This window comes from Corylus avellana, chromosome ca10 (assembly GCF_901000735.1).
Source record: "Corylus avellana chromosome ca10, CavTom2PMs-1.0".
Classification (NCBI taxonomy): Eukaryota; Viridiplantae; Streptophyta; class Magnoliopsida; order Fagales; family Betulaceae; genus Corylus; species Corylus avellana.
Window position 1 is genome coordinate 3,651,088 of NC_081550.1, and position 115,400 is coordinate 3,766,487.

General features: G+C 35.0%; 11 protein-coding genes across 14 annotated transcripts; 4 read left to right on the forward strand and 7 right to left on the reverse strand.

Annotated features, from left to right (window-relative positions):
* Positions 1-2,668: 2,668 nt before the first annotated feature.
* On the forward strand, positions 2,669-7,085 carry LOC132163605 (F-box protein At2g32560-like). Its single transcript, XM_059573953.1, has 5 exons — positions 2,669-4,398; positions 4,512-4,591; positions 4,751-4,929; positions 5,364-5,438; positions 6,509-7,085. Exons 1-5 carry the CDS (start codon positions 3,733-3,735, stop codon positions 6,694-6,696), a joined length of 1,188 nt encoding a protein of 395 aa, XP_059429936.1. The 5' UTR covers positions 2,669-3,732; the 3' UTR covers positions 6,697-7,085.
* A 5,488-nt stretch (positions 7,086-12,573) lies between these two features.
* Positions 12,574-13,665, reverse strand: LOC132163877 (uncharacterized). Its single transcript, XM_059574256.1, has one exon. The coding sequence runs from the start codon at positions 13,663-13,665 to the stop codon at positions 12,574-12,576; it is 1,092 nt and encodes a 363-aa protein (XP_059430239.1).
* A 2,179-nt stretch (positions 13,666-15,844) lies between these two features.
* On the forward strand, positions 15,845-22,213 carry LOC132163353 (Holliday junction resolvase MOC1, chloroplastic-like). 2 transcript variants are annotated; one of them, XM_059573611.1, is made up of 8 exons: positions 15,845-16,298; positions 17,427-17,532; positions 18,294-18,346; positions 19,423-19,554; positions 19,843-19,915; positions 20,718-20,961; positions 21,314-21,426; positions 21,704-22,213. In XM_059573611.1, the coding sequence occupies exons 1-6, from the start codon at positions 15,891-15,893 to the stop codon at positions 20,804-20,806; spliced, it is 861 nt and encodes a 286-aa protein (XP_059429594.1). In that variant the 5' UTR covers positions 15,845-15,890; the 3' UTR covers positions 20,807-20,961; positions 21,314-21,426; positions 21,704-22,213. The 2 variants fall into 2 exon arrangements, with proteins under 2 accessions (XP_059429594.1, XP_059429593.1); XM_059573610.1 differs by having other exon boundaries at positions 20,718-21,426.
* Positions 22,214-22,383: 170 nt separating this feature from the next.
* Positions 22,384-26,739, reverse strand: LOC132163354 (uncharacterized). Its single transcript, XM_059573613.1, has 8 exons — positions 26,601-26,739; positions 26,459-26,526; positions 25,345-25,464; positions 24,496-24,569; positions 24,357-24,414; positions 24,174-24,275; positions 23,308-23,419; positions 22,384-22,746 (listed from the first exon to the last, which is right to left on the reverse strand). The coding sequence occupies exons 1-8, from the start codon at positions 26,666-26,668 to the stop codon at positions 22,626-22,628; spliced, it is 723 nt and encodes a 240-aa protein (XP_059429596.1). The 5' UTR covers positions 26,669-26,739; the 3' UTR covers positions 22,384-22,625.
* A 6,094-nt stretch (positions 26,740-32,833) lies between these two features.
* On the forward strand, positions 32,834-42,165 carry LOC132164351 (hydroxymethylglutaryl-CoA lyase, mitochondrial). Its single transcript, XM_059574850.1, has 9 exons — positions 32,834-33,224; positions 34,047-34,239; positions 35,252-35,459; positions 35,741-35,920; positions 37,293-37,373; positions 37,463-37,626; positions 38,343-38,479; positions 41,250-41,365; positions 41,666-42,165. Exons 2-9 carry the CDS (start codon positions 34,073-34,075, stop codon positions 41,912-41,914), a joined length of 1,302 nt encoding a protein of 433 aa, XP_059430833.1. The 5' UTR covers positions 32,834-33,224; positions 34,047-34,072; the 3' UTR covers positions 41,915-42,165.
* A 5,668-nt stretch (positions 42,166-47,833) lies between these two features.
* LOC132164581 (CLAVATA3/ESR (CLE)-related protein 22) lies at positions 47,834-48,864 on the forward strand. Its single transcript, XM_059575113.1, has 2 exons — positions 47,834-48,093; positions 48,272-48,864. Exons 1-2 carry the CDS (start codon positions 48,035-48,037, stop codon positions 48,624-48,626), a joined length of 414 nt encoding a protein of 137 aa, XP_059431096.1. The 5' UTR covers positions 47,834-48,034; the 3' UTR covers positions 48,627-48,864.
* A 6,575-nt stretch (positions 48,865-55,439) lies between these two features.
* LOC132163985 (uncharacterized) lies at positions 55,440-57,727 on the reverse strand. 2 transcript variants are annotated; one of them, XM_059574379.1, is made up of 2 exons: positions 57,640-57,727; positions 55,440-57,488 (listed from the first exon to the last, which is right to left on the reverse strand). In XM_059574379.1, exon 2 carries the CDS (start codon positions 57,452-57,454, stop codon positions 55,838-55,840), a length of 1,617 nt encoding a protein of 538 aa, XP_059430362.1. In that variant the 5' UTR covers positions 57,455-57,488; positions 57,640-57,727; the 3' UTR covers positions 55,440-55,837. The 2 variants fall into 2 exon arrangements, with proteins under 2 accessions (XP_059430362.1, XP_059430361.1); XM_059574378.1 differs by having other exon boundaries at positions 55,440-57,545.
* A 7,500-nt stretch (positions 57,728-65,227) lies between these two features.
* Positions 65,228-69,433, reverse strand: LOC132164097 (uncharacterized). The gene is made up of 3 exons (XM_059574517.1): positions 69,295-69,433; positions 69,097-69,156; positions 65,228-67,038 (listed from the first exon to the last, which is right to left on the reverse strand). The coding sequence occupies exon 3, from the start codon at positions 66,948-66,950 to the stop codon at positions 65,310-65,312; it is 1,641 nt and encodes a 546-aa protein (XP_059430500.1). The 5' UTR covers positions 66,951-67,038; positions 69,097-69,156; positions 69,295-69,433; the 3' UTR covers positions 65,228-65,309.
* Positions 69,434-73,476: 4,043 nt separating this feature from the next.
* Positions 73,477-75,450, reverse strand: LOC132164307 (protein VACUOLELESS GAMETOPHYTES-like). 2 transcript variants are annotated; one of them, XM_059574795.1, is made up of 2 exons: positions 74,746-75,450; positions 73,477-74,537 (listed from the first exon to the last, which is right to left on the reverse strand). In XM_059574795.1, exon 2 carries the CDS (start codon positions 74,506-74,508, stop codon positions 73,570-73,572), a length of 939 nt encoding a protein of 312 aa, XP_059430778.1. In that variant the 5' UTR covers positions 74,509-74,537; positions 74,746-75,450; the 3' UTR covers positions 73,477-73,569. The 2 variants fall into 2 exon arrangements, with proteins under 2 accessions (XP_059430778.1, XP_059430779.1); XM_059574796.1 differs by having other exon boundaries at positions 73,480-74,537; positions 74,746-75,448.
* Positions 75,451-84,326: 8,876 nt separating this feature from the next.
* On the reverse strand, positions 84,327-86,372 carry LOC132164468 (uncharacterized). Its single transcript, XM_059574985.1, has 2 exons — positions 86,275-86,372; positions 84,327-86,199 (listed from the first exon to the last, which is right to left on the reverse strand). Exon 2 carries the CDS (start codon positions 86,099-86,101, stop codon positions 84,413-84,415), a length of 1,689 nt encoding a protein of 562 aa, XP_059430968.1. The 5' UTR covers positions 86,102-86,199; positions 86,275-86,372; the 3' UTR covers positions 84,327-84,412.
* Positions 86,373-89,677: 3,305 nt separating this feature from the next.
* Positions 89,678-97,348, reverse strand: LOC132163881 (serine carboxypeptidase-like 17). The gene is made up of 14 exons (XM_059574258.1): positions 97,218-97,348; positions 96,941-97,086; positions 93,593-93,666; positions 93,315-93,437; positions 92,849-92,951; positions 92,694-92,731; positions 92,446-92,547; positions 91,154-91,240; positions 90,892-91,047; positions 90,608-90,679; positions 90,387-90,505; positions 90,054-90,167; positions 89,882-89,936; positions 89,678-89,761 (listed from the first exon to the last, which is right to left on the reverse strand). Exons 1-14 carry the CDS (start codon positions 97,346-97,348, stop codon positions 89,678-89,680), a joined length of 1,404 nt encoding a protein of 467 aa, XP_059430241.1.
* Between the last annotated feature and the right edge of the window lie 18,052 nt (positions 97,349-115,400).

Below are 115,400 nucleotides of genomic sequence, written 5' to 3' on the forward strand. Positions count from 1 at the left end.
TTTTGGGGGCATTTTTTAAATTGATTTTTTTTTTTTCCAAAATGGCATTTTAAGTAATTTAACCTTGTCAAAACAACGTCGTATTGAATTTTACATCCTATTTGACGGTGATAACTAACATAGTAGTCAAATTACAACTGGTCGGTAGTTTAGGGGTTACTTTATTATTTTTTAAACATTTTGAGGCTAAATTGCAAATGACTGTAGTTTAGAAGGTTAAATTATATTTTTTCTTAAATTTAAATATATATTTTATAAGTTTTAAATTTTAAAATAAAAAATAAAAATAATATAACATTGCATCAATCATTCATGATGTTGCAACAAAAGCCTATAGAAAAGGCTAGTCTAGGTATGAGTGCCTTGGAAGTTGGAATCAGATATTGAAAAGAAGTAAATGAATAAAAAGCAACATGCACGTGCAAATCACGCGTGTGCAATCGCATAAAAGGCTCGCCCTGATTGGTGGATCACCACTCTACTGTTTGACACCGTCCAACGCAAACCCACTAACTTTTCAGGTCGTCCTTGTGTCTCCTCTACGAGCATTGACGCTGGCGTAACCACCACGCTCCTCACTTGTGAGTTGTGGCTGGGCAGTGTTTTCCACGCGATATCTAGTTGCGTCTTTGGCCGGAATCCGGCTGTGTCCGAGGAAGTTTCGCTTCTGTGTAGTCGGCTGGATTGCAGTCACTGCAACTGTTTTGGATGCTCTCCCTTGATTTGATTGATCTTGGGTTTCTACTTTGTACACAAATGGTAATTCATAATAATTCATATAGGGTAATTTTTTTTTATCTTATCTTAAATGGTAATTCATAATAATTCATATAGGGTAATTTTTTTTTATCTTATCTTAATGGTAATTCATAATAATTCATAAATTTTAAATTTGAGCAATTAATCAATAAAATCACACGGTTAGATTCAACCGTCTTCCACAATGAAAATCGGACAAAAATTTCTTCAACCTAGTCTAATAAGTGCAAAATGTAGTGTTTTATGAACAGAGTTTTCCTTCAAACTAAGTTGGAGGAACTTCTTTCAACTCAGTCTATAAAAATGATACATGTCATTTGAACATATGATATGCACGTGTTTTTTTTTATAATAGTAAGAAAAAAGTTGAAATAAATAATATTAAAAACTCATATGCATCTCACATGTTATTAAAAACTCTGTCCGTGTTTTATTTAATATTTTAATAGTCATTTATTGTTATTCCACTAGTCTAAAAATTTAAACATTAAATTTTTTAGAAACTCAAAAATATTGATTGACACTTGTCACTATCAACGTAGGTTGAATAAAATTTCTTCCAAATTAATTTGGAGGAAATTTGTGTCCATTAAAATTTTCTCATTTCTCATTTTTCTTTTCTTTTTTTTTTTTTTTATCATAATTGATCTTTAATTATTCCATGCTTATCACACAATCAAGTGATAAGAGCATTGCAATTAATGTCATGATTTTATATTGAATTTTAACCTAATATTCGTTTCTAGGTCTTCTATGAAAGTGACAACATAAAATCATTAATGATAGTTTTTGTAGACGTGTAAGAACTCCGCCCTTGAATTTAACACTAACAATATGTATTCACGTGTTTGCGGTTTGGTTTGAAATGTGTTGAGATATGTGCATAAGGAGTGATATTATAAGTCTTTTTAGATTTTTTTTATAGTCATCTCAAATATATTGTGGTTTTTAAAATTACTAATAGATCAAACATTAATATATCACATCTTAAATTTAACAGTAATTTTAAAAGTCACATCACATTTGGAATGACTCTGAAAAAATTATAGGAATACTTATAGCATTACTCATGTATAAGACTAGACAATTAAACTCTAATCTAACTTATTTAATTAAATGACCCATTAATTCTAACTCGTTAATTTCGTATTAGGTTCGTGGGTAGTGTCAAAATTGTCAGTCCTAAATGTCACCTGTCTTATTCGAATCATGTTGAATAATCATAACTTGATCTCATTTAACTCAAACATCGGGTGTACACGTGGTATGTAAGTGAACAACTTAATAAGTGATATAATGCTATATTGAAAGAAAAAAAAAAAAATCTAATTCAAATAGAGCAAAGCTAATAATATTCATGTATTTTTTATTTTTCCTATAAAGTTTGCATACATCCAAATTAAAAAAAAAAAGAAAAAAAGAAAAAAAGAAAAGAAAAGAAGCATATTTTTAAGAAGTCACGTCTCTAATAATTTAGAATCATATCAATATATCATTCTAAATTATTAGAAACGTGACTTCTTAAAAATATGCTTTTTTTTTTTTTTTTTTTTCTTGGAGTAACGTGTTGGGTTTAGCTTTTATTAAAAAAATAAAAAAAGAAGGGAAAGAAAGTGACAGAGATTTTAGAGATAGGTCATAGGGATTGGTAGAGAAGACGCCACGTGGTGTTATTTGGGTGGTGACAACGTTGGATTGAAAGTAGTTGACGACACACCAGAATATATCTCTAAGCTATTATCCACCATTGATATCTTCGCGATTCCTTTTGCCGTACGTTGTTTAGTATGGATTTTCTTAGTGAGTTTGAAAAACGGGTATTGTTTTTTTTCTTCTTTATGACCACACAATTATACCCTCCAAAAAGATGTTTAACTATTACCGCCCAATCAGTGACATAAATGTTAGTTTCTTTTTCCCCACTCTCACAATCTCGTTTGTGCACCACCTATTTGGTATTCGGCCTAAGAGAGAGAGAGAGAGAGAGGGGGAGAGGGAAACAGGGAAAGAGAGATTGAAAGGTCTGTGGGTGGAGGAGGATTTGGTGACCGTGGTGAAGAATCTGTTGGACTGAGGTGGGAGGGACCCAACACCTCACGTCCATCATCATCCTCTTTATCAATCTCTTTATCTTCTCTTCCTCCTCACCTCCATCACCACCCCTCCACAAGGTGCTTTTGTCTTGGACTTCTGGAGTCTTTTCCATTAGTTTATAGAGATATTGAGGGGTTGGGTGCACCTAATTGTGCTTCAACCCCAACAACCTAGATCTGTTCTCTACCTTATTATTTGCAAAAAGATTTGTTTGTTCAGCAGGAATTCAAAGATTTTGGAGATATGGGTCTTTGTATCTAGACTTATCTTGATCATTTTCTTGGGATTCGAAGTTTTCCAGTTGTCAGAAAAAAGCCATATCGGATCTGAGTGCCCCACCTTCATTGGCTTCCTGGGTTCATCCAATACAACCCCCCTCTTTTTCTTGTTAAGCATCTGGTACAAACCCATTTACTCTTCTCCCTCTCTTTGTATGACAGCTGTTGAGCTTGTCTGTACGGTTGGGTTCCTTTTTTTGGGGGGCCATTTTTTTTTAAGAAAAAAGAAGAGGGAGAAGAAGCTCTTCGCTTCCTTTGCTTTCTAGATTGGATTGGCTGAGGTGACTTCCCACCAAAGTTCGTTCCTTTGAGGTGTCTATAGTTGCTCTCCTCCTTTAGTCCGATTAAACTTTGATGAGGAGGCCCACCGTTGGGGTTTGGTGGGCTTTCGTCGAGCCAATAAGAACCCATATTTGAAAGTTGTTTGAAGATCCTCTTTGCTTGTTTATTTTTAGGTGGTTGAGAAGGAAGTGAAACGAAATTCTGTTTCCTCTTTATTTTGCCATTTGCTTGTTACATAATTGGTTCCTCCATTGACATCGCCATATTCACACTGATGAGCGAGCCTCTTTTGACCCGTAAATAGTAGTCCCTTTTTGTAATGCTACTTTACTTCTTGATCACTTGCTTCTCCTTCATCCTCTTTATAACGCCTCTCAAACCGCTCCCACCATGGGCTAATGAGGTGAGATTGTTGTCCCTCTGGTTTTGGAAAGACTTATCATTCTTTTCCATACCCGAGTTGATAAAGAATTCCCTCTTAAGTAGCCGTCTTTCTCTAATTCCGTACAAAATGTCTTTGATAAAGAAGAGTCTGAGTCCCAAAGTAGACAACTTTGAGGAGACCGGACAGATGTCGGTGTTGGACTTGCCTGAGTTGGCCTTGGAATGCATTCTTGAGAGGCTGCCTCCGGCTGCACTTTGTAGCACGGCTGGTGTTTGCAGCTCTTTGAGGGAGAGATGCAAGAGCGACCACCTTTGGGAGAAGCACATGAAACAGAAATGGGACACAATAATCGGCCCTGCTGCTTACAGAGAGTGGCAATGGTATCTTGCTTCGAAAACAGATTCTAACTATGTAAAGCAAGGCAAGCAGAAGGGGCTGATGAGGCTTCTAGCTCTCAGTTGGCCTTTTTCATTGTTTAAGTCCAAGGTTGATGATACCAGCAGGCGGAGAAATTCTTTACCTGTCGATTCCATCATGGCTTGGTATCTTGCTCTTGAGACTGGCAAATTCTGGTTCCCTGCTCAGGTCTATAACCGCGAGGTATTGATTGTTGTTATATGTATCGGCTATGATAAAGCTTCTTTCAGCTTCAAGTTCATATTTTGGTCACCAGTTTTTTTAACCAATTTCGGTTTTTTTTTTTTTTTTTGTAGAATGGCCATGTTGGGTTTATGTTGTCATGCTATGATGCTGAAGTTAGCTATGATTCGCGCACTGACACCTTCCAAGCCAGGTAATTGGACAAATAGCCTTCTTCGGACTTGATTTTGGGTAATTCTATTGTTTTTTCAATATGTATAACTCTGGGATAGTTTGATTAGGAGATGATAATATGTGGTTTTTTCTCATCTGGGTGGTTTGTTTTAACTTCAAAAGAGTTTGTCTATTGCAGGTATCCACCTCATGGAAGGAGACCAGTTGCTATTGAGAATGGTGTGCCGTGGGAAAGGCTAAGAGCACCACCTGTTGATACTCCTCCACACGATCTTCACATCTCCGACTGTTTGAGTGAGTTACGCCCTGGCGATCACATTGAGATTCAGTGGAGAAGAAACAAAGAGTTCCCTTATGGTTTGTTCCTCACACAAATCTCCTTGCAGTGAACATTTATATGCTTACTTTTTCTGTCAATTTTATCTAGCTCAATATTGGGTGGCTACTTGTTTTGATTTTCTAGATTCTTTTTCTTTGTTTTATTATTTCTCTTGTTATATAATCTGGGTTGGTGGGAGATGGATAGAAGCAAAGAAGTCCTTGTAAGAAACTTCAAGGAAGATTGAATATAGTTTGGGGAAATACCAATTGACATGTCATGCTACTAGAAAGTAGTTAAACCTAATTCCTATAAAAAATACTTTTTCAAGCTTAATCCCGTTATTTTTCCAGAGGCTGGCGCCACGCCTGATGATCATACAAAATAAATAATGAATATTATATTTTAAAATTATTCTTCCATCATTTATAAAATATATTCACTGCTTGATAAGAGGTTCCATATGTTGCAGGTTGGTGGTATGGTATCGTAGGTCACTTGGAATTGTGTGATGGAAATGAAAATTACTGCCGTTGTCATCATAGCGGTGAGTTGATCTCATCTTTCTTTTTTACTTGCATCTGTATTTCCCTTCTATTTATGAGTCTTTAGAGGAAAAAGGTGGAAGAGAGAGAGAAAGATGGGTAGGAGGGGGTAAAAATGTGTAAGATTTTGTTATTAGTCTTGCAAGAAGCCAATGACATCTCTAAAATGTGGATGGCATGAATGTGAAGTATACTTTCACAGACCACACCAGTTTAGGCAAGGTCCCTTTCTTGAATTCAATTTTTCAATATTTGGACCGCCATTTATGCTATTTGGTTGGTCCCCAAAACATATATCCCTGTCAGCATGTCATGGTTTCCACCAACACTATGATAACTTCTGTCTCAGTGGAATATTTGTGGCCAACCACACTGCAAGAATTCAAGGTTTCCTCTGTCTTTTGCCCTGTTAGAAATCTTTTCCTTGCTATGTGGGCTATATAATGTCATTGTTAGCCGCCTTTTTTTTCATTTATGTTAATTGGCTACCAATAGGTGCTCTCTAATCAAGTTGCACCTCAAAAGTAACTTCCATCTACCACTCATTTCACAAGAAATTTCTGTGTTTTTTTCCATGACCGCAACAAATCATCAGCAAGGAAATAATGATCAATAAAATATAAAATAGTAGCAAAATTGTTTCTGCTTGCAACTTGCCACTTGACAAAGTGGTATAGCTTTTTGTGTTAAAGCAAATCAGTCTACTTCAAGCAGGTGAAACCTCTTTTAGGGTTTACATACACTGTTTTTTTTTTTAAAAAAAAAAAAAAAAAAACCTTAAAAACATCTGCTCAAGGATGGTTTGGTTTACTGTTTTTTTAACGATTTGCTTATTTTGATTTACTGGGTATAAATTAGAATTTAACAGGGTCTAAGCTTTCCTTACAGCCAAGGGCATTTCAGCTTGGTGCTTCATGAATATCCATTACAAGAATATTTTATTGTAATAGTAAATTTAGAATAAATAGTGTATGGAAGGGAAGAAAAAAGCAAAAGAAACAATATCAGCAGTAAATGCCTTGCTGTTTACTGGATGCTAATTTAAGTTGTAACCTTCAATTTGTGCCAACAGACAATGTGGTGCTGGAGTTCAATCAGTACACCCCTGGTTCACAGTGGAGGCGTGCGACTGTCGACCGGAAAGACCACAGGGAAGAGGGAAATGAGGCAGATGGGTTTTATGGAGGAATCAGAAAGCTTAAGAATGAAGTTGAGATTTCCACATGGAAGCGGCTTTGGCCGGCAGAAGTCTTGGAATAGTACACCCTTTGTATTGAAAGGGTTATTACTGCATCCCCACGCATTGAACATAGAGGCCCATTCTTCTGTATCAAATGAATTAACTGAATTTTCACTTCGCAAAAGTGGATTTCAGAAATTGAAAACCAGCTTCTTATTCAGTTGCATGGATGTGGAGGCCATGCTCCCTTTGTTTTCCTTTTTAAGGTTTACATTTTTCTTCTGGGAGATTTCAGGGTGTTTCATGAAATGCCAATCCATGAAAATTGCCTCCTGTTTACGCCAAATTGATGTACAATATTTACCCCCATGATATATATTGTATTTTAATAGATAGTCCCTTCCTTTTTGGTTGGGATAACAACATAAGAATGATAGCTTTGAAATCTTATAGCATCAATTTCTCTCTCTCTCTCTCTCTCTCTCTCTCAAATATAAATCACCCAGAAATTAAGAAGCTTTTTATGCCTGGATTGCTGCAAAACCTCCTCAACCTGGAGTCAATTTTTTTGTTACAAGTTGTAAACAGATGAAGTAGCTAATAGAGTACGATGAAGATGAAAGAATACATGCTGAATGGTATTGAAAACGCCACCATTATGGCTTATTGGCTTCCCCTATTGATGTCTTCGGATTTGTATACTCACTTGAAGGACTGACGAGGACCCCATTTTCTCAATGTGTCTAGAGCAGCTGCTTTCTCTCGAATCCCAACTTTTTGCCCTTATTTTTTTAGAGAAAAAGATCAGCCCCAACTTTCTGAGAATCACAAAATCAAAACCCCCAACTGTACATTGTTTGTGTCATCATTAATGTTTCTCCTCTTGCTATGATCTACTCCCTAAGCAATCAATAGGATTTTTTTGGTAGGCCAATCCCAAAAGGACAAATTTCCAATAGATTGGGTTGTAATAATTATTTCAACTAAGTTTTTGAAAGTATCATGTGTTCCTTGAGAATTTGAGAAGCATTTTTTTTTTAATCCTATTAAAAAAGCATGTGAGAAATACGTAGTATTAAAAAAAAAACATGTTTTTTACATATTAAGGAACACATGACACTTTTAAAGGCTGAGTTAGTAAAATTTTCCAACAACCTAATTTGCGAAAAACAACAAGAAAACCATGAGAATATACCGTTGATCTGTTCTTCGTTTGTGCGCACCCGTTTTGAAGCTTCAAAATCAGAGATACATACCTTACAGACAAAGTTTCTACATAGATGAGTTTATCAGGTACCCACTTCTACATGACAAACTGACAAGAACATGTCAAAATAACCGAAACAGTTGAATGGAACTTGAACACTAGTAATATCCAAGTGTCCGTAGACAGGTAGTGAGCCTGTCGGTAAAGATAAGTTAATTCCAAACTCTGTATTTTTTTTGGATGAATCAGTATCAATTTTTATAACATCAACTATACCTCTGTACAATTTTGCAATAAACCAGCAGAAACCAAGATTTTGAAACAGATTTCAAAATCTCAAAACAGACAACAACAAAGTAGGGCTGAGCGTCGGTCGGTAATGTCGGTTTCGGTAGAAAATTTTTATTTTCGCCTTTTGAACCGACAATGTCGGTAAAATCGGTTATTTCACCGACTTATTCCGTCAAATTTTAATTTATTTCGCATTTCGAACCAAATGCGGTCGGTAAAGTCGGTGTTGGTCGGAAGTCGGTAAAGTCGGTGTCGGTTAAGTCGGTATGTGGAAAAGTGGCAAATTTGTCGGTAAAGTCGGTCGAAAGTCGGTCGGTAAAGTCGGTTCGGTTAAAAAACCTCTTCCGCCTACCGAACCGAAAAATTCGGAATAAAAAAAATCATGCCGCCTATTGTCCGCCATTTAGTCGGTAACGGTCGGTGTCGGTCGAAAGTCGGTTAATCGGTAATTTGCTCAGCCCTACAACAAAGTACACCAAAACAAAGGACAAACTCATACTTCCAGCATAATGATGAAATATCATAAAAAGAGAATAGTAAAGCCCCTTCAATTTTCATGGTCTCTAGTCAGTGATTGCATATCAGACTTTTTCCTTTTGCAATGCTGAAAATAGCATGATCATAAGCAATACCTGATCATGCTTAGTTTGCAAAATAAGTTAAAGCAGAGTCGCCTAAGTTAACAGAGGAGCCTCAGATTTTTTCAGATGCCAAGAATTTTTGTTCATAAGAAAAACGTATTCTTAAAATCTGATGGAACCATTCATGTACATTGATTCATTGGCTAGAGCATCAAACTACTTGTGCTACTATCAATGTAGAGACACAAACCTACAACCATGTGCCAGCAAACTATTTGTGCTGCTATCAATGTATAGACACAAACAAACAACCATGAAAATGCATCACAAATAGGGCGGGCTAACCTGTAAATCTAACACGAAATTAGCGAGTTAGGGTTAAAAGGTCTGACCCGTTTAATTAAATGGGTTAGACTAAAGTTGATTTAAATAATCTTATATCCACGCTTCGATATTACTTGAACCCGAAACTCGATATTTAGGATGGGCAATTTTTAACACAACCTATAAATCCGACATAAATCCAACACAAAATTAACTTATGAGGGTTGAGGAGCCTTACTTGTTTAATTAAATAAACTTGGTTATAGTTAATCTATATAGTCTTATATCTATACTTTAACGAGACTTAATCCAACACGCGAGTACGAATTATCACCTCCTAATCATGAACAAGCTAAACATGGCATGTAGGCTCTTTGCTAAATACCAAAAAAAAAAACATATATAACTTGTTAGGAGTGCCAATAAGATTACATATATATTTGCGTTTCCCAGCAAAACCATTCAAAATCTACCACTGGCATATTGTAAAACACTCTATGGACAATATGCCCACTAATTAATTCCTACTGCAAACGCAACATACCATGAATTAGCTAGTAATTTACCCAACCTACAACCTGACTACTTATTTTTAGTAACTCATAAAGAACCCTACTTGCATACCTTCCATGCCAGTCCATTGCTCAATTATGTGCTGTCGTCCTTCTCCTCTTGATGGGCTCAAACACCGGCAATCTTCTGGAAGAGATGACGAAGCAAAGGTTGCCGGTGACATTATGGCGGAACATCCAGATAGTTACAAAATCTTCATGCCTGCTCAGATGATGTTCGTGGGAAAACCTTTTCCACCCTCCAGTGAGAATGTAAATCTTGGACGCCCACTGCTTGAACACCATTGGGTATGCCTTGCCTTCCAAGTCATACGTGGTGACAGGAATTCCCAGATTAATATTTTCATCCCCACCCAACAATGGCAGGAGAAAGTTTTCGACGTCCTGTTTGTTCATGGACAACCTGCTTTGATCATCCCTGATATCACTATCTGTCAGCTGCTTCTCGAAAGGCTTTGAGCATGCTCCAATGAGGCTAATAAGGCTCTGTACCGGTGGGATTTCTGGAGGGTTATAGGGTTCAATGGGAAGGCTAGATTCTCGTGGCTTTGTTGCTGCCTTATGCTTTCTTTTCAGTGCCTCCAAAGTTGTAGCAGTTTGCTTGTCCAATATCATGTGCCTTATGGAATTGCAAAGCAATGCCGCTCTCCCTACCTCTCTCAGTTCTTCAGGGTAGTTTTTGTCAATGAAATCATCGAACTTGCTTGCCTCTGAGCCTTTCCCCATCCTTTTTTTTTTTTCCTTGCAAAGAGAGAAAAACCTGGAATTTGGAATGATGTGAAGTTCTCTCCTAGGGTTTCTAAAAGGGAAGTTCCTTGTGGAACAAGAAATCACTCTGATGTTTGAGACGGCCGACATTAGAAAACATATGGCAGTAAGGCTGTCACCCTTAACAGAGTCCTGTATGGAATGACCGTTGACCCGCCACCTGTGCTCTTCTTTTTTAATATATATATATTTTCCTCCATTGTTTCTTTGTTATGACATGTATCCTACTTAATAAAAATATATATTAAAAAAAAAATTATAAGGGTGGTCCGACCGCCTTAGGTTCAACCAACCCTTTTGGCCAATTTGGTGGTGGCCTAATAAATTTTTATTTTTTATTTATATTTTATTTTAAACGAGATAGATGTCATTTATTGATTAGAAATGACGTGATAACACTGTTAAAAATTTAATGAAAGGTGGATCATATATGAAATGATATATTTGATAACAATTTTAACTTTGAGGAGTAAATTAATAACTTTTCAACCTCTGAAAACGATTTCATTAAATTCAATACCTCACTAACCATTAGAACATTTTTCCATTTTTTTAATTGAATAGGGAAATAAGGGTTACAATTGATGATATTTTCCATTCCCGATTCAGATGGAAGAGAGAATGAGGGATTCTTTGAGAATATTTTCGAAATCGAGATGGAAACCGGCCCACTTAGTAATAACATGTGCACGGAAATTTGCACTATGAGACTTTTAAAGGAGGACAAGCCTAATCTAATACTATACTATTTGGCTAAAAAGGAAGCAAAAAAATTATGATGCTAAATATCTGGATGATCAAAGTATCCATTTGGTTTAGTAGCCTGAAAAAATAGTGATTTCAAAACATAGTTTATAAGTATATTTTTTAAAGATACAATTAAAAGTTTAGTAAATTTGTGGTTTACCTTTTAAAATTATGGTTAATAACTTTTTTGGTACTTGGGTTTTAATGTTTTTATTTTCTCCATTAGGTTTTAAAACATGACAAATCTAGTACCTCGGATTTTGGAAAATGCCGAATCACTACCTCCGTTAATTTTTTGTCCATCCCAATTAACTGCAGTCCACATCATCTGCTCTTATATTGCGACATGTGTTCTAAAAATAATAATAATATAAAATAATAAACCTAAAAAAAAAAAAAAAAATTGAAAATTCTATGGGGATGGCCGAACCACCCCCAAAAGGGGTGGTTTGGCCACCCCCATAGATTTTTTTTTTTTTAAGGTTTATTATTTTATATTTTTATTATTTAATATTATTTTTAGGACACGTGTCGCGATATAAGAGCAGATGACGTGGACTACCGTTAATTGGGATGGACAAAAATTAACGGAGGTGGTGATTCGGTCTTTTTCAAAATCTGATATATTAGATTTGTCATGTTTTAAAACTTATGAGTGAAAAAATAAAAACATTAAAACCCAAGTACCAAAAAAGTTATTAACCCTTAAAATTATGCATTTTTTTTTTATTAAATACAGCCCTTGCCCATTGTGCGAAAATGTGAATTTTAGCCTAAATTTTAAGGAGTTGGGTAAAGTTGCGAAGGATCTTATGCTCAAGTCTTACCAAATAAAAAGAAATTTATGAATATAATTCCAATCTCTAAGTTCATATGCTCGACAAATCAAATACAAAGAAATTATTGAGTTCTGAGGTCGCATGCATGTGCTAATTAATATGCTGGATATATGATCTCCTTAATCATAATATCCCACAAGGTAGTTGAAAATACTTCCATAATTAAGCCCCCTTGAGGTTCCCTTTTAGCATTGTAATCTCCTCTAATTTCAAGACAAGTTTTCAAAGAATTCCTTAATCAAATTCAAAACAATCCCTTTTAGCTTTGTATTGTGAATTAAATTAACTGAATTACCAATTAATAGGCAGTGAGAATAGGGCAAAAAAAAAAAAAAAAAAAGCATTGTAATTTCCCATAAAAAGCCCACTTAATTGATACAAGTGCTACCATAAGAATAATAGGAAAAGCACAACATAAAATTTGTCCCATACAAATATTCAGACACTAATATTTTGAAAGGACAAAATTTTCCTCCGATCTAAATCAATTTGGTCTGTTAATCTGACAAGTATCTTTTGAGCATATGATAATCACATGTTTTAAATACACCTATCATTATTAGGTTGAAAGAATTTTCTTCAACCTAATTTGAAAGAAATGAAACTCCTCGGCCCAATTGTGGCCTATTCAATTCACATACCTTGCCCCAAAACCCATGCACATAAGAAGCTTTGGTCTGTATTGAATCAAAGTCATCTTGGTCACTTTAGCCACCCTCATATCCCCATTGAATTGGGCTGACCCTGCAGGCTTGAAGCTAAATCTCCTCAGAAATCTTGCCTTCCAAGATGCTGTATTTTGATCCCTTACTTTGTTTTTATCAGTTAACTCCCTCATTGATGCACTCTTGAAGAGAAATTTCCTTATTTTCTGTCTCTTGCTCTTGCTCTTACTTATACAATGCTCTGCACTTTCTCTAGCATTCTCTCCTGCTTCCAAACTGGGCTTGGTGGGCATTTCATGGTCTATTTTCACAAGCCTCAATTGTCTTGCAAATGACAACCCCTTGGGCTCCTCCAACTTCTTTGGGCTTTGACCTACTTGAGCCAAGCTATTGGGCTCCCTTAGCTTAGGTGAGCTTGAGCCCACCGAGTCGTCGGACTGCTGTGGTCTGGTGGCCCGAAATGGTGAAAGCGACCGAGCCTGTCTACGATTGTCGCCTCGTGTTTTCCCTCTCTTTTCCTCCCTAACATTCTCCAAAGCCGCCATGAATGGATCGAAATCATCATTCCACAAGCTCCGGCGAGAAAACGAGAGCTTATTAATAACCGAACTCGGAGACCGAGGGGAAGACGCCGCCGAGCTTTGGTTGCTGCTCTTGTTGTTGACATTCCGAAGACGCGGTGGTAGTTTGAGAGGAGGTGCGAGTGGGAGGACTTTGCCATCACAAAAGAGCTCATCAGCAAATGCCATAGCAGTAGGAAGGGAATTCCCACGCTGCACTTGTTGCTGCTGATGATCAAATGGGTTCTCAAAATTCTGGCCTGATTCAACACTGAAACGGCGACTAGTTTCAAATTCAAAATCATCACCAAAAGAGGAAGTGGCATCTTCATATGTTCTTGGTGATGGAGGCTCAGTTTCAAACCCAAATGAAGCACTTACCCCTCTGCAGGTAGGACTAGTTGGCACACTGTAGAAGTACATCTTGCTCTCTAGGCTGCATCTACTTGGGCTGGTGGGTTCACTCGCATAGGAAAAATCATTGGGGCTCTCCATTGATATACAAGAAAATGGCAAAAAAAAAAAATGTTTATAATGGGTACCTTGGAAAAGGGTGTGAGTGCAGAGGTTTTTGCTCCTGAAGTAAAGGAAACCTTGTCATATATATCAACAGCTGGTCTCCATCATCCAAGTTAATCTTCAAAACTCAAGCAGATTATAACACCCAAAAGAATAATCTTTGAAGATTTTTTTCTTTTTTTTATGTAACTTTAGGAGTTTATAAAATTATCCCTAATCTTAGTGCTTTTGCCATTCATCCAGGACCAAAAATATGTCCTTTTGTGTTCAAGTATTCATAGTTTATACCCCTCACTGTTCATTGTGCTTATCCTTGTAATCTTCTCAATCGATTATTCTATTTGTTTTGCCTTTTCAATAATATATAGGGTGCAAAACAACAAAGGGAATCAAACATCCAAGCCTTGATTTGTCCAAGATTTTCAGGTGAAATGATTGAGTCACGGGAGGTGGGATTGTGGTTGAACCATGAAATATTCAACAAATCCTGTAGAACAACCAGTCTGCAGCCTAAATATTGGCTCCTAGATTCCCTCACAGCAAGAGTAAAGAAAAATAAGAGGCAGAAAATCGAAATTGCTCCTTAAGTGTCTTACAATGTCAATGAATTTCAATGATAAATTATTTATCTCTACCAGAAATGGTATGCAAATGGATACAATGGAACCCAGAAAACTTTTGTAATTTAGTTGCGTTTTGCAGGCTACAATAACGTGTAGTTTTAAACTACAACACATATGCAGTTAACAATTCAAGGGTCAGATTTAACCAAACTCAAACCGCGTTTTTATTTTTATTTTTTGTAACTATTTGGTTCCCTAACCAAAAACAAGGACAACACCTAAAAATTTTCTCCACCCATTCTCGACCAACAACAAAGGACCAACCATCGAAAATCATAAGTAAACCCACAACAATTTGAACCCAAAATCGACAGCTTCAAATCCTATTCCAATACCCATTTTTAGCCAAACATAGCATCAACAACAGAAAATCACAAGAACAAACCCACAAAAATAATCAAATATCACCGATTACCTTTCTCATCAATAGGTTAACTTTCTGATTATTTTTTAAATTTCAATATTTATTTCCTTAATTAAGTGATATATTAGTATTCAAATTGTTATCATCGAGGGACGGTGGACAAGATCTATTTTATAATGGTTTTAACCTTTGAGAGTAAATTAATAACTTTTGATTAGAAAAAAAAAAAAAAAAAAAATTTAATAACTTTTGAATCTTATGGAGCAATTTGATAAAAATCCATTCTTATGACCATCAGACCATTTTTTTTTTTAAATACTATATATATATATATATATTTCAATTGAGACAGTGTTCTACTAAACTACAAAAAAAAAAAAAAAAAAAAAAAAAAAAAAATTCAATGTCCTTTCTAATGAAATAATTAAAAAAAAAAAAAAAAACTGAAAAAAATTGGGGTGTGCAATTTTATTTTATTTTCTTTAAAATCTTAAAGAAAAAAAATTATTGTTTTTATTTTATTTTATTTTCTGAATTTATTGGAGTATTTTTGTTTTTTTTTCCTGTCCTTAGGGATGGTGTCAATTTTTTTTTAGTAATTTGGGGAGATATTATCCCAATTGAAAGTTTGAGAAAAATATTGTCAATTTGATAGTAGTTTAAAAGGAGTATGTGAATTTTTCTTTAAAAAATCATATTTAGAGAGAAAAAAAAACATATATTTTTCCCCCGAATGATTTCAAATAAGATTTAGAAATTTTATTCATTTATTTACATATTCATTCATGTAATTTGGAAAGGACAGAAATTTCCTTTAAATCAATCTGCAAGAAATATTTTCAAACCCATTTAAAATAGTGTCAAGCATGTGTAAACATTTAAAATACACCTTAAAGTTTTAAAGTCATTAATAGCAGTTTACTAATTTAGACTAACGTTTTAAATGTTTATAGACAGTTGACACTATTTTAAATGGATTGAAAGATATTTTCTCCCGAGTGGATTGAAAGAAAATTCTGTCATTGGAAAAAAGAAATACTATTTAACATATTTTATATTTATATTTCTTAGGCTTTTACAAGAGCAAGTTTTGAATAAAATAAATAAATTTCAAAATATTACATGTTAACATATTATAACATCCTCACTCAAACTGACAACTCTGTTATGAACTCTCTCACTCTGTCTCTCTGAGTTTTTGGGTTTTTGATGGAATGGAAGCCCTTCAAATCCGAGCACACCAGCAACCAACGCCAGCCTATTTCATGAACCCTTTCTCCTCCAAACTCAAACCAACCTTCTCCTCCTCCTCCAAACTCAAAGCCTTCTTTTGTACCTCTTCTCTAACTCCGCTCAGTTCAGAGCAACCTCCAATTCTCTTACCAAGAAAAGCAAAAACCGCTCTTTCACGCAACGGTGTTAGGGACAGGGTTGTTAAGAAAACCGCTGCCCAGCTCAAGGAGAACTGGTTGGAATCCCTCACCTGCCCTTTTCCCCATGAGTCCGACCCTTTAAATGGCAATGGGACCAATGCGGCTTCGGATTGGGTTCTGGGCATAGACCCAGATCTTAATGGGGCATTGGCGCTCTTGAAAAGCGTCGAGTCCGGTTTTTCTGCTCAGGTAACTAAATGGGTTTCCTTAAATTTTCAATTTTTTCTTAAAGAATGTTTTTCTTCGAAAAAATTAAGAAATATATTGTTTTGTATTTCTGGATGGGTATATATATTGAGCCAAGTGTTTGATATGGGAAGTTAGTGTAGAATAGGTTTGGTTCTTATTGACAATGCATACTTGCGTTCTAAAAGAGCAACCATAGAAGTAGAAATTAAAAACAGACACACATTTTAAAATTGAAAGGAATATTGTGTAATTAAGACAGGCTTTTTTTTTTTTTTTTTTTTTTTTATGTCAGAATTATAAATCTGTATTTCTGAGCATCACTTCTGAGAAAAAACCTGTATGTGGAGAGTGTTTATTATTACCTTTTAAATTAAAGGCATGGTTTTTCTTTCTAGTTCATTTCATTAGATTATACGGTCATAAGGGCTCTATGGTCACTAGCATTATCCCCAATTGGGGAATACTGGGAAATGCTCACAACAATTATAGAGATGTTTGTAACTTGAAAGGGAGGTTGGTGGCAACAGTTGCTACACGATTTGGTGTAAAATACTACCTTGCATCAAGTGACCTTCGTTTCAAGAGCGCAATAATCAAACTTTCAATGGTGTTGAGCTTAATCAGAATGTGTTTAACTCTTCATTTCTAAAATCATTATATGATTGGATGAGTGCCTTTGGAAGCATCTCTTATAATTCTTTTTTGAAACTTCTTCCATATTTACTGTGTTACTCCAGTGTACCTGGCTTATATCTCTTTTTCTTCAGTAAAATTTTGATTACTTGCAGAAAATGAAAAGAACATCTAATAAGATCTGGGTGAATGACCTCTCAAATTGTTTTAAATGATAAAAAAAGAAAAAAGAAAATCCCATTTTATTAAATTTTCATGCCCTTTATGACTATAATTTTCTTGTTTCTAGTGGCATGTGTTCTGCACTTATCAGTTGTGTTATTTCATGAGAAGAAATTCAACCTATCATGTTTAGGTGTTTTATCTGCTTTTGGTTTTATTACTTGTTACTTTGTCTGGTGCAATAACACTGCTTACGGGCCCAGTGGACCAGAAGTTTCTCAAGCAATATATACTTCTCTGATTATAATTATTATTATTGGTCTAATGCTACAGGTATTTGACTCTCCACACTTGCAAGTACCGGTTGGGAAAAGAGTTCGACGACGTTTAGATGCCAAGTCTATTGTGCAGTTGCTTCGCAGTCTCGATGCTCCCATCGGTATCAGTTTTTTTTTTTTTTTCCTTCCCTTTTCTATAGTTTCCTCTTTATGTTTGTCTGTCTGTCTGTTTCTGTAAGCATTTTTTGAAATACTTGATTTGAGTGCCGAGGTTCAGCTGAATGCTTTAGCTTCTTTTCATGATTTCATGGTGGATTAAAGATTGGAATATCTGATTGTTCTCTATTCCAGAAATATAGTACTAAATGCAGACTAGTATTAATATGTCAATAATTTATATTGCTTTTCTATCCTTCCTTCTTTTGGTTTTCTGGGTTAACTTACTCTTAGCCAGCTGGCTTATCCAAGAGGAGAGGCATATATTCTCCCTCACTTGCTGTGGGAAACATTAATTCTTAATTGAGGTGAATGAATCTCACAGTACTTGTTTTGGAAAAATGTACTTTGTGAGACTTGGATAAGATTTCATGTATGGACGAGGGATAAAGTGTGCTTTTTTTGTACCCCAATTTGGTGGTCTATCTGCTACTCAATACTTCTTCATTCTGAAGGGCTTTACTAGAGCCTCATTTTTGTTATATCTTCAAAATTCATACAGATTAGTATCCATGATAACGATGACAATGCCTTAGGATCTTCCTGTGATGTGGAATACACAGTTGGCAAGATATCTTGTTTTCATTGGTTAGTTATTGGAGCAATCTTCTTAAAATCATGCTTATATGGGTGCTTTATTGCTATAAAAGCTTGAGTGATATTTTTCTAATGAACCAGCCTTTTTTATATTTTTTTTATTTTCCAGGAACTACCGCATATATAGAACAATCAATCCCTTATCCACAAGATGGCAAACAGGTTTCTTTTGTTCTTGAAAGTCTATTAATTTCATGTGTGTCGTTACCTTACTATTCTGTCAAATAATAGTGCTAGGGAACCTTGCTAATCTACTCCTTTGACCAAGAAAAACAAGTTAATTCCATCATGCTCGCAGGGAGAGGGGGAAGACAGGACTCATTTGGCAACACTTTTTAGGGTAGCTTTTTTGTTTTTAGCGAAAAGACATTAACAAATAACTTAAAACTATCTTCAGCTTTATGTCACATTACAACCAAAACGCAAAAAGTAACTTTAAAAAGTTTTGTCAAACGAACCAGAGTTTCTCATTTGATATAATGCACTATTGTACTAGTGCAATTTAATTTAAAGATGTTAGCTCCACACTTATCATTCTCTCTTGATACTGTTTACTTTTCCACTCAAGAAAGTGTTTTATAGACATTGTTATTCAAAATGCCTCGTTTTCCAGTTACAACCATTTAAGGTTATTTTTTTCTAGTCACTATCTCTTCCACCTACTGTTCCTTAGGTGATTGGGCTTCTTTCTACATTCCTAAACTGCCTTAAGCATAATGTTCCTGACTATATTCCATTATTGCTCTTATACTAACATCTCACTTTTGAAAATGGCAATACTGCTAGACATTTAGTGAGTTTTTCTCATTAAATGTGAGTGTTGCTACTCAATGGATGTGAAGACTAGAAAGTTTGAGATTATTACAAAATTTCAAAAGTAGTTATTACAAATACTTCAAAAACAATCGAGCTGGAGAAATCCAATTTCATATTTGTCTTATTATATTTTATCAAAGTAAATTTAAATGTGCAGTCTCTTTCCTTTAAGTAGCTTAATTTATTAGAAATGGCCAAGTGAGGCCCTCATACCAAGGACCTATGCTAGTCAAAGGTGGATAATCTCTCAGTTTTCCATTTCAGAATCAAACTTTTCGAAAAATTTGCATCCAATTGATGGCATCTCGTTTTTTGGATAGATTTTTTACGTCATGCCTTTGGTTCTGCTAGCATTTAATTTTAGCAAGTAATACTAAATTTTCATACTTAATGCTTACAATATTTTCCTTTTCTGAGTGAAGGGGTGGTGGAGTGGAGGATTTGGGTACGGACTATGGATTGGGGTCTTAGTTGCATCGGGATTTTCTGTTGTTCCGGTGCCATCTCTGTTATGGAAAAACAAATTTGAGCTCTCTGGAAGGAGCTCTACAAAGGTTGGTTTGATCCTAGCCTCACGCACTAGCATGGGCTTTTCTCATTGTTATCTAATGCAGTTACATTTATCCTGAAAATGAAGTTGGCTCATTTATTGTTGTGTTAATACAGACCTCTTGAATCTTCAATTTAACTATTTTTTTATTTGCTTTCAATATTACTTTCAATCACTTTATGCTGGCTTTGTCTTCTGTTTTAAACTGTTCGGTGATATTTATTTTCACATCAAACGCAACATTATCAGCTTTCTTTTACTCAAATATAGATGCTGCATTTTGACTCAACAGGACGAAAGCCGGAGAGTTGCATCCACATTATTTCCAACGTTGAGTCCACTGCTGAAAAGAAAAAAGGATCACGGTAGTCTAACTGTCTCATTTATTTGAATGGAAATTTATTTTCTGTATGTTATGACTGAGCGAATGGAACTTAGGCCAAACCCTTGGATCATGTGTTGCTTCAGAGTTTAGTATTATTGTGCTTTTTGGAAAGCCTGATATTCATTCACCTGCACAAGGTGCCTAAATGTTTCTGAGCAGTACCAAAAAGAGAAGATAACACACACTCACTAATTTGAGCTAGTGCTATAAACTCATTGTGGAAAAACAATTTCTGATACCGACAGTTCCACCTGACATGAATGCATATATATTACTGTCAAAAACCCTTTTCTTGAATTTCATAAAAGGTGTCTCCTTCAGCTTAAAAATGTTCTTGTTCCTCCACACATTTTGCAGAACTATCAAGAACAGTTTGTAAAGATAAGTATGTTTTTTTGCGTCCTTGGAGATCAAAACCAAAAACTCTGAAGAAGTGACTCCCTTAATGCATTTAGCATAGCCGAAAGTAACCATTTTGTCTATGATGGCAAGGGGGATCACTTGCAACTCCTCAGTGACAGCATGTTTAAGAACATAATAAACTCATTCTGCACTTTCATGCATGTCAACATGGTTAGGGTATTAACCTACACTTAGTTCACAGAATAAATGTTGCCTTATATGGGACTGGAGAACCAAGTGAGTGCACTGTTCTGGAAAGACCAAGTGTTAGAAACTTATTTTCTATTGGTACCTCTTCAAAATACTGAGTGAAAAGTGTGTTTTGCTTACTGATCATAGATTGTTTTCCCATATACTTCTGTATTTCCTGAAATTTGCAGGAAGGGCTGAGGCTTTACTCATTGCTGCCTTTGGCAAGGGACTGAAGAAGTTAGATTCATCATGCGTATCAGAGGAGTTGGTGCCTTAATATTCGCAAACTGGCCAGGCATTTGCGAGGTCTCAATTCTCTTAAAGCATTCGGTGGAATTAGTTATTGAATGAGAAGTGGACTGACTAACATAGCAGCTTGAAAGATTCAATTTTTTTAGAGCTTTGGTGTTTCTCTCAGATTCATGAGACCTGGTAAAAGACTGGTATAACCATTTTTTATCAATCATATACTGATTTTGTGGGATTGGAATCCCACCATGTACATCCCATTGTAATTCTGCATATCTGAATCATTAAAGGAATATTAGATATTCCAATGACAAAGTCTTTCCTTTTGGAAGTAAGGGCTAGTCATTCTCTCTATTTAATTGCTCTCTCAATGTCTTTTAAGTACACTAGATTATGATTTTCAGTTTAGATAGACATCTAAAACAAAATAATCACAAAGGACATGAGTTTATCCATTCTAATCTCCAAAATGAGATGAGATTGAATGTGAAAATCTGTTTCAACTACTTGAATTGACAAACAATTCTTTGATGAGGTGAATGAGATTGCAGTCAAAAACACAAGAAGCCAAATAGAATTGCACTGTAGCGGGTTGCAAGAGGCGAGTTTCCTTTGGGACATGATAGTGAGGGCGGTGTGCCGATCAATGTAAGCTCAAATATTTTTCTTTTTGCTCTTTCTCTATGATGGTGTTTGAGATCTTATTTTTTTCTTTGGACTGCTGCAATTTTTCTTTGACCTCTCCTTTTTCAACCCAAAACTCTGAATTTGCTGTTTTATCTTGATTTTTTTATTTGTTTCCCTAAAGTATGCTTGGGTTTTCTGCTTTCTGTCCTCCTGTCTTTCTTTCCTCTTGCTCCTGACATGTTTTTTTTTTTGTTCTTTCATTTTTTCATCTCTATTCTCTGAATTAAATTTGTTACAGGAGGAGAAATTGCTTTTGTGCATGGTAAGGAAAAAGGAAAAGGGGCTTGAATTTGATGATTTCTTCACTTCTGCTGAGTTTTCATTGAACTATTGAGGATATGGAGATGACGAACTTGTTATATAGTTGTTAAATAGTGAGAACGATGAAGTTAATTGAAGGGATAGGGAACGTGGAGGCACTGCGAGGTTGATCTGAACATGGTGGACTGAGTGGGAGACTATCATTGGATCTGATCAAGGTGTTGCTGCTGTTAAACTTTTCTGGCTAATCTGGGAAGAGAGATAAAACCTGCAACCATCTAGGGTTAATAATTTCCAAAGCAGTAGTTAAAAAGAAATGATATAGGATTGGAATGCATGTCTTCCTTGGAAGAGAACTAGAAGGGAGACCTCAATTTCTGAAATAAGTTGGACAAGAAGTAGGGAAAATCAATTTATGGAACACTCAAAATCTGTGATCTGTTTATTGGTCTATTTATTCTAAATTTAGCAATTATCATTTGTTTTCTTCACCTTTTACTTTCTTTTTCTGGGATGGATGTTTACTACGCATCTGTTCTCATCCCATAAATAAAATGTGATTGCATAATACTCCTCTTCCCCCCCGGAAGGCCCTTTTAAATATGATTCAAATTGTATAAGAAAGGAATAGTACAACAAAGGAAACAATGTACCGTGTTGAGATGTGAACTAACTAGCTGCTGATTTCATAATTAGCAAGTAAACAGCACACCAAGCTCAAATGGGCCATTTAAAGCCAAATTTCATTAAAAATATGAATCCTCTGCTTTTGCCTAGGGTTTATTAATGGCTCATCCAGAATTCCTCTGCACTCAAAAGCAAGGGTTTCTGTCATTTGCTCTATCTTCTCATGGCCACATTGCCTGTGAAAATTGTGGGCCAGAATGTTTCCCATCCTCCTATTGAAGGGTGACCTCAAAGATGACTCCATCAAGATTTCCAACAACACATCGAGTCCCAGCTACTTCAGTTATTTGCATCCCATGCCGAGTAGCTTCACTAATAACCAATGAATCCATGCTGCAGAGAGAAAAACGAACGTGTAAGAATAGAAGGAATTTTGAGAAAAGCTTTAAATCTGCAGCAGTTATCTCTTAAGAACAATGAACAGCATGGAAGGGCATTTACAATAAGGGGATGATTAATCAAAGAAAGCAGGTGAGAGGAGTTCATGTAAATCCTTCTAAATAAAAAGGATACCTAATAGGTCAGATCTTCCACATTTCTCCATATCTTTCATAATAAAGGTTGACCAAATTTTAGGAAAGCAGCCTACTAATTTTCATTGGGAGTTTTTCTCAAATTAATCTAGGACCTGCATCAGACCAAAATATGCCTTAGGCTTGAACTATACAAGTTCGGTAAACACATTCCTAGAAGTTTTCAACAATAACTTATGTCAATATCATTAGGTGAGTACATAAACAATGGAATCCGCATGGTGCATAAGGGTTTATAACAAAATAGTCAGTGACATTGAAGTAAATATTAGCTGCCTTCTACAAAATTCGCTAGATGAAGCATATCCACAAACATTGGATGGACATTGTAAAGAAAATCACAACATGATGTGTTACTTACATCTTAGCTCGGGATACGTAGGCAAGTATGAATTTGCACTGTCCTTTCCCTCTTATTTGAAGAATCTGTTTCACAGTGTCAAAAAGCAAAGGAATGCTGGATTGTTGAAAGCGTAAATATTGTCAAGGATTCACTTTTGTTTTTTCGTTCTCCCTAGATTTTTCTTCTCCTACTATTGTCAAAACGGAAATGCAACTGTTTGATTTCCAAATCAAGTAACAACACTTAAAGAAGCCTATTGATGAGTGAGACCCAAACCCAGAACTACAATTGTATTTTTAAAGATAACCATCTAAGTACACTTAAGGTGAAAAAGTGAGCTAGGATCCTTACACAATAATAAAGTCATCCGACTTTGATATCCATTATATGGGCAAGTTATGAAGTTTGGAAAAATTCAAATCATAGTCCTGCTTAAGAAAGATACATAAGTTATGATTGCATGAGATAGGTAAAGAGATGTTTTACAAGCCAAATCTTATGATAGTTGGTCAGATAAATATTTTGGATACCAAAGGTGCTAAACAGAAGCAACAACAAAAGTGACAAGTCTACTAGGAGAAAAAAGAAAAGGACAAATGCAATGAAAGATACAATATTGTTAAGAAGAAAAAGACAGCCTCATAGAATTGCTATGACTAACATAATAGATTAAATTTTACATCCTCTGAGAAGGATATGGATTGCCTTTTGTGGTGTTCCAACCAACCAAGCTCACAGATTTACTTCCATTTTATGTGAACTGCACGCCCGACCAATCCCTGGCTTTTGTGAACACATTTTTACTATCAGTAGTTGCATATAACTATGTTTCTATATATTTTTTTTGAAAATAAATAGAGGAAGAATGAAACATTTAAGGATATATATGTCAGCTCCCAGAACTAAATCAAACCCTCCTGAATACTTATGTAGAATTTCGTTTATCTGATCAGAATTTCCCCATTCTAGCTTCTCAGCTACTAATCCTGCATACAAGGAAGTAAAAACAAAAAAAGATATCAGGTAATCCGATCATATATCTTCCATTTTGAGTTTATTTCCCTCACCAGTACAATAATTTGGATTTTCAGGAGATGCATGCAGGTCTATATTTTTCTTCAGTATCTGAGACAGGAGTACAAATAGTCAAGACTAGAAATAACCTACCAAAAGTGAAAACATTGAAACTTAACTCCATGATCTTGCCTTTAGCACTTCATCATTATGGTCTGTTAACACAAAATCACGGCAAAATCTGCTGCAAAGTATCCCTGTAATTCCTGTAATTCAATAGCAGAAACCGTGTTATGCACCAAGGTCTGATACTGAACCATAATAAAGCTAATTAAAATACCTTACAAGATGTATGGGTAAAGGAATAAATATTGTGTAGACCGTAATCCAGAAGACACAAGAAAAGAAAGAAAATAAGCCATGTGATCCTATGATATACATGTGCTGCATACAAACTTTGTGGAGTAATTTTGAATCATAGTGCCTTAAGAAAGAATGCCACCCTCGATGTTTTTATGAGAAGAAGGATGGAAGCATTTCCACTTTTAACAAAATCAAGTATTATAGAGATCACCTATTTGTTTGAGGATGGGAAATTTTGAAAAGTAAAAGTAATGAAAATTACCCATGCTCAAACAAATATGGGTAGTAGATACTCTTGATATTTGCATAATGTATGTTATCAAATTTAACTTGCGATTATATATTCTGCTGAAGTTAAGTAGTGAAATTGAAGTCTTCTCCACTAACAGCTATCTCATGAAAGAAAATATTTTTCATTTAAAATAAATAAAAATCAAAGTATGATAGAGCCAACTAAAATGAAAAACCTAAAACGCATTCCATGAACCAACCCTCCCGAACACCCCAAAGCAGCAGGTCCTTATTGCCTCTCTCATCATCTAACTTTGGTGAATATCATCTAATTAGCTTCTTTTATTATTATTTCAGAATGCTACATCCCTGATCATAAGATGCATTTCTAATGAAGTATGTGTCTTATTAAGAACGGACTTGAGATTCTCTTAAATAACTACTTACCAACACCAGAGCCTAATTCTATAACAGAACATCCTTGTAGCATCTTGGCATTCTTTGAAAGGTAGTCATTCAAAAGCATGGCGCCAGGCCAAACCAATTGTCCGGTCAGATCAAAATCGGCTGTCTCAAGAATAGTTAGTACCATGATCAAGATTAAATAAATAAAGAAAAGAACAATACCTAGTTATACAATTCACAATACAATATGATTTTAAAATAAGATAATGTTTCAGAATTTTTATTTAAAAAAAACTCCGTAAGATAAACCAGAAGAACCTTAAATCATCAGAGAGGAAGTAAGAAAATTTGACTTCAACTCTAGGAGAGCTTGTATGTACAAACGCTATGCTGACAATATAAAAGCTTGGAATACTGTCTATTCTAAGCTCTCCACAAGATCAAAGATTACTCAAACTTCCACAAATGGAGCCAAAAAAAAAGGTGGGGAACATAACATAAACATGCAAGTGAAATGATTACTCCTTTGGAAGGATCAGTCACCTCATCTTATAATTGTAACAGTAATACAATGTGGCAACTCCGGTCAACATTGGTAACATGACAGTTCACAGTAAATTAATCATAAAAAATATCATTATCCATCTGTAATCACAATATATCTTTCTCCATTTGTTATGGAGTATAAATTATTTTATGCACCTAAATCTTTGTCCTATTTGGGAGCTTGAAGTTGAGGATTATAACCACTTGTTAATGGAGATCCCTTCTTCTTTCTCAGTCAGTATGCAAAGGGTGATAGATAAACACAACCATTTGATAGTACCTATAGTTTGAATGTGGCCTATCCACTTACCGTAATGTATAAAAGAAAGATAGAATGGGAACAATTAATACCCTTTGGATAGATGTTAGAAAACACAACATCCCATTCAACAAAATCTCCTCCTATATTGCCCAAAAGATGTATCTTGATTAAGACAACCACGCCACTTACCATGTAACTTGTTCACTTTACCTAAAGCTCAGTTCATTCATTCTTCACTCAAAAAAAAATCAAAACTTCTAATCAAATTAGATAAAAAAAAAAATTGACATGGGTTTAACTCAAATACAATTACTTTATGGAATTAAAATACTACAAGAAGAAACTCACTGGAAGCAGAATGGAGACAAAAGAGCTGAATAACTTGAGACCCAAATGTAAAAGTGGTTAGCTGGTAACTGCACATTTGATCACCATATCTAATAAGTATTCTATATTAAACGACAGGAAGGAGCAAGATAGATTGACTTACTCGTCGTTGATGAAGAAAGATTCATCTAAGCAAACTATCTCTTCTTCGTCTTCTTCTTTTCTTTCCATGTTCTGCTACTCCTGTTCTTGTTTCTGCTCTGGTGCTCTCCCTGTGTTGAACAAAGGGTTCGCTTGTGTTCTTTCGATTTGCGTGTTGAACCAAGGCTTAGGCTTGGGCTTGGGCTTGGGGCAAGTTTTCTGTGGGTTCATGTTGGGACCTAGGAAGCCTTATAAAATGTGATGTTTTCTTTTTTATCACCATCAGTCATTATTGGATTTAAAAACTTTTTTCTGTTTTTAGATTTTTTTTTTTTCCAAAATGTCTCGGATTTTAAGGATAATTATTGTAATTTTCCTTGAGCATTCACATCCGACTCACTAAAATTTTAGCTAAATTTAGTCAAAAAAAAAAAAAATTAATTATTTTTTATTTTAGCTATCTACTTTTTTAAAGTACTTACATTCAACATTTTAATTATCAACTTTTAGTATTTTACTTAAAATTTATTATATTTTTATTCTTTATGTAGATCTACGAGGAAGGAGAAAGAAGTTTAAATAATTTTTAATTAGAGGAGAGAGGATGAAATGATTTTTTTATTAATAAAATTATAGATTGTTGAGCAAATTCTTGACTAGTTTGTTAAGCCGGATGGAGAGTGATTTTAACATTATAACTCAACAAAATAGCCAAAAAAAAAAAAAAAAAACTATTTTATTGAGCCAGATGTGAATGCTCTAACCTATTCACATGTATCGAAAATTTGATTAAATGATGAAAGGTAAAGTCCTTAATGGATAACGTAATCAGCTACGGACTACATCTTATGAAACAGAGGTCAATAGTTCGAATCCCTTTAAGAAAGTTGACATAAAAAAAAAAAAAAAAAAAAATGATGAAATGTAAAAAATTACCCATAAAAAAAAATAATAATAATAATGAGCAACTGCCACCATTGACCATCAAATTAATGGTGCAATTACATTGTTGACCCTAAAACTCATCGTTGAAATCGAAAGTCTAAAAAGATCTTTCTCAAAAGTCAAACCATTGACCGAAGACATCTTCAAAATTGACGAAGAACAACTGTCAGATACTGCGAGTTCAATCGTAGTGTTGTCTTTCGTCCCCTTACGTTAATTGGATTCTCTGTGTTGGGTTTTTAACGTCAAAAGATTTCAACCTTGACCGGAAACATTCAAATGCTTAAGTTAACACTCTTATTTAAAACGAAAGAATATAACAATGAGTTAGAGTTTTTTGAGATGGATCGACCCCTTTTACCTGAAACGTTCCATTCCTTCGATAAGGTTTTAGGTAACCATTTTCATATAGTTGTTCCATATTCATATGATGGTTGAAAAATAGTGGAAGGTGGTTGAGAGATAATGGTTGACACACTTATATAGTGTTTGAAAGATAATCTCCTTGGAAGTAGCTGACTAATTTATGTGATCGTAATTTATTTGAATGAGACTGTTTGAGTGTGACTCATAATTAATTTTATTCAACTTCCCTTTTAAAAATTAATTGTTGAAATTAGAGATTTTAAAATTTCTGAATAGTACTCTCATTAGTTTCATGATGATGCTTTTTTAATTAGTCTCTCTTGCATATTCTTTTACATTATTTTAGTCATTTGTGCACGAGTTGTCTTACATCTATTATTAAATTTCTGATGATGAATTCAAACTTATATCTCTTTTTAAATTATTGAATAATTTTATTCATCACCATTCATCTTTTAAATGTGACTTGGTTTCTTTAATTAAAAAGTTTTAGCATTTTGTTTTTCTTCAAGTTTTTATATATTGGAATGGTCATGATCTGTTTAAAGAGATCCAACGACCACAATGATGTCACGTGTCCCACTAAATAAAAAATAATAAAATATTATTTAACATTTTTTTTTAAATAAAAAAATATAATTGTTTTGTTTTGTTTGTTTTTTTTCATTTGGCCTTTTGGGGTGACCGAATCACCCCAAAGACAACCGTTTGGCCGAAACCACCCCCATGACCCTTGGGGGTGGCCGGGTCATGGGGGTGGTTCGGCCACCCCTAAAAGCTAAATAAAAAAAAATAAAAAAATGATTTGGCCATTAGGGGTGGCCGAACCACCTCCGAGGACAACCGTTTGGCCGAAGCCACCCCATCACCCTTGGGGGTGGTTTGGCCACCCCTAAAGGCTAAATAATTTTTTTTTTTTTTTATAAAAAAAAATGATTTGGCCCTTGGGGGTGACTTTGGCCTGTGGCCACCCCCAAGGGCCAAATTATTATTATTATTTTTTTTTTGGAGCGGGAGTAGCGGTTTGAGGTGGCCAAAGCCACCCTCAGGCCAAACGATGGCCCTTAAGGAGTGGCTTGGCCACCCCAAAGGGTCAGATAAAAAAAAAAGAAATTATATTTTATTATTTTTTATTTAGTGAAATACATGGTGTCGTGGTCATTGGAGAGATTCTGATCATGAACCGAATTCTCTCTTATTCATTTTAGACTGTAGACAATCCGATTCCTTATATATTGTTTTTAGTTTTCTCCGTTCGAGGGACGTGTGGCAGCTCACCTACCCCTTAAATAACGCCTAACGCAAGTGGCCGCTGGAAACACGCGTGTTCAACAACAGCGGCCGCCGACAAAACACGATCCTATCTGGAGCGGGTCGCTACATTCTTGGAATCTCCTCCGGTAGATCTACATGGGACCATGTCCCAAGCAAACAATTTTGATTTGGACACGTGTACTCACTCACTCCTCAACCAATAATATTTCAGACAACCCGTTAAAGTAAAGCCAGATAGAGAATGAGTAAAGACAAAGGTTTGGAAACGAATTTTTAATAGTAATTCAAATAATAAATATAAGATAAGTGAGCAAATTATTTAAGACATGCTTGGATGAGTGTTACAAAAGTTCTCTCATATTTATTATATAAATTATTAATATACCATATTTTTTGAAACCAACCCCTGTATTTATCATTTTGTTTTTGTTTTTGTTTTTGTTTTTGTTTTTATATGTATTATGCTTATTTTCTTATGGACATTGCCAATTTGCCAGTATTTGCCACCAATTTAAATATTTAACTACCAACAACAAAAAAAAAAAAAAAAAGGAAAAAAAAGGGGGAAAAAACTCTCTTCTTATTTAAGTCTTTCTTATCCAGTTTTCCAAAATGTAGCTCAATGGACTGAGACCGTGCCTAATGAAGTGGGGGTCACTGACTCGAATTCTTCTTACCCCTCTTATACAGACATGTCAAAAGAAAAGTCTTTCTTATCAAGTTGTTATTAAATGTCTTTTATCCTTGATATTTTTCTTTTTTCTTTTTTATTTTTATTTATATTTTTTCCCCTCTTGGTATTTTAGTCTTGAAATGTTGCATCATTTAATGTGCTTGATATCTTCCTCCTTTTTTTTTTTTTTTTTATTTTATTTATAACGTTCAAAACCTTTGATATACATGGTACCATAGGCCGGCCTATCAACATCCATTTACAATGACTAGATTTAGACCTTAACTTCCTACTTAAGTTGCTTGAATGCCATCTACATCCGACTGCACACTGGACTTTGACTCCTACAACAACATCATCATCAAGAGCAAACGATGCCATGCTTTTGCTGCCCCCAAAGTTGCCAGTTGGAATGCATCCCGAGAGAAAAAATGGTCCCTAGCATTATTTCATCGTGAAATGGACGACTACTTCCACATATAATGAGATCTTTATATATATTCCTCCAACAACTTCATCATAAAGAGTGAGCAATTCGATGCTTCTACCACCCCAAAGTTGCCCCTCGAGATGCATCCAAAAAGAAAAAATGGTCCCTAAACATTACTTCACCGCAGAATGGAGGACTACTTCCACATATAATGAGATCTTTATTTATATTCGTATGGACACTTGGCATTATCTCAATGATGCCTTGAGATTTTTGTCTTCAATTCATTCTGGCTTTGAAGAGGTTTAGAGGTGGAAAGTCATGGTCCATGCCTCCCCGTGGACCATATGCAGAATTGATGGGGCACCTTCTTGAAACCACGAGTGAAAAGCTCATAAAACAACAAACTTTGATGCACTAATTCTACCCTAAAATATTAATTTAAATAATTAAATTTTTTAGTTTAATTTTTTAGCAGAATTATGATTTTATATGATATCAAAGTAGTCAAAAAAGTGTTGAACGGTGTAATTTAACAAAGATCGTCCGTGCCCACTCACCTATCTAGACTCCTATTGTTGTGTTTTATCCTAGCATTAGGCATCATTTGGCAATGGATAATTGGGTTTGTGATGTTTGGTTTCAAAGTTGTTGATGTGATATAAAGTAAATAGAAATTAGAATTTTTTATACAAAAATGTGCAAATGTTTTGTTTTGTAATTAATTTTTTATTTGAATAGTAATAAAAAATTACTAGTGTGATATTAAAAGTAAGAATGTTGAGAAGTTGGAAAAAATTTGGACTTTGGCCTCTCCATTGCCAAACGGAGCTAGTGTTATAGATGACAATGGATTTAGATCCCTTATTGCATGAGGTGCAATACATTTGTCATGGGTCGGCTGTGCATGTTAAATGAAAAGCGAAGATCGTGCCATAAATGCAAAAACGAATTAAAAGGGGAAAAAAAAAAAAAAACTAATTTTGAGTGTTTTTTTGGTGAGTATGGGTGGTTTGGCCGCCTCAAATCAACTACATAGAAGTGGCTGAACCACGCTTTTAGGGGTCCACCCCACTAGAAACAACCATTGCATTATTGGTTCAATTTGGACTGTCTAAAACAAAAATATTGCATGAGATCTAAATCTGTGGTAATAACTAGTAGAAAATGTTAACCTTTGATCATCCCTTTCAACCCTTTTGTTAGAACAAAAAGGTGTGATGTTGCTTTTAAATGGCTATAGCCTAAGCGAAAAAGTGTGGCTAATATTACTTCCTATTAGTGGCTAAGGCAAAGCCCATCATAGCATAGTAGTAGACCTGATTATGAAACGAGGTTGGGGCATTTTCAATGATTTCATTCATGACTTTAATGGTCTAGATGAAGACTTTGTGCATTTCTTTATTTCGTAACATCAATCAATGTGTCAAATTTCTTATGGGTGTCTATCAAGATCAGTAGAATGTGAAAAAAAAAACTATATGGTACCACACAATGCCAATGGCCATACCAATAGGCCACAAAAGAGTAAATACATGCAAGCATGAATGGGTAGGTAAGTATTTAGAGTAGTACAATTTTTACTATAATTTTGTTATCACGTGGTGGTACATATTTTATGAGCCGAATAATGCTACTCTTGTAAAAAGGAGCGCTAGGCATATTGCCACATAAAATTTTAGTGTTTGACATTGTAAGTATTACGTATACTGCATGTGAATTTATAAGATATTTGTAATAAAAATTAGGGAAAACATTACAAAACTCATTTGAACTTCCACTCGTTTTGAAAGTATATTTCAAAGTTAAAAAACTCTTAATTAAGAATATCGAACGTTTAATTTCTTTTAATTAATCCATTTCGTTATAATTTTATGTTAAATCTTGTCAAAATTTCAAAATACCCTTGCTTTTTTATTAAAAAAAAAAAAAATTTAAAGATTAATGTTTTTTTTCTTATATATATATATATATATATATAAACATTTTTTCAATATTTTTGCAACATCTTTAATTTATTTATTTTTAATAAAAAAGGGGTATTTGAGAGTTTTGTACAGATTAAATCTAATGGAAAATCCTAACAGAAGAGGGTATTTGGAAGAAATTAAAAGTTTGATACCCCATAATTGAGAGTTTTTACACTTTGAAGGGTACTGTCCAAATGAGTGAAAGTTCGAAAAAGTTTTTTAAAGTTTCTCCTAAATAGATATAAAGAGTGGCGCTCATATTAGCTATATTTAGCTAATATTATGAGTTTTCGCTCTCCAGAATATTAGCTACACACTAGGTATACTGTGTTTGTTTTTTTCTTTGATTAAGTGTTGGCAAAAATATAATAAAAAGATAATATTTAAAAGTAAGTATTGAATAAAACAAAAAATCTATTGAAGTGTATAATAAAAAAACAGTAATTAAAATAAAAAATTATATTTTTTTATTAATTAAAATAACTACTATCGCCGGAGATGCTCAACGTTTATACAATTTCACCTGTATAAATGGAAACGTACCTAACCTAAACCAAGCATTAAAAAAAAAATAATAGCACAGGACAATGACCAACTTCCAACTGAAAACTACCTACCACCCCCTTTCCCCCCATATCCAATGCCCATTAATGGTGGCGATGATATTCATGCCAAGAAAATTTGAATCACACACAAAAACACCATAAATAACCCAAAACAGAAACGCAAAAATTAAAATACAGACAAAACACACAATTTTAACTTTCACATCTTCCACCAACCAAACACGGCTTGGGCTTTGGTTTCAAACAACGTCACGTTCCCTTTACCTTCTCTTCAACCCCACCTAAACCAAGTTCTTTAATTTTTAGAATATACAAAAAAAAAAAGAGAAAAGAATCTCCTAAACTACAAAACCCCCAATTTTAATTTCAAAAATCCTAATTTCTAGGGTTTCTATTCCGCAGCCTTCCCTTGATTTTTCAGGTCCGTTTATCTGTTCTCTATCTGGGTTTTCTCTGATTCTTGATATGCTCTGTTTGGTTGCCCAGAAAGTGGAGAAAATTATAGGAAAGGAGGAATCTTGGTTGAGTTGAGGATTCATTTTTCTGTGAAAATTGGGAGTTTGGGGGTTCTTTTATGTTACTCTGTTTTATTGGCAAGCAAACAGAGGGGTTTTACATGGTCTTGTTTGAATTTTAATTTAACAGTTTGAATCCCATTGTTTTGGAGCTGAGTTGATGTTTTCCTTTTTGTTGTTGTTGAGCCCTTGATTGGGTTTTCTTCAATATCATGATTTCAAAGGGAAAGAATTTGGTTTCCCCATTATTTTTTGTTTTCTAATTTTGTAAGTGACGAAATTATATTTACAGTTTCTGGTTTATAACATTTCCCATAATTGACTTAAATCAACATCATATATTTTCAGCCTGTGGCTTCTGCTTACACATTAATTATAGCCTGTGTTACTGAATTTCTTTATCTAGAAATTCTGCTAATGCATTTTCCATAATCAGTAGTTTCGACGCTAGGCGACTCGATTTTAAAATGTTTTTCAATGCTTTAGCTGGTTTGATAGTTGTCTACTTGTACTTCTTTCTGCTAAGACATGAGAGTATTGCTTATATTTTGTTTTCACTTTATTTGGTAGGAGGTCTGAATGTTGAATCCTTTTACTTGTGGTAGATGAATCTAAATTGAAATGAATAAATATGTGTATTCTTGATAATGTGCTGGAGTTTTCTTAAAGAGGTAGACATGCATTTGTGATCGAGTTCAAGACTTACTTGTGTCATGCATTCATTCCAGTTTTGCTGTTTACTTCTACTTCAATCATGTCGAGTTTGGAGGAACCACTTGGTTTAGACAAGCTGCCAAGCATGAGTACTATTGATAGCATTCAGAGGTTCTCATCTGGTGCTTGCCGGCCAAGAGTAGATGATATGGGAATGGGGAACTGCTGGATTGAAGGAAGGACTTGCAGCTCATCCAACAGTTGCAAGTGAGTGAGATTTCATATATTTTCACTATTTTGTCCTTCCAATGCTTAAACCATCTTTGTTGTACAATGTGCGTCATACAATGCCCTTTTCTTAGTCATTTATTTTTTCTTTTTGTTTACAATTTTGTATGTTTCTCCTATTCATAGTTGCACACGTGTTTGGTGGTATATGCCTTTTTCTAAATAATTTTGTTAGTAAAGCGTACCTAGATCGATAAATTGTGTTCATCCTCATGGAATAAGTTTCAATTTTGTTGGTTTATATTCGATAATATCTTTTCTTTTAGTGTTTTTTTTTTTTGAATTCTTTATCAATGAAAAGACGCAGTTGCTGCCTATACAGTGAAGTTATGAGAGACTCTGCCACATGAGCTCTAGCTCAAATGCCATCTCCTCCTTTTGTAAGAATGTGTGGAGGGTGAATTCTCATCCTCCAGACTCACTGGATGCAACTTACAAATAAAAAATGTCTCTCTTTCTCTCTCTTTTTTTTTTTCTTCCCTATTTTATTCTCTCTTTGCAAGTCCTAGTGTTAAACAGACATTTTGTTGCGATGAAGACGCTATATTTCTAATAAAATAATTGTAAAGTGAGCCATTTTCTCTATCATCTACCTTCTAGCTTAAAATAAGAGTCTTTTATGTAGTTCATTTTCTTCTATTATACACTTGCATATCTAAATGGAAAAGAAAAAGCGCCTGCACAGGCTTTTTTTCTTTTAGTTTCTCTTTGGCTGACAAGTGAAATGCGCCTTCTAAACATTTATGAAGGCAAAAAGGACAAGATTGTAGAACTTCCATTTCTAGATGTGGATCAAAACAATATTTTCGTGCAATAATCTCTAGGGAAATGGTTTACTACTAATTGTTTCTTGCCTTTGTTGTACCTCCATTATGAAGTCTAATTGTCAGATTCATCAGCTGGCTATATTATTAATTTAAAAAATTACTTTAGTTTAAATTGCCAATTTCAATCTATTAATTTCATACCCTCAATCTCTATCCATTTGCAGTGAAGATTATGAAGAGTATTCAAGGGAGGCATTCCCATGGAGAAGACACACAAGAGACATGTGCCAAGGTGATTCCCTCAAGAGAAGGTCTTTGAGCTTAGGCCGAAGTACCCTGGTCTTTGGAAATGGTTGTGATTCACGGTACATTCCAGACCATCAGTACAACTCTAAGTGCAATGAACAAGACATAAGGGAGGTGACAAATAAGGTGATTTGATTTGCGAAATAGAACTTTTTGTGTCTGTAATCTGCCTTCATATGATTGCTCTAATAATCTTTTGTTGGATATGTAGAATTCTCTTTCTTGAGATGAAAAATTTGTTCTTTTCTCATGGTGGTATTTATCCCACGGCTCCATAACTAAGGGTGTTTTTGTTATTTTTTCCTTTTGTATTTGTTTTAGCACACAAAAATCCATTTCACAATTTGTTGGCTTGTCACTAACTTATTTGTACTGTTCTCTCCCTGATCTTTAATTGGTTAATGCAGTTTTTGAGAGGTATACCGAAGTTTGTAAAGATAGTGGAAGTTGGTCCAAGAGATGGGTTACAGAATGAGAAGAATATTGTACCTACTGCTGTAAAGATTGAATTGATTCATAGATTAGTATCTTCTGGATTGTCAGTTGTTGAGGCTACAAGTTTTGTATCTCCTAAATGGGTTCCTCAGGTAACATTGCTTACTATTTCAAGTTGACACTGTAACTTTAATTATCTTTTACTGTACTAAAGCTTTATAAGTTTGATTTTTGTCAGAATACTAATTGCCACCAATTTCCATAAAATACCTAATCAATATATCATCACTAGGGATTCTTATAATGATTTTGTTCCCCAAAATATGATTTATGTAAAGGCATCAGGATTGGACATTGTTTTGATGGCCAACCAATGAACACTGATAATGTTTCTCTTCTAGAATTCATGGATTGATCTATAGTTGCATATTCTATGTGCGTTGTTTCACAATTTAACATCTTGCTTTGCTGTTGAGAGTGAAGAATAAATTGAACAACTGAACTTGTAACTTCATGTTACAGGGATATAATGACAATATATTGTAATGATTTTTTTCAAGAGTTCAAACCGATATCATACTGTAGCATGAAGAGACACCCTTACTGACAAACCTGAGACTCTCTTTTAGTGGAGTATATGAAGACTCTTTTACTTTTGAGTTGACACCTTATTATAGGGAAAAAAGAAAAAAAGAAAAAAGAATTAGCTGCAGAAAATGAAAAGGAAAAGCCAACTGGAAACATCAAGATAAACAAAAGAACAATAATGGATAATTCAGGAGAATCCTCATAAACTAATCATGCCAAAACATATCGCGAGAGCCATCCCCTACCATGTACTTGATGAAGTCTGAAAATAGATCCCATCCACTTCAAATTCCTTTCCACAAGCTCGATCAATGCGAGCCTCTCTCTAATTTTGTCTTCGAGATTAGCATTTCTTGTCTGTGCTCAAGAAGCCATCTTCTCATGGAAATTTTTCCTATTTCTTTCCCGTTGGAGAATAAGGATGTACAATGAAAGATTATTGTAAATCCTTTCTAACCAGCTGTATTTTCAAGAAGGCCCTGTATTATTTAATTTCAATTGTATGTCCTGCACTGGATGTTTCTGAAAAACTTTTGGACACACTCAGTGTTACAAAATGATCAAGATATCCATCTGCTTGGGGCTGGATATATGATATCTTGATGTATTTGTTTAGATTATATTTCTTGCATCTCAGATTTTTAGTTTGACACAACGGTTGATACTTATGGTTTGTGGACTGTTTCTTGTTCTTTTAAGGAATGTTTCTACATGTTCAATGTTTAATTTTTTTTGTCAAGCATCTTTCATTTGTAATGAATTTATGACTCTTAGTTACTATTGTTTCTTAAACGTAGACTATCAGTAGCAAACAGATCTGCTCTCTCTCTCTCTGATTATGTTGATGGCATAATTGTTTTATTATTGAATATAAGAGACTTACTCCGGTTGTAAATGAAGGTATCCTATTTTAATATTATTCCATTACTTTTTCAGCTGGCAGATGCAAAGGACGTAATGGAAGCAGTTTGTAATTTGGAGGGTGCTAGATTGCCTGTTCTGACACCTAATTTAAAAGTGGGTAATCTAGACAAACCACAGGAGTTCCAGTAATGGTATCATATTTTGATGGGGATCCTCTGAACTGCTTCATTTGCTTCTTCCAGGGCTTTGAAGCAGCTGTTGCAGCTGGTACTAAGGAAGTTGCAGTCTTTGCATCAGCTTCTGAGTCATTTTCAAAGTCAAACATCAATTGTAGCATTGAAGATAGTCTTGCTCGTTACCGTGCTGTTACTCATGCTGCTAAAAAGCTCTCAATTCCTGTGCGAGGGTATGTCTTATTTTTCTGTTTCCGTTTATCTTTGTGTGTGTATATGCGCACTTGTGTAATATTCTTCGCTTGTTGCCTCCTAATCTTTCCATTTGTAAGCTACAGCTAGCAAGAGTTAGTTATTTATGTTAGAATATAAATTAAATAATAAAATCCGTCTCTTACTATTAGCTTACGTTTTTGGGATAAGTGGTGATTTAACATAGTAACAAAGCAAAGGCCCTGAGTTTGAACCCTATCTCCGTTATTTACCTCTCATTTCAATTAAATATTTCACGTGTTACGCCTTATCTATTAAGAAAGAGTTTGAGCCCACATGAGAGGCCAAGTGTTAAAGTATAAAATAAATGATCAAATTCATCTATTTTTATCAGCTTAAGCTTTTAGGATAAGTGGTGATTTAACATGTTGCTCCATTTATGGTTTTATATTCCCTTTGCATGGATCTTTTTATGTGATGGATACCCAGTATAACATATATGCCTCGTTTTGCCTAAGGTAGGGTATGGAAAAGTATTGGCTTCAGGAGTTCTCTATTGGTTTAGTGAATAAAAGGAGACACTACATGTAGATTTCAAAATATGGATTCTATAGCTATTACATGTTGGCATCGTTATTCTTTTAGTTGGACTTCATGTGTGAATGCTTCTATTGAAATAAACAGTTATAACTTGAAGTGGCTCTGAGATGAATGAGTTGGAATTGAACTTTGATAGGTATGTGTCGTGCGTAGTTGGCTGTCCGGTGGAAGGAGCCATTCCTCCTTCAAGAGTTGCATATGTGGCAAAGGAACTGTATGACATGGGTTGCTTTGAAATTTCCCTTGGTGACACAGTCGGAGTTGCTACTCCAGGTAAATGTCTTGATGGACTTCTCTCCTAAATTAAAAATGTTTCTACTGAGGTGGTTTATTCCTGCAACTTCCTTGCATTGGACAAACCTTTTTCATGTCCAGATGTATCAACAATCACTTATTTGATTATAAGAATTTGATAATTTTATTCCCTTGTCAAAATCTTATTTATGCCATATTTTGGGCTTCTTTAACGTGTCAAATTTTGTTGCCTATATTTTAGTTTGAGAAAAGATGGGTTTTTGTCATATCTTGCCCTTTTTCTTAGGTTGAGTGCCTTTCATTCTACGGTGCTATGAAGATTTTCAGTTACTTTTAGGCTAATGTTTGGCATGAAATTTGCCCTATCAGGTTGTTCTTGGTTGATGATACCTGAGATTGTGATGGCGAAATTACTCAAAAAATTAATGGCTTTTATCGGCTTCCACATTATGGGTCTGTGTGGCCATATGCCAAAAGACCATGATAGTTTAATGCTTTTTATCCCTTCTAAACATTGAAAACCTGTTTTAATGTTCGTTTGACTTGATAATTCTTTTACCGAGACTTTTGAAACTTTTACAAAAAAGGATTTGCTCTCTACAGCTAGTGAGTTTCAGTGTTCAACATATCTTTTCTAAATTCTGCCTATATTTAGGAAGACAGTTTGTATGTTTACAGTTATTTGCATTCTTGCATGATTGTCTACTTTCTGCGGACAATTTAGTTCAATGTAGATTAAACAAATTTGGAAGGTCCAACACAAAATCCTGCTTCACGCTTTCACACATAGAGAGATGGAAAGCCTGTTACAGCATTAGACTCTTCTAATTCGGGGCCTTTTCTGGTTACATAGTTGTTCCTCTTGTCAATCTTGCATTTTGGCATTTCCTATGCTAAACATAAGTATTTGTGATGTTCTCTCTCGCCATCCCGTTTATACTAAACATAACTATTTGTGATGTTCTCTCTAGCCATCCCATTGATGATCTGTCATTTACTCCTCATTTCTTGCCTGTGTCCTCATTGACAACTTATATAAAAATAAAAATAAAAGTTAAAAGAGGGAAATTCAATTTAATAGACCTACATTGGTCATAACAGAGTAGAAGTATCCCCTCACTTCATCAATCCTGTCCAGTTTTGTATCGAGCAATTCCCTTGTCAATCTCTCTCCAGAAACACTGAATTGAGATGGTCTATTGGTTCCCATGGTACCTTCTAAACATTTTTCTTTCCTGGTCTCTCATTTATACTCCAAGTCTTCTTAGGCAAAAGCTCTTATTTTTGTATTTTTTATTTTCCTTAAATCTGGCAGCTTTCACTCTATCTATTTATCTTATTTACAAGCTTTCACTCTATCTGCAGCATTACTACCACTAGGTCTTAAGTTCTATCTTGTTATATTCTTCTAGTTCTAGCGCTTCTTAACTTCAAATTGAATCAATTCCTTAAGATTTATCTTATATGTCAGCAGAATCATCGAGTCATACATTTTGAAGTCTATCATGTGGATATTGTTGAGTAATTTGTATACACTTTTTAGATTTATCTTTGTTGCTCACTTTTGATGCTCTAGAATATGGTTCAAGTCATGGATCCCATTGAATGTTGAGGTTGGGTGGCCTTCACACTATAGGCTCAGCTAGTGCTGGGTTCCATTAGGTAGGGGGTCCCACCTGCCATCTAACCTCTTTTTCCTTGCAACCAGAAAATGCCTCCCCGCTGGGTGAGAGGACAATCTAAGCTTTGACTTCTATTCAAATTAGCAACTTTGCTCTGTTACTTTGATCATTCTCTCCACATGATTTGATATTCTCATTCATGCCTTAGATTTAGCTTCCCATGTTGTTTTTCATTGTTTCCCATGACTCAATACAAGTACTAATATTACTATTGGACTTTGAGCTTATTCACACAATGATTTTCAATGCTTTAGATGTCTGCTAATTATGGGTATTAGTGCATTATATAAATGGTTTACAAAGAATTTAGAAATAAGGTTGTTGAATTCAAAATTTAATCCTAGGTGTTTGTGCAATTTCAATTTACTCCACAAGTTTCTAAAACCGACAATTCACTCATTTTGTAAAAATCTGTGTTTGTGGTATTAACGGAATAAATGCCACACAATCAGTTTGCCATGTTATAAGGCCATGTAAGTATCACGTGTTAAAATAATAATAATAATAATAATAATAATAAAGAACAACTAAGAGGGTGAGGGTGGAGGTGGTGGCTAGACCACCCCTAGGTGAGGGGATGGTTGAGCTACCTCAAAAAGCCTCCTTGGGGTGTCTCGGACCCCAATCCCTCCCCCTCCCATTGCCCCACCACTTGGGGGGTGGGCTGATCACCCTCTAGGTGGATATTTGGAGTGACTGGCCATCCCTCACCTAGGAAAGTGGTAAGGCCACCAGCCCCACCCTCACCCCTCTTAGTGTTTTTTTTCCTTGAATACATTAAAAATTTTATTTTTTTAACATGTGATGCTTACATGGCCTTGTGAAGTGACAAATTGATTATGTGGCGTTAACCTGGTTAATACAATATAATCAGTTTTCAATAGGAGTGACTTGAAAAACAGAAAAAACCTAAGCAGTGAATTGTCGGTTTCAAAAATTCAGAGGGTAAATTTAAATCTCACGAAAATCCGGGGAGTTCAACCAAAATTTCTTTATTTTATTATTTTATTTTTATTTTTTTATTGTGGGATATGTATATGTTCCTAAATTTTGGTTTTGTGGTTATCTGTTGTTAATTTCCTCGTTTTCTGTTTTCTTTGGTATAGGGACTGTTGTTCCAATGCTGGAAGCTGTAATGGCTGTTGTTCCTGTTGAAAGGCTTGCTGTTCACTTCCATGACACTTACGGACAATCTCTTCCAAACATTCTCGTTTCCCTCCAAGTAAGCCATTAAAACAAGCAGAACCTAATCATGCTTGATGCATATCTGACAGCGAACACCTATTGACAATAACTTGTTCATTGATCTTGCATGAGGTTTTGATCTGAAGAAATGAAAACCTTTGATCACTTCTTCTGGACAGATTGCTATATGTATCCTTTGAGACCAGCTGATGTCAGGGAAACAATTGTCTAATTGATAAATAAAAATGAACCTTTTTATGCTCAAAGCCAGGGCAATTTTCTTACTGTTTCAAATCTGATAATTTATTCAATGAAGTTATGATTTGTTTCTCAACAGATGGGGATTAGCACAGTGGATTCATCCATTGCTGGTTTAGGCGGGTGTCCATATGCTAAGGGAGCTTCAGGGAACGTTGCCACAGAGGATGTTGTGTACATGCTTCATGGTCTTGGTGTAAAAACAAATGTGGATCTGGGGAAGCTCATGTTGGCTGGGGACTTCATCAGCAAGCACCTGGGTCGCCCGTCTGGTTCAAAGACCGCCGTTGCATTGGGCCGAGTGACAGCTGATGCCTCTAAGATATAAGAAATTGCTGGTAGATAAATTTAGATTAATATATTTCAAGCAAGGCAAAAAAGAGATCTCTGTCTTTCATGCCATGATAACTATATGTATACTGTCCCATATTAGGAATAAACGAAACCCAAATCCATGGATACAGTAATTATTATTTTGGGAACAAAGAATCTTTATTTTCCATTATCTGCCAATTTCAAGCAGAAATTGCAAATTGCAGTGAATAGAAAGTTTACCATCTTCAGCTTCTAAGTTTTGAAGTCACATTCGGAAAAGGAAATTATATAATACTTATATACTCTTTTCCCCTCCCTTTCCTTTTGCCACTTAAACAGAAACTATACTACCATATTAGGTATTCATATCAGCTTGAGTTATGGTTTGTGTTTGAGCATGAGTGTATCAGCATTTGAACCCCGAGCATTGGGAAAGCGGATTTATTGAGTAATGATATTTAGTATATTGTTATACGACTGCTATGCAACTTAAATATCTGACTGTGAAATTCAGCTGTTGGATCAACATTTTTTTTTTTTAAAAAAAATCATTGGCTGATTTTCATTGTCGTGTCATAGAATGAAATCCTTGAACAAATTGGTGAAACTGGACAAAGAAGATTAGAAACAAAGCCTGAGCCCTGCCTCCTTATGCTTTTATCCTGCCTTCATAAACTATATGCTTTTTAGTTATCAGGGGTGAGAGAGGGAGGAAGCAAATAACTGAGATTAGGGTTGCAGCAGATTCACTAGTCCCTTTATGTCAGTGGCCATAACTGGGATTAAGGTTTTCATTTTACCAACCTTTTCAATGTTTCATCTGAATCTAACCTTTTGTTTCATGTAATCGAGGATGTGACCTAGCTAGAAACCAAATAATTGAAAAAGCCTAAGAAGGCAAATACGGGTAATGCTATTTAGTATACTATTATACGATTAATATGACCTGGTAATGAAATTTAGCCATTGGATCAACAAGGGTTTGTAAAAAGAAAAATTACGGGCTAATTCTTACCATCACGTCATTCCAGTCGTATAACAGTTTACTAAATAGTATTGCTAAGCAAATATATATGCATTTTGGAGTATATACTTATATCAATTAGACAAAAATCATGAAGAAGACATTGCAGATTACAGTAAGATCTTATTCCTAATAATCTATCAAATCAATCCTTGATATCCATTTTCAAACAATTTGAACTCTGCTCAAGTGGTTTTTGAAAACAAAGCACTACAAGTTGAATCGGATTCAACAATCTCTATTATTACATGGGACCAATATGAATGAAGGTCTTTTAAACATGTCTCTAATAATTTCTAAAACTTACCTAAAAGTTGAAATTAACTTGGTCTTCATGAGTAGGGTAAAAATCTCTCTCAATGGTGTCACAGTTCATTGAAGTAGTTGAGATCCCAATGATGGTAGAGCACCATGACTTTGACTGGAGAAAAAAGGAAAACAAAAAAGCAAAACTAAAAGAGAGAGAGAGACTAAAAATTGCTTTCTTTTTTTGCTTGCCCACCAATTTATACATATTCTTTGCTTCAATAATAGCCTTTGTGTACTCATAACGACCTTGTCTGCAACCTTTCTTTGCTCGTTTTCAGTCAAAGCTATGCAGCACTTGAAGACATTTTTGCAGAGGTCCATCCTCAAAACTTTGAGAGAGGAGTGGTGGGTGCTACACACATCATGAAAAAGCCGGCTATGCCTTTCATTATGTTATGTAATTGGGTGGCCTTCTTTCTCCCACACCCAAAACATCTCTATATGCATACGTGCCAAGCAACATGTTCTGCAGGCAGAGAACAGGATTACAACTCACAAGCTTATGAGTGTATGCTCATGCTTTTTCTTGGGTAAGATTGCGTTTGGGTGTGTGATTTCGTCGGTAAAAAGTACGATTTTAAACTAAGTTGCAGAAAACGTATCGTTTGGGAGTGCATTTTTTAAAAATTGTGGTTCAAAAGCGTAGAAAAAACTGCATTTTCGAATCGCAAGTAAAGGGATTAGTGTGGCGCTATTTTAAAAGTCAAACTGTGATTTTACTAAATATTTAACTACGTTTTAAAATGACTATTTTTTAGTTACATTTTTTGAAACTGCAAACTCAAACGGACCCTAAGTATGTATGCAGGGAAGAGACTGTAGGACCATGCTAAGCAACATATTTATGGCCCTTGAGTAGTCATTATGTAGGTAAAGGAAAGTGATCTTGTACTAACTTCAAAAACACATGCTCTTCCCTGGGCACCAAATGCATCATTAAAGATTTGTGTGGATATTAGGAGGACTACTACTACAGATTAATCTTAAGCGACAAATACCAACAAACAGATAAGATAAAAACGAAAACAAATAATTTTAGAATTGTGATTCTATATTGTCTTTGATTTTTGATTTGAGGCTAAACGACCTCCGATATAGGAGACCTGCAAAAAAGACCAAGCATAAGTTAGGGGGTGACAGATACTTCCAATGCTTAAGTTAGTAAAAGTGAATTGGATTAGGTGTATGAACAAAATGAGAGTAAGAAATGTGAAAGAGCTTGTGTACTTGTGAGGTGGATTACTTCACATTTTATAGAATTTTTCCGTGTTTAGTTAGTAAATCGGCTTAATTAGGCAAGTATCAAAGGTCAAGGGGGCCCATATGGAATGTGGGACATCCATGCGATTTCTTGTCCTTTTGGATGCCAATTCCAATGACTCTTCTCCCTTACAGAGTAGGTTCGAAATGCAAGGCATTTAAGGCTCGTAACTTGTTTTCCTTCTAGAGGGTATCACCAAAAACTCATTTTCTTATCATGCAAGTCTTAGATCTAAGCAAGTCAATAAATAAGTAGATATTATTCCTTACAAAATTTGTTATTGTTTGAGGCGTATGCAAGACGAATAATTCTAATAATATGTATCGTGTGCGTATGACGTATGTAGCTCGGTGAGCCCAGGCCTTAAGCCTAGATCAAGACTACCTTTGAGCCGACGGACCCTCGGCTAGGCCCTATGGCTTTCCACATTTAGGCACTCCAACCATGCATAATTCCTCTTAGAAAATAACATATTGATAGGTCTTGATTACTATCTACAAGATATACTAGTTATAACTGCACCGACCTACATTTTTTTTTTATTGTGTGTGTACACCTCCCTCTATAGTCAGTAGGAACATTTGAACACCTACTCCATTTCACTTGCCCGACCAAGAGAAGTGACCATTAATTTTGTATTTTGCATATATTTTCTACCTCCAAGCCAAGGCTATACATTTTGTTGAATTACTTATTTAGTCACCCAAATTATTATAATAATAAATATAAAATTTATTAATTTTTTTTTTTTTTTGTTTTTTTTGTTTTAAGTATACCAACAATAAATAAGTAAACAAATGAACACAAGCTTACTATATTAATTATATGTCTTGCTTGCTTCCATGTTTTCATGGGCATGTCGAGAAAATGCTTCTTTGACTTTCTTCCACACTTGATGTGGGCTTTGTGATGGGGCTTCCTTTGTCGTTTCTTAATTTCTTTCTTCTTTATTATTATTATTATTTTATGGATCTGTTAGGAGAGGGATATAGAAATTATGTGTAGTCAGTAGCTTAGCTAAAATATGACAAACAATTTAATAATATTCCCCTCTTGCCAGGATTTTTGCCTTGCTTCCAAACGGAAATCAAGAAATAATTGTTGAACAAATGACAAAGAATATGCCCCATTTTATTTTTATTCATAAAAAAGCAAAAAATATAATTTAGCCCCTCAAACTACTAGCTATTTTTATTTTAGTACCCTAATGTTCAAAAAGTGATAAAGTGAGCCACCCTCAGATCATGGGGGTGGCTGGGTGGCCACCCCCAGGGGTGGGGTGGCTGGGCCGCCACCCCCATGGCCTATGGGGTGGCCGGGCTGGCCCTAAACTACTTTTTTTTTTTTTTTTTTTTTTTTCTTTTTTCTTTTTTAAAACGACGTTGTTTCGGGGACATTTTTTAAATTGATTTTTTTTTCAAAAGGGTATTTTAGTAACTTAATCTTATCAAAATGACGTAGTATTGAATTTTCTATCCTATTTGAAGGTAATGACTAATGGAGTAGTCAAATTGCAACTGGTTGATAGTTTGGAGAGCTATTTTATCACTTTTTGAACATTATAAGACTAAAATAAAAATAGTTGGTAGTTTAAAGAGCTAAATTATATTTTTCCCAAAAAAAAAAAAAACAAAATATTCCCTCTGCCAGGATTTTTGCCTTGCTTCCAAATGGAAATTAAGAAATAATTGTTGAGAAATGACAAAGACTACCCCATCACGAAAGTTATCCTAGTGTGGAAGCAAGTCAATAAAGCATTTTCTTGACAAGAACCCAGAAAACAAGGGAGCAGCCAACACACATTTAATAGTAAATTTTAGCCATTTTATGGTTCAATTAAATTTTATAGTACGTGACAATGTATGCCGCAATATTTTCGTCATTAAACCATGTGAGATTTAATCTAAATCATAAAATAATTAATTTAAATCAAAATTTTTCGTGGGAATGAGAGAGAAAGTAATCGTCAAAAAAATTATAAAAATCTCTTGTAATTTTTTTTTTTTTTTTACGGTACCTAAGTCAAATCAAAATCGGATTTCTTATTAGCTTCTCTAGTTGGATTCATATTCATAATTAGAAGCTAAGAGTTGTTAGCTTTACAACTGGCAAAAGCAATCCTCTCTCCATTGATTGTTTTGAGATGTCCATGGCTTTCAAGTTTTGTAAAAACCATGGGGGTGGGTGATATTTCAAAGGAATACAATATATAATAATTATAATAATTATTATTATACCAAGTATTTTGAGGTTGGAGGTGCTAAAACCGCAATCATCCATGACTCTCATGTAAATGGGCCTTTTCCTTGTCATTATAGAAAAGTGAATAAAGACAACATCATTTCCCCCAAGAAAATACATGTCACTCTCCACCTTTCCATGCCCCACCTCTCTCATCAACTGCAACTTCTTTGACCCATTTCACCTTATTTGCTCTTCATTAACAAGGAGCTCAATCCATGTCCAAATCTTGGAACCCTCCTCTTTTTTTTTTTTTTTTTTTTTTTTCTAATTTTTATTTTTAATTTGAGTTTTTAACGGTTTAGATTTAATTTTAATTTTTTCATAAATCTATGCCATTAAAAAAAAAAAAAACTACAAAAAAGATGTGCTGTAATTTTTTTTTTTTTTTTTAAAGCTTCTAAATCAATCTGTTGCAAAGAGAGAAAAAAAAAAGAAATCAAAATATTTTAGAGCTGGATCAATCATGGCTGTTTTTAGTCGTTCCAGTCTGTGAATTCCATGACTCCCATGGCTTGATGAGGAAGCTCTCTAGCGCGTGACAAACCTTTTTGATTTTACAAAAGAACAAAATCATGCAATATAATTAATTTCTTTTTAAAAAGTTCTTGGGAAATGCCACTTTTACATGCACAATATTTGGTAAATCATTCTGCAAACTTATATGAGATTTGTCATTTTTTACCTCATCTTTGCATGCAGTGTCATTGTGTACCAACATAATTATTTTTTAAGAATGTTATTTAGTAAATTGCTATACAATTGTCATTCGACTGAGATGACGCGAAATAAGAATAAAAATTAGTAATTATTTTTTTACATGTTTTGATTAAAGATTAATTTTTACTGTCACATCAGTTTACTAAATAGGTTCTTAAGTAGTAATTTAGTCGTCTAAGGGCTACGCTTCATGAAACAGAAGTTACTAGTTCGAATTTTTCGTCTATTTTCTTGTGCAGAAATATGTCAAAAACAGTTTACTAAATAACATTACTGCGCCATAAAACAATACTGCTGAAGGAAGGAAAAATCCATAAATGATTTATTATATCACACCACCTAAGATTGATATCAGACAGAGATCTCAAACTTTCTCTCTCTTGATGTAGTAGATAAATGCAACAACTCAAACAAGCATCATTCTAAACCCCCAGTAGAAACAACAGCTCTGTCTCTGTCTCTGGCTCTGGTCCTTTAGAGGTTTTCCCAGGTATTAAAATGGGCTGCGAAAATCAGCATCCAAAGTTGCAAACACCCTCTTCTGCACAAAATTTATTTTCCATCAGGCACCAAAACCTATGCCTTTTGACTCTCACCCGTCATTGACTATCCTCATTTTCAGAACTCACACTCCAAGGTTTCTCTCTCTCTCTCTCTCTCACACACACACCCATCGGTAAAGTCCAAACACAAAAGAAAAAAATAATATAAAAAAGATAGAGAAAAAAAAAAAGAAAAGAAAAGCATTCTCTAGATATCCCTCTTTTTCTTTCCTCAGAGTTTCTCTTTCTTTTATAGTGACCCTTTTCATTTAGATTCAGGTGGGTTGGGGGTGGGGAAAGTTATCAGTTTCCTTTACTTCCTAGGGTTTTGAGCTGGAAGCTTCCATGCATGATCTGGGTCTTGTGCGTGAAGCAGATGGGTCGTCTGAGAAAAGAGTTTGCTTGCTTCTCAATCCTTCTCCTGCTTCTTCTTCTTCTTCTGCTACAAACGTCGTCATCTGCTGATGGGTCTGCTAGATATGGAGCCATCAAAACTGGGTCTGTTAAATCCAACGGTAGCTTTGGAGGAGGGGATCATAAAGATGAAGATGGTCATCATGATCAAGCTGTTTTTGGCGATGACAAGAGGAAAGTCTATACTGGCCCAAATCCTTTACATAATAGATAAGTAGATTATTATTATTTTTTTCCTTTTTTTTTTTTTGTTTCAAAATTTTTGATTATTTTGATTTGAGAATATTTTGTGGTTGACGTTTCTCCTTTATTGTTCATAGGAATGTAAGCAATGTCATAATTGCGGATACAAGTTTTGATTTTAGAGTTCTGCAGTATAAATCTGGTTTATGTGAAAGCTAGATAGACAAAAAACAAAAAAAAAAACAAAAAACAACAATATGTGAAAAAGTATTATGATATTGATGCCATTAATGGAGTTGTTGGTGCAAATTCAATGACTATTGGGCATTGTTTGTTGTGGTTGTTGGTAAGTTTTTGACATTTTTGTGGCTCTAAATTAATATCATTTTCTTATAACGTTGACATTTTCTTTTATATGATCATTGAGGTGTCCAAAGTAGTTTAAATGCTTGATGATCTCTGCCAAATACATTACATTAGCCCATAATTAATCGATTAAAAATCTCTTTGGATGGTCCCAAAAAAGTTTAATATATATCCCCAATGTAAATATATGGAAAAATTGAAAGGTGTAGAGAGGTGCAAGGGTGAGTTGTCCACTGTCAATTGCTGCTGAGAGCTTGACACATGCATATGATTGTTTGAGGTTACAAGTTCATGTTCAGGTGAATCCTAAGAAAAGTGTGTTTGGTTTCTACTGCTAATTGGCTGCAAAAATTGATGATCCTCTTAAAAAAAAAAGAAAAGAACATGCACTGGTTTTACACTATTCTTTTTTTTTTTATGCCAATCACACATTATTCTTTAGGCTTTAACAATTTTTTACACGGTTTTTAAATCCAACATGAATATAATACAAAGTTAACTCGTTTATTAAATAGGTCTCAACATGATCCAAACCCGACACAATTTGCTGCCCACTACAATCCCATACATGGAAGAAATTGACCAGCTCATTCATGCATTACCGAACAATTAAAAATCAAGTGTACAATTTTTTTTTTAGTATTCCATCTCCATGCTTGACATGCATGATAGTCCCAATAAACCTTTTAGATTTTTTATTTTATTTTATTTTATTATTATTTTTAACAAGGACTGATCCAAAAGTTGAATAAGATTGTTACATTAATATTATAGGATAAAAATGTAATTATTTTTAATAGCTTAACTTTTGCAGATAAGTTGTAATTTAAGAGGCTTTTCATAGTATTGGTTTCATGCAAATTTGCTTATAGTTAACATCTAAAAAAGTTTAAGGTCATATATATAACCAAATGATTTATCCTATGTTGGCTCCATCATCCTACTCAGTGAATCCTTAGGATTCATTTTGATCAAGGCCGTGTGTGTTTTAGCGTAAAATATTTTATGCGAAGTAAAATATTGGTCAACTTGAAAAATGTTTCCAGTCGACTAAGGAAAATAACTTTCACGAGACGTAAAATGGTTTACATTTCTCATTTGTGTAAGCCATTTTCTGACGCTCTTCCACATTCCGCAACAGGCAATTGTGAGAGGGCCTTTTTGAGGCTTACTTGCCTAAGCAAGTCTTGGATTGCCAAAACACTTGTCCGAGCAAGTGAGCCACACGAGGACATCTCACAACTACCTGCCCAAAGTACAAGCAATATGATCCCATTTCCAAAGACCTTATATTTTCACACTCTTTTTATGTAGCTCTTCTTCATCGTCTCACTCTCTTCCTCGCAACTTCTTAAATTATATGAAAATATAAGAAATATTTAGCAATTTTTCATTCGAGCCAAATACCAAGAATAGCCACTTTGTTTCGGTTAAAAATATTTTCTAATGTAACAAATAATGAAAAGAACACGGGGCAAGGGGGTTGATAAAAGGAATTGCCCCATTTCTCGGTGCATATATTAATTGGGCCCAGCCCATACCCTTAGTATTTACTTTATATTCCTTTATATAGGCCTTCAAAGTTTCAAATTCAAAGCAGGCCCAACGAAGCCCATCTTTATTTGGTGATATTATGGGATAGCCAATATTTTAATACAATCACAATGCAAAAAATTAATAAAGACAACCATGCTAAGCAAAAGAAAATCTTACATGCATCAATGCCATACCAGTTTTCCATATAAATAAACTCATTATACTTCCTCATTTTTCATCAATATCCTCTTGATTGTCTGATTTTGCCCAAGTATTCAAAGCTTTCGTCAATATGAATCAGGATTTGGCTTAGGTGTTAAAAAAAAAACTACAGTACTTATGTTATAGTTTTTTAAACGTTCAAATTTAATTTCAAGTATTCCATGAGAAAGAGAAAGAAAGTGACATAAGACTTGAAATTAAATCTTAATAATGACAGTCTATGGTTTTACTCCTCTACTAATAAACCAAACTTAAAATATATAACAATTTTTCTTTTTTCCTTTTATAAAAAGAGTGCTAGTACACCTAAGTACAAAATGATATTTTCTAATCAGTGCTAAGAAGTTATTTTATTCTCAATTTGTCCGTACATTTAGTCTACAGATGGACGATGGATTTGCATTGTGTACAGTTTATAACCACATTTTCATCAAAATTTTCACTGCATGAAGCACATGGACGAGAGTCCTTAGTTCTTCGAACAAAATTGAGGGTGTGTTAATGATATTTCCAAGTAAAATTTCTTTTATACTCAATGTAGGGATGCCTCCCAACCACGCATTGTGGATGAGGAGCAAAGTTGCATTCTACACAGCAATAGAACCAATAGTTTGAATTTCTTTTTTCTTCGCAAATTAAACAATAATATTCTTCATAATCGTTTTGTGCAGCGCAAGTGAGTGAGAGGAGAAGTGGGTCATATTCATACTTAGCTTTGAGCGGGAGTGTTGCACATTCATAACCCAATGCAAAATTGCATTTTGTGCGTACAAATACACCACTATAATTCTCGGCTGACGTATCACAAGCATTGCACTTTTCAACGGAACTTACAGTCCGGAAGAGAGAGTGTTGGTGACCTTCATGTCTAAAGGTTTTCGGAATCATAGAACATCAGATGTCAATGCTGTAGGGACATTCGTGACACTTATAAGCGAAGCCATGGCTTAGACGATCACAAGCATAGCAAATTATGAGGCAGTCAACGTGGCTTCCCCTTGCAGAGAGGGTAAGCAGATGTAGGTGTTTTGGATGTTGCTTTCTTAAGGGTAGTCGAGCATATCTGCTCTAATTCTTGACAAATACGATTTGCCAAGTGTGCTACTATTGAGATCATATTAGACCTCATCCAACCTTGTTGACAATGCTGCGATATTTTGAAGGAGTAGTACTTTTTTTTTTTTTTTTTTTTTTTTTTAATTTCTTGGCTAAGATTGGTTCAGCTTGGTTAATTACAACTTAATTTCTTCATATTTTCTTTTTAATCTTAAATCACATTGACAATATTGTGAGAAAAGAATAATTTGGATAAACATATACTAAATGCAATATAAATTTGAAATGAAATCTGTAGGAATGAATTAAAAATCTATATGAGCTTTAAATCCAAAGCTCAAGTTTGATGTCACCTATCCATTTTGGATTTTAGTTAATTAGCTTATAAACCATCCGGAGCTAGCATCCACAATATCTCCTTTAAGCTACCACTTAATTGGCAATGTATTTTCTAAACTTTCAATTTTGATAATATACCCCTTAAACTATCACTCAATTGACAAACAATGTGCCTCCCAATAACAAAAATGCCCTTACCAAAAATCCCACCCTTCTTTAAAAAAAAAAAAGAAAGAAGGAAAAACCTAGAATTCCAGGGGTGGCCGGCCACCCCCTAGCAGGACCTTGACCCCCAAGGTGCTCCGGGGGTGGTCGCACCACCCCCGGTGAATTTGGGAGTGGCCTGGCCACTGCCAATGGTGATGGGGGAGGCTGCGGTGATAAGCGCCGAATGTTGCACATTTAAGCCCCTTAACTTGCATATGTTAATTTCTTAGCATTGTTATTTGTTTGATTTTATTTTGTTTTAGTGTTTCAGGGTCTTATATGACAAATACAAGAAAAACCATTGATTTGGGCTTAAAATGCAATTTACTGTAGCAGGGTACTGTCGCAAATCACTGTAGCAGGTTATTGCGCATGCGCTCGATCCTAGCTACAGTGCGTTCGAGCGCACATGCGCTCGATCACAACTACAGTGTGCTCGAGCGCACTTGGGTGTCCAGAATCCGGAAACACTCCTAATCGACTTTGGAAAGGCTTTTTAGTCTCCTAATCCAACTAGGAGACTGTCTACGATTTTTATAAGAATTCCTAGGGCTCCTAGGGCTACTCTACTCCTATAAATAAGCCTCTAAACATTGTAAATAGACACACTACTCCTAGAGCTAGAAATTAGAAATTTGTCTTTAGAGCTTAGAAGATAATGAGTGGCTAAACCCCTTCGTGGGGTGTTGATGTAACCCTATCCAAGCACAATGGTTTGATTGTATTTAATTTCTAGATTTTCAATTTATGCATGTTGATTGTATAACTATGAAAATTGCTACCTTTTGATTCCGTTCTTAATTATTAAATGCAATTGTTCTTAAATTACAAAATCAATATTTGTAAAATTCTTCTCTTGTCTTAGAAAGTATTTTACTTTTTGTGGATCTCAAATCATTCTTGTTTTCTGTGATTATGAAAATGATGGTTATACAATGAATTTAATGGACATATGATCAATAGGATTTGATAGGCCATGCTTAGGAAAGACAGATTGTATTACACCCTAGTTTCGTGTAGTTTAGGTAGAGAGTCCGTGCCAACCGAAGATGGGTTACACTTATTCATTGATTGTATATATCCTGTTAAAGAATTTGATAATTTATACCTAGGAAAGACGGGTTGTACCTCATCTTAGTGGTTAGGTGGACGATCCGTGCCAACCGAAGATAGATTATGCTTATTCTTTAATAATGTAGTTTCTTGTTTATTTATAACATGCATAGAATGAATTTCTGGGATTAAATATGATTAGTTATTGTTGTGTGAATAGAGGTGAAGTCAATACCCTACACTCTCTCTCATCATTTAATTATATTATATTTTCATGCACTTTAGTTTTAAAGAAAATCAAATCAAATCTCTTTTTAATTAAGTTAATTTTACTCTTTCGAATTTTGATAACAAAACCCCTACAGTCCTTGTGGTTTGACATCTTCAATATAGCTATATCCTACGGAATTCGTCCTATTGCAAGTGATAATTTTTATAATTAATATTTTTTGTCACAAAAATACCACATAATGCGGCCACCCACGTACTAAACGTCGTGGATTATCTTTCAAGGAATTGCATGATATACATAATATTAGAATTCAGCAACCATATCATTTTGCAATCAGATATATTGATCAATATTGGTAATACCTTTATCTATTTTCTTCAATTAAATGATTAGAGCAGCCCCAATGCTCAATCACAACAAAAGTCAACAACCCCCATTTTGTCCGTACATTTAATCAACAAATGGATAATGAATTTGCATTGTATACAGTTTAAAGCCACATTTCCATCAAAATTTTCACGGCATGAATCACATTGACTAGAGTCCTTAATTCTTTGAATAAAAGTGAGAAGGTGTCGGTGATATTTTCAAGTAAAATCTATTCCATACTTAATGTAGGGATGCCTCCCAACTACGCATGGAGGATGAACAACAAAATCAGATTTTTTATAGTAATAAAACTAAGGGTTTAGATTTCTTTATTTTTTGCAAATTAGACAATAATATTCTCTATAATCATCTTTGTCGGTATAAGTGAGTGGGATGAGATGTGCATGGATGATATTCATATTTAACTTTGAGTGGGAGCGTTGCACATTCAAAACTTAGGGCAAAATTGCATTCCTAAGAAAAGTGTCTGCTTTCTACTACTAGTTGGCTGCAAAAATTGATAATCCTAAAAAAAAAAAAAAAAAAAAGCCATTCCCAGGTTTTACACTTCTCTTTTTTGAAAATAATAGTATAACTTGGTATATCAATCACACAATATTCTTTAGGTTCGGCAATTTTTGACGCAGATTCGCAAGTCTAACATGAATCTAATACGAAGTTAACAAATTAGAGTTGAGGGATCTAATCTATTTATTAAATAAGTTTTAACACGATCCAAACCGGACACGCGAACACAATTTACAGCCACTACAATCCTATACATCGAAGAAATTGACTAGCTCATTCATGCATTACGAACAAATAAAAATCATGTATAGATTTTTTTTTTAGTATTCCATCTCCAACAATATAACAAATAACTGGTTATTTTTTAGGGTGCAACTTTTGACCTTTCTATTAGAAAATTGAATAAAATGAATATATATATATATATATAGTCTGTAAAGGAGTAGTTGGCTGTAAAGTCTCACAAGTATTTCAAATCCTATTCCGACAGCCGTGCCCATCTTGTTCCATCTATAATACTATTTTTAAATTTCTGATTAACAAGGCTAAATACTCCATTTTATATTGCATCTATCTTATAATATTGATGTACGTAGTAGTCTTAACGAATTTTTAATTTTTTTGCTATCAAGATTGATTTAAAATTGATTGGAATTATCTTATCAGCATTGTAAAATAAAAATGTAATTTCTAACCTTATTTTTATTTATTTATTTTATGGTTTGGCTGTCAAAATGATGGATTAAACCTCTTTATATATGTTAAAGTAATGATTAAGTAATTAAATTTACTTCTTCTTATCAGTTTAAGCTTGTAGAACAAGTGATAATTTAACATGGTATCAAAGCCAAATGTCATAAGATCGAACCTTGACTTCGTCAAATCACTTCCCATTTAAATTAAATATTACACGTGTTGAACTTCACCTATTAAAAAAGAGTCAATTTGCAAAGACAGAAATACATTGTAGGGCCACATCGTCAAAGTAATAATTTTCTAATACTAATAACAAGGAGGCATATGAAAATTTTACCACAGAAATCACATGGAGAAGAGTCGTGAGTTCTCTCAATGAAGGCTAGACCGCGTTGGTGGCGTTCATATGTAAAATTTCTTCCATACTAAATATATAATTAATGATAGTCATCAATATTACTCGTCCACTTATCACCAAACTTGTAACATATATCAAAAAATAAAACAAAAATTCAATCAAAGTATATGATGAAATAAATTATACAATTATTAGGAACTCTCTCTAGCATGGAAACAAATGTGCTGGCTAGTACAACCAACTACAAAAAGATATTTTTCTAATCAGTGCTAAGAAGTTATCATATACCCATCTTGCCCATACAGGTCCACCACGGATGGATGATGAATTTGCATTGTCTACAGTTTAAAGCCAAATCATCATCAAAAATTTTATCGCATGCATCACATGGGCGAGAGTCCTTACTTCTTCGGACAAAATTAAGAGGGTGTTGGTGATTTTCCCATGTAAAATCTCTTTCATACCTAATGTAGGGATACCTCCCAACTACGCATCGAGGATGAGCAGTAAAGTCGCATTTTTTACAGTAATAGAACCAATAGTTTGAATTTCTTTCTTCTTCACAAATTAGGCAATAATATTCTTCATAATCGTTTTTGGCAGTATAAGTGAGTGAGAGGAGATGTGAGTCATGTTCATACTTAACTTTGAGTGGGAGTGTTGCGCATTCAAAACCCAAGACAAAATCGCCTTCCTTGCATACAAATACACGACTGGGGCCCTTGGGCCCCTCACAAGAATTGCACTTTTGATCTGAACTTGGAGCAAGGAAGAGGGAGTGCTGGTGACCCTCATGCTTCAAGGGTATTGGAATCAAACAACATCGGATATCAAGACTGCATTCACCTTCGGAACATATATAAAAGAAGCCATTGCTACGACGATGACAAGTGAAACAATGTGCTGTCTTACCAATGTCAGATCCGCATGGGTAGAGGGTAAACAGATGTGGGTGATTTGGGAGTCGCTTCTTTAAGGGCAGTCGAGCACATGCGCTATGGAGAAAGTAATTGCATTGCTCACAGCTATAAAATGGGGCAGAAATTAGTTGCATACAACCTTCACAGAGCTTATTATGATGAACATCGACTTGGTTGCGGCTGAGGATTAAGTTATGTTCATCATGATCAAAATGTTTGAGCTCCTCACTTTCTTCACCCTCTTCAAAGTCGATACCCTCCTCCTCTATGCTTGAGTCTATGGTGGTATCACTACTTGCTCCAATCCAATTTCTGTGTGCGCAATGCAAGTGGGCTACGAAATCACATTTTTGACAATAATAACCCGCACAACTGAGATTGATCTTTTTAATGCAGAGGTTACAGAATGCACGAGCATCGTGCTTCTTCATCACTTGTCCAAGTGAATAGATGAGAGTGAGTGAATGACGATCTGCCATAATTTTTATGCTAGGTGGATTTAGAGTACATTTAGAGTGAGCCAAGAGTCGACAAATGCGACATACCTGGGCAAAGCTGTTGCGATACTCACCACAGATTTCACAGGTAAAGTGGATCTGTTGAATGATGGGAACGAATTTGTGTTGGTGACCGTCGTCAGTATTTGTTCCCCAAATGGAAGCACATTCGATGTCAAGGTCGAAATCGCAACTATTGCAGTGGTAGAAGAAGCATCTTTCGCAATTCTTACGGCAGACATCACAAATTTTAGACTTTGATGGTTTTTGAAGAACAAGGATGTGGTTTGGATGCGCACGGTGTTGTATTTCTGTGGATAACTCGGCGCAGGACTTGTGAAGGAAGAAGTTGCAGTGAAAGCATTTGTAGGCAGGAGCGCATACTGATTTATTGCAACCTGAGCAAACACCTTCATCTTCAAACTCTTCCACAAACATCAAGGGATGCTCCTCGTGGCTAAAATGCTGGATCACCTCCATCTCTCTCTCTCTCTCTTACACACTCCGCCACACGCTGCAAGCACAGATCAAAGCTTTAGTCGTATAGATCTGCGTTGACTTCTTTATCGCTCTACATCTCCAAAAAGCTAAACCCATGAGCTTTGAACTAAACACTCCGAAAGAAAAAGATAAATGAAGGACGGAATATTGTTCAGGAGGCTTACCTGAGACTGAACGTAATCGATATCAGTTGATCGAGCAGACCCAATCGAAGCCCTAAAGACAGAATTGAGAGCAGATTATGCGTCTGTGTGTGATTCCTTCCAACCATAAAAAATAATGATAATAATAATAATAATGGTGTGGATGATAAAAGAGTTGCTGGTGTGGACGCCGACAAAAACCAATCACCGCATTAATTTTCTTGCCAGCTGGTTGGTCTTCACATCAACTGACTCACTCAGATTAATTATACATAATTAACTACTTCATCAAACATAATTAGCTGCATGCCTTGCAATCTTTCATCCCTTTATTTACCAAACGTATCCTATTCTTAATTTTTAATTTCTTATTAATTGCCAAGGCTTGGTGCGCATTAATTGAGAGTGGTTTCCTAATAATATCATGAAGCCTTGTCATTTTAATTTAACTCTTCGAAAGGACTTGTCATCATGTCATGGGATTTTTTTTTTTATTTTTAAGTATTAAATATAATTTTGGTACATGTAGATAGATCCAAAATCAAACAAATCTCACCGTTTTGTAAGGTTAAAGCTATCAATTTTAACATAATTTGTGTGAACTTGATACGAAATTAACAGATTTTAAGTTTAATTTAAACGAGTTTGAGTCATAATTAGATCACCCATTTATAACCTAATTAGTTTTCATGTATGACGTGTTAAGTGGGTAACCTGTCACACCCGTTTAAAATAGAAAAAATAAATAAATAACCCTAAACTTAGAGGAGGAGACACATCTCTTATCTGCAACCCATCTTCTCCACCTTTAATGTACATTTATTAGTTTAGTACATGCTTCTAGATGCATGACTTCATAGATGACGTCAAGCTCGTAATATACTTGGGAGTTATTTCATTTTTCTTGGTGAGAGATATTTATCATGATCTTTACGGTCCACAAAAACTGTCGGGTGAAGCAATTGATCTTTATCATAGTGGGATTGTAAATTTTGTTAAACGAATAAATTAATATATAAAAAAAAATTAAATATATTTATTGAGGCTATTTTGAGAAATTAAAAACTATCATTATTGTTGAGGCACAGTTTTCTGAGGAGGAACGTGGCACACTCTCTAGGTGATGTCGTGGTGTTTGAGGATGCGTCGGGCCTTCAGACAAAAATAAACAATAGAATTAGAGTCCCTGGTAGTACTCCGACGGGCATACTCCGATGCCTAAATCAATGATCTGAGTGAGAAAAGATACAAACAATAAGAAAGTTAAAAAGTAAAGGTTGCAATTACCTTATCATTGAGAGGTGACTTGCATTTTATAGGCATGAAATGGAGTTTGATTTCCGACACGTCTCGGATCCCTTATCCCTCAATATCTACTGTGCAGTTATTTGAGAAGGATAGGGTTTGTTAGTCACTCCATGATCTTAGTAGTCTAAGATCGTGGGATAAGTGATATGGCTTCCGTTTGACGTTAGATGAGGATGTCCGAGTAGTCCTCGGTTAGACGTGTACAGCTTAGGTGCTGACAGCTATCGTGCATCTTGATCAATGTAGATAATCTTTTGAATTTGAATGATGGCCTATTCTGTTTGTATAGGGGTAGTTGATATATTGATGGTGGGTCTATATTTTAGATGATCTTATCAAATGTGGAATAAGATCACCTGATTTAATAAAATATAGATATATCCTTATTGTAGAATGACCGACTTGCCCCTTGGTTATTGACTATTTCAGCTCATGAGTTGAGTCTCGGACTAGGCGTCCAAGACCTCATCGGGCTAAGGCTTTCAAGGCCTTGTTGGATCTGTAGACTTGCAGAAACCGGGTTCGGGATCCATTAGACCTTATGAAGCTGATCTATGACCCAACAATTATGTTGACTACAAATTTTTTTTTCTTCTGTACCCATGAGATCGATTGATCCCGCCAAGCCACCTTCTTATACTTCCAACAAACCATGAACTTTGATCATAATTTGCCTCCATATGTTCAGAAGAAATGATCATAGCTTTCATCAACATTGGGTAGAGACCTTAAATCTTGAGTGACCTTAAGAGAGGATAATTTTAAGAGTATTGCTATAAATTGAACTTTTATCTCATTACTCACTGCTCACATGGAGTAATTCCATACTCCAATGTTTTAATTGTCTCCCTTTTATCCTCCAAATGTTTATAGGGTGTGTGATCTCCTACAATATTTGGTGTATAAAAATAAATGTACGACAAGAATAGACTGGTAAGTTAACATGAAATGGACAAATACAATAATAATAAAAAAAAACAAAGACAAAAAAAAATCAACAATGGAACTGATCAATTAATATGAGTCAAACAAATACCTGTATAAAAAGATATGTATGATAGGATAATAAATCAACAATAGACTCATCAGTTAATAGGAGACAAACATAAAGCTGTATAGGAAGATATTTGTGATACGATAATAATTCAACAATTGACTCATCAGTTAATAGGAGACAAACAGATAATTGTATAGAAAGATATGTGTGATACGATAATAAATCAACAATTAACTCATCAGTTAATATGAGATACACAATTATCTATATAGAAAGATATGTATGATAGGATAATCAATTAACAATAGACTCATCAGTTAATATGAGAAACAAATACTTGTATATATAGAACGATATATGTATTAGGGGTGAAAAGACATGTCGTTATTGACCGCCCGTTAACTGCACTATAACCGCTAACCATTTATGTATATTATATAATATATATTATATTTATATAAATACATATAAATATATAAAATTACATGAAATGATGTCATTTTGTGTTTAAAATTTAAAATATGTATAAAAATTTAAAAACAATCTTGTCTGTAGTATGTAGTATAATAATACCGAGATGTCTTTCATCTTCCTATAACGTAAGGAAATGAAACAGCTCTTCACGTTGCAGTTGGCGCAAAACACGCCGCTTTTGTAAAAGAACCGGTCACATGGATGACTTCTAATGACATAGCGGGGGTGTTTGTTAAACCCCCTCACATTCCCCCACATCCACCACGCTATTCACTTCATTTTTTTTCTCAAAAAAATATTCTTACTTTTATATCAAATCACTCACTTTTTATATCATATAATTTCCTTTTTATTACTATTCAAATAAAAAAATCACTACAAAACAAAATTTTTTACTTCCCAATACCAATTTTTCATTTTTCCATACCAATTATTATTATTATTATTATTATTATTATTATATATATATTTTTTTTATCCATGAACAGTGCTAGGGTCCATAAACAGTACGGTGTGGTGGGGTGTTGTTTAACAAACACCCCCGCATTACCAAATATAAATGGAAACACAGCCCTTTGCTTTGCTGCTGGATCACAGATCGTGTTAATTGCTAAGGTGATGGTGGAAATGGGAAACTGTTGTTAATCCATGGTAGCGAGAGAAAAACGCCACTTTACTATTACGTGAATACGTAATGGAGATAGAATTTAGGTTATGAGGGACCCTAGACTTTTTAAATTTTGATTTTTAATTTTTAATTTTAATTTTTTTTAAAAAAATTTTCTCATGTAATTTTCCAAGTCGCCGCTAATGATATTTTTAATTTTTTTTTAAATTTTCTCATATCATTAGTGGTGACACCTAAGTCGCTACTAATGAAGGGTCAAAAGCGGCGACATTCACAAGTCACCGTTGATGATAGCTTACTAGCGGCAACCTCCATGTTGCTGCTAATGATCTTTTTATTTTTTTATTTTTTAAATTTTCTCATATCATTAGCGGTGCTAATGAGAGGTCAATAGCGACGACATTCAGATGTCGCCGCTATTGAGGAGCATTAGCGGCAATAATCACAAGTCACCGCTGATGATAGCTCAATAGCGGTGACTTTCATGTCGCTGTTAATGATCTTTTTAATTTTTTTGTTTTTTAAAATGTTAGTCATATCATTAGCGGCAACTTGGAAATGAGGGGTCAATAGCGGCGACATCTGAATGTCGCCACTATTGAGGAGCATTAACGGCGACCTCCAAGGAGTTGCCGCTAATGTTCTTTTTAATTTTTTTTTTAAAAAATTTCTCATATCATTAGCGGCGACTAGGAAATGAGGGGTCAATAGCAGCGACATTCAGATTTCGCCACTATTGAGGAGCATTAGCGACGACATTCACAAGTCGCCTCTAATGATAGCTCATTAGCGGCGACATGTGGTCACCGTTGATATTCCTTCCTTTGCGGCGACAAAAAATCAACATTAGCGGTGACTTTAGGTCACCTTTGATGTCATCACCACTAAATATTAACTCTTTTTGGCATTTGTGTCCACTATTAGCGGCGACCTACCAGCAAATAACACAAATCCTTTGAGACTTTTTAGAAGCAAAAACACCAAACCACCGTCATTGGGCGAGCGCTCGCCCAGGGGACCACATGAGTGCTCGCATGAACAGTGAAATACCCCTTGTGCAATACCCAATCATACATCTGAGCGTTTTTTACCAATTGTGAACAGTACACGAGCACTCGTTGCTACAGTATGCGAGCACTCATTGACCAGTTTTAAGACTCTTGGACAATACCAAAATCACACGTTGAAAACATTTTTTAACTTGTTGTGAATAGTACACAAGCGCTCGACACTATAGGATACGAGCACTCGTATCTTTTCAGAATTTGCCCTGCAGCACCCTTAGCTTTTTCCCCTATATAAACTCACCCCCCATACGACCCTCAACCCTCATTTCAGCCCCTGTTGCCCTAGGGAAACCCTGCTTAGTTGATTTTTGAGAGTTCTTAAGGTTTGTGAGTGTTATTGGAGAAGGAGGCCTCCTAGGAGGTTTGGAACTCTTGCTATCTTCTAAGGTGACTTCTTAATCATTCTTGCATGCTTTTCTAATTATTGTTACTACTCTCTTAATGTTACAAGCTTTAAAGATGACATAACAAGTTCTTGTACCATTTTCTTGTAAAACTTAGAATGATTTCGAAATGTTTTCAACCCATCCTTATTCTCTTTAAAAGTTGCATGATAATATGTTTTGCACTTGAATGTGCCTAGATATTTCTTAACAAAACCAAAGAATGCTTTCAAAAGGATTTTAAACACCTCTTTGATTCTTTGTGTTGTGTTTTCTAGTAGCATATGTGTTTATTTTTAATCTAGGAAAGAAAATACAAACCCACAGCCTTAAATAAAAGCCTAGATGCATTTTGGGGGATTTCTAGCCAAATCTTAGCCCCTGGCCGAATGCTCGCACTAGGGAGCGAGCGCTAGCCAGAGAGCGGGTTACACCCCCCTTAGCCCCATAAATGTGTACAAAGGTTTTAGTAGCTCCTTTCCATTAGATGGAACTTCATAGAGTTCTCTAGTATTGCTTATAACGATGAGTTGTGTTTCGTTATAGTAAGGATTTTTGATGTCGGATGATTCAAGCGAGCGAACGAGGTAAGTAAATATTTAGAAACACTTTTCTTAAAAACGTGGGATATATCAGCTGACTGACCGAGTGTATGATATGAGCATGTCTACTTTTTATAATAACTTGATAACTACTTTAATAACTAGTTGATAAAATTGAAATTTTTTTTTTTAAAAAAAATTTAAAAATTATAATTAAGGCAATAAATAAATAATTTAGCAAACTTTAATTATTGTTTAAAACATATAAATATAACTTCCAATTTATTTTGTCAAATCTTGCGTTAATTTCTTCAGATTGCTGCATGATTTCTTCTGAAATACTGCTTGATTTCTAGTGTCTAGTATGTAGATATAACAATATAAACAATACAAACATACTTCTATGGAGCATGGCTCATAAAGTGGAGGTCACTAGTTCGAATCTCCCCCACTCCTTCCCTTGTGTGGACATGTCAAAAAAAAAAAAAAAAAAAAACCCCAATATAAGCAATGCATAACATATTTGAACTATGTTGGATCAAAATGATGTAAGCTTTTTTCAAATTGTGTTTGTGAAAAATCATGTCAACTGGTTGACAAAGTCATTTTTGTAAATATGCTCTTCGAGTTTCTCTATCACTATGATGTTAATCATAATTTGTTTTCTTAAGCAAGGATATATTAGCAGATCTGCTAAATTTACCTCAACACAAACTCATTTTGAATTTGATTGGAACTCAATAGAATCATTATTGTTTTCCATAATCTTAATAGCTACAATTCTATATTTCATACAATGAAAATATGTAACAACATGCAATTTATATTCATAAATAATTAATTTATAAAAATAATGTAAATATAAATTTAAATTAGTATGAAGTTTGATTACATATCTGTTAGGCTAAAAAAATAGTTAAGCAATTGAATTTAATTGTTGAAGGCTTAGAATAGGAAGAATAAATATTATATGTAAAAGGGTTAACAACGTTTTTAGTACTTGGGTTTGCAATTTTTTATTTTTTCTCACCTAAGGTTTCAAAATAGTCACAAATGGTACTTGACCTATGGAAAAAGACACACTTGATACCTCCGTTAGTTTCTGTTACACTCCGTAACACGTGTCATCATATAACAATGCCGCGTGTCCTAAAAAAAAAAAAAAAAAAAAACTAAACCTTTAAAAGAAAAAAAATTGAAAATTTCATGGGGTGACCGACCACCCCCATTTTGGTCATTGGGGGTGGCTCAGCAACCCCCCAAGGCTGGTCTGGGGGTGGCCGAACCACTCCCAAGGGCCCTTCGGGATGGTTCCGCCACCCCCAATAACCAAACACGGAGCCACCCCCAATGACCAAAATGGGGGTGGCTGTGAAATTTTCAAAATTTGATTTTATTTTACATTTAGTTTGTTTTATTATTATTTTATTATTTTTAATTTTTAGGACACGTGGCATTGTTATATGGTAACACATGTGACGGAAACTAACAGAGGTATTAAGTTGGTCTTTTCCTACAGGTCAGGTACCATTTGTAATTGTGTTGGAACCCTTAGAAAAATAAAAAATAAAAAACTGCAAACCCAGATACTACAAAAGTTATTAACACAAAATAAAATTTGCAAATTGTTAAATTGTTAAACGACTTTAAAGAATGACAATGAACAATCGCAAAATAGCAAATGCAAATCATTAAGCTGTTTTGCAAATTTGCAATCTCAATATTCAAATCTGATTTAAAATCTTAAATACATATTTTGAAGAAAAAAAAAAGTGTTTTAAATTCTAAAAATATACCATTTTTTTTTTTTAATACTGGATCCAAAATATCTAATTATCTATACCTAGATCACTATTTGACGTTGGCGCTTCCTTAAAAAAAAAAAAAAAAAAAAAAACCTTTGGTCCGATAGCCTTGAGTTGGTTTGAATCTCGGTCCTCATAGAAAAATATTTGCCCCCTAATAAGTGTTTGAGGGTGGGCAACAAGGATATTAAAAAAAAAAAAATTCAGAGTAAAGAAAATTTTTGGGAGGTGAGGGGGGCATTTGCCCCTCAACCCACTCCGCCACTGTATATCTGTAAAAGTTCTTCTATACTCGATATATAATGACATTATGACAGTCATCAATATTACTTGTCCACTTATCACCAAACTTGTAACATATATCAAAAGGTGAAACAAAAAGTTTAATCCAATCAAAGTATATGATTAAATAAATTATACAATTACGAGAAACTCTCTCTAGCACAACCAACTACAAAAAGATATTTTTCTAATCAGTGCTAAGAAGTTATTTTATAAGCAATTTGTCCGTACATTTAGCCCATGGATGGATGATGAATTTGCATTGTGTACAGTTTAAAGCCAAATCATCATCAAAAATTTCACCACATAAATCACATGGATGAGAGCTCTTTGTTCTTCGGACAAACTTGAGAGGGTGTTGGTGATTTTCCCAAGTAAAATCTCTTCCATACTTAATGTATGGATACCTTCCAACTACGCATCGAGGATGAGCAGTAAAGTTGCATTTTATACAATAATAGAACCAATGGTTTGGATTTCTTTTTTCTTCGCAAATTAGACAATAATATTCTCCATAATCGTCTTCGGCGGTGTAAGAGAGTGAGAGGGGATGTGGGTCATGTTCATAGTCCACTTTTAGTGGGAGTGTCGCACATTGAAAACCCAAGGCAAAATCACCTTCCTTGCAAACAAATACACCATTGGCGTTCCAACGCTCCTCACAAGAATTGCACTCTTGAACTGAAGTTGGAGCAAGGAAGAGGGGGTGCTGGTGACCCTCATGCTCGATGATTTTTGGAATTGAACAACATCGGACATCAAGATTGTATTGACAGTCGGAACATGCATAAGCGAAGCCATGGCTACGACGATGACAAGCAAAACAATGTGCAGTGTTACCAATTTGAGATCCGTATTGGTAGAGGGTAAGCAGACATGGATGAGTTGGGAGCTGCTTCTTTAAGGGCAGTCTAGCACATGTGCTATGGAGAAAGTAATTGCATTGCTCACAACTATAAAATGTAGTGGAAATTATAAGTTGTATACAACCTTCACAGAACTTATTATGATGAACCCCAACTTCTTTGCGGCTGAGGATCAGGTTATGCTCATGATCCCAATGTTTGAGCTCCTCACTTTCTTCACTCTCTTTAAAGAGGATACCCTCCCCCTCTATGCTTGAGTCTATGATATCATTTGCTTCAATCCGATTTTTGCGTGCGCAATTCAAGTGGGCTACGAAACCACATTGTTGACAATAATAACCCGCATACTTAAGGTTTAGCTTTTTATAGCAGAGATTACAGAATACACGATCGTCGTGCTCCTTGATGACTTGACCAAGTAAATAGATGAGAGTGAGGAAGTGACGATCTGCCATAATTTTGATTCTACGTGGCATCCAAGCACAATAAGCGTGAACCAAGAATTGACAAATGCGACATACCTGGGCAACGCTGTTGCCATCCACACCACAAAGTTCACAAGTGAAGTGGATCAGTTGAAAGATGGGAACGAATTCGTGTTGGTGATCGTTGTCTGTATTAGTTCGCCAACTGGAAGCATATTCAATGGAAGCACATTCGATGTCAATTTCGAAATCGCAACTATTGCAATGGTAGAAGAAGCATCTTTCGCAACTCTTAAAGCAGGCATCACAAATGTACTTCCCTGATGGTGTTTGGAGAACAAGGGTGTGGTTTAGATGCAAAGGGTATTGTATCTCATGGGGTAACTCCGCACATGACTTGTGAAGAAAGAAGTTGCAGTGAGAACATTGGTAGGCAGGACCGCATACCGATTTATTGCACCCAAAGCAAACAATTTCATTCTCGCCATCATTTTGAAAGTCTTCCACAAAGATCAAGGGATGCTCCTCGTGGCTAAAATGTTGGATCTCCTCCATCTCTTTCAAGATTTCTCCCTATTCTCTGCCTCTCTCTCTTACACACTCCGGCACACAAGGGAAAGCTGATTAACAAAAAAAAGTAACGCTGCAAGCACAGAACAAGCTTTAATTAAAAAAAAAAATCATGAGAAGTCTCACCTGAAACTGAACCTAACTGAGATCGGCAGATTGAGTGGACTCCCAAAGTAAACCCAATAAGTTATCAGAGTAAGCAGAAAGGGTTTTTTTTTTTTTTTTTTTTTTCTTTGAAAGGTGGAGATGAGTGAGGGGGCGCGAGGGGCAGCTGTGTGTGATTCCTTTTACAACGATGATTTACTGATTTAGATTGGTGGGATCATTGGGAAAGAAAGAAAAGGGAAAAATGTAAAATTAGTCCTTGTGGGTTACATGATTTACAATTTACTTCCTGTGGTATCAAAACGAACTCAGAAGTCCATGTGATATGCAAAAAAAAAAAACAATTTAGTTTCTACAGTTAAATTTCATCCATTGAATTAACGGATTCTGTTAGTGTGCCATATCACATCTAATAAAATTATGACACATGTCATGTTTTATTTATGACTTTTAAAAAACACACTTGGATTTTCCAAGTCATATTATTATGCCAACTAATTAATACTCCCACCTTAGCTTTTTTCCACGTTAAACATGCACATCGGATAAAATATTTTTTAAAAACCTAATTCTACCAAATTATTGATTTGAGCACCATCATCTTCTTTTTCTTCTTCACGAACGTCGTGCTTCTTCAGCTTCTTCACCCAAGTTCGTGCCTCCTCTAGCAGGCGTGGAAGGCAAATCGTGACACCGCCCCGTACTGCGTGTTTGTAAAAACAAAATCTTGTGTCCAAATACTCAATTCTAATGTAGCATCTTATTGGTAGCCAAATACCATGGGAAAAGAAGAAAATGGAAGACTCTTGAAACTGGATTTCCAAACTAAAAAGCCCACCGTTTTCGCAGCAACCGAACAAAGTCAGAATGCTTACTCTCATATAGTAAACCCAAAAAGAAAGATGGAAATTTTGGAATAGAAAAAACTGAGTATTGCAACCTCAAAAAAACGATTCTCAGTTCCAAAGTTTCCCCATGTTTTCCCAGAAACGAAGAAAATTGGAACTAAGATATATTTCTTTTTTTTGTGTGTAAAAAAATTGGAACTAAGATATTTACTCTTCCAATATATACTCTAACTGGTCGCCGGAAAAGTTGTGGGAGAACGAAGAAGATTAAGAATCATGAAACTGGGTTTCTACCCTCAACACGAACACGAACTGGGAGAACTAAGTGACTTAAAGTGGCGGTGCTCTGAACACAAACATGAAGTACGGGGCGGTGTCACGATTTGCCTTCCACACCTGCTAGTGGAGGCACGAACTTGGGTGAAGAAGTTGAAGAAGCATGACGTCCGTGAAGAAGAAAAAGAAGATGACGGTGCTCAAATCAATAATTTGGTAGAATTAGGTTTTTTAAAAATATTTTACCTGATGTGTTTAAGTGGAAAAAAGCTGAGGTGGAAGTATTAGTTGGCATAATAATATGAAGTAAAAAATTCAAGTGTGCTTTTTAAAAGTCATAAATAAAACATGACATGTGTCTTAATTTTATTTAGTGGCGGAGCCGGCCAATTTATGTTGCAGGTGCCGTTGAATAGACTAATTTTTAATTTTTTAATTAGAGATTCAAAATGATATTCTTCATCTTCAACCCTTAGAGATTTAAGATGGCGTTCATTAGAATTTGAAGTTTCGGGATTAAAATCCAACGGTGTATTTCTTTCCAAAATGTCGGCTTCTTTCACTTTGAAGAATGAATCAATAGTTTTAAACTTTGACATGATGGATGAACCTAAAATTTTTAAGTTAAATCAAAACCTTGTGAGAGACATCAAAGTTACAGAACAATTTTAACTATTTATAATGGGTGCCACTAACATGTATTATTCTCTTAATTTGATCAAAGCCTAAAGAGGCTAAACAATATCATAACACAACAACAACAATATAACACTTCAAGAATAAAAATAGTAAGCAAATTCTTACACTCTAAAACACACCATACTTCGCAGTTCATGACCACCCATGAAATTGAAAAAAAAAAAATATACCAATAAAGAAGGGGACTAGAAATATTGGGATACCTCAGTGTCGTCGGTAAAAATCCAGGCCCCCAATCAGTTCCTGACCACCTATTTTCTGCCCTGAAAAGACATGACACACATTCAAATTATAAACAATTTTTGGGTGCTCTTATTTCATCAAGGGAAAAAAAAAATCAGGTTAAATGCATAAAATTAATCCTAAATCAATTTTAAGGGAACAAAGGATGCAAAACTCACCTGATATCAGATCTCCAGACCTTGGCTTGGAGTTGAAGTTGCCGAGTTGGAGCGTCTGAGAGAGAGAGAGAGAGAGAGCGTTTGAGAGGGACTGAGGGAGAGAGAGGGAGAAGAGAAAGGGTGAGAAAAGCGTGAGGTAGGCAGGAGAAAATAAACAATTTTTTTTTAATAGCTTGGAGGGGCATGCTGCAAATGGACAAATGGGAGAAAGAGTAAAAAACAAAAGAAATTAGAAAAAAAAAAAGAAAAAAAGAAAATGGGGAACAAGAACGTGGAAGAAAGACTAAAAAACAAAAGGTTGAGGGTGTATGTCACAGATTTAGTAATAAATTTGATTTTAATTATGGGTTAACGGATTGATCTTGAATTTTATACTAAATCTAGTAATTTTGTAACTTTATACTATGATTGTTTCAGACATTTGTTCTGTGATGTAAGAGCGTTATGTTCGTAGTATTATTGAATGAAATGATATGCTTTTCTTAAAAAAAAAAAAAAATTAAAAAACAAAAGGAAATGAAAGAAAAACTGACTGAGCGTCAGAACTGAGATAGAAATAAAGAAAGAGAGAGAAAGAGAGAGAGACTTTAGGCCTGGTGTGTCTTGGATAAGTAGAAAGAATTTATTATTATTTTTTTTTATTGTGAGGGTGCCGTGGCCTGTGGGTTACCTTGGGTAGAAAAAAAAAAACAAAATTTTGTTTTTTTAAAACCCGCTACGTGGTTTGACTATTGATTTTATTAAATGTGATATAGTACATTAACGAAATTTGTTAAATTAATGAATAAAATTTAATTATAAGAATTAAATTATTTTTTTTACATACCAATTTTTGAATTCGTTTTAATATCATATAGAGTAAATTATAAATAAGATAAAATACAAGAATTAATTTTACATTTTTTTTAAAAAATAAATAATAAAAAAACGCCAAACCTTTTTGAAAAAGAAGAGCTGTCTTGCCGGCTCTCATTGGTTTTCACGTCAACTGACTCACTCAGATTAATTAGAGGGATTTAGTGCATTCTCACCATCTACCGACGATCTCTGTCATGAGTATCTTGATTTTTTCAAAAAACAAAAAATCATTTATTAATTAGTACCGTTGGGCCTGGGGTAGATGGTTGGGAGAATGTACTACTGCCTGTCTTATAATTAGCCGCATGCCTTTATTATTTACCAAACGTATGCTGTACGTGTTCTTAATTTTTAATTTCCTATTAATTGCGATGACTGGATCAGGATCTATCCAGCCTATGGCTATGATTTTTTTAATGAAATTTTATTGCTATAAATATGTTAGGTGTCGTTCTAATAAAAAATAATAAAATATTATTTAATATTTAATAAATCAATAAAAACTAAAATAATAATAAGAAAAGAATGAGGTAGCTGGTCACCTCCTATGTGGTGGCCGGCCACCACCGTTGGGTCGGAGGGTCCGACCACTTCTTAGGACCAAATGAAGAAAACAATTTATCTAAGGGTTGTCCGTGATGCAGCGTGATTTAGTGGGCTGTAGCGAATAACAACAGTAATAAACGAATAGGTATTTCTAGATCTTAATTCTTCAATGAATCGAAGAAATCTTTTCTAAAAGTTAAATACTCTCTAGGTTTTCAAGGAAAATCATAAGAAACTCAACTCTGAGTAATTGTATTCATAAAAACACATATATAAATAACAAAGGCGTTTTTGGAGGCTATAAGCATGTATTTATAGCCCCAAGACTCTTAAACCTAATAAAAATACGTATTAAAGTCGGCTTTAAGAACTCTACGATGGCCGTCCAGATGGGATATACCTCTATTCAAACAGGCACCAAAGAAATAAAGAAACATAAGCTAAAACATAGATGTGTCCGGACATGCATGAGGGCTTTTCTTTTAATAGTGTTGATTATCTATAACGCTCAAGTGAAATTAATTAATTAACTAGTAATTGACTCAAGCCAGCCTTATTTCTTAGGGAAAACTTTACTATAGATTCTTGAACTACCGTACTTTTTGAAAAGATCCCTGTAAATTGCAAAAACTTTCAATTTAATCTTCTAAACTTTCAATTTGAATCAATTGACCCACAGTAGTGTTCAAGATGACCCTACCGTGAGCCACCTTGTGACGCGTGGGCCAGGCCAGACCCATGTTGAGTCTTTGGCTGAGACCCGCTTGGTTTTTTTTATTTTTTATTATTTTTTTATTTTTTATATATAAATTTATTTATTTTTATTTTTTTATTGGAAATTATGTGTAAATTTGGAATTTTCAAAAAAGGTTGGGTTAAACTCCATTGTATCACTTTTAAAGTAAAATCTGATAGAGGGGGTTTAATTGAATTGAATTAAAAGTTCATAGAGTTAAATTGATGGTTTTTTAAATTCAGAAAGTCTTTGTAAAATTCATGATAGTTCATGGGTCTAAGGTAAAGTTTTTCCTGTTTCTTACTTTCCTTTAACATTTTTTTTTTTACACTCTATGCTCACTCTTTCAGACTTTCTTTACGTACGAGGTGAAATTTTTGTGTGAAAATCTTACTGCTAAAAAAAAAAAAAACAAAAAAAATCATACCGTTGTAGTCCATCTATTTATAGGCACCATTATTGGGACACAAATCGGTATAAGTTATAAAGAATAAACTGTAAAATAATATTTAAAAAAATATTGTTGCTACAATAGTACTGGGCGTGTGATCATGGCTCTAGAGGGGAAACTTCACTCACCTTCTAATTAAATTTGCGCACCTTTTGTAAACACCCCCAATATTTAAAGTCTCTCACTTTAATGTATCAAATTTTAATTTTGTTTCACTTATTCCCTTCCGTTAGGATTTTCTGTGAAATCCAAACAGATAGAGCTCCTCTCACATGCCACGCATGTGATTCATTTTTGCTGAAACACCCGTTATACCCTTGCACATTCAGACAGAATATATGTATTTCTTCTTTGCGATTAAATTCGATTAAAACTTCTTCTAGCTTCACTATTTCATCCTTCTTCTTATCCCGCATAGAAGAAGAAGGGAGAAATGACGAAGCTAGAAGAGGTTTTAATCGAATTTAATCTCAAAGAAGAAAGGCATAGTTCTATTTGAATGGGCAGGGGTATAACGGGTGTATCAACAAACAATAAATCACATGGGGGAGTGTTAAAGTAATGGTTAAGTGATTAAATTTAACTCTTTCTATCAGTTTAAGCTTCTGGGATAACTGGTAATTTGACATTATTATGTGGATGTAAGTTATAAAGTGAACTACGTAAAACGTATTGTGACTATTTTATTATTTCTGCACATAATTTTTATAGTTTTATTATTTTCTTCAGCTTGCAATTACCAACATCCTTTTAAAGATGGGAAGTTACAGACCCAGAAGAATTGATAGAGAGATGTGGTTCTTTGAAAATTCCTACAAATAGACAAAAAAAAAGAAGATCGAATTTAAAACTTTTTCTGTTCTTGTAATTCCAATAGCTAGCTTGTTTTAAATATGAGATCATTGTACTCAGTTTAATCGATCAATATACAGAGAATCAAGATAAATAGAATATTCCCTAAATCCAAAAAATACGTTGCAACAATTGTGATGTATAATGAAAACTTATGTGTGGCTTGAAATAAGATCATATTATAGGTTGGCACGTAATTAGGAAGCTAGCAACAAGATGAATATTAATTGCCTACCACCACACATTTCTTCTTCAATTCTCAAGTGTGTTGCTAATTCCAAGCTAGAAAATTGCATCGACTGAGAATAGTAATTGCAAACCACACAATAAGTTGTTTAGGGTTGACAAATAAAGGCATCTATATATCTTCTCTTCAATTCTCAAACCTTCATTCATTTTACAAATGATGATTTTATGCAACGAGGAAATGTGTGGTTTAATTACCTCCATCCCCAAGATATGTCAATGAGAACGAGAGTTGTAAAATGAAGCTTGAGAATTGAAGATGACTTTATTTGCCAACCCTAAACTACTTGCTGTGGCAGAAATATATACGTTGGAGACATGCAAAGTAATAATTATTGTAAACCAAAAAAAAGACGGCGTTGGTGGTGTTCATATGTAAAAGTTCTTCCATAGTCAATGTATAATGACAGTCATCAATATCATTACTCGTCTACTTATCACCAAACTTGTAACATATATCAAAATGTGAAACAAAAAGTTTAATCCAATCAAAGTATATGATTAAATAAATAATACAATTACAAGAAACTCTCTCCAGTACAATCAACTACAAAAAGATATTTTTCTAATCAGTGCTAAGAAGTTATTATGTACTCATCTTGCCCATACAGGTATACCACGGATGGATGATGAATTTGCATTGTCTACAGTTTAAAGCCAAATCATCATCAAAAAATTTTCCGCATTCATCACATGGGCGAGAGTCCTTAGTTCTTCGGACAAAATTGAGAGGGTGTTGGTGATTTTTCCAAGTAAAATCTATTCCATACTTAATGTAAGGATACCTCCCAACTACGCATCGAAGATGAGCAGTAAAATTGCATTTTACACAACAATAAACCCAATGGTTTGGATTTCTTTCTTCTTCGCAAATCAAACAATAATATTCTTCAGAATCGTTTTCAATAATGTAAGTGAGTGAGAGAGGATGTGGATGATATTCATACTCAACTTTGAGTGGGAGTGTCGCACATTCAAAACCCAAGCCAAAATTGCATTTCGTGCATACAAATACACCATTGGCACTCCTCTGCCCCTCACAAGAATTGCACTTTTGAACTGAACTTGGAGCAAGAAAAAGGGGGTGCTGGTGACCTTCATGCTTAAAGGTTTTTGGAATCGAACAACATCGGATATCAATACTATATTCACAATCGGAACATTTATAAGTGAAGCCATGGCTACGGCGTTGACAAGCGAAACAATGTTCAGTGTTACCAATTTGAGATCCGCATGGGTAGAGGGTAAGCACATGTGGGTGAGTTGGGAGTCGCTTCTTTAATGGTAGTCTAGCACATGCGCTATGGAGAAAATAATTACATTGCTCACAACTATAAAATGGGGCAAAAATTAGTTGCATACAACCTTCACAAAGCTTATTATGATGAACCTCGACTTGGTTGCGGCTAAGGATTAAGTTATGTTCATGACCCAAATGTTTGAGCTCCTCCCGTTCTTCACCCTCTTCAAAGTCGATACCCTCCTCCTCTATGCTTGAGTCTATGGTATCAGTAATTGCTCCCATCAAATTTATGCGTGCGCAATTCAAGTGGGCTACAAAATTACATTGTTGACAATAATAACCCGCATACTTAAGGTTGAGATTTTTATAGCAGAGCTGACAGAATACATCGCCGTGCTCCTTCATCACCATACCAAGTGAATGGATGAGGGTGAGCAGGTGACGATCTGCCATAATTTTGATTCTACGTGGCATCTGAGTACAAAAGGCGTGAGACAAGAGTTGACAAATGCGACATACCTGGGCAACGCTGTTGCCATCCAAACCACAGAGTTCACAAGTGAAGTGGATCAGTTGAAAGAAGTGGGCGAATTCGTGTTGGTGACCGTCGTCTGTATTAGTTTGCCAACTGGAAGCACATTCGATGTCAATGTCGAAATCGCAACTATTGCAATGGTAGAAGAAGCATCTTTCGCAACTCTTAAGGCAGGCATCGCAAATGTAAATCCCTGATGGTGTTTGGAGAACAAGGGTGTGGTTTGGATGCGCAAGGTGTTGTATCTCAGGGGGTAACTCCGCGCATGACTTGTGAAGAAAGAAGTTGCAGTGAGAACATTTGTAGGCAGGACCGCATACAGATTTATTGCAACCTGAGCAAACAACTTCATTTTCTAACTCTTCCACAAACATCAACTGATGCTCCTCCTGGCTAAAATGTTGGACTACTTCCTTCTCTTTCTCTCTCTCTCTCTCCCTCTTACACAGTCCGGTACACACTTCAAGCACAGATCGATCTAAACCCATGCGTTTTTTTATTTTCTAAATGTAACCGAAAAATCTTCACTTGAAACTGAACCTAATAACCTAGATCGGTAGATTGAATCGACTCCCAACGGAAACCCAGAGACAGAAAGTGCGAGTAAGCAAAAAGGGTTTCTTTTTTTTTTCTTCTTCTTTTCTGTGAAAGGTGGAGAAGACAGAGGGACGAGGGGCAGCTGTAGGATGATTTAGAGTGGTGGGACCATTGGGAAAGAAAAAACGCCAAACCTTTTAAAAAAGAAGAGTAGTTGTCTAGTAGAGCAAGTCCTTTATTTTTCAGAGTTATTGTACTATTGTCATTATTGACAATAATTATTCAACACACAATAATTTATTGTGCGTTGAATAATCAAAATCAATAATGTTGTGGAAAGAGTTGGTACATCATATATTAATTACGTTGGACCCATTTCAACACCATGACATCAAGTATTGAAATTTAAAAATTTAGGTTTTCAAAATAACGATTTAATTTAAAAAAGAAGAGTAGTGTTTTCTTCAGGGAAATCATATATAAAATTCTTAAGTTAACGCGCTTTTTTTTTAAATTCTTTGGGTATTTTTTTTTTTGAAATTTAGTCATTGGGTCACTCGAAACTACTAGAAAACTTCATACTGTCAATTTTTGTTAATTTCCGTTAGTCCACTCAAAACTCTCCGTTTCATCTGATTAAAATATTAATTTTTTATTAATTTAATTTTAAAAAAAATTGAAAGGTGGCCAAGGGTGGCCGTGCCACCCCTGGCCACCCCCCCAACCCCTAAGGGGTGGCTCGAGCCACCCCATGAGTGGAAAGGGGTGGCCCGCAAGCCACCCCTCCACCCCAGGGGTGGTCATGAGCCACTCCAAACCACCCCAGGGGCGAGCCACCCCTGGGGTGGCCGCGAGCCTCCCCATGGGTGGAAAGGGGTGGCTTGCTGCCACCCTATTGGGGGTTTGGGGTGGCTGCGAGCCACCCCTTTCCACCCATGTGGTGGCTCGAGCCACCCGGGCCTAGCCACAAGCCATCCCGTAGGGGTTGGAAGGGTGGCCAGGGGTGGCGACCCCTGGCTACCCTTCAATTTTTTTTAAAAATTAAATTAATAAAAAGTTAATATTTTAATAAGATAAAACGAGGAGTTTTGAGTGGACTAACGGCAGTTAACAAAAATTGACGGTAGAGAATTTCTAGTAGTTTCGAGTTACCCAGGAACTAAATTTTCAAAAAAAAATACCCAAATTTTTTTTAAAAAAAACGCATTGACTTACGAATTTTGTATATGATTTCCCTTTTCTTTATTGGCATGTAAGCGGGAACCTTATTTATCTTAGTTATGGGACCATTGCCATTAGTCTGGGTTGAATAATCAAAATCAATAATGGTGCGGAAGCCGACAAAAACCAATAACGACGCCGATATTCTTGCCAGCTCCTTGGTCTTCACATCAACTAACACTCAGATTAATTAAAGGGATTTAAATGATTAACCACTTACGTTCTTTGAATTTTATTTTATTTTTATTTTTATTATTTTTGGTTTTTGGTTAGATGGAGAACAAAAAAGAAAAAAAAAGACAAACTTAAAAAACAGGTTAGAGATCTTAAAGGGAAAAAGAAGAAGAAGATGTGAATGCAGTTTGCATACTGATGATGGATACTACCATCGGGAGTACGAATAATCCTATTAAATATCTAAACGGACTTCTTAATAAGCCATGGAGATTTAGATGAAAAATAACTGTGGAAAAAAGGTTTCCAAAAAGAAATCAGAAAGAAAAGGAAAAAAGATCAACTCCACAGATAAAGAGTCTGAAGACCAAACATATTGGATAAAAACTAAGCAACAAAGCTAAAGAAAATTATAGAAAGTCACACAAAGTAACAAGAAAAAACTCAAAACACAACAGCTGCGATGGAGGGAGGCTTCGGTGGACACTGCACGACGCATGGGACCCACGCACTAGTGCGTTATATCCACTCGCAAGAGCGTGTGGACCACGCCCCGGCGCTTGGTGGTCGAAAGGAGCCGCAGAGGAGTTCACCGGAAAGCTGGAACGCCGGTGATGATGGAGGATAGGCGTGTGCCTGGCAAGATGGAAAGAAGTGTTAAAGTACATCAAGCTATCAAGAGCTTGAGTGCAGATCGAGCGCAGCATCGATCGCACTAATAGAAGCGGAAGTCCAGAATCAAGTCCAAGTGCGATCGAGCGCAGAATCGATCGCACTAACAGAAGCAAAAGTCGAGAATCAAGCCCGATTGCGATCGATCGCAAACCAAATGCGATCGAGCGCAAGTCAATCCTGCTGCTGCAGTAAATCTGAACCAATATGGAAAGATGTCTGGAATCCACTTATGATAGCACGCAGAGAAGATTTCCTTAAGGATACAGCCTGTGATCTAATATGTTCTAAAGGGCAAGTTGCACAATTAGGCAATAACTTGGACAACAAGGAAATATGCTAGTAGATTTGTTTAGTATAGAATCCCTTGTAATATTTTTGATTTTGTTCTGCATTAGGTCAAGCTCTAGTATATATATACAATTGTATTGTACTTGTAAAATTATCAACTTTGAATCAACCTTCTCAAAGTTTTTAAAGAAGTAGATCGGACTTTGAAAAGTCAATCTTCAAGCCTATACAGATCTAGCCGGTGAAGCGATGGAGGAGACGTTCCATAGAAGGGGGAGGTGGGAGCCGGGAGGCGATCCATTGCTGCTGCTTTTTTTGAGGGGCGGAGATAAATCGTCAAAGACGATGGATAGAGCAAGAGAAAACTTTAGATGTAAAGAAGTTCTCTCAAGAAGAGAGAAATTTAGAAGGAAAAGCTGTTGGTTGTTGCAAAAGGAGTGAGGAGGAGGAGGGAAACTAGGAGGTTTTCCCTCCTCCTCAAGCTTGGCCGAAAATGGAGGCTTCAGGAGAGAGACAGGAGCGTTTAGATATTTTTTTATATGACGCATTTTTTAACTCTAGATGTAAAGGAGTTCTCTTAAGAAAAGAGAAACTCAAAAAAAAAAAGCTGTTGGTTGTTGCAAAAGGAGCGAGGAGGAGGAAAAACTTTCCTCCTCCTCAAGCTTGGCCGAAAATGGAGGCTTCAGGAGAGAGAAGGGAGAGTTTGGATATTTTTTTATATGACGCATGTTTTAAAATTTAAAATATTAAAAATGATTTCAAAGTATGTAATTATAAATATAATTTTTAAAAATGCAGTTAAACTTTTAAAGTTGTGCGATTTTAAAAAACACCTTTTTAATTTTTTTTAAATGTAATTCCAACATTAACTGCATTCCTTGCATGGCACAATCTAATCGCTCACACTTTTTTTTTTTTTTTTTCCATTTTTTTTTTTGGTCGATGATTAAAAGGTATCGGCGCAAAAACAAAACAAAAGAGTTATAGCATGTGCAAAGGAATTGGTACATCCATATATTAATTACGTCGGGCCCATACCAACACCATGACATTCGGACTAGATTGGTGCCTATTATTGGATACAAAATATTTTGAATGCAGTAGATGGTTCCCAAGGACCACCCCTTTGGTGGCCAGCCACCCATGGGCCAAAATGAGGTGGTCGGACCACCTTTTATTTTATTTATTTTATATATATATATATATATATATATATATATATATTAAAATTTTTCAACATATTTGAGAACTCAAATGAGTTGATGTGACGTTCTAGAGAAATCAATCAAGTACTTTCGAGTTCACCTCTTATCTTCATTCCTTAATGAACAAAACTCAGGGATCTCATCTTCTCCGAAGAGAGTCTGAAGTGAAAGACTTTTCACCAAATGACAAAGGTAGCTATAATTTAAATCCATAATCACAAATAATCATATAGTAAAACTTAAAGCATAATAACATAGATAGACTCACAAATGTTACAGTCAAAGACTGGTCATCCAAAAATATTATAGACCATATCTAATTATTATGAAAACAACATCAAAACCCACATTTAACAAGATACAACATAAAGATAATCTCGATCATATCATAATTATGAGTAACTCCATTAGCATCTCACATGGACTTGAGCCACATGAGATCTATGTCCTCAAAAATGATATGCATCAAGTCCTTAAACAACATTATTTTTGGATGAATTCTAGAAATAGTGCTGCTCCTAGCATTGCTCATGGATGAAATAGGATTCTCTCCATTTCAAGCGGAACGAAGAGAAATGGAGATGAACAATTTTATGATCTATATTTTATTTTGTTAATTCATCTAATTATCTACATAGTGCCATGTCATTTAGAGTTACTATATTAAAAATTTATTCGTCTACATTTCACTTAAAATTGAGAGGATCCCAATCAATTATGCATCGGAGATTTTTTTTGAGCCTCTAGCTATAAGAAGAAACCCTATTCTATCCACACATCGATTAGTTTTCACCACTACAAATACAGTTGGTAGAGATGCTATTTGAGAGTCATTCAGATTACTCGCATATATAAGAAAACAAACAAGCTTAAGCAACATGATGTCTTCCAGCAAAAATTTAGCGTTGGGGATGATGTTGGTGTTGTGTATTAAACGGAAGAAAACTAATTATAATATTCCTAAATATTAGTTTTTGTAGAATTTGCATAGGAATTAACACAACAAGAAATTGCAAACCTTTGTCCACGTGTATGGGTTCAACTTGAGTGTTGGTAATCTCCCATCGTAATTAGAATCAAAAGATAATGGTCCTGCATTTTTGTTGATGGAAACACAAAATTTACTAAAAGTTGTGAATTCGAGAAGAAAATTAAGGAAACAATGCGACATGTGACATGGTAGTGGGACGTTTGATATTTGAGTTTCCTTTACATGCTGTCAAGATTAAGGAAAACTCTTTGGATCTGATTTCTTCTTACGACATAGACATGATTTACACAACACGATTTTCAACATGTTTGATGTTGTTGAACAGTTTTTTGATGGGTGAACTGCATGTTCTTTGAGATGCTTTGAATCTCTAATTTTTATTTCTTAATAGTCTCACGATCACAGCAAAATAGTAAAGGCGTCAAATATCCACCGGTATCTATATCGGGAAATTCCGATGCTTATGCATGTTAGTTTCTTGGAGGAGAGTATAATGTGATGCACAAAGCACAATATTTCAATGTGTTGGAGTTTGAGGTTTATACTTGGGGTATGGGCCTCTTTAAAGGCAGAGAAATATAGTCAGGGTTGGATTAGGTCTCCTATTTCAATTCAACCTTGGATGTAGAAGAGTTTAATTTGGACCCGGGCTTCTACTCCAATTTGGAGTATGAATGTTCAGACCCGATTTTTCAAGTAGTTCCAATTGAACTTGGATTGTGTTTCCTACTCCAATTTAACTTGGAGTTGGAGTCTAACATGGATTCTCTGGGATAAGACCCAATCTCAAAAGTTAGGGGTCGACAACATCTTTCCTAGAATCAAGGGATAAAGATCCCTGATACCTTATGTATTGAGGTGATTGTCTAGCCATCTTGAGAGATGTTTGTTCCGGGGCTTGTATGTAGTGGATGAACCTTGGTCCGGAGATGTGTCTAATCTCGACACCCAATATGGCTGTCACCTGTCATGTCCTCCTAGGAGTGACCCATTCCTGGGGAATGCTTATTCTACGACTTGCATCCAGTAGGTGAATCTTGGTCCTTGCATGTGTCCAATCATGAAACCCAATTTAGCTGTCATCTGTCATGTCCTCCTAGGATGACTTTGTTCTCGGGAGTCACCTGTCATGTCTTCTCAAGAAGACTCTGTTCTCGGGAGTGACCCATTCCTAGAGAATGCTTATTCCGGGACTTCCATGCAGTAGGTGAATCTTGGTCATGAGATGTGTCTGATCCCAGGACCCAATCTTGATGTGCTAAGCTACGTCCTCCCGGGATGTATCTATCCTGGGAGTGACCCAGTGAGTCTCCTTCATGTCTTCCCGAGGTATGCCAATCATAGGGTTCTTGATATTGCGACCCTAAACTGGTAGCGCCGTGAACAACCTAGAATCTGATTGTGAACAACCGAGAATCTGATAGGCCGGTTAAGTAAAATAATTCCCGAAAAATACTATCACAACATATTGCATAGGTAGTTTTTTTTCTAAGCAAAAAGGGTAGGTCGAAGAAATCAATTGTGGCTATCCTACTTGGGCGTGACCATAGTAACACCTACTCCTTAGGAGCCGCATATGAGGGGCCTAGATGGTGAGAACACTACAAAAATATGAGTTTAATGACTGTCATATTGTGACATTTTTAGGCAAAAAAAGTCACTATATGGTTAGTGACATGGCTTTAGTAACCTTTTCGAAATGGCAAAAAGCGCATAGACTAGGAAAGGGGGTAATGCAGTTTTTACTGTTCACAAAACGTCATTAAAGGTTTTTTTTTTTTTTTTTTTTTTTTTTCTTTCTCTCTCATTTTCCATTTATTTATTAATTTTTTTTTTTTTTTTTTTCTCTCCCTCAGATCTTCTCCCTCGATCTCTCTCGCTGTCCCTCTTTCCATCCCTCAGATCTTCTCCCTGAAGATCCCTCAGATCTTCTTTTTTTTTTTTTTTTTTCTCTCCCTTGTATCTTCTTCTTTTCTCCTACTTCTTCATGACGCCGGCACAGCAGAGGACGCGGGCGAAGGTTTCACTTGGGTAGAACCACTCTCTGCACAAATCATCACATGCCCATCAAAGGCAGGATGAAGAGCAGACCTAAAACCTCCTTCAATGGTGGGTATGATTATAACGTAAGACCTTATCTCGGGAACATCTAAGAGCACCCTTGGGTCTCCATTTGTAAATCTGAGCCAGAATTCCCTACCCGCATGGTAGACCAAAATGCTTCCAACTTAGGATTGAGATCTCCTCCAATTACTTAAAATTGGAGATTTTCATGATACAAAATCGTGTCCTTTCATTTTAAATTCAATAGTATATAAAATTATTTAAATCTTGGTAAAACAAAAACGAGCTTAAAATCGAAATTTAATGCTTCAGTTATACAAAAGCAGCTGACATTTTATAAACTATTATATGCATCATTTTATAGATAAGCAAACTTGAGAATTAGTGTTTTCTTAGCAATGTGAGACAAGTTAATATATTGTGTTCAGACTCCAATGGGACAATGCTCCCTAAAAATTTTTATTTTTTTTTTCAACGTCTCTCTCTCAATCTCCCTCACGAGTCACAGTGCATCTTCCACCCCAACTCTCGTTTCCCACTCTCTCACTCTCGCTCACCAGACAAGTAGTGATCCAAAGTGTTTGGGTCTATTTGATTCTTCAATAGTTTCTGCTTTTTGCAATTTCTTTCAATAGTTTCTGCTTGATTCTTCTTCCTTTCATTTGGGTCTGCTCTAATTGAATTTGGGTCTTTTTTAATGATTGCTCTCTCTGTGATCACGAAGGGTCTGAAAATTTTCATTTCCTAATGCTTAAACATAAATGCAATTTTAAGATTTTAATAATTATGAGATTTATAATTAATTATGTGTTACTTAGTTTATATATATATATATATATATATATATATATAGCTTGCTCACGAGCCTAACCGAGTCAAGCCGAACTTGCTTTGTTTAATATTCAAGCTACGATTTGTGTTCACGAAGCGTTTCATTTAATAATCGAGTCAAGTACGAGCTAAGCTTATACGAGCCGATCTCGAGCTCGCTCACGAGTGGCTTGCTCACTTAACACCCCTATGCCTAAGCAAGCCTTGGGTTGCCCAAACACTTGCCCGAGCAAGTGAGCCCCACAAGAACCTCTCACTAACTATATGTCCAAATTGCAAGCAACATGATCTCATTCTCGAAAACTTTCTATTCTCGTACACTCTTTTCTTCTGCAACTCATCTTTGTTGTCTCACTCTCTTCCTCACAACTTCTTAAATTATATGAAAAATATAAGAAATATTTGACAATTTTCTATACGAACCAAATGCCAAAAATAGCCAATTTATTTGAAAAATGTTTTCAGCTAGAAATATTTTATAACATAACAAAAAAAAAAAAAAAATGAAAAGAACACGGGCAAGGGGGTTGTCAAATGGAATTGCTCGGTGCATATATTAATTGGACCCAGCCCATACCAACTTATTTACTTTACATTCCTTTATATATGCGTTCAAAGTTTCAATTCTATGCAGGCCCAACCAGGCCCATCTTTATTTGGTTGGTGATATTTGCTGTATGAAATTGAAATATTTTGAAATTGAACGGAACTAGTTGAAGTTGAACTCCTCCCTTGGGGGTTAAAACGGCAAGTAGTTGGGCAATTATATTTTAATAAAATCACAATGCAAAAGAAAATCATATATGCATCAATCCCATACCAGTTTTCCATATTAATAAACTCATTATACTTCCTCATTTCTCATCAATATCCTCTTGATTAATTGTCTGATTTTACGTACGTATTCAAAGATTTCGTCGGGATTTGGCTTAGGTGTTGTAAAAGAAATTACAATATTTATATTATAGTTTTTTAAGGGTTCAAATTACTTTCTCATTCTTTTTCTCCTTCCCTCTCAAGAAATACTTGAAATTAAGTCTAGCCTCTTTAAAAACTACATCATAAGTGCTACAGCACCTAAGCATAATCCCTGCAAGTGCTTATATGGTCATTATACATTCGAATATTTGCCCCCACATTGCTTGAGAAATATATTATGTTAAAATAATTTTAAAAAAACATTATTTTACTTATCTGACATATCCTGGCTTGAAATAAGACCATATATATGGTTATGAATTAGGAAGCTAGAAACAGGATGAATAGAAATTGCGTACCACCACATATGTCCTCTTCAATCCCCAATTGTGTTGCTAATTCCAAGCAAGAAAACTGCATCGATTGAGGATAGTAATTGCAAACCACACACAATAAGTTGTTTTGGGTTGGCAAATAAAGGCATTTGTCTTCTCTTCAGTTCTCAAAGCTTCATTCATTTTACAAATGATTTTATGCAACGAGGAAATGTGTGGTTTAATTACCTCAATTCCCAGGAAATGTCAACGAGGACGAGAGTTGTAAAACGAAGCTTGAGAATTGAAGATGCCATTATTTATTTGCCAACCCTAAACCACTTGCAGAGGCAGAATTAATAGTTCTAATGAAATAAATTTTACAATTACGAGGATCTCTTTCTAGCGTAGACACAAATGTCAAATGTGCTAGCTAGCACAACAAACTCCAATGATGCATGTAATACATCTCTGACTTTGTCCATGGATCAAAATGTAATTTGCCCATACATCTCGGCTGCAGATGGATGACGAATTTGCATTGTGTACAATTTAGGGCCATATCTCCCTTGAAAGTTTCATGGCAGACATCACACGGTCGAGAATTCTTAGTTTTCCAGACAAAATTGAGAGGATGTTGGTGATCTTTTCGAGTAAAATTTATTCCATACTTTATGTAGGGATAGTTCCCAATTACGTATCGAATATGAGCAGCAAAGTTGCATTCTACACAGTAATAGAACCAATGGTTTGGATTTCTTTCTTCTTCACAAATCAGACAATAATATTCTTCAGAATCGTTTTCAGCCGTGTAAGTGAGTGAGAGAAGATGTGGGTCATGTTCATACTTAACTTTGAGTGGGAGTGTCGCACATTCAAAACCCAAAGCAAAATCGCATTCCTTGCATACAAATACACCATTAGGGTGGCACCTCGAATCACAAGCATTGCAATCTTCTAGTGAACTTATAGCATGGAAGAGGGAGTGTTGGTGACCTTCATTTTTAATCATTTTTGGAATTGAACAACATCGGATGTCAAGGCAGTAGTAACCATCACATTCTTGACATCCATAAACGAAGCCATTGCTAAAGCGCTTACAAGCAATGCAAGGAAAGATACCATTAATGCAGTGATCTCCCCTTGCATAGAGGGTAAGCAGATGTCGGTGACTTGGGAGTCGCTTCTTTAAGGGTAGTCGAGCACATGCGCTATGGAGAAAGTAATTGCATTGCTCACAACTATAAAATGGGGCGGTAATTATAGGTTGGATACAACCTTCACAGAGCTTATTATGATGAACCTCGAGTTGGTTGCGGGTGAGGATTAAGTTATGTTCATGATCCAAATGTTTGAGCTCCTCACGTTCTTCACCCTCTTCAAATTCGATACCCTCCTCCTCCCCCTCTATGGTATCACTACTTGCTCCAATATTCCGATTTCTCTGTGCGCATTTCAAGTGGGCTACGAAATCACATTGTTGACAATAATAACCCGCATACTTGAGGCTGAGCTTTTTGTAGCAAAGCTGACAGAATACATGATCATCCTCATGCTCCTTGATGACTTTAGCAAGTGAATAGATGAGCGTGAGCAAATGACGATCTGCCATAATTCTTATGCTACGCGGCCTTTGAGCACATATAGCATGAGTAAAGAGTTGACAAATGCGACATATCTGGGCGCCGCTGTTGCGATCCTCACCACAGACTTCACAGGTGAACGGAATGTGCTTCATGATAGGAACAAATTCATGTTGGTGACAGTCGTCAGGTTTAGTTTGCCAACCGGAAGCACACTCAATGTCAAGGTCGAAATTGCAACTACGGCACTCATAGGCGAAGCATCTTTCGCAACACTTGAGGCACGCATCACAAAATCTAATCTTTGATGGCGCATCAAGAACGAGGGTGTGGTTTGGATGCACAGGGTGTTGTATCTCAGTGGGTAACTCAGCGCATGACTTGTGGAGAAAGAAGTTGCAGTCAGAGCATTTGTAGGCAGGACCGCATACCGATTTATCGCACCCAGAGCAAACAACTTCATTTTCGCCATCATTTTGTAAGTCTTCCACAAAGATCAAGGGATGCTTCTTGTGGCTAAAATGTTGGATCTCCTCCATCTCTCCCAAGATTTCTCCCGATTCTCCGCCTCTCTCCGTCTCTCTCTCTTACACACTCCGGCACACAAGGGAAAGGTGATTGACAAAAAAAAGTAACGCTGCAAGCACAAATCAAGCTTTAATTAGTAAAAAACGAAAAAAAAAAAGAAAGGAAAATTCTTGAGAAGGCTCACCTGAAACTGAACCTAACCGAGATCGGCAGATTGAGCGGACTCAAAGGAAACCCAGAAAGTGATCAGAGTAAGCAGAAAGAATTTTTTTTTTTTTTTTTGTAGTTTTCTCTATCTTTTCTTTGAAAGGTGGAGAGGAGTGAGGGGCAGCCCGCAGCTGTGTGTGATTCCTTTTAGAACGATGATTTAGAGCGGTGGGACCATTGGGAAATAAAAAACGCCAAAGCTTTTGAAAAGAAGAGTAGTCACTCTGTCACTGGTGGAGCAAGTCCTTTATTTTTCAGAGTCATGGGACCATTGTCATTATTGTGTGTTGAATAATCAAAATCAATAATGGTGAGGAAGCCGACAAAAACCATTAACACGACGCTAATATATTATTCTTGCCATCTCCTTGGTCTTCACATCAACTGGCTCACTCAAATTAATTAAAGGGATTTAAATGATTAACCGGAACTTACGTTCTTTGAATCTGAAAATTTAAAAAATTATGATTTCAAATTATGTAATTTAAAAATGCTGTTAAATTTTTGGTACAATTGGAATTTAACTTTTATAATTATGCATTTTCAATTTTTTTTTTTTTTTAATTTTTAAAAAATGTAATTTCAAATAATTTATTTTCTGTAATTTTGTTTAAAATCACATTATTTTTATTTGTTTATAAAACCACAATACCAAGTGCACTCTTAATCCAACATTAACTGCATGCCTTACGTAGCACAATCTAGCCGTGCCCACTTTTTTTTTTTTGGCGATGATTAAAAGGGATTGGCAAAAAATAAATAAATAAATAAATAAAAAAAACAAAAAACAAAAAACAAAAGAGCTATAGCTTGTTAAGGAAAAGAATTGGTACATCCATATATTAATTACCTCCGGCCGTATATAATTGAAATTTTTGAAATATTTTCTTATTGAAATGTTATCGGTTAATTAATTGAATTAACCAATAATTTTGGTTAATTATCAAAAATAGGGTTACCGGTACCGTTATAACCAATATCCACCCCTACCCAATAGTCATTGCACCGTCAACTCCATAGCTGTGAATGATTTTGGATTTCTTTTTGTTTGGAGAAATTTTCTTGTTTGACTTCTTCATTTGTAGCTTCTTTGTAACGGTTTTTTTTTTTTTTTTTTTTTTAATTTTTTATTTATTTATTTATTTATTTTTTTTGGGGGGGATAGTTGATTAAGCAGTTAATCCTTTAAATTGCATTGTTCTTCTTAAGAATCCCTCTAATCCCTCTAATCCGATTCATTTAATTTAACGTGGCTTTTCTCATGAAGGCCATTACATTGCCATCTCACATTTAAATGTTTGAAAATTATGAGTAATGCTACATTTACTTTAACTATTTTATACTTATAGGTGGCTTTTAAAATTACCAGAGTTCATATTTAATAATAATTCATCTCATATTTAACGTGGTTTTAAAAATCACTTATGAGTGTAGGAAAATGGAATTAGGATCATCTTCAGTTTAAATGAAGTGGAGAATATCCAGTTAGTTATATTGGAGATGTATTTTTGTTTCCTCAAAAAGTGAAAAGATAAAAATACCATTAAGATATAACTAATTGGTACAAAAATACTCTTCAAATATAAGTAACTATTAGGAAAAAAAAAAAAAAAAAGAAAAAAAAAGTGTAAAGCCAAGCCCAGCCAAAGCCAGCAATGAAAAAGTTCCCAATCAATCTTTTGTTATGGTTAGGGAATTCAATTGGCGCGGTGGGAAGGAGCTGTAAGTATTTCCCAACATTTACTTCATTTCATTCACAAGAAGAATAGCATGCCCAAAACTTAAAATGGGCCGACTATGGGGCCAAAAATAAAATGAAAATGAGTCAACTTGGGCGGTTATCAGATCAGCGCATCGAACGTGACCAGCGCGTGGCGCGCGTGATGTGGTCACTTGGACCGCTTCTTTTCTTCTTTTTTTTTTTTTTTTTTGTTTTTTTTTTTTTCAAGAATTCGGATCTAGTGCGGGTAGGAACACCATAAGGCTAGTGAAACCAATGGGTTGCGATTTGATGTATGCATCTACAGCTGTGAGCTTGATGTGGAGGAGAGGATCTTCAATGCAAATGAATTGACACAGCGTGGTGCTTGCTGGATCGGTGATTGTAGGTAGCAAATCTGCGGCTGGGTGCAGTAGAGATCGGCGTGGCTGAGCGGCATAGTCTGAGTGGTGTTTATGGGTCGCATCCTGGTGGAGGAGAAGAGCACAGTGGTGGCGCAAAGGTTCTGGACTACCGGAGGTGCAGTGGACTCATGGCAGTGAATTTGTGTGGAGTTGTCTAGGCTGTAAAATCCAGGCTTCCCAAATCCAAGGTGTAAAATTCGGCAGCAGCGGTGGAGGCGCATGAATATCACGGTAGAACCTTCCAGCGGCGCATGTGGGCGCGTGGAAGGGTGGGCGGTAGAGATTTCACCGGATATAGACTTTCCGGCGTCTAATATTTTGAATGGTAGGAACATCGAGGTGTTTGGATGAATGTGGTGGTGCGTGGTTGAACTGGTAGAGAGCATGGGTGGAGAGTGGCGGTGGAATTGAGACCCGAGACTGTCGGACGGAACGTGAGGAAACGTCAAAGACGTTGAAGGCCACAAGAAAGTGGCTTTGATACCATGTTGAATTAATTATACCATGTTGAAATAGTTTTGATACCATGTTAAAATAATGATGATGCAGAAATAATAACAGAAGCAACATACATAGAAAATAAACACAAAAAATTTTACGGGTAGTTCGGTGTTAGACACCTACATTTATCACCAAGAATACCCAATACATGGTGCTCATTAACTTTTTTTTGGATTACAATATAAAGGTTCCTATTTATAGGGTAATGACTAAATACAAGGATAGTAATCAAATCCCCTTGATTTGATTACAATCAGTCCATAAATAGAAAATATTTAATATCAACATAATTATGGAATATACATAAAATATATTATATTTTCCATATATTCTAACATTATTATTATTATTATTATTATTATTTCACTTTCATGGATAAGCAAAGTTGAAATAGAATATTTAGAAAACCAATCGCAAGTGGGATTCTAGTAATTTTTCTCCCAATAATAAGAATCGGGACCCTTTTATTCAAATGCCATCAATCTTTCACAACTGTACCATCATCTTTACTAGTATCACTGGCTAGTACACTTAAAAAGTGAAAAAAAGTTCCCAATGAGTAGTTCAATTGGCTGTGAACTACGCCTCATGAAGCGGAGGTCATTAGTTTAAATCCCCTCCCTCCTTCCTTTGTGTGGACATGTCAAAAAAAAAAAAAAAAAAAAAAGACATTAATTAGGGACAATAATAATCTTGCTTTAATCAGGGGAGTCATCAATATATTCATATGTCTAATTAATAACAACAAACCTTACTTAGAGAGGGTAATACGAGAACCATCTTTCAATCATTGCATAGGCCTCCTTCGGCTTGTACTCGTCAGCTACGTGACCAGCTCCCTATATATATGGGAATAAAGAATTAATACATGCATGGCTTCCATAAATTTGTGTGCATCATTAATTAGAAAAAAAAAAAATAATAAGGAGGAGGAAAAAAGAGAGGGTATTTTTGCTTGCCTTAACACTTGAATATGTCATGTAGAAATCATTGTTTATATACCTCACTGTGTATCTACACGAGATTATTCAATAGAACCCATGAGTTAATTTAAACATCTGATCAAAAGTTGAGAAAAGTGTGAAATTGCATATATATATATAGAAGTGTATAATTAATTAAAGTAATTACCCTACAACTTGAGCATCAATAAACCATGGACGCCAAGGGTAGTCCAAAGTCAAATTCAAAGACCTTATCCACTCTTGGGTACCTATGTGTGGTATTTCCAAATCATGATCAGACCTGTTGAAAATCAAGAATTACATTGTAGAGAGCAACTATATATATATAAAAGGGCTTATTTGTTATTTTTGCATATCACAGCCAAAAGATTTTTATACCACACGAAACTTATTACAAACCAGTGTAACTAGAGAGTTAAATTTTGCTGTTTTTCCTATAAATTAACCAGAATGCAACTTTAGATTGTAAAAGCCAAGGGAGTTGTAAGATATTACGTACGTGTATATGAGAGCTCGAAGGTTTGTGTTAGTGAGATTCTGATGATAGTCGATAGTACTTGGGATATTCATCGTGTATGCTAAGCTTGAGTTGCATAGTTCCCAGTGCCTTTTGCTTCCCTAGATTGCAGGGGTCAAATTATTTTCTTAGTTAATTACCTCTTTTTTTTTTTCATTTTTATTTTTTTTTTATTTTATGAAAAAAAAAAGTCTACTACGTACCTCTCTAATGTGAAGAGCTTCTTGAACGGTCGGATCATTTGCCCAGAGTCCAACGATCGAAAATTTGTGATCCTTAAATGTAAACAAATTCGATACATGTATCTCTCAGACATTGAATGTAAGATATTTAATTGAAATTTGACTAAATGACGGAGTCTATATTTGAACTCAAGACTTTTGGTTCTGATAGTGCGTTAAAGTATCAATTGTTTCAAATATTTAATAATTTAATCAATTCTTTAATAGAGGGGGAAAAAAAAGAAGAGAGAGAGAGAGAGATTTACTCGACACCAGAGCTCTTGGAGAAAATTCTTGGAAGTTTTCATGAAAATTCTTTGGTCCCCGTCGTCTGTGTAATAATTAGTATTTGGTTTCTTAGAGTTAGAGCCACTGGTGCAGGCAGGGAGCAAAACTTGAGAATAATAGATTCCACTGAGTAACTGCAATATATATGAAATGCAGTCGAAATTCCATGTTATTGTGATCATCAATTTAATTTAATAAAAAGCCAAAAAGCAAATATATATATATATATATATAACCTACTTCATTGATAGCTGCAACATCTGTTAGGCATTGTTCGTTTCTTGGATCAATGTTGACGTAATCGCTATTACAACTTGTTTTGGCTGACTTTAAAAGCAGAATAACACATCAAAAGACAAAAAAATTGAATCATATATGTAAATTCACCAAATTAAGAAGGATTGATGTTAAATATGATATATAATTAAATAGAGAAAAGGGCGGAGACGATGATGGGCTGCATCTTGACTGCATTCAGTATATTGAAGTACATATTACATAGGTTTCTATTTATAGAGATAATGAATAATGAGCAACGCAAATGATAGAATAAAGAAAGAAAGAAAGAAAAAAAAATCATCTTGCTCTTTAAGTTTGATTATAATAATTTGAAAACTTTGAAGCTTGAAGCTAATTACATAGCTTTTTGTTTGACAAGTTTAAGCACGCTTCCCAAATCTTCCTCATCTTTCATACATAATGTGATCATATTCCATAGGTTCAATAACTAATGTAATTTTCTCTAGCCACCAAAGAGATAAATTAAACAAGGATAACCATTTTAGGAGGATCCTTTCCAATTCTGTCCTTCTTTTGAAAAATACAGTAGTGAGTTTAGTGACGCTCATATTACTGTGGCGGTTATTGTTTGTCTTTTCTCTAGATTTGCTTTCAACAAACAATCTACAGGATTTTTTTTATTTTTTTATTTTTTTATTTTTTTTTTTCGTGCTATTTGGGGTTTCGATTACCTTATATATGTTGGTTTCTAAGGTTTTATTTACACGAAACTCTCAAAGTAGCGGTCTTAGATCTCTGATCTGTCTTTCATTTTTCTTTCTGGTTATTTTTAGGAGCAAATAACTAACCGAAGGTGAATGAGTTATCATATATGTGGAATATTTTGTCATGGATGGGAGAGGAAGTGAAGGAAGATGTGATCGAGAATGAGCATTGTAATGGAGATGGGAAAGAGAGAAAATCATTGTTTAGTTGGAAAAGTTCTGATTGATCGGACAGTGGACATGGACATGATTTTTCAAAATATGCTAAAAATCTGAAAATTGATTGGGACAGTGACATACAAAGAGTTATATATTTATATATGAACTTGTTCCTCATGTAGTTAGATATGATTGAGTCTAGCTAGTTCCATCATCTTTGCTTGACTTTTGTATGACCCGTGATCGATGTGGGATATTTAGCAGCCCCAAAAAAAAAAAAAAAAGGCTTTAAACAAAGCATAAATAATGTGAAAAGAAGTAAAATAAAGCCTAACAATTTCATGTATCAAGTAGAGGAACAAAAGTAACCTCATAGAGTTCATCTGAGATAAGCGTCAAACGGTGTGCAAATGGAACTCTTGAATTAGCATCAAGATAAGAATCCGTCTTTGGGCTCCCAAGTACATACCCCTGGTGTTAATCCCAATAATATATCAAGATCAACCATAATTAACATAGAATTAAGGAGCAATCATTGATATATAATTAGAAAAAAATTCTTAATCCTCAGAAACAATCATTTCGATTTATTATATTTCTATTTTCATTTTCCGTACTTTGATATTCATGAATGGCTTGCGTCCGACTTCATTGCCTGCGGTTCCACACCAAAGAGGAAAAAAAACAAGAAAAGAAAAAAAGGCTAAGGTTAAATATTGTACAGAAGAACTTGACTATAACGAAAATTTACTGTATCATCAACATGTTTTACCGTCATATATTTTTTGAACAATAACTGGAGTAGGAATGCCCGAATATGAAGCACCACCGACGTAAAGTCGATTTTTTGCGAACTTGGGGTGATTGATCAACCACTGCCAAGGTGATTCCAAATCATGATAAGATAATTTCCTTACTGTAAAATGAGAAATGATTCTTTGCATTCTGGCGTCTATTTCACCTATATATTCGTTGAGTTAGCCTGCTTCTTACTACTTTTTCTTTACTTAAATATAACAATGTTTAGGGATAACTTAAATGGAGAGATAATATTTTACCGTCTAAATTATATTTTGTTTCATTTTATGGTGTATATGGTATTACATTATTTAAAAATTTTATTATCAAAACACCGAAAGCTAACAAATAAGATAAATTGCATCAAATTAAAAATTCAAAAACATTTTTTTCTCAAGACCCAAACAACAAATTAAGCAGTCACGTTAATTTCCATGCACCTTTTGTAGGAATTCGTAGATATCCGCGGCTGCTTTTTGGTCGTCGGAATAGTATCCTTGGGGGCTTTTTGAGTAAGAAAATCCAGTACCAACTGGTGAATCTATATATAGTACGTTGAGGAACTGAAAATTGACAAAAAAAAAAAAAAAAGAAACAGAAAAGGAAAAGGAAAATTGACCACCATATATGTTAAACGGAAGAAAACTAAATATAATATTCCTAAATATTAGTTTTTGTAGAATTTGCGTAGGAATTAACACAACTAGAAATCGCAAACCTTTGTCCACGTGTATGGGTTCAACTTGAGTGTTGGTAATTTCCCAACGTAATTAGAATCAAAAGATAATGGTCCTGCATTTTTGTTGATGGAAAGTCAATTGCAAAACACAAAATTTACTAAATATTGTGAATTCCAATGTGACATGCCCCATTATAAATTTTTTTTTTTTATATTATTTTAATAATTTTACTATTCAAATAAAGCTAACTTGATTCCCTCCGATTAGAGAAAATCCAAATTAGGTGAATTGGGGTTGTTTGCCGTTTTGAAGGAAATATGATCCTTCGCGAAGATGGGCTCTTACTTGTGGACAAAAATCTTCTAAATTCCAAATAAAATGGGTATTATTATACATTTTATGATTAAGATTTAAAACTTTTGTATTTAATGGTGTACATAATTTCAATTTTTTTTTTTTTTTTTTTTTTTTTTAAAAAAGAAAGATATATAAACGTTAACTTTATATACACCATTAAATGCAAAAATCTTATTTGTGAGTGGCTCCTCCACCCTCTTCGGCTATATATGAGAAGCCACCCCCCATATGGCCATATTATTATTATTTTTTTAAATACAAAAGTACATGCCAATATGAACATCATACATACTATGTATTTCATTGTATGTGTTAAATATATCTCTGATATATTGTGGAGGAAGAATGAGAGAGAAATGAGAGAGCGGAAGCATATAAGGACTACATTGTATTAAGTAGTGTGTGTATGAATGAATACAAATACCTCTATTTATAGAAAAGTTATGAGTGATAGGCAAGTAACCCTAGACTAATTAAGGTAGGGAATAAACCATAATGGGAAAGACAATAAACTCTAGAATAATATATAAAATATTCTAACATCCCTCTCAAACTCAATGTATAAAATTGAGGTTGGAAATATAAAGGAAAATATATTTTTTTGGTCGCAGGAGCGTGGTCGGAGTTGGGTGGCCGGAGGTGGTGCACGGCGGCTAGTAGCGGCAATACCCGGTTCTAACCAGGTGGATGGGTTGAAAAGCTTGGATCCGGGTGATTTCACAAAAATACTCTAATATCCCCCCTCAAACTCAAGGTTTGGGAAAAATAAGGGATTTTTTTTTTTATGTCCGTCGGAAAAGTTGCTGGAGGTGGCCGAAGTTTGGCGGCCAGACGTGGTCGACGGAAGGCGGCGGCTGCAGCTGGTGGCTGATGGTAGCTGCTAGGCCCAAAATGTTGGGCTTGAGATTTGAATCCATTGGGATGGATTGGACCCAATATTTTGGGCTTGAGACTTAAGTCTGTTGGGCCGATTACATGGGCCAAAGTTGGCCAAAACCCATTGACCACTAAAATGGTTGACCCAAAATTATATGAACCGTGTCTAACCCAATGGATCAGGTTGACAAATTTGGATTGCTTTGGAGAGCTTGACCTGGTGACCCGGTTTAGGAACCGGTATTGGACCGGGTTGGGGAGATTCGATTTGAGCCCGATGACCCGGTTGGAACCGGTTTTTGGATCGGGTCGGATGACTTGGACAGATCCAGTTCGGATTGTGGATCCGAGTGGGCTGAACAAGATTTAGGACCTGCTTGGTCGAGTTGAACCGGTTTGGAACCGATTGGATGAGTGGGCTGGTTTGAATTGGGCTGAAAATGACTGAAAACCCATGGACCAATTTGGATCGAGTTGAAAATGCTAGGATTCGGATATACACATTTTTTTTTTTTTTTTTCTCTCGAAGCTGACATGTGGTAGAGGGCTAGGGCTGATGTGGCGGTACCTCTGGAGGAAACGTGGCAGTGGTAGCCGCGTAAGGCGCATGCATCACACGCGCCAAAACCCTAATTAGGGTTTTAGGCGCGTGCATCTCACGCGCCAAGAGGTTGACTGGTGCGTGAAGCCCACAAGCAGATCCTTTAGCAGGACCATGGCGGCATGTTGACGACCCAATGGCGGCGATCTGGATGGATTTGAGACCACTGGCGACGGATCTACCAAACGGAATGAAAACCACGATGATTCGACAAAGGTGGCGGTGCGTGGAGGAGCGGTAGCCACGCTTGGAGGCACCTTTATTGGTGGATAGAACCTTCTGGTTGCGCGTAGGGGCGTGTGGAAGGTTGGACGCTCCAGATCTCTTCGGATCTGAACTCGGAGGCGTCTGATCTGTTGTCATGAGTGGAGCGTGTAGCTCCGACAGGGACTATGGCCGCACTTGGTGGTGCTTAGAAGAGACTGCAGAAACTGCGGGAAGAGCGTGGAGGCGTGTGCAATGCTGAAATGGGCTGAGATTGCACAGATCCACCGATCCGGGTTTGAGACACCACTTTTGGTGGTTATTTGGTTGAGAGGACTCACGGTGGCGGCGCAATTCGTTAAGGCAAAAACCATCGGAGGAGCGTGGAGGAGCACGGAGGGCTTGGAGAGTTGATGGCGGCCGGATCTTCCACAGATCTGTAGATCTGAAGGAGTGGAAGAGATTTTGAGCGAAAAACTGCTTGGCAGCGTGCCAATGACTTGAATTGGGTGATCGCCGGAGGGAGCGCTGGACTGTGAGCGGAAAACCGCTTGGCGGCACACCGACGACCGAAATTAGGTCTCCGGAGGGAGCGCCGAAAAACGTCAAAAGACGTTTACTGGAGTTATTTGAGGCTACAAGAAAGTAGCTCTGATACCATGTTAAATATATCTCTCATGGAGGAAGAATGAGAGAGAAAAAAGAGAGCGGAAGCATATAAGGACTACATTGAATTAAGTAGTGTGTGTATGCATGAATACAGATGCCTCTATTTATAGAGAGATTATGAGTGATAGGCAAGTAATCCTAGACTAATTAAGGTATGGAATAAACCCTAATAGAAAAGACAATAAACTCTAGAATAATATATAAAATATTCTAACAGTATGTATAATTAATGCATTCAACACGGAGCCAGGGGTCATATATATTATAAGTGATAATAATCGTAGAGTTGGTTTCCTTTTTCAATTCCTGAACAAGCTTTATCACTTGATTAGCAGTGAGGGATGCTTTGTCCACGGGGAGAAAGTTGTTGATATGAGGGTTTCAAAGGGATGAGAAAAGCATTTTTTGTAGACATGTAATAAAAGATAGAGATCATTTATTTTTTTGCTTGTAGTTATAGTAGCGGAATTTGGTAGAAGGTTATTAGTCTATGTAGTGAGCTTAACCTGTCTACTCGCTGGGAAGATATTGTTTCTTTAGCTACTTGGTTTAGCTTTTCTATGTAAAGTGTACGTTGTTTTTTAAGTGTTCGTTTAGTTGTTTGTTAATTAATGAAAGTTATTCATTCATTAAAAAAAAAAAATTCATAGAGTTATGAATGAAAATAAAGCTTAATTACCATTTGCGTAGAAAAAAGCAACGAAGGTAGAACAACCAGGACCTCCATTGAGCCAAAGCAGGAGGGGATCATTGGATGGATCACTTTGAGACTCGACAAAATAATAAAACAGCTCCACATCCTCCGTTTCGCCTACACCTACGTACCTGCAGCATGCATTTATAATATTTTCATTTTTCATGGGTTAAAAAACAAAAAAAGTAAATTAAAGAAAAAGATTAATTAATATTGCAGTAATATTAATTATTAAGAAGAAGATGATCGTGAATGAACTGACCCTGTTTCGAGCTTGAAAGGGAGATTGCCGTCGAAACCTGGTAGAGTCTTGGCGATGGAACATGAAGTAGTAGTACTAGTGCTCCAGAGAAACACTAGTAGAAGAATGATCACGCCATTTCTGTACTCCATGGAATTCAATGCCTTTTCCTCTATCGGCTTATATATATTTATGCCTGGAATATTCAAACAACCAGTCAACACCAAACTTTCAAAATTATTAATGGAAAACAATTCACCTAATTTACTTGTTTTCCCTTCATATATCAATTGTTTTAGACATGTTCTATTTTTATTTTCATGCTTTTTCTCTCCTAACTTGTCATGGTTTTACTATATATCAATTGCTGGTCGATCTCGAGCTAGATAAGATCGAGGAGACAATATGGAGGAAATCTAGGGTTTGAGAGGGAAGAATATGACCAGAGACGGAGCCACCCTTGAGAATGGGCAGGGACCATGGCTGGAAAAATTTAATGGGCAGGGGCCCATTAGCAAAAAAAAAAAATTAGCCATAAAAAAATTGTTTTTACCTTTAAAAAAAAAAAAAAAAAAAAAAATTGTCATTTGGGGGGGCCCTAGCCCCTGCGAGTCCTCCCCTTCCTCCGTCCCTGAATATGACTATGCATGTGAGAAAAGAGGGAGAGTTGCGAAATTAAGGCTCTAGAGAGATTTCAGGAATTAGAAGAACCCATTGAAGGGCTGAGTTTGTTTGCAGAAAATCTAAATCCCCTTAGACTCCTTGAATCTCATGCATCTTGTATGTCAAGAATTGTAATGTAAATCTTAAGATATTTTAAATGGGACACAGTTTTCCTCCAAAGTAGGTTGGAGGAAATTTCTTCAACCTACTCTATAAAAGTGACATATGTCACTCTTTTTAATAACATGTTACGTGTGAGATACACATGAGATTTTAATAAAATTTATTATAACTTTGTCCATACTATTAAAAAAATATGTGCATCTCACATATTTATGAGACATATGTCACATTTATAGATTAGGTTAAAAGAAATTCCTCCAACCTAGTTTAAAAGAAAACTTTGTCCTTCTAGATGTCATGCATCTTGTTTTATCCACTAAAGAACTTATCCAATAATATAGAGATAATAAATGTGATCATTTACTTACCAATATTGTGAAATTATCTTCTGGAGAACATAACATAGATGTCACAGATAGATGTTCTTTACGTTACTTTGAAAGACAAGGTTAAGCTCGCCATCAATAAGTTGACTTCACATTAATTGAGCATCATTATAGATTAGATATTTTTTGTGCTGTAATAGATTTTCAATTGCAAGAATTAAGTTGCTGGTTTAGTAAGCATATGATGGAGTGTCTTTTTCTCACCTTGGCTCTTGATCATTGAGTTGCAAGTATATCTTTTAGAATCATTGATTTTTGTTAGATGGTAAACAAGTTTTATCGGCAAGGCTTTATAGATATTAAAAAAACAATTAAAAATATAGCTTTTTTCATTATGAGCATAATGTAGTTAAAGATTTAGATCGATTTCGAGAATTGACGAATATGTTTGAATTGTGTCACATGGTTGGTATCACCCAAATTAAGATTAATTATCTACCAACTTGTTTTTTGTGTTGTACGTGTACTTGTACATAGTCTTCTCTTTTATACTGCAATTACAGAACAAATATTTTTAGCCATGAATATTGTCGATGCTAGGCTTCGCAACAAAATTGAAGATGAATTTATGACATATTATTTAATGTTGTACATTGAAAGAGAAACTGTTGCAAAATTTAGTATAAATTTAATCACAAATAAATTTCTGAATTCTAAAAGAACACCGGATTCCATTTTGATAGGTAAGTAAATTGAAAATTGAAATATATTAAGAAATAATTATTTTGCATCTTTTCTTTTGTTTATATTTTGCTAAACACCGAATGAATACTTATTTTATTTTTATACATTAATTTAATCTTCGAGAATATATTTTTCATTCATCCTTTTACCGAGGGTTCTAATTTTTTTGTTTCTATAATTTTTTTTCTACGAGGAAGATTTGTAAGTGTGAGCAATACACGCCCCACCGACAAATATATGATACATATGGGTGGTAGTTGCCATTGATTAAATTGGCCTCCATATTTTTGTTGTGTGTCTGTTTCGAGTTTTGAAATTTCTCAATACCAACATTCCTACTGATAGTACTGTAAATTCGTGGCTTGAATTCAGCCACTACTTGGGATCAAGCTTTTCATACCAACATTCAAACATTCAATAATGGATTGTGACTTGTCACAACTAGGGGCCCTGTTGAAAATATAATAATGACCCCAAACACACCTAGGGGGATGAATAGGTGTTTGCTAAAAGCAATGCAGAATTAGAACTATATGGCAAGAAACATTCAATCACCAAAATGAGCAAAACAATAAAGAGGATGAAGACAAGTATCACTACAAGAAAAACCCTCATTAGCGACCAAACAAATAGTTGCGATCCTAAAAGTCGCTGCTAATGAGGTGTCATTAGCGCCGACTTTAAAAGTTGCCGCTAATAGTGGCCACTAATAATGAGTAAATAGCGGCGACTCTAAAGGTCGTTGCTAATAACATGATAAAAATTTTATAAAAAAATTAGAAAACTATTAGCGGAGATAAAATGTTGCCGCTATTCAGTGGAAAACAGTGTCGACCCCAGAGTCACCGTTGATGAAGGGTCAATAGCAACAACACTGGGGTTGCCGCTATTGAGAAGAGAAAAATAAATAATAAATAATTAAAAAGGTCACTGCTATTTGGTCTAAAACAGCGACGACTCTATAAGTCACCGCTGATGAGGGGTCAATAGCGGCGACACTGGGGTCGCTACTATTGAGAAGAGAAAAATAAATAATAAATAATTAAAAAGGTCATTAGCGTCGCCGCTATTTGGTCTAAAACAGTGGCGACTTTTAGAGTCGCCATTATCGTGAATAGTGCATGAACAGTGCGTCTGGACGGGGCTATTAACGGGATCTTCTGACCTCTAGTGATTTTCATCCAACAAAGTCTCTGTAAAGGGACGTCCAACTGGGGCATTCTAACCTTCATTTCGGAACACTTTTTGGAACCGAATTCAGCCAACACGAATACTAACACCTGTACAAATTGATATTTAATATGTGAAGAAGACACTTATGAACAACAGAAGAGCATTTGGGTCTCTTTGATTATTGAAGGAGACTCTCCTCTCACCATACTTGTCATCAACTCTCTCCGGCCTTTCTTTGATTGGGTCAGGTCACTACTCCAGTCTCCAATTATTCCCGACATTCACCAGCAGCTCCTACCCTTATGTGAGTAGCCGAGTAGGTACTGTATTGAAGATTTCAAAATGTACTAACTTTAATGCGTAAGCAAAGCAAAGCCATCACTAAAAGGATTACAAGCGAAACAAACTACAATGTTATAACCAATTAGAAATCCACGTCGGTAGAGGTAGAGGCTAAAGCAAATGTGGATGAGTTGGGTAATGCTGACAACTATAAAATGGGGCAAAAATTAATTGCATATAACCTTCACAGAGCTTATGGTCCCAAAATGTTAATATCCCCAATGTAAATATATATGGAAAAATTACAATTAAAAAACATGTGTACATTTTTTTTAGTAATATTCCATCTCCAACAATATAACAAATAACGACTGGTTATTTTTTTAGGGTGTAACTTTTGACCTTTCTATTAGAAAGTTGAATAAAATGAAAAAAACAAAAAACAAAAAACAAAACAAAAGGGCAACGGGAGTAGTACCCAGCATTAGACATGACCTTTTTCTGTAAAGAAGTAGTTGGCTATAAAAGTCTCACAAGTATTTCAAATCCTATTCCAACAGTGGCACCCACCTTGTTTCTATCTATAATACTATTTTTAAATTTTTGAATAGCAAGGTTAAAAACTTTATTTTTATATTACATTTATATTATAATATTGATGTGGTAGTCTTAACTATTTTTTTTTTTTTTGTTTTAAGATTGGTCCAAATTGGTTGGAACTGCTTGGTTAACATTGTGGAATAAAAATTTATTTTCTAACTTTACTCTTTTTTTATAGTTTAGTTGTCCAAATGAGGAACTCTACAAAGATGTATGTTACATGGATTATCCCCCTTTTTTTTTTTTTTAATGATTAAATCAATTATTTTATATTAATTTAAGTTTTTGAGATATTTAGCATTCAAACAGAGATCTTGAGTTCAAATCGTGTCTCCATAATTCACCTTCTATGAGAGGAAGTGTTAGAATATTAATTAAAGAATAAAGCTATATACTACATTTTATATATATATATATATATATCTTAAAATGCTGACAAGATAGTCCCAATAAACCTTTTAGATTTTTTTTTTTTTTTTTTAAGATTTTTTTAACAAGAACGGATCCAAGAGTTGATTAAGATCATTACATCAACATTATACGATAAAAATGTAATTATTTTTAATAGTTTAAAATTTTGGGATAAATGATAATTTAAAAAGCTTTTCATGGTATTGGTTTCACGCAAATATCCAATGCATATACTGCATTTGCTTATATTTATTATTTAACATTTAAAAAAGTTTAAGGTCATATAACCAAATGACTTATCCTATGTTGGTTCCATCATCCTACTTAGTGAATCCTTAGGATTCATTTTGATTAAGGCTATGTTTGTTTCAACGTAAAATTTTTTTTTTTTTTTTATTTATTTATTTTTTTTGGGGGGTTTTGGTTTTATTTTTATTTTTTTTTTTTTAGTGTTTGTTGCGAACTAAAATATTGGTTAGCTTGAAAATGTTTTTAGTTGACCAAAAAAAATAACTTTCACGAGGTGTAAAATGATTTACATTTCTTATCTGCATAAGCCATTTTCAATGCTCTCCCACATTCCATGACAGACAATTGTGAGAGAGCTTTTATGAGGCTTACTTGCCTAAGAAAGTCTTGGATTGTCGGAACACTTGTCTGAGCAAGTAAGCCCCACAAGGAGCTCTCACAACTACATGCCCAAATTACAAGCAATATGATCCCATTATGGAAGACATTATATTTTCACACTCTTCTTATGTAGCTCTTCTTCATCGTTTCACTCTCTTCCTTGCAACTTCTTAAATTATATGAAAATATAAGAAATATTTAGCAATTTTTCATTCGAGCCAAATACCAAAAATAACCACTTTGTTTCAGTTAAAAATTAAAAAATGGAAAGAACACGGGCAAGGGGGTTGATAAAAGGAATTGCTCCATTTCTCGGTGCATATATTAATTGGGCCCAGCCCATACCATGGTATTTACTTTACATTCCTTTATATAGGCCTTCAAAGTTTCAAATTATAAGCAGGCCCAACGATGCCCATCTTTATTTGGTGATATTATGGAATAGGCAATATTTTAATAAAATGACAGTGGAAAAATTAATCAAGACAACCTTAATTGCTAAGCAAAAGAAAATCATATATGCATCAATCCCATACCAGCTTTCCATATAAATAAACTCATTATATATACTTCCTCATTTTTCATCAATATCCTCTTGATTGTCTGATTTTGCCCAAGTATTCAAAGCTTTAATTTAGTCAATATGAATCAGGATTCCGCTTAGGTGTTGTAAAAAAAATTACAATACTTATGTTATAAGTTTTTTAAGGGTTTAAATTTAATTTAAAGTATTCCCTAAGAAAGAGAAAGAAAGTGACGAAAGAATTGAAATTAAATCTTAATAAAGACAGTTTGTGATTTTACTCCTCCACTAATAACCAAACTTATGATATATATGAAAAAAAAAAAAAACTTTTCTTTTTCTTTTTTAAAAAAGAGTGAACCAAAAGTTTAATCCAATCAAAGTATATGATGAAATAAATTATATAATTATGAGAAACTTTCTCTAGCGCATAGACACAAATGTGCTAGCTAGTACAACAAACTACAAAATGACATTTTTCTTATAAGTGCTAAAAGTTATTTTATTATCAATTTGTCCTTACATTTAATCCACAGATGGATGATGGATTTGCATTGTGTACAGTTTACAGCAACATCTTCATAAAAAATTTCACCGCATGAATCACATGGGCAAGAGTCCTTAGTTCTTCGGACAAAATTGAGAGGGGGTTGGTGATCATACCAAGTAAAATCCCTTCTATACTTAATGTAGGGATGTCTCCAAACTATGCATCGAGGATAAGCAGCAAAGTCCCATTTTTTCATAGTAATAGAACTAATGGTTTGGATTTCTTTTTTCTTCGCAAATTAGACAATAACATTCTCCATAATCCTTTTTGGCAGTGTGAGTGAGTAAGAGGGGATGTAGATCATGTTCATACTCAACTACTTTGAGTGGGAGTGTTGCACATTCAAAACCCAAGGCAAAATTGCATTCCGTGCATACAAATACACCATTTTGTCTCCTTGGCCACTCACAACAATTGCAATCTTGAATTGAACTTAGAGCAAGGAAGAGGGAATGCTTGTGACCCTCATGCTCAAGGGTTTTCAGAATCAAACAACATCGGATATCAAGACTGTATTTACAGTCGAAACATGCATAAGCGAAGCCATGGCTAAGACGATGACAATCGTTACAATATATGGTCTTACCAAGTATAAATCCGAATGGGCGGAGGGTAAGCATATGCTGGTGAGTTGGGTCTTGTTTTTTTTAAGGGTAGTCTAGCACATTTGCCATGGAGAAAGTAATTGCATTGCTCACAAGTATAAAATGGGACAAAAATTGATTGCATACAACCTTCGCAGAGCTTATGTTCATGATGAACCTTGACTTAGTTGCAGCTGAGGAATAAATTATGTTCATGATGGAAATGTTTGAGCTCCTCAAGTTCTTCACCCTCTTTAAAGTGGATACCCTCCTCTATGGTACTATCACTACTTGCTCCAATTGAATTTGTATGTGCGCATTTCAAGTGAGTTACAAAATTACATTGTTAACAATAATAACCCACATACTTGAGGTTGATCTGTTTATAGCAGAGGTTACAGAATACATGATTATCGTGATCCTTGATCTCTTTACCAAGGGAATATATATTTTTTGTGCTGTAATAGATTTTCAATTGCAAGAATCAAGTCGCTGGTTTAGTGAGCATATGGTGGAGTGTCTTTTCTCAACTTGGCTCTTGATCCTCAAGTTGCACATATATCCTTCAGAATCATTGATTTTTGTTAGCTAGTAAACAAGTTTTATCTGCAGGACTTTACAGATATTAAAAAACCAATTAAAAATATAACTTTACCATTATGAGCATAACGTAGTTAAAGATTCAGATTTTGAGAATTGACAAATATTTCTGAATTGTGTCACATGGTTGGTAATTACCCAAAGATTAAATATCTACTAACTTGTTTTTTGTGTTATTGTACTTGTATGTAGTCTTCTTCACATTTATACTGCAACTACAGAACAAACATTTTTAGCCATGAATACTATCAATGGTAGGCTTCACAACAAAGTTGAAGATGAATTTCTAACATATTATTTAATGGTGTACGTCGAAAGAGAATTTGTTGTTAAAGTTAGTATAAATTTAATCACAAATAAATTTTCGGATTCTACATGTACGCCGGATTCCATTTTAATAGGTGAGTAAATTGAAAATTAAAATATATTAAGAAATAATTATTTTACATCTTTTCTTTTGTTTATATTTTGCTAAACACCGAATGAATACTTATTTTATTTTTATACATTAATTTAATCTTCAATCTTAATATGTTTTTCATTCATCTTTTTACCAAGGATTCTAATTTTTTTCTTTATTTTTTTTTCTAGAAGGAAGGCCGGTAAGTGTGAGCAATACATGCCATGGCATGGAGTATTCGAGTATGGATGGTAGTTGATTAAACTGGCCCCTCCATATTTTTGTTGTCTTTATCTATTTGGAGTTTTGAAATTTCTCAATGACCTGTGAGAGGCGGCAGTGACCAGTAATGGCAGCATTTGACAAGGCATAAGTGGGCCGGTTGAAAGGGGCTTGTTTGGCCTGAAAACCCATGGACCGGATGAAAAATTGGTCTGATCCGAGAGTGCCTACCGCAAGAAGAATGAACCAGATTAAACTACACAAAAAAAGGCTGTGAAACTGAATTGAACAATATATGAACCGACTTGAACCGCAATAAACAAATGCTTAAATTTGGAGAATAATCTTGTTTTCTGCCATATAAAGATGCCAAAAGCAAAAAAATTGACCACAAATTTGAAATCAGGACAAAAAATTGACTTGGAAATGCCTGGTCAACTTTGAGAGTGGTCAATGTCAACAGTCAACTTTGGTGAAGTCAAACTCAAAACTCAACGGTAAAAAGTCAAGTTTGACAAGGTGCTGACATGTCAAAGCGTTGATGTGTCACTATATGATGACATGGCATGCGCTGATCGATATGGCAGAAGAACTAGGGCTAACGTGGCTGTGGTATAGGGCGGCTGGTGCGTGTGGTACACGCGCCTTCACTGGCGGCCACGCCTTGGCGTGTGAAGCCCAAGCGCAGAAGCTTCTACTGGCGCGTGGAATGTCCTTTGGCAGCGCGCTTGACAGCTTTGTGACGGTCGGTGACAGATATATGAAAAGGTCCAGTAACTAGTCTGAGCGGCTATACAGGGCGGCGTGTGGCGAAATGTCAGAAGCTTCTAACGAGGTGTGAAGGCGCATGCTAATTCTGATGAAGCTGTACTCGACGGCTCTAGACTCGTCTGGCCCTGATCTGTCGATTGGCTGTATTACCGAGGCGTTGGGCGCTGTGTGGCGGCATGTAACAGAACGGGCAGATTCTTTAGGGGCTGTGGCAGCTCATTTGGACATTGTTGGCAGTGAATGGATTGACTGACTCTTGGTCTATAGTCTTGGAACGACTTTTGAGGCTATGGGCAGCAGAAAATTTGGCGGCGCTTGACGTAGGGCTACGAGGCCAAAATTCATCAAAAGGTAGGGGTGCAAAGGCGGTTACAGTTAGCGGTTAGTGGCAATAACCGCTAACCGTAACCGCCCTAGCGGTTAGTAAATTTCACTAACCGCAACCGCTAACCGCCTAACGGTTAGCGGTTAGCGGTTAGCGAAATAGATAACCGCCCGCTAACCGCTTTTTTAAAATTGGGCTTTTTTTTTTTTGGCTTTCTTTAGGGCTTTTTGAGCTTTTTTTTACCATCATTTTTTTTTCTTGTATTTTTAATATCTTATTGGGCCCAATATAATCCAAAACCCATTCCGATCATACCCCAATAATCAACAAATACACAATAAATGACCCAAAATCATTGGAAATAATTGTAAAATAGTAGGAAATCAAAAATCAAAGTAGCTCGGGAAAAACTCCAAGAAAATGAACCCAAAATCACTGACCTTGGCTGTCTAATTTGAGAAAAAAAACTACCCAGTATTTTCGTTGAGCCGATCATGAGCAGCGGGTGAGTTTGAGAGAGTTGAGACTTGAGAGAGGCTGCTCAGCAACTTTGAGTGATTTTGAGATTTCGTGAGATTTAGGGTTGGAAGAAAGAGATGAATATATACAGGTGCAAAACGATGTAGTTTTGCCTTCTATATAATTTTTTTTTTTTTTTAAAAAAAAGGTTGAAGGATAAAACTATTAACTATCAATGATTCAATTTTAAAAAAATTGTTACTAATGGTTCAAAAAATTCAAAATTGTTCAAAAAATTGTTAATTTTTTATTTTTTTTTTAAATGGTTAAATTTCTTTTTCTAAAAAATGTTCAAAAAATACATTAATACTTCAATTGTAATTATAAGTGACACATTGTTGAATCTAATGTCAATTACTTAATTTGATATTATATAATCATATAGTCTCATTAAATTATATCATATGATTCACATGATTAATTATTTAAATTCTTATCATATTTACTTATAATCTTTTTTCTTTGAATTGAACTTAATATCTAATGGTAAATGGTAATGTTCAAACTCCTAAATTCTAAATTCCTAAAGTATCTAATAATGCTTTAATTAAATTGTAGACTTGTAGTTATAAATAATATATTGTTTAATTCAATTGAATCAATTGTGATTATCATTGTACATGAATCATATGATTAACTTTTAAACTTATGACTTATGAGTTATGTCATATTATATATGTATTATTTATTATTATATAATCATATGATTTAATGATCAAGTCATCATGTGATATAATCATATCAATTATAGTGATAATATATAAATTACTAAAATTATAATGATAATACATTAATACTTAAATTGTGTTTATAAGTAACATTATTGGTCATTGTTTAATCCAATGTCAATTACTTAATTTGATATTATACGAATCATATCATCATTGTACATTAATAATATGATTCACTTGAAGTCTTGAATAAAGTATTTGAATTGTCATTGAATCATATGATTAAATATTGATATTATACATTTATATTATTCATATGCATATGTAGACTTATATAGACTTATAACATATATAGACTTATAAGTTTATAACATACATTGAAAATAAGTCTCTAGATATTTAATTGTTGTATTAGTATGAATTGGTATACTTATGAGTTATGTCATATTATATATGTACAATTTGTTATTATATAATCAAATGATTTAATGATCAATCTCATGTGATATAATCATATAAATGATAATATAATATATTAATACTCAAATTGTGATTTAATTATTTTTTTTAAAAAATTGTGATTTAATGATCAAGTGATTATGTTATATGTATAAATATTTTTATAGTTATAATTATAAAAATATATTATATAAAAAGGCGGTTAGCGGTTAGCGGTTACGGTTAGTAAACCCAATAACCGCTAACCGCTAACCGCTAGGCGGTTATAGCGGTTAGGCGGTTAGCGGTTAATACGGTTAAGCGGTTAGAGCGGTTAGCGGTTAGCGGTTAGAGCGGTTAACGGTTAGCGGGCGGTTTTTAACCGCCCGCCTTTGCACCCCTATCAAAAGGAAAATACCAGAAAAGTCGTTTATTGAAGGCCACAAAAAAGTGGCTCTGATACCATGTTAAATAACTCTAATACCATGTTGAATATATTGTGGAGAGCGAAAGAAAGAGAGAGAAAAGAAAGAGAGCGGAAGCATATAAGAGACCACATTGTATTGAGTAGTGTTATATAGAATGACTACAAAGGCCTCTATTTATAGAGAGGCTATGGGTGATAAGCAAGTAACCTAGTAGACTAAAGAAAGATAAACCTAGTAGACCTAGTATACCTAAGGAAGTAAATAACCCTAATATAACATTCTTAACATTGCTGATGATCGTATTGTCGAATTGTGGGTCGTTTGATAATGTTGAAGCATCAATCTTCGAAAGAAAGAGAGTAGTGATCACAATGTACAATGAAATAGGAGAAAACACAGATCTTTCCATTTCATGCAAATTAGGAGATAACCATTTGGGTAAGCATTTGGTGAAGCTGTTAGGAAATTAATCCTATTTCCTAAGACCCATGAGATACCAAAAATTAAGAAGAATGCGGAATAACAAAGATTAGGCAATTAACACACAGCAGCAAGATTTAAGCGGTTCAGCTTAACAAGCCTACATCCACTGGCAGAGACGACTCGGAGAAAATTTACTATTAAAAGATGGAGTACAAAAATAGTAGAGAGAAAATCACTCAGATCCCAAAGCCCCAATACACCTAAATCTCACTATCACACAAGAGAGATTATTCTCAAAATAGAATACAAAAGACAGATATACAAACTCTTCTTTTGCTGGAAGAGATGACGGTTGATCTCTATTTTCTTCGCTCACTCTGCAGCACATTTTCTTCTAATCACTTGTTTTTGGCTCTCCCAAAAACACCAAGAAGAAAACACCATACTTGGCTTTTCTAATTCCCTTGTGCGGCACCCCCTTGTGCTTGCTGCCCTTGTACTCTCCTGATATCCCTCTCTCACGTTTTGTCCCACACTCCTTTGGTACTTCGCGTTTTTGGCACACACAAATTCATCTTGTGCTTTGTTCCTTATATAGAAGCTTAAAGTCGGCTACCTCTCCTTTTACGTGTTAGTCTAGGACTCCTACTATAAGTTAAACAAGGACTTCAAGTACACATAGGAGAATAACTCCAAAACCCACTGTAAAGGAGCAAACCGGTGGTCCCACACATGGGTTTAAAGGCACATTCTTTAACAGAAACCACATGCAGCCTGTGTTCGACTTTAGGCCAGACTTTTTTGGGACTTCGTCATTCTTGTGTAATTTTGTGTGGGGATCTATTACGAAGTCGTTTTACATCTACTTGTTTAAGAGGGATCATGAGCTTTGCAGCAAATGCTTTTGGCAGATTTATCCTTCTGGCCCATGTGAATTTAACTATGCCACCAACAAGTATGACCTATGCCATAGCTCGTTGAACTGAGATTACAAGAGCCAGCACCAATATATTTTCTAAATAAACAGCTCTTTATTTGCCTTATTATCTGAATTTTTCAAAATATATGTAATTGTTTACCACTATGTGGAGGACTTTGGGAAGTTATTGATCAGATTTATCTTATAAATCAATTCCTTTTTGTTTTTATTGTTTTATTGGCTTATTGTTTCAAACTTTCAATGGGAATGCATCCACTAGCTTGCTAGACAATGGTGATACTTCTTGCAGTCTTGATGTTCATGACGGCTGGATTTTTTTAAGATAAAAAAGGAATAGAGCGATTTTTATAGACGGCTAAACAACATTAAATACAACGCTCTACAAAAATAATATCCGAAATATAATTAAGAATTTTTTGAATAAAAACTTGCTCCACTGTGAGAGATACACTTTTCTATGCATGGATCCTTTAATAATGAGATTTCACTAGAAGAAACAAAAAAAATTCTCCGAACAAAACAAATCTTAGATCAATGTTAAATCGTCACTTTTTTTTTTGAAAAAAAAAAAAAATTGAAGTTAATATAAATATGTAAATTTAATTATTTAATCAATACTTTAATATTATATCTTTAAAGAAAAAAAGTTGAAAATTGGACTTTTTTTTGTTTTTTAAAATTATTTGCCTTTTGATTCAGCTAGTGAACGACTATAAACTTTTCTAGGGAGACTTGTCTGAAGAAAAAGTCGTAAAGCAACTGGTGCTACCAAACAAAAAAGAGGCCATTTACTAGTCAACTAGAGGGAAAAAAAAATGTGTAAAAAGTTAGAGACTAAAGTATTTATAAATTGAGTTAAACTTTAGTTCAGTTGAGCCTCAAAAGGCTAGTTTTACAGCCCCAATCACACACTGCCACATAAGCAAAATCAGACCAGGTGCATAAAATTATTCTACAAGCAAAAGCACCGGATGAAGAAAAGAGAAAGAAGAAAAAAAATGAAGAAAAGAAGAAAAAATGATCTGGAGAAAGAAAGAAGCAGCGTTGTGGGTCTGGCTGTAACCCAGCCAGACCCACGGCGCTGAGCGCCGGGTCACCCTCTCTAGCTAGTTCACCCTCTCTGGCTCCGGTTTGCGGCCTTTAGGTAATAAAATCCCTAAGGGTTAACTTTTCACCTCTAGGTTTTAGATTTGAATCCAAAAACGAGTTATGAGGCATTAGAAACAAGTTTTAAGCATTAGAAACAAGCTTTAAGCATTAGAAACGGGTTTTTAGGCATTAGAAACGGGTTTTTGGGCATTAGAATTGAGTTTTGATGCGAATTTCGGTGGATTTGGAGTCGGGTCACGATAGGTCACGGTCGGCCAGACCCACAGCCACTGCGGCGTGGGTCTGGCCAGACCCACGGCTGGCGATTAGACCCATTGCGGTGTGGGTCTGGCCAGACCCACAGTCGGTGGGGTCTTTCAGTGGGTTTGCTGGGTTTAGGGTCTTTTTGGTATTTTTTTTTTCACTTTGATTTGCTATTCTTGTTCACATTTTAGTTTTTTGCAATTTTCTTGAAATGATAATGTGGCTCATGTTGATTGGGTGTTGCAAAAGTGGTGTTTTGCAGGAGGACCGGACCATAGGGGCTCTCTTATAAATTATATTATCACTACTTGGTAGATTAATATGATACAATTCTCTAGAAAACTAGTAAATGATTTTTCATTTCTAGTTTCTCCGTAGGTGGCAATGACAATAACAATCAATTTAGATTTTGAGTTTAATTTGTTTAGGCTATTTTATTTGACATATGTAATGCCCATATTAAGATAGTATTACTAAAATTATTTAGCATGGGAAGAAGTTAAGAGGTAAGCTAGATATGAAGAAATAGGATCCTCGATCTTTAAACTTTGAAGTGAAACAAAGAGAAATGGAGATGAGTTATTTTATGATTTATATTCTATCTTGATGCATCTAATAATGTAAATAGTGCAATGTCAATTAAATTTTTGTTGATATATGATTTAGTTTTGATGCCATATTTTAGTGATGGTAGAATATGTAGTTGATTTATGTTGGTCTTTCTTAACATTTTGGAGATAACCAACCCTAAAGTTTGATTCCTTTGTTACGGATTTTTTAATCCAATATATTTGCATTTAGGATTTGTTTGTAAACAGTAAATGAATATGATGGTAATTTGCATGTGAATTTGCTTTTTTTTTTTTAATGGGTTCAGTGTTCTTTACGCTCTGTTGATATTGCTATGTCATCTCTACCTACGTGTAACGGTGTAAGGATTATCGGGATGTGCGATGCTTTATGTTTTACACTGTGGTACTGACAAAGATGACACGTGTCATCATTTTATTGGTGCTACATTAACAAAATTCGTCAAATGTTTTAACGGAATTTGACTGTAGTGACTAAGTTGTTATTTTAACCTATAAGGATCTCTGAATTATTTTTTATACCACATAAAACGATTTGTAATTTAGGCCAGGACTGGTTTTGCTTTTATCCCTAAATTTAAATTGTTTAGGCTATATATTTAAGTGAGTAATAATCTTAAGGACGATTTAGAGTTTATCCTTATCCTACGTGGATATTATTATCTAAAAATCGAGTGAGAGAAATAATGGCCACCTTTTTTTGAGTAATTCTAGAAGTTCTTTTTGTGTCACTTTTGTGTCCCTCCAAAAATGAGGTGTCTTTTAAAATTATCATTTGATCAAAATTCAATAATACAATCATAAACTTAATGGTGATTTTAAAAGCCACATCGTTCTTGAATGGACATAAGAGTGACTTATAGTATTTCTCCTTTTTTTTTTTTTTTTAGAAAATAATATTCACCTAAGAGCAGGAGAACACAAAGAGAACACTTAACATATTCCTTAAATAATCATGTGGTTGACAATTATGTTTTCTCAATGCGATGTCATTTAAAATTGGAAAATGTCAAGTGTTCTTTTGTGTGTACACTTAACATTTTCCAATTTTAAATGACATTGCATTGAGAAAACATAATTGTCAAGTGTTTTCTCAGTTCTTGGTGGATATTATTTTCTAAAAATCGGGTGAGAGAAATAAGGGTTAGTTTCTTTTTTGATTTCTTAGAAAATAATATCCACCTAAGACCAGAAAACACCTAACATTCTCCTTTAAAATTGCTATATGTACCCTATTAAATATGTGAAATCTAATCTCAACTAAAAAATTATTGGTCTCCCAATTGACTTGAAATGGAGAGAATCCCGGCCAATTACGCATTGGAGTCTTTTTTGGGCCTCGGTCTCTAAGAGATGATCCTATTCTATCCACACATTTTATATTTATATTTAAAAGGAAAAAAGAAAAGAAAAGAAAAAAAAGCCACAATAGATACAAATATACAATGGTTAGTTAAAATTTCCTTCAAATAGGATACGTTGACGACTTCAAATTCTTTTTTAAGCTTTTATCAAATTTATCCTGTAATTGAAATTTTCACCGCCTATATATGACATTCGAAAATCATTCAGATTTCTTATAAAACGCCACCGGCACCGGCGAACGTCCGTGTATAATCAAGAAATGATTTCCTCCGGCAAACATGCACCGTGGCTACTGACGTGGCTCATATTGTCTACGGCTGGGCTCGGCATCGTCGGAGCATCATTTTTCCAAAGAAAGCGAACAACCGTGGCACTCTTTAATTATTTACGAAATGACAAGCTTCTGACCGTTCACTGTAAATCGAATGACGATCTTGGCACCCATGTAGTCCCACCAGGTGAAATGTACAAGTTCACCTTTAGACCCGACATTGGGGGGACAACCTTGTTTAAGTGTACGTTTGATTGGAAATCAAATCCTACTCCTCACACTTACTCCGTCTACGATTATGACGTTGACCATAAACGGTGCAGTCAGTGCTATTATAAGATTATGGACAAGGGTCCATGTCCGTATGATAACGACGCCGGCAAATATTTTGATGATAAATGCCATTGGTGATTACAACCATGCATTTATTCAAAATAAAATGTAACCTAATATGTTGCAAGTAACATAATTTCCCTATTTTCAAAAGCAATTTTAATATATCTTTGAGTGGAGACTATATATTGTTAATGAGAAACAATAAAATTTATTCTTTTTCAACATTTCTATATAGTGAATGGATGAATTTACTATTAAATTTGTTTGGAGTTTACATGAATCGATAAATTGAATGGTTGATCTATTGAACTTGTAAAAAAATATGGTAAAATATGGTTGTGTGGATTGTTCGGATTTGATGCAGTTTTGATTAGATTACATGATTAGGATTTGATTTGATCATTTGTAAGCTCTATAAATAGCTTTATTCATATATAGATAGAGCCTAATTTTGTACACAATCAAATCATATCAAGTGATCAATGAATCAAACTATTTAGTAGACTCTCATACAATTATGATGATGTGACAATGAAAATAAGCATTTGGATCAACGGCAAAATCATCAAATATACTTTAACATAGACTATTCAGATTTCTCTTATAAGCATCCACTAGACAATGGTGATGCTTCTTGTAGTCTTGATGTTTATGGCGGTTGGGCCCAACGCAGCTGAATAGGCAGTATTTGGTACGGATATTGGTATGAACGGTGCCAAATTGGGGAATCTAAATGCAAGAAAATTTATGGGGAAACTTCACTTAACCCAAGTATGTTAGAAATCAATGACAAAAATCCTTGCTTGAAAGAAGGAGAAAGACAAGCGGGAAAGGCAAAAATCATTGGATGAAAAGAAGAAACAATATATATATATATATATATATTAAAGAAAGAGAGAGGGAGAAAGAGAATAGTAAATAAATTATATGGATATATAGCATGACATTGTTTACAAATGCATCTAAAATGCAAAATACATTTTACATGGCTAATTAATCTAACTCATTTGCTTAGTCATTTTGCATAAAATAAGTTCAATATGGCTAATCTAACGTAAGTTCTCTTAGAGTTAGGTACCGAAGATGATTGTCTAGAACAAAGAAAATGAAAAACGTTGTTTTGGTATATACATGTTGGATCAATTTTTCTAGAGTTCGTAGAGAATTCTAACTTGTAGTGTTCAATAAATTCTAACCATTGTTTTCAAATTAAATCATTCACATTTTATCATCTCTAAAATCTAGTTAATTTTCTAAATCATTGTATATCAGGTGAGGTAAAATATTGAAACGGAAAAATCTAAAATATATATATATATTTTTTAAAAAATTACATATTATGCTTTCATTGATTTTTAATTTTATCAAATAGATTCCCACCAATGATATTGATGCCATTAATGGAATTGGTGGTGCAAATTCAATGACTATTGGGCATTGTTTGTTGGTAAGTTTTATGCTTTTTTGTAGCTCTAAATTAATATCATGGGTTGCTATCTTCGGACAAGGAGTCCTCTCCGGTTCAAACGAACTGATGTGATCTAGTTGATTATATTTATAAGTGTAAAATTGTTTTTTCATATTTTCTAGACAATTTTATCCTTCAAATAAAACTAATTCGATCACCTCCAATTCATTTTAACTGAAGAATCACTACAAAAAAAAAGGACATTTTCTGACGTGGCTACAGTACTAGAATTGTTGCCACGTCAGAAAATTTCTGAAGTTTGAATTTTAAAACGTCAGAAAATAATTTTCTAACATGTGAATAGTGACACGTCAGAAATTTTCTGACATGTTACAACAGACACGTCAGAAAATTCTGACGTGGCAGTGTGCCACGTCAGAAAATTCTGATTGGGAATGTCCCGCGTCAGAAATTTTTTTGATGTGGCACCCTGCCACGTCAGAAAACTGTACATATATATATATATATATATATA

Excerpts from the sequence above, each read along its gene's own strand:
- LOC132163605 (XM_059573953.1), top strand. The coding sequence starts at position 3,733 with ATGCTACTTTACTTCTTGATCACTTGCTTCTCCTTCATCCTCTTTATA. Across the intron at positions 4,592-4,750 it reads ACTGACACCTTCCAAGCCAG|GTATCCACCTCATGGAAGGA; the intron begins GTAATTGGACAA and ends TGTCTATTGCAG. Across the intron at positions 4,930-5,363 it reads AAACAAAGAGTTCCCTTATG|GTTGGTGGTATGGTATCGTA; the intron begins GTTTGTTCCTCA and ends CATATGTTGCAG.
- LOC132164307 (XM_059574795.1), bottom strand. The coding sequence starts at position 74,508 with ATGGGAGCAATTACTGATACCATAGACTCAAGCATAGAGGAGGAGGGT.
- LOC132164351 (XM_059574850.1), top strand. The coding sequence starts at position 34,073 with ATGTCGAGTTTGGAGGAACCACTTGGTTTAGACAAGCTGCCAAGCATG. Across the intron at positions 37,374-37,462 it reads TTCTGACACCTAATTTAAAA|GGCTTTGAAGCAGCTGTTGC; the intron begins GTGGGTAATCTA and ends TGCTTCTTCCAG. Across the intron at positions 38,480-41,249 it reads AGTCGGAGTTGCTACTCCAG|GGACTGTTGTTCCAATGCTG; the intron begins GTAAATGTCTTG and ends TCTTTGGTATAG.
- LOC132163985 (XM_059574379.1), bottom strand. The coding sequence starts at position 57,454 with ATGGAGGTGATCCAGCATTTTAGCCACGAGGAGCATCCCTTGATGTTT.
- LOC132163353 (XM_059573610.1), top strand. The coding sequence starts at position 15,891 with ATGGAAGCCCTTCAAATCCGAGCACACCAGCAACCAACGCCAGCCTAT. Across the intron at positions 18,347-19,422 it reads ATCCACAAGATGGCAAACAG|GGGTGGTGGAGTGGAGGATT; the intron begins GTTTCTTTTGTT and ends TTCTGAGTGAAG. Across the intron at positions 19,916-20,717 it reads GAAAAGAAAAAAGGATCACG|GAAGGGCTGAGGCTTTACTC; the intron begins GTAGTCTAACTG and ends TGAAATTTGCAG.
- LOC132163877 (XM_059574256.1), bottom strand. The coding sequence starts at position 13,665 with ATGGAGAGCCCCAATGATTTTTCCTATGCGAGTGAACCCACCAGCCCA.
- LOC132164097 (XM_059574517.1), bottom strand. The coding sequence starts at position 66,950 with ATGGAGGAGATCCAACATTTTAGCCACGAGGAGCATCCCTTGATCTTT.
- LOC132164581 (XM_059575113.1), top strand. The coding sequence starts at position 48,035 with ATGCCTTTTGACTCTCACCCGTCATTGACTATCCTCATTTTCAGAACT. Across the intron at positions 48,094-48,271 it reads TTCAGAACTCACACTCCAAG|ATTCAGGTGGGTTGGGGGTG; the intron begins GTTTCTCTCTCT and ends CTTTTCATTTAG.
- LOC132164468 (XM_059574985.1), bottom strand. The coding sequence starts at position 86,101 with ATGGAGGAGATCCAACATTTTAGCCACAAGAAGCATCCCTTGATCTTT.
- LOC132163354 (XM_059573613.1), bottom strand. The coding sequence starts at position 26,668 with ATGGAAAGAAAAGAAGAAGACGAAGAAGAGATAGTTTGCTTAGATGAA. Across the intron at positions 24,570-25,344 it reads AGAATTAGGCTCTGGTGTTG|GAATTACAGGGATACTTTGC; the intron begins GTAAGTAGTTAT and ends ATTGAATTACAG. Across the intron at positions 24,415-24,495 it reads ATAATGATGAAGTGCTAAAG|ATACTGAAGAAAAATATAGA; the intron begins GCAAGATCATGG and ends CTCCTGTCTCAG.
- LOC132163881 (XM_059574258.1), bottom strand. The coding sequence starts at position 97,348 with ATGGAGTACAGAAATGGCGTGATCATTCTTCTACTAGTGTTTCTCTGG. Across the intron at positions 91,048-91,153 it reads ATGTTGCAGCTATCAATGAA|TTACTCAGTGGAATCTATTA; the intron begins GTAGGTTATATA and ends TATATATTGCAG. Across the intron at positions 90,168-90,386 it reads CTTCGAGCTCTCATATACAC|GTCTGATCATGATTTGGAAA; the intron begins GTACGTAATATC and ends GATTTTCAACAG.